The 132,498-nt window shown below is 43.1% G+C and overlaps 5 protein-coding genes across 11 annotated transcripts; 2 read left to right on the top strand and 3 right to left on the bottom strand.

The window, feature by feature from the left end:
• Positions 1 to 26,362: 26,362 nt before the first annotated feature.
• tac1 (tachykinin precursor 1) lies at positions 26,363 to 34,909 on the top strand. Its single transcript, XM_014177913.2, has 5 exons — positions 26,363 to 26,996; positions 27,942 to 28,044; positions 28,259 to 28,282; positions 33,877 to 33,933; positions 34,098 to 34,909. The coding sequence occupies exons 1-5, from the start codon at positions 26,886 to 26,888 to the stop codon at positions 34,142 to 34,144; spliced, it is 342 nt and encodes a 113-aa protein (XP_014033388.1). The 5' UTR covers positions 26,363 to 26,885; the 3' UTR covers positions 34,145 to 34,909.
• Positions 34,910 to 36,713: 1,804 nt separating this feature from the next.
• asns (asparagine synthetase) lies at positions 36,714 to 51,709 on the bottom strand. 2 transcript variants are annotated; one of them, XM_014177844.2, is made up of 12 exons: positions 51,338 to 51,709; positions 49,815 to 50,070; positions 42,759 to 42,999; positions 40,817 to 41,002; positions 40,389 to 40,490; positions 40,041 to 40,168; positions 39,048 to 39,174; positions 38,650 to 38,756; positions 38,313 to 38,413; positions 38,060 to 38,141; positions 37,619 to 37,774; positions 36,714 to 37,401 (listed from the first exon to the last, which is right to left on the bottom strand). In XM_014177844.2, the coding sequence occupies exons 2-12, from the start codon at positions 50,061 to 50,063 to the stop codon at positions 37,192 to 37,194; spliced, it is 1,689 nt and encodes a 562-aa protein (XP_014033319.1). In that variant the 5' UTR covers positions 50,064 to 50,070; positions 51,338 to 51,709; the 3' UTR covers positions 36,714 to 37,191.
• A 5,745-nt stretch (positions 51,710 to 57,454) lies between these two features.
• On the bottom strand, positions 57,455 to 81,528 carry LOC106588679 (anillin). 4 transcript variants are annotated; one of them, XM_014177909.2, is made up of 24 exons: positions 81,302 to 81,528; positions 75,629 to 75,782; positions 74,720 to 75,211; positions 72,729 to 73,087; positions 71,335 to 71,833; positions 70,872 to 71,125; positions 70,576 to 70,680; positions 70,270 to 70,456; positions 69,834 to 70,054; positions 69,478 to 69,629; positions 69,129 to 69,261; positions 64,602 to 64,737; positions 64,272 to 64,451; positions 63,866 to 63,992; positions 63,718 to 63,766; positions 63,555 to 63,608; positions 63,004 to 63,030; positions 62,725 to 62,743; positions 62,452 to 62,564; positions 62,051 to 62,104; positions 61,601 to 61,687; positions 61,323 to 61,430; positions 60,920 to 61,092; positions 57,455 to 60,552 (listed from the first exon to the last, which is right to left on the bottom strand). In XM_014177909.2, the coding sequence occupies exons 1-24, from the start codon at positions 81,317 to 81,319 to the stop codon at positions 60,438 to 60,440; spliced, it is 3,816 nt and encodes a 1,271-aa protein (XP_014033384.2). In that variant the 5' UTR covers positions 81,320 to 81,528; the 3' UTR covers positions 57,455 to 60,437. The 4 variants fall into 4 exon arrangements, with proteins under 4 accessions (XP_014033384.2, XP_014033385.2, XP_014033386.2 ...); XM_014177910.2 differs by having other exon boundaries at positions 70,872 to 71,122; XM_014177911.2 differs by having other exon boundaries at positions 71,335 to 71,830.
• A 428-nt stretch (positions 81,529 to 81,956) lies between these two features.
• On the top strand, positions 81,957 to 92,914 carry LOC106588678 (uncharacterized protein KIAA0895). 3 transcript variants are annotated; one of them, XM_014177907.2, is made up of 7 exons: positions 81,957 to 82,303; positions 83,721 to 84,477; positions 88,571 to 88,714; positions 89,349 to 89,481; positions 89,884 to 90,189; positions 90,375 to 90,472; positions 91,246 to 92,914. In XM_014177907.2, exons 2-7 carry the CDS (start codon positions 83,737 to 83,739, stop codon positions 91,402 to 91,404), a joined length of 1,581 nt encoding a protein of 526 aa, XP_014033382.2. In that variant the 5' UTR covers positions 81,957 to 82,303; positions 83,721 to 83,736; the 3' UTR covers positions 91,405 to 92,914. The 3 variants fall into 3 exon arrangements, with proteins under 3 accessions (XP_014033382.2, XP_014033379.2, XP_014033383.1); XM_014177904.2 differs by having other exon boundaries at positions 81,959 to 82,303; positions 83,717 to 84,477; XM_014177908.2 differs by lacking the exon at positions 83,721 to 84,477 and having other exon boundaries at positions 81,969 to 82,303.
• An 8,565-nt stretch (positions 92,915 to 101,479) lies between these two features.
• Positions 101,480 to 131,744, bottom strand: LOC106588677 (endonuclease/exonuclease/phosphatase family domain-containing protein 1). Its single transcript, XM_014177903.2, has 7 exons — positions 130,536 to 131,744; positions 117,777 to 117,828; positions 106,083 to 106,193; positions 102,909 to 103,031; positions 102,597 to 102,741; positions 102,257 to 102,451; positions 101,480 to 102,017 (listed from the first exon to the last, which is right to left on the bottom strand). Exons 1-7 carry the CDS (start codon positions 131,384 to 131,386, stop codon positions 101,830 to 101,832), a joined length of 1,665 nt encoding a protein of 554 aa, XP_014033378.1. The 5' UTR covers positions 131,387 to 131,744; the 3' UTR covers positions 101,480 to 101,829.
• Positions 131,745 to 132,498: the final 754 nt, after the last annotated feature.

The raw sequence follows: 132,498 nt of genomic DNA, 5'->3' as shown, positions 1-132,498 counted from the left end.
GGCGGGGTGCCTTGTAAGAATTTTCAGACGAGTAGGTAAACCACCACTTCCCTCCGTATTATTGGCCAACGTGCAATCATTGGAATACAAACTGGATGATCTACGATGAAGACTATCCTATCAACGGGACATTAAAAACTGTAATATCGTATGTTTCACCTAGACTTGGCTGAACGACGACACAGATAATATAGAGCTGGCTGGCTTCTCAGTGTTTCGGCAGGACAGAGCAGCTATGTCTGGTAAGACGAGGGGTGGGGGTGTGAGTGTAACCGATGTGAAATGGCTCGCTAGTTAGTGGGGTGCGAGCTAATAGCGTTTCAATCAGTGACGTCACTCGCTCTGAGACCTTGAAGTAGTTCTTCCCCTTGCTCTGCAAGGGCCTCGGATTTTGTGGAGCGATGGGTAACGATGCTTCGAGGGTGACTGTTGTCAATGTGTACAGAGGGTCCCTGGTTCGAGGCGAGGAGAGGGACGGAAGCTATACTGTTACATGTGTCTATTTGTCAATAACTGTTGGTGGGCGATGTCAAATATTAAAGAAGTATTGAGGTATTGCTCGCCTGAGGTAGAATATCTCATGGTAAGCTGTAGACCACACTATCTACCAAGAGAGTTCTTATCTATATTATTCGTAGCCATCTATTTACCACCACAAACCAATGCTGGCATTAAGACCGCACTCAACGAGCTCTATAAGGCCATAAGCAAACAGCCAATGAACAGCATTCTCACATAGGTGTTCCTTTTGTCCAGGTGGGAAAGGACATTGTGGAAGGTGATTGAGATTGCATCATCTGTGGATCTGTTGGGGCAGTATACAAATTGGAGTGGGTCTAGGGTTTCTGGCATGATGGTGTTGATGTGAGCCTTGACCAGTCTTTCAAAGCACTTCATTGCTACAGATGTGAGTGCTACGGGGCGGTAATCATTTAGGCAGGTTACCTTTGCTTTCTTTGGCACAGGGACTATGGTGGTCTGCTTGAAACATGTAGGTATTACAGACTCGGTCAGGGAGAGGTTGAAAATGTCAGTGAAGGCACTTACCAGTTGGTCCGCGCATGCTTTGAGTACACATCCTGGTAATCCGTCTCACCCCGGCCTTGTGAATGTTGGCCTGTTTAAAGGGCTTACTCACATCGGCTACAGAGCGCATGATCACACAGTCGTCCGGAACAGCTAGTGCTCTCATGCATGCTTCAGTGTTGCTCCTTGAATGTGGCAGCTCTAGCCTTTAGCTCTGTGCAGATGTTGCCTGTATTCCATGACTTCTGGTTGGGATGTGTACGTACGGTCACTGTGGGGATGATAAAATATTCTAACTTGTAACAGTAAGTTGAGACCCCGACTGAGAAGGGGGTGGGGGGTTATCTGAGGGCCTTCAAAAGGAGGATGTGGCCCACGGGCCATCAGTTGTCCATCCCTGGTGTAGAGTATATTGAAATAATTACACTCAAATGAAAAAATCATTAAACAAAATAATGAGGGTTTCTATCATCCTAATTGAGGTGTAGATTACATCTCACATTCCAGTGTTCCAAGTTGTAAACAAGGCTGCTTGGGATTTCTGTTAATGCGACTTCGTGCAGCCAATGGCAAAGTCAGCTTTAGGTGTAATGCCAGGAGGCACTTGTGGATTTGACAGCTCTAATAAAGTTCCACCTCTGATACCATCAAACAACCGCTATGGGGACGTCAGCTAAAGCGGATCTGATTGAATAGATAGAGCCAATTGTGTCAATGAGGACTGGTGCCCACGTGAGCTTAAAGCACCAGAATGTTTTTGTGTGTTTATGTGTGTATATGTGTGTGTGTACGTGTACGTGTCTGTGTACGTGCCTGCATGCATATTTGCGATGATGTGCCTATGTGCGTAGGTATATGCATGGCCCAGCTCTTTACTACTGTGGGTAAAGTCACGGGAGTTCAACACAACATCCCCCTGAGAGAGAAAGGGAGACAAGGACAGCAATGCCTTCATAAACACTGCCTACATGATCTCCATGCAGCCGCAATTATCCTGTCAGATGCACAGCCAAGAGAGAGAATATCCTACAATCTAACATCATAGAGATATATAGATACTCATCTTTCTATTTGTGCCATTATAGTGTCTGTGACAGCATGGGCAGCACCATTGAGGCTATCTCCATTTTGAAGTAGTCAATAAGTAGTCCGTTTTCTTCTTCACGATTGGCTGATCCCACCTGACGACCCAGTTGGACATGACTCCAACAAGGTCACCAGGAGGGATCAGCCAATGAAGTTGGAAGTCCCACCCAGTTGATTATATTAAAATGGTGGAAGCCCTCAATGGCACTGCCCATGCTAATACGACGTTTTGGCCACTTGAGGCTATGGTCTCTATGGTCAACATACTAGCAGGACGTCCACTGATTATAATGTCAACATGCTAGCAGCAGGTCCACTGATTATAATGTCAACATGTTAGCAGCAGGTCCACTGATTATAATGTCAACATGCTAGCAGCAGGTCCACTTATTATGACGTGAACATGCTAGCAGCAGGTCCACTTATTATGACGTCAACATGCTAGTAGCAGGTCCACTTATTATGACGTCAACATGCTAGCAGCAGTTCCATTTATTATGACGTCAACATGCTAGCAGCAGGTCCACTTATTATGACGTCAACATGCTAGCAGCAGGTCCACTTATTATGATGTCAACATGCTAGCAGCAGGTCCACTTATTATGATGTCAACATGCTAGCAGGACGTCCACTTATTATGATGTCAACATGCTAGCAGCAGGTCCACTTATTATGACCTAAAAGCAGGGTACAAATTACGGTGGAGCAAGAGGCGGCTTGGCTCCACTGAATCAGATGTTAGCTCCCCTAAATGCAGCAAAGGTCAAACTCTGGGGGATCTCTAAATAATGCTAATTTAATCATTCTTCTATTTGTTTAAAATGCAGTGGTAAATAAGTTTTACAGTGGTAAATATGAAAATAAAATGTTACAAATGAAATAAACACCCCCGCCTCTCTATCATGGTTTAAACCAGGGGTGTCAAACTCATTCCACGGAGGGCCTAGTGTCTGCAGATTTCTTTCTTTTTTCTTCAATTAAGCCCTAGACAACCAGGTGTGGGGAGTTCTTACTAATTACTGACCTTAATTAATCAATCAAGAGGAGCAAAACCAGACACTCAGCCCTCCATGTAATGAGTTTGACACCTGTGGTTTAAACCATTTATTTCTATGTGGTGGCGCTGTCCACTCAGTAGTGCTGAATTTCCACCTCAGCTGAGCTCCATTACGCATAGATTTTCCTTTGTACTTCCTCATTTTCGCCATTTGTTTGCCATGTGTCCCTTGATGAAAAAATAGCCTTTATTCCAATGCATTACATTTATCCTTTGATTTATCATTGTTTGCTTTAGTCAGTCAGCTGTTCAGAGTGCTCATTGCTTTGGTTTTCAGGTGGGCGTGGTTAATGGTGTTGTCCGTGGCCAGAAGTGTCCATTTATTTAGCTTTTTTATTTTCTGTCAATATTTGTTTTTTTTCCTGGATCCGTTGATGATGGATGACAATATCACTAGACAACTAGCCTACAGCTAGACACCAATGTGCATCCAATCCACCCAACAACTATACGTTAAAGGCATTAGGCTTATAGTTTACTCTTTTGGTTAGAAGCATTACATTTTGCAATGGCATAGGCCAACATTATTTTGGATTTGTGTGCCCATGAGAACTGTTTTTACAGTGAAACATCATTAAATGTTACGTAGGTATAGTTACACATACACTGCATTTTCCCAGATCTCCAAGATCCACAATTCATACAGGGTTTAAGTTCAATGCGCTAATTCAAATGTTAAATGCTTAATAATGACAAATAATACTGTCATAATTGTCATTAATGTAAGGAAAGAAAGGTAGTGTTTTATGGCACACGATCTGTGAAGACTCCAAACAACAACTCATGAGTTATGGACAACTAGGATGTCATACATGTTTTGATTGTGTTCATGTTCATGTGTGTAAAATTGCCTCATCTGAGTGGGCAGGCTATGGGCAGTGGTGTAGGCCTAGTGGAAGGGAAACCACAGGAGGATACTGAGGGGAGGACGGCTCATATTAATGGCTGGAATGGAGCAAATGGAATTGCATTAAACATGAATTTGATATCATTCCACTTATTCCCTTCCAGCCATTACCGTGAGCCTGTCCTCCCCAATTAAGGTGCCACAAACCTCCTGTGTTATACTCAAGTAAACGCCATTTACCCACCCTTTTCATGAAAATGCATTGAAAGTGTAGGGAATCTTACTTTTTTCACCACAACCAGCAATCAGAGTTTACCCACCAATTTACACTTTACACTACATCACTGACTGCCGGTAGACCTATGTAAAGTTCATGGTAATACACAATGTAGCCCAGTCTAGTCAGTTGACAGTGTGTATTAGGGTGACCATCCCATTTTTCCTGGGACAGATCAGCCCAATTTCATGTGTCCCGTCTTTTCGGGCCACCAAAAAGGAGGGAAATGGCGTCATATCTCAGTAAAATGTCTCAATAGACAACATTTTTTGTATTCAAAAGTAGTACTTGTCCTCCTAAGTGGCGCAGCGGTCTAAGACACTGGTGACGCACTAGAGGCGTCACTACAGACACGGGTTCGATCCCATTTCGCAGCCAGCCATGACTGGGAGACCCATGAGGCGGTGCACAATTGGCCTGGGTTAGGGGAGGATTTGACCGGTCGGGATGTCCTTGTCCCATCGCGCTCTAGCGACTGTCTCTCTCTCCCTTTACCTTGGGAATCACGCCATTTGACATCCAAGTGCATTCAGCTGTCAAGGACCTTGCTACCTTCCACCCAAACCCCATCCCTAAAACAACCCTTTACACTGTACGTTGTCAGATCGAGGAGCTCCTTGCTTTCAAGAGAAACTGTTTTCATTACTCCCTGTCTCTGGGGTCCATCCCATATTTTTGAAAGAAAACCATATAAAGGACTGTAAGTTAGGGAGATGAGGGGATGAAGGGATGGAGGGATGAGGGGATGGAGGGCTGAGGTAACTGAGTTTCTGTGGTCACACAAAGCCTACCACTGAAGGCGGCATTCTGGGAGTCACAACGACCCGGCGATCAGGTGGTCAGTGTCGTATAATGAAGTTTACCTATGTATGCCTGGAATATAGCACAGAGAACTGAAGTGAAAGGAACAGACTAAAAGTACATACAGTATCTTGCTGGTGACAGATATTCAGACAGCAACTGTAAATGTGTTGTGTTTCACTCTTGGTGAACTTGAAGGTTTTCTTTACGAGGTTGTGAAACATGTTGTGGGTGTATTACATCCTCCTCAGACCCAGAGAAAAAAGGTTTAGGATTCATTTATTTGTGTTGGGTGAAAAAAACATGTTACAAAGAACAAAATCTGAAAGAATAATTGTATTTATTTGTTATTGCACTGTAGTGCCAAATAGGACTTGGTTGATAGTAAATATGAAAGATTTGACATTACAGTAAAGGAGGACAGTAGGCAGGTAAAAAACTTTGTGCATCTTGATGTCTACTGGAGGGGACATCTATTCGATAGGACAAAAATGTATTTCCAGGTCTGAGGAGAAGGTTTATTGTCTTGTCACAACTGTCTAGACAAGTAATAATGGACAAATCTGAGATAGACCACTGCGTAGGAGAAGTAATATTTTGATGATTTTTTTATTTTACTAACATAGATAAAGGAAATTACATCCCTTCTAAATGTTTGATCACTTTATTTGTTTTAATTTAGATATGGCTTCTGTATGAGTGACAGACCAGCTCTCTCGATGTCTAATTTTCCTCTTGATAAACACAGCAAACCATTGTGCAAACACACCTGCCATTACAACCTATCACTACTCACCAGTTAAGTGCTCATTGAATATAACCTGTTGAGAACTGACTGAGTCAAACACGTCATGAAAGCACGTACTGTACAGTGCTGAGGTCAAAATGTCAAATATATCAAGAATGCTTCAATTCATGAAGCGCAAGCAGCTATTGTTCCACAGTGCGTTCACCACACCACACACACACACACACATGCACGTACGCACCCAAACATGCAATGCACACACATACGCACGCACACACGCAAGCATACACACCTCTATTCAAATAAAAGGACAAAACTCCAACATCCCTGCTGGCTCAGGGACGTGAACCTACCTTGAACAGAATGACCCTGATGATAACAGACCTCCCTTTCTAAGGTACATGCCTTTCATTCCAACACACACACACACACACACACACACACACACACACACACACACACACACACACACACACACACACACACACACACACACACACACACACACACACACCAGAGAACAACTTCCTAACCGTGGCTGAAAACTCTAGCCTTGAATCCTCCACAGTACTAGGTCAGTGGAATGTAAGCTGCGGTAAGACTGTCAGTGTGGTCAGAAACAAAAGCCATGTTTCCCACGTTCATCCCGAAGAAGCTCTCAAGGGCACAGAAATGTTTTCAATGTAAAATTAATTGAATTTTGTTGAAGGCTGTAAGGATGTAAGGATTGAGAAAAATGTTGGTCTGAATACAAACATGTTATTGAAAAGGTGATAATGCAAGGAGCAATGCAGTGAGCTATGGCTGAATCCTACCCATATGTTACTCACCTTTCAGCCACTGAGGCTGAGATTGGCATGGCAGTTATGCAACTTTACCTCACATTGGTATTTGGCCCTTGATTGATTGATTTAACTCTTCATCACACCCTACTCTTCATCACAACCTACTTCAACCGTTTGTTTTTCCTGACACATCTGAAGTGGGGATGAAGCCCTGTCGAAGTGTGTCACAGCCACAGCAGTGATGGCTCACCTAATAATCTTGGACATAAATCTAGAGAGAGAGAGAGAGAGAGAGAGAGAGAGAGAGAGAGAGAGAGAGAGAGAGAGAGAGAGACAGAGAGAGAGAGAGAGAGAGAGAGAGAGAGAGAGAGAGAGAGAGAGAGAGAGATGAAGCTCCTGCTCTCTGCTCGGCCAAACCAGGCTGATGAATTACATGAGAGACACATAGCGGGCACTGGCATTTTACTGAACATCTCCTGGGAATAGGCATTTAAAGGGAAAAATTCACTTCTGTTGGACAGAGTTCTGGGGGAGAGAGAGGGGGAAGAAAGAGAAGGAGAGAGAAAGGGAGATGGGAAGGGAGATCAAGCTATGGAGAGAGAGAAAAGGGGAGAGAGGATAAGGGAGAGAGAGGGAGGGAGAACAAGAGAGCAGGATGAAGAGAGAGAGAGTTTAGAGGGCCAGTTGAGTGGTTGCGGTTAAACTGTCTGAGACTCTGTGAAAGATGTTTGTCCGGAAGGCCAAACAGAAAATGGCCACCCTCAAGGCAGGCTAGGATCATTTCCTTAATCATCACAGTAAAAATGTGACCATTTAAAAGCATTACATAACTCAATGACTGTAAACACCGTGTCCCATGGCAGTACAAGGATGTCTGGTACCACTGTGAAGATGAATAATAATATCTACTATAATTATTGTGTTCTGGAGGGCGAGGGTCTGAAATATTAATCGGTGCTAAATCTTACTTTCAGCAGGGCACACAATGCACCACTATTTATGATTTTTTTTTGTCCCACATAGGCCTACAGGTAGGCAATAACATGTTGGTTCTGTAAGTAGTATTAGAATTAGATCCATGAACACACACACACACACACACACACACACACACACACACACACACACACACACACACACACACACACAATGTGTTTTATCTGAAAACACGTCAACAGCTCTCCAGAGGAAACTTTAGACAACAATTTACTGAGCCCCCTAAAGCAGGGTTGTAAAGTTGGGGCGAGGACTTGGCTTACATCCATTTATCTATCAATCCTGAAACAATGGTCTTTAAAATATAAGAAGGCATGCTCTGAGGGGGGAAAAAGAGATGGCCAGATGACAATGTTTTACACTAGGTCATGTGGCACAAAATATTTGAGGAAAAGCGCTCACAAGATCTATCGACTCCGGTAAAAAGAAAAAGGGACACAGCGATGAGGAGGATAGAAAGCAAATACATTTTCCGAGACACAGTTAATCATTTAGTTTAGTGAGGGAGAGGAAAGGAGCGGATACACTGCATGCCAGTGAGCACTGAGTAATGAGAATATTCACTTTCGCTGCTTCTGCCTCGATGCTCGGCTTAAATTGTTTGGTAGATGACACTGTCTATGGCGATGCCAATGATTTATACCACCAACATTAGTGTAACAATGAAAAGATAGGATGGGGAGAATGGATGCCAAAAACTGCTCAGATGCGGGCTTCGCTTCGTAAGGGAATAACATTACTCAGAAATTGGAAAAACTGGATTAAAGATGTCTGCATTCCAAATAGCACCCTATTCCCTATGTCATTCTTTAAATTTAGTGCTTATATGGAATAGGATGCCATTTGGGACACAAACTATGTGTCAGGTGCTTCGTGACTAACTAGCTGTGCTCAGACTTGCAGCACTCAAATTGGGTGAAGCTCAAAATCGTCTCTTGAAAGCAACATGCAATCATTCTTAGTCACTGCTTCTCTGAACTCCATTGGTAGTGATACATTGCTGTATAATTAAAAATCCTTGTTCAAGATGATATAGTATGGTAGGCCACATCCCACTTGATTGTAAGTGTAACATATTTCATATACTTGTATACATTATGTTAACGTCCATGGTGTCACATCTGCCATAGTACTGGGTATACCATCAACAAGCATGACACGTATTCTGTGAATGCATAACTCTGTAGCATTTTGACACATACCCCATGTCCCTGTCCAATCCATTACAAGCAGCTAAAGCTCTTCATTCCCTTCCACCCACCCAAACGAGACAAATCTTTATTTACAACAGCCATCCATCACAGAACACTAAACCGTTTAATTAAAGGGATGAGAAGAGGTCACATCAAGGCCATGATCAACAGCATGCGTTTAGCATTATCCTAACCTATTGTACTGATCCATATTAATGTGACTCTGATGAACAATGGAGTTGTTGGGTTTCTATACAGGCCAATGTACGTGCGTGTCAAACAACCAAGTCAAATAGCATGAGGAGAAAGAGGCCTCTATGGACACAGCTATCCCAGGTTAATCCCTGCCAGCTTTACAAACGATGGATCGTTGACTCACAGAGCACGGAGGTGTACAAGGGATCAGACGTGCAACATTTCTTGAAGTGTGACCAATGATGGATAATGTGTCGTGACGTTAGGCAGTGGAGGAGGTTGTGACATTGACTTTGTTCATAGGACTTCTCTTCAAATTGGAACAGAACATGTATTTGACTTATCCAGAAGTTGAAGGGTAAGATGTCACATGATCACAGATCACAAACAGTTCTCTGTGTAGTGGTTGGCGCAGGTGCATTGTAGCTTAGTTGTCTGCACTGCTGTTCCTTTCATCTATGCGATTGAGTTCTAAGAAAACTGGAAATAAGCTTTCAGATAAAACCCTTTTCCAAACACCTGAGCTATTAAAACAGAGTGAGGTTTTCAACACACAACTCATAGGCTAATGCTGTAAAAGGGATATTGTGTGCTGACTGCCTGTCACGACTTCCACCGAAGGTGGCTCCTCTCCCTGTTCTGGCGGCGCTCGGCGCTCATCTTTGCCGGTCTACTAGCTGCCACCGATCCCTTTTTCCTTTTTGTTTGGTTTTGTCTGTCTTGTGTTTCACCTGTTTTGAGTTTAGGTTCATTAGTGGGTTATTTATTCTCGCCCTAAAAGTTTGGGTTCGTGCGGGATTGTTTTGTTTTACCTGTCGTGGTTTTGGGTTGCGTTGTATTTCTTTGGTATTGTTGGACAGGTGTATTTTCTGGACTGCGTTCCGGACCTATTATTGTGGACTGCTTATTCTGGTCCTGTGCCTGTTCATTTTGTAGGACTCTGGAATAAACGCTCTTCTCTGTATATTTCGTCTCCTGCGCCTGACTTCACCCCCCCACCTCTCCTAGGGAGAATTGACACCGCCGTTCTAATCACATGTAAATGATTGTGTACTGACTGTCACATGTAAATGATTGTGTACTGACTGTCACATGTAAATGATTGTGTACTGACTGTCACATGTAAATGATTGTGTACTGACTGTCACATGTAAATGATTGTGTACTGACTGTCACATGTAAATGATTGTCTACTGACTGTCACATGTAAATGATTGTGTACTGACTGTCACATGTAAATGATTGTGTACTGACTGTCACATGTAAATGATTGTGTACTGACTGTCACATGTAAATGATTGTCTACTGACTGTCACATGTAAATGATTGTGTACTCTGTCACATAAAAATGATTGTGTACTGACTGTCACATGTAAATGATTGTGTACTGTCTGTCACATGTAAATGATTGTGTACTCTGTCACATATAAATGATTGTGTACTGACTGTCACATGTAAATGATTGTGTACTCTGTCAGCTAAAGTGGGGGGGGGGGGGGGTTACTTCCACATCAAATAATGGACACTGATGTGAAGAAGGGTCTGTCAAACTGTACATACACCTCTGATACCTCTGAAAGAACTATAACATTAAACCATGCCAATAACATCAACTATCTTATCTTAATAGTCTACCGTATATGGTTTGGTATATAGAACAATATGTGCTTTACATTGTGGCTGTAGACAGGGGTATACAGTCTAGACTACACAGTAACGAGACACGTCAGCAAATACAGTAAACCAGTAAAGTACTGTAAAGTAAATACAGTAAGACAGGTAATTTCCGTTGACAGACTCACAGTCTTTCAGCAATAAGATCAAATAACTTTCTGTAAGTAGTACATTTAATGCCGAGCCCCATAAAAAAAAAATCTTTTTTCAATAGTTGAATCTCTTGTCCTAAAATCTGCCCATATCATTTGAATGACTCTGGCTCTGCTTTGTGTGTACAATGTCAGCAACCAGGAAATTAGATATTTTATGTGGACACAGGAGGAAGATATGGCCTGTGCTAAAGATAGCTGTGTGTGTGTGTGTGTGTGTGTGTGTGTGTGTGTGTGTGTGTGTGTGTGTGTGTGTGTGTGTGTGTGTGTGTGTGTGTGTGTGTTCATGGATCTAATTCTAATACTACTTACCGAAACAACATGTTATTGCCTATGTGGGACAAAAAAAATCATAAATAGAGAGGTCTATTTTGAACAATTCTAAAGTTCGGTTTTGTAAAGTCAATATCTGGCTGAATAGGAACGAGATGTTTGTAGAGGAGCCATCCTCTTTCAGGCTTTAGTTCATTCCTGGATTGATCTCCAGGGCTCCTTTCTCCCAGTGAGGATTGGCTGCATGGTACACCTGACCTGGACTGTCGTGTCGCTTTCCAGTGTCATGTGGTGAGTTTCAGGATTTCGACTCCATCGCTGTCCGCTTTAATGGTGCTGAATCTCCTATTGTCGCTATTACAGTTTAAATAACATCGGAAGATTTACTCTTGAGACAAATGTCACTACAGCTTATTTCATAAATGTATTAGACCACAAATTCAATTCAATGAAGTTTAAATTCTACTTTATTACAACATGGATGTTGATGTTGATACTCAGAGAAACCTTAACAAACATTTCACTGGACATGTTTGCCGTTATCTTTCATCAATAGGCATATATTTCCTTGTTGGAATTCCTGGAAAAGTCATGACCCAAGAAAAACTTTTTTTTCACAGAATACCCTTTTCAGGGTACTTTTCAAAAGACTTTTACTCTTACTTATGATTTTACTTACTTCTTCAGTTGATTTATTATGGGCATTAGGTTTAGTGTAAATATTTCACAAAGCGATTTTTTCTAAAGTAATCCATTCAGTGACAGAAATGACAAATTACAACCTACCCTTGAGTCAAGGATGTTCCCCCACATATGTAAAGTTGAAGTCGGAAGTTTACATACACTTAGGTTGGAGTCATTAAAACTCGTTTTTCAACCACTCCACAAATTTCTTGTTAACAAACTATAGTTTTGGCAAGTCGGTTAGGACATCTACTTTGTGCATGACACAAATAATTTTTCCAAAAATTGTTTACCAACAGATTATTTCACTTATAATTCACTGTATCACAATTCCAGTGGGTCAGAAGTTTACATACACTAAGTTGACTGTGCCTTTAAACAGCTTGGAAAATTCCAGAAAATTAAGTAATGGCTTTAGACGCTTCTGATAGGCTAATTGACATCATTTGAGTCAATTGGAGGTGTACCTGTGGATGTATTTCAAGGCCTACCTTCAAACTCACTGCCTCTTTGCTTGACATCATGGGAAAATCAAAAGAAATCAGCCAAGACCTCAGAAAAACCATTGTAGACTTCCACAAGTTTGGTTCATCCTTGGGAGCAATTTTCAAATGCCTGAAGGTACCACGCTCATCTGTACAAACAATAGTACTCAAGTATAAACACTATGGGACCACACAGCCGTCATACAGCTCAGGAAGGAAACGCGTTCTCTCTCCTAGAGATGAACGTACTTTGGTGCGAAAAGTGCAAATCAATCCCAGAACAACAGCAAAGGACCTTGTGAAGATGCTGGATGAAACAGGTTCAAAAGTATTTATATCCACAGTAAAACGAGTCCTATATCGACATAACCTGAAAGGCCGCTCAGCAAGGAAGAAGCCACTGCTCCAAAACTGCCATAAAAAAGCCAGACTACGGTTTGCAACTGCACATGGGGACAAAGATCGTACTTTTTGCAGAAATGTCCTCTGGTCTGATGAAACAAAAATAGAACTGTTTGCCCATAATGACCATCGTTATGTTTGGTGGAAAAATGGGGAGGCTTGCAAGTCGAAGAACACCATCCCAACCGTGAAGCACAGGGGTGGGAGGAATATGTTGTGGGGGTGCTTTGCTGCAGGAGGGACTGGTGCACTTCACAAAATAGATGGCATCATGAGGATGGAAAATTATGTGGATATATTGAAGCAACATCTCAAGACATCAGTCAGTCAGTTAAAGCTTGGTCGCAAATGGGTCTTCCAAATGGACAATGACACCAGCATACTTCCAAAGTTGTAGCAAAATGGCTTACGGACAACAAAGTCAAAGTATTTGAGTGGCCATCACAAAGCCCTGACCTCAATCCTATAGGAAATTTGTGGGCAGAACTGAAAAAGTGTGTGCGAACAAGGAGGCCTACAAACCTGACTCAGTTACACCAGCTCTGTCAGGAGGAATGGGCCAATATTCACCCAAAATATTGGGGGAAGCTTGTGGAAGGCTACCCGAAACGTTTGACCCAAGTTAAACAATTTAAAGGCAATGCTACCAAATACTAATTGAGTGTATGTAAACTTCTGACCCACAGGGAATGTGATGAAAGAAATAAAAGCTGAAATAAATCATTCTCTCTACTTTTATTCTGACATTTCACATTCTTAAAATAAAGTGCTGATCCTAACTGACCTAAGACAGGGAATTGTTACTAGGATTAAATGTTTAAATGTATTTGGCTAAGGTGTATGTAAACTTCCGACTTCAACTGTATCTATGGCCGTGTGCACTACCTTGATCAACTTATTTTTCTGTGCATGGACTGAAGGACATGTTTTCAGGTTGCCATTTTTTTACGAGTGTTCGGGAGAGTTTCGTCAATATCTCATAAACTGGTGTCATATGCAAAGACTGTGTTCGGTTGAAAAACAATCTCCTCACGGTACTCTATTGCGTTAACACTCCATGGAATTTCATACCTACTAGGGATGCATTGCACAGAGCAATTTACCGTATCTCCTTCTGATTGGGATTTCTCTGATGCATATTGTTTCAGCAGATAATTGAAAGCAGTGAAAGAAGTGAAAGCGGTCAAGAGACTCATGGCGATAGACATTTCATTTGACACAGCTGACATTGAATCACAGGCACTTCTCCACTACAGGGTCAAGGAGTAGTGAACAAGCTAAGGATGCTACACATGCTTACATTGTTCTAAAGCACAATCTACTGCATGTGCTTAACCAGCCACCAATCATACACCCTACAGGAGCATAGACATAAGCCAATAACAATAAGAGTGATCTGTAGCATGTAAAGTCTAGCATAATACTGCATATTGTGTACTACGGATAATACTGTATATTAGTCAATGACTCCACAGCCTTGTGAACACGAAATGAGCAACAGAATTCCACAAGCATCACATAATTGCAGTGTAATTAGAACAAAGACAATGGAACAGAGACAAGTGACGAGTTAAATAAATATTCATATATTGTTAATGGGCTTTCTCAACTGTTTTTAACTAAAAGCATTGTTGAAAAACCAAAAGGTTATTCAGGTGTTCAGACGCTTAGGGTGGGGGTTCATATAAAAAGCAGACAAGCAGAAATAAGTAGCTATTATCAAGCATTAATGCACTCTGGTACGTACTTTGTAGTCATGTACAGTGACAGGATTTTTGTTTGCTTAAGTCTTACAGTCTTAGCGAGTCTAGAATCACCTAAAAAAAAGATAGCAACAGCACAAACGTCTAGGTTGATCTGGTTCAACGATCCCTCCAATATGATCCAAAACCCTTCTCATTGGACCACAACCGTTCAGGCTGTAAAAATTCGCTCAGAATACATTTTCTATTTTTGTCTAGTTCGCATATTATTAAGCAATCAAGCAGTCCCACACCTGATTCACTCTGACAGACAATCTGTGAATCTGATTACTTTGCCAAAGCTCCAGAGAAAAGAGAGGACAGCCATGTCTGTCTATAGGGGACTTTATAATCCAATCCACCTGAACTGACATGCATGAAGAGCACATGAATAGGACCAGAGCCATAATACATCTCTCTCTATACACGCATACTGTATATTATGTACACTGAGTAAACAAAACATTAAGAACACCTGCACTTTCCATGACAGACTGACCAGGTGAATCCAGGTGAAAGCTATGATCCCATATTGATGCCACTTGTTAAATCCACTTCAATCAGTGCAGATGAATGGGAGGAGATTAAAGAAGGATTTTTCAGCCTTGAGACAATTGAGACATGGATTGTGTATATGTGCCATTCAGAGGGTGAAGGAGCAAGACATTCCTAATGTTTGGTATACTCAGTGTATATCTATAGACATCTCTTTATATAGGGAATCTCTATGTATGGATCTGGCTCTGAGAAGGAGCAAACATGCAACAAAGGAGGCATAAAGGAGACATGAAGGAGATCAGTAATGGTCACTCGTATTCAATCTAAAGTGGAACTTCTACAGTATCTTTAGAGAGAAGACAAAATAACCAGTAAGGTAGAAAATGTCTTTACTGTTGTTCTTTAGTATAATTGGGGTAGTTTGACGTTCAGAGTACTCTCTTTTCCCTCTATTGACACAAGTGGACATGTCATACGTCCATTCTATACAGCCTACTACTGCAAACCTACTGAGTGCAACACACCCTCTACCACGGCCCTTTCTGTTTTCATCCTCACAACTTCTCTCCCCCTAATCCTACTCTCTCTCTCCCCCCTCTCTCTATCGTTCTTTCTTTCTCTCTCTCTATCTCTCTCGCTCTCTCTTTCCCTCCCTATAACCAGTCCCCAAACCTCTCTTTCTATTTCTCTGTATCACTCTCCTCCTCCCTCCCGCCTATCTCTCTCTCCCTCCTCTCTCTCTCCCTCAACCAAGGGGAGATCCTGCATATTCCCCTGTCTGTCTGACAGTAAGTGATGATGTCTTGGGCCAGTTACACAGGCCTTCCCATCAGAGGTGTATCCGATCTCTCTCTTGGCATGAGGAGGACGTCTCTCACAATGTTCTACTTCCTTTATCCACCACCGTTTGGATTCCCTGACGTCTAAAAGTTCCTTATCTGGTCTCTCCATAAGCTACATACAATATAATGGCCGGGTTAGATTCATTCTGGACAAATGCATCCATCTCAGGAGAATGGATAGAACAGAAAGGATACACTTTATGTCTCAGTATTACTGCTGGTGGATCCGGAACTAGTTGATCAAAAGACTGTACTAGACAAAGAATCAAGGAACAAATACGGCACTATACCACACAGCTTCAGACATAGCTAATCAATCCCTTCTGATCAATAACCTTATCAAATGTACACTTACACAGCATTCTCTCTTCCTCATGTTAACTTTTAACACTGTCTGTAAAGCTAATGAGCGACATAAAAATGTTATTGTTCCTCAGGCTCTTAAACATGGCCTGGAGGGTCTATTTGTGGTGACGTAGATCAATAGTAAAGCCAATGAACTGGTTGGTGAAGTCTTTGTTTCCTTCATATTCTATTTCTCTCCAGAATTTATTCTCCTGGGTCTTCAAGTTTGTCTCTTTGACTGGATCTGTGGGAAGAAGTAGGACAAGGGTGTCAGGTGGGCTAGTAATATACAATGGCCTTTCAGACAAGCTCAATATTGCCACTCTGCTCTTGTCTGCTCCTCTTCTACCTGGACACTAATGTGACCTTCTGCTTCCGATGTTCTTCTGAGATACATCTGAAGGAGTCAGTCTGGTCTGTAGCTGGAGGATATGCTGTTGTGGAGGAAATATTGATAAAAGACACTAGGAAGTGGTTTTTGGACGGCATTCCGCTCAGGGTCACATTCCATTCAGGATCATTGATAGCAGTTTATATTAGTGGAGTGCTTTTAATTAAGGTGGTTGGGCAACTTAGGCTGGCGGTGGAACGTTGCCGACGGGCGACGGCAGTGCTTGCCAAGTCTAATGGAGGTATAGCACGGTACTCAGTCACTCTCATTCCCTCCCTCTGTAGCCAGCCCTCCATTCATCCCTCTCTCACTGAGGTCCCATATGGCATGCTGCAAAGACAAAATTGTCTACATCATGAAAATGTATGAACACAAAAAATAAGCTTTCTGGTGTAGGGTTACGGTAAAGGTAGCTAGATAGTTAGTTCTGGTGTAGGGTTAGGGTAAAGGTAGCTAGATAGTTAGTTCTGGTGTAGGGTTAGGATAAAGGTAGCTAGATAGTTAGTTCTGGTGTAGGGTTGGGGTAAAGGTAGCTAGATAGTTAGTTCTGGTGTAGGGTTAGGGTAAAGGTAGCTAGATAGTTAGTTCTGGTGTAGGGTTAGGGTAAAGGTAGCTAGATAGTTAGTTCTGGTGTAGGGTTAGGGTAAAGGTAGCTAGATAGTTAGTTCTGGTGTAGGGTTAGGGTAAAGGTAGCTAGATAGTTAGTTCTGGTGTAGGGTTAGGGTAAAGGTAGCTAGATAGTTAGTTCTGGTGTAGGGTTAGGGTAAAGGTAGCTAGATAGTTAGTTCTGGTGTAGGGTTAGGGTAAAGGTAGCTAGATAGTTAGTTCTGGTGTAGGGTTACGGTAAAGGTAGCTAGATAGTTAGTTCTGGTGTAGGGTTAGGGTAAAGGTAGCTAGATAGTTAGTTCTGGTGTAGGGTTAGGGTAAAGGTAGCTAGATAGTTAGTTCTGGTGTAGGGTTACGGTAAAGGTAGCTAGATAGTTAGTTCTGGTGTAGGGTTAGGGTAAAGGTAGCTAGATAGTTAGTTCTGGTGTAGGGTTAGGGTAAAGGTAGCTAGATAGTTAGTTCTGGTGTAGGGTTAGGGTAAAGGTAGCTAGATAGTTAGTTGAACATCTACAAACCACCTGTAGGCCACATTCCAAATAACATTACATTTACATTTTAGTCATTTAGCAGACGCTCTAATCCAGAGCGACTTACAGTAGTGAATACATACATTTCATTTTCATTTCATGCATTTTTTGTAAAAAAAAAATACATACATATTTTTTTTGTACTGGCCCGCCGTGGGAATCGAACCCACAACCCTGGCGTTGCACACACCATGCTGGCGTTGCAAACACCATGTTCTACCAACTGAGCCACAGGGAAGGGATATGTAAAAATAAGGTGTTATCGACCCCTCTAACTCATAAATATTAATGGAAAGGTTGAATTAATTTGCCAATTTAGAGGATTGTCTCTGTTGTTGATCACTCTTCAGATATCTACTGGGATTCAAACAAGAACCAATAAGTATTTGCTTCCCTAAAGCTGAATATTCCTGACTTGCCTTTCAAAGAGACTTGCATTAGCAATCTATTGATGGAAACAAAGAACTCAATATTCAACACAGTGTGTGTCTATGGACTGTCCTCAACCTTTATATCCTTCAGCAAACTTCCTTTTCTTCCTCTGTATTCTTACACACACTCCGTCACACACAACCTGCCACACAGACACACCATCAATGACAACACTGGAGTGGAGCCAATGTAGTGATGTTGTCTGTGACTCACCAAGCACAATCTGAATGATGATGAGGCTCCCTCTGAGAAACAGGCATACACTAATAGGATCTTTGTCTTGCGTTCCCCATGTAAGGTGGCTGATGGCAGGACAGTCAGTTGAAATGAATAGGAGAAACAGGTGAAATAGTTGAAAACCGAAACTGTTAATAAACTGAAAACTATTGCTTGAAGATTATTATGGGAGCCAGTTCATGTTTGTGATTCAATTGGTCAAGATGGAAAGTTATTGAAAATGAAATTAAAATAAAAACTTCATATACCTCAAAGTGCTTTACATAATACTGGAGAACGTCACCTCATCCACCACCAATGCGTAGCCCCGACCAGACTAAATAACCCTGCTGTTAAATATAGAGTGAACCACTGCAATGTGGTCGGTCCACCAGTCCGGTATGATTGGTCACCTTGTTAGCATGAACACTGATATCATCCCTTCCTGACGGAGACGCCGTTTTGTTTGAACTGAACCCAGTCATCAATCATCTCACTCAAACTGTGAATCAAGTGACAGAAGAGACCACATACATAAATGGAGAGCAGTTTCCCCCACTGTGACCTAAGGCTGCATCCAAAATGGTACCCTGTTCCCTATATAGTGCACTATATTTAAGTAGGCAAGTCAGTTAAGAAAAAATTCTTATTTCAATGACGGCCTAGGAACAGTGGGTTAACTGCCTTTTTCAGGGGCAGAACAACAGATTTGTACCCTGTCAGCTCAGGGATTTGAACTTGCAACCTTTCAGTTACTAGTCCAACACTCTAACCACTAGGCTACGCTGACACCCCATATAGTGAATAGGGTGGTGTTTCAGACACAACCCTAGTTATCATGGACACATGGAGCTGAATTTGTTTCAATTCCCACATGTCGTATGAAAAAACCACAGGACAAACACAGACATGCATTATCCTAACATCAATGGTTTGACATTTGAGAGTCATTACTTCTCACATCAATAGAGCCTGCACTTTCTAGCTTCATTTTGAACTTCCAATGCAGTAGAGATAATAAGGAAGGGAGTGGTTTGTGACTCACTAGAGCAGCTGCTCAGCGATATGTCAGTTCATACCGTAGTTACACCTGCAAAGCTGCCTAAACATCTGCTATGCAGATGTCGTACAAAGCTGTTAACTCAATCTGATGGAATCAGTCTTATTTGACAGAAAAATGTTATTTCTCTAATTTTCTGTGTTGACGCACTGTGGCCTCATTCAGAATTCACTTTGTTTTGCCAAACAGCATCACTGTGGGATATGTAAAAATGTCCACACAATAAGACTGTCCTCTACTCTTACTAGCTGTTTGTATCTATCTGCAGCAGGCTGACTTGTTAATTACACATTTTATGCACCACATAATGGCTTGCACTTCAAATCCACTGACACTTTCAATATGTCTAAAAACCACAATATGATCCGAGCCAATAGACATTATCGCGTTGTATATATTTTATGATTCATTGTTGTGGGAGAGTCTCTGTCTCTGAAAGGAGGGAGAGGGAGAGGGAGAGGAAAAAAGAAAGAGCGAGAAAGAGAGGTAGAATGAGAAAAAAGCGAGAAAACATGATTTTGTATAATAAAAGCACAAACACAAAAATATGAAATGGTTTTTTCCACCAGGTTTTCTGACATGGTAGTCAACTTGATGATGGTTGGTTGTGATTCTGTAATCTCAGTCCCATTCGATCCCTTGTCCTGTTATCAGATGGAGATAGTGACATGTTGAGTGATACCTGCTGGGGATCAAGCTGATTCTGTTATCTACATGGTGGTGACATAGAGCCTCACCCCGGTCACCTGCCATGCCGTGTTGTATTACCACAGTTCTCTCTCTGCCTCTCCACCCTGCTGCCCTTGTCTTCACGCTGCCTCCCCTCTATCTATGTCTATACTCCCTCTACCTCCCACCTCTCCCTCTCTACCTCCCCCCTCTACCTCTCACCTCTCCCCTCTACCTCCCTCTACCTCCCCCCTCTACCTCTCACCTCTCCCCCTCTACCTCCCTCTACCTCCCACCTCTCCCCCTCTACCTCCCCCCTCTACCTCTCACCTCTCCCCCTCTACCTCCCTCTACCTCCCACCCCTCCCCCTCCCCCTCTACCCCCTGCCTCTCCTCTTCTCTCTTTCATACTCTCTTTCTCTCAGTCTCCATCTCCCATTTCTTTCTCCCACAGGATACCCGCTTCTTCTGATTTAATAGCCCTTTCCCCTTCCTCCCTCTCCATCTCCCTCCCGCTCTCCTTTTCCCTCCCTCTCTCTCTCCTCACTACCTCTCCTCTTCCCTCTGTTAATCACATAACCAATCCCAGTTGTGAGATGATTAATATCCATCTAAAGAGTCTTGGTGACCACAGATACCATGGCAGCACAGATAATGTCATTAATATTAGCAGCAGCATAAATGCATCCACCATAACTTTATCTCCAGACCCGCCAGGCAGCAGGGACTTATTTATTCATCCTGATCCATAAATGTAATATTTGTTATTTATAAACTGAATGTTTTAATAATATATGCATGTGGTCTGACGACAGGCACAATGTGACGTGGCAAAAGATCAAATGTCAAAAAGAGGAGTAGATTCAGGTGTCATTACAACACATCCTATAGGTTGGATCTCTGTAAGATGGCCACATTCTGACTGGGTCAATCCTAAAGTACATTAACAACCTGTGGATTTCAGTTAAGACATAACATCATCATGTACTCAGGACTATTTACATTATGGTTTATGTATTAGAAATGTACACATCCCACTATGTGATTAATAGTGACTGGGTGACCTATTATATAATCCATAGACTATAGATACAGTATATGTGCATGACAATGACATTCCATCTATTGCGAATGACAGACAGGCTTTGCACCTCACGTGTTATTTTTCGGTAAAATGAACATTAGCATTTTGCCATTGATTGAATAAAAGGAGTTCATTATTGCTGGGATAAAGGCACTTGAGTTGTCAAGCACTAATTGAGCTGTGTGGACACTGTGGACTGTGTGTTGTCGGTGTATTTCTCTCTTCACAGCCAACAACTTTCTGCAAAACAAATCACCTGGCTCCTCTCCACTTCTGCAGGGTTATCCATCTCCAGGCAAATGGTTAAAATACAAAATAAATAAACATAAATATGGGTTGTATCTACAATGGTGTTTGTTCTTCACTAGTTGCCCTTTTCTTGTGGCAACAGGTCACACATCTTGCTGCTGTGATGGCACACTGTGGTAGTTCACCCAATAGATATGGGAGTTTATCAAAATTGGATTTGGTATATAATTCTTTGTGGGTCTGTGTAATCTGAGTGAAATATGTGTCTCTAATATGGTCATACATTTGGCAGGAGGTTAGGAAGTGAAGCTCAGTTTCCACCAAATTTTTTGGGCAGTGTGCACATAGCCTATCTTCTCTTGAGAGCCAGGTCTGCCTACGGTGGCCTTTCTCAATAGCAAAGCTTTGCTCACTGTACTGTACATAGTCTGTACATTGTCAAAGCTTATCTGAATTGTGGGTCTGTCACAGTGATCAGGTCTTCTGCCACTGTGTACTCTGTTTAGGGCCAGATAGCATTCTAGTTTGCTCATTTGTTTTGTTAATTCTTTCCAATGTGTCAAGTAATTATCTTTTTGTTTTCTCATGATTTGGTTGGGTCTAATTGTGTAGCAGTCCAGGGGCTCTGTGGGGTCTGTTTGTATTTGTGAATAGAGCCCCAGGACCAACTTGATTAGGGGACTCTTTTCCAGGTTCATCTCTCTGTATGTGATGGCTTTGCTATGGAAGGTTTGGGAATTGCTTCCTTTTAGGTGGTTGTAGAATTTAACGGCTCTTTTCTGGATTTTGATCATTAGCGGATATCGGCCTAATTCTGCTCTGCATGCATTATTTGGTGTTTTACGTTGTACAGGAAGGATATTTTTGCAGAATTCTGCATGCAGAGTCTCAATTTGGTCTTTATCCCATTTTGTGAATTCTTGGCTGGTGAGCGGACTCCAGACCTCACAATCATAAAAGGCAATGGGTTCTATAATGGATTCATGTATTTTTTTACCAGATACTAATTGTTATGTCGAATTTTATGTTCCTTTTGATGGCGTAGAAGGCTCTTCTTGCCTTGTCTCTCAGATCGTTCACAGATTTGTGGAAGTTATCTGTGGCGCTGATGTTTAGGCCGAGGTATGTATAGTTTTTTGTATGCTCTAGGTTAAAACCTCTCTGGGGTATGTGGGACGTGACCATCCCACCTGCGGGACACACTATTCAACAGCCAGTGAAATAGCAGGGCGCCAAATTCAAAACAACAAAAATCTCATAATTCAAATTTCTCAAACATACAACTATTATATCCCATTTTAAAGATACACTTCTCGTTAATCCAACCACATTGTCCGATTTCAAAAAGGCTTTACGGCGAAAGCATAGCATTAGATTATGTTAGGACATCACCTTGACAAGAAAAACCACACAGCCATTTTCCAAGCAAGGAGAGGCGTCACAAAAACCAGAAATACAGCTAAAATGAATCACTAACCTTTGATGATCTTCATCAGATGGCACTCATAGGACTTCATGTTACATAATACATGTATGTTTTGCTTGATAAAGTTCATATTTATATCCAAAAACCCCATTTTACATTGGCGTGTAATGTTCAGAAATGTTTTTCTTCCCAAAACTTCCGGTGAATGAGCACATCAATTTACAGAAATACTCATCATAAACGTTGATAAAATATTAAACTGTAATTCAAAGAATTATAGATACACTTCTCCTTAATGCAACCGCTGTGTCAGATTAAAAAAAAACTTTACAGTGAAAGCACACTTTGCAATAATCTGAGTACAGCATTCAGACACGAAACCAAACCGCCATTTTGTGGAGTCAATAAAACTCAGAAATAATATTAGAAATATTCACTTACCTTTGATGATCTTCATCAGAATGCACTCACAGGAATCCCAGGTCCACAATAAATGATTGTTTTGTTCGATAAAGTCCATAATTTATGTCCAAATACCTCCTTTTTGTTCGCGCGTTCAGTCCACTAATCCAAATGCAGGAAGCGCGCGAAAATGTCACGACGAAAAGTCAACAAAAGTTCTATTTACGTTCGTAGAAATATGTCAAACGATGTATAGCATCAATCTTTAGGATGCTTTTAACATAAATCTTCAGTAATATTCCAACCGGACAATTCCAATGTCTTCAAAAAAGAAAAGGAACACAGCTCACACTCACGTGAGCACGCGCCTCTGAGCTCATGTCATTTCCTCACTCATCAACTTCCAGGCCCTCTTGTTCGCTCCATATTCACAGTAGAAATATGAAACAACGTTCTCAAGACTGTTGACATCTAGTGGAAGCATTAGGAAGTGCAAAATGATCCCTAAGTCACTGTATACTGTATAGGGAATCCCTTGGAAAAACTACAAGCCTCAGATTTCCACACTTCCTGGTTGGATTTTTCTCAGGTTTTTGCCTGCCATATGAGTTCTGTTATAATCACAGACATCATTCAAACAATTTTAGAAACTTCAGAGAGTTTTCTATCCAAATCTACTAATAATATGCATATCCTACCTTCTGAGCCTGAGTAGCAGGCCGTTTAATTTGGGCACACCTTTCATCCGGACGTCAAAATACTGCCCCCTACCCTAGAGAAGTTAACGGTGTCTGGATCGAATTTGTATTTGTGGTCCTGGCAACTGGCAAGCCAATATTTTTGTCTTACTAAGATTTGTTGTCATGGGCTGTGTTTTTTTTTAACTGGACACGTGTTTGTGTACATGGATTTTATAATGTTGTATGTTTTCCCCCAACACCGCATTCCATCAAATTATATAGCAGACCCTCATACGAAAATCAACAAAGCATGAGAAGACTTTGCCTTTGTTTTGGTTTGTTTGTTTGTCATTTGGGGTGTGCAGGGTGAATACGTGGTCTATAGTACGGTAATTTGGTAAAAAGCCAATCTGAAATTTGCTCATTACATTGTTTTCACTGAGGAAATGTGTGAGTCTGCTGTTAATGATAATGCAGAGGATTGTCCCAAGGTTGCTATTGATGCATCTCCCGCTGTATTTATTGGGGTCAAATTTGTCTCCAGTTTTATGGATTGGGATGATCAGTTCTTGGTTCCAAATATTGTGGACGATGCCAGAGCTGAGGATGATGATAAAGTGTTTAAGTATAGCCAATTGGAATTTGTGGTCAGTATATTTTATAATTTAATTTAGGGTACCATCAACACCACATGTAAGGACCGACACCTTGGATGAGAAGCAGGTACGGGGAGTCAAACATATAATCAGGAATCCCACATAAAACAAGACAGGAACAGCGTCAGCACATGGGTATACAAGGACATAAGACAATCAATGCAGAAGCTAGGAACAGAGCGGGGAACCAGACAGATATAGGGGAGGTAATGACAGAGGTGATTGAGTCCAGGTGATTCCAATAATCGCTGATGCACGTGACGGGGGGAAGGCAAGTGTGTGTAATGATGATGGCAGGAGTGCGCAATGCTGGGAAGCCTGGCTCCTCAGTAAAAGGCACATGACAGCCCACTTGGAGTTTGCCAAAAGGCACCTAAAGGACTCTCAGACCATGAGAAACAAGATTCTCTGGTCTGATGAAACCAAGATGGAACTCTTTGGCCCAAATGCCTAGCGTCACATTCTGGAAGAAATCTTGCACCATCCCTATGGTGAAGCATGGTGGTGGTAGCATCATGCTGTGGGGCTGTTTTTCAGTGGCAGGGACTGGAAGACTAGTCAGGATTGAGGGAAAGAAGAACGGAGCAAAGTACAGGGAAATCCTTGATGAAAAGCTGCTCCAGAGGCGTTTAGGACCCACCTTAAGCTCACAGCCAAGACAACGCAGGAGTAGCTTCGGGACAAGTCTCTGAATGTCCTTGAGTGGCCCAGCCAGAGCCCGGACTTGAACCTCAAATCAAATCAAATCAAATGTATTTGTCACATACACATGGTTAGCAGGTGTTAATGCAAGTGATCTGATCTAACATCTCTGGAGAGACCTGAAAATAGCTCTGCAGCGATTCTCTGCATCCAACCTGACAAAGATTGAGAGGATCTACAGAGAAGAATGTGAGAAACTCCCCAAATACAGGTGTGCCAAGCTTGTAGCGTCACACCCAAGAAGACTCAAGGCTGTAATCGCTGCCAAAGGTGCTTCAACAAAGTACTGAGTAAATGGTCTGAATACTTATGCAAATGTAATATTTCAGTTTTTATTTTTAATACATTTGCTAAAATTTCTAAAAACCTGTTTTTGCTTTGTCATTATGGGGTATTGTGTGTAGATTGATGAGGGAAAAAAACTATTGAATGAATTTTAGAATAAGCTTGTAATGTAATTTTTTGGGGGGAAAAGTCAAGGGACTCTATATGTTTTTGCTCTCTCTCTTTCTCTTTCTCTCTCTTTCTCTTTCTTTCAACCTCCATGATTTAGACTTTGTTATAAAGCTCTGTGTGAGTGTCATGTATGCCTACAGGACTGTGCCCAGAACCATTGTCAAATAGTCTATATCTGGGTAGAAAGGAAGAAAGCACACAGCATCCTCTTCTGAGAGAAGCCTATAGTGCCTATGAGTGATTGGGGGACCTTGTCTGTGTGATTTTAGAGGCATTAGGGGGGTTCAAAACGTTCATTTTTTTAAGACTAAATGGTTATGGATCAAGGTCACTGCAAATTGAGGTTCTGTGGGCCTATCTAAGATTTTTTTAAACATGTTTACTTTCTAAAGTAACATATGAAATCAGAAAAAAGATGAGACTCCTGTTAACATGGCTTAGCAATTCCAATTATTCGATTTACAACTATCAATTTTTACAAACGTTTAGAAAAGTGACTCTTAGAATCCAAACTTAACTGCAATGTGAAGATTCTGGAATGTTTGTTGAAAACATCTCCCACTGATATATAAGATGCAAATCAACTTTCGTTTTATGATGAATTTGTTGCTTTGGCGTAGGACAATCATAAAGACTTACGTAGAAACCTTGAACTTCAGTGCGTCATCTCTATTCCATTCGCTTCACTTAGACATTCCGATTACAACGGGAACAATAAGCAGAGTGCCAAGGAGGGTCATAGGGGAACGTTTGAAAGTAATATCGACCATATGCAAAATACCACGACGGATGTTAGTCATCACACAGCTCCGAGGAAGTACATGTCAAGTAAATTTACTTCATTTAAAGCGAATTAAGATACCTGTCGCACTTCTACCCCTTGCTATATAACCTAGTGCAGTACTACAGTGTGGTCACAAAGACCCAACAGGACCAAGGTGTAGGCGCTGTAGAGCGGCAGAGCGCGCGGACTGGAGCAGAGAGGGAACTGAGGGGACGTTTCATTTTTGCGCACGCTTAAGAAACGTACATGGAGAGGAGACGATACCAATTTCCGCAGGTGTAAACATCGAGCTCTCAAAAGTCATAGAGAGTGGTTGAAAAACATTTAAACTCAGTTTACAAGTGCTTTAATAGCCTATTTCTACGTTTGAAAATAGAAACAAACGAAGAAAGAATACTTTTAGGGCGGAAGAGTTGCGCGCAACAGATAGCTGCATCATGAAATTACTTCTACCGCTTGTGATAGCTTTTATTGCTATTAGCCAATTTTTTTGTGAAGAAATTGGTCCAAAAGAAGATCTTGATTATTGGACAAACGATCAAATTACGGTAGGCATGATTTAATGATTTGACATAACAAGACAATTATATTATTTTTTGTTAGAATCGTCTATTAAACGATTTTGAAAAAATTGACATGTAAAAATGTATGATTGCTAAACTATTGGAAAAAAATCGTTTAATTTAACGGCACAGCCTTGTGTTTTGTTTACCAAAATTGTTTAAACCTATTTTTTATCATACATGTTATAAAATATTTGTATGCTGATGTCTGTTATAGGATAATTCACCTGTTTTAGAGAGTTTATTGATGCGTAATTAAGCATGTATAGGGACAAAACATCAACCAACACCAATTATATGTCGGGTGAAGATTTGTTATGATTCATTGGGCGTAAATTATGAGCTCTTAGCTCAGTATTCAGCGATCATTACTTTAGTCCCAGATTGAAGCTTCATTCACATGTAGCGCACGTTCTCCCCTTGACATTGCGGGTTGGGCGACTGCCAAGTCCCTGAGCGGCTCATGGGGCATATTTCTCAGAAACTTCAGTCAGATAGTGAACATTCAGCAGGTAGGCCTATGTGATCCTTTCCTCGCCACTGAGGCAACACAGAGCGTTGTAATAAGGCGGGTGGGTTATATTATTCAATAAGGAAGGAACCAAAGGACCTGGGATGTCTTGGATAAGTGATGGACACTTGAATGAGCGCGTGGCCATTAGCAGCTGTTGGGCCCCTGCTTTTACACTAATGTTGACTCTAGAAATATAGGCTACCCCGTCAGATAAAAATAGGATCGAATATGAAAGTTCACACGGGATGTCTTTACTGTAATATATTGATTGCCCTGCGAGATTAGATCTAGAGCTATAAACATATACTATATTTTACGCAGAGCTATAGGCTTGTAGGCTATAAGGGAGTCTGTCTCTCCCTCCTCCTATACCCTATGTCTAATGTTCCGTTAATTTGATTTACTCCCTCGTGCAGGACGAGTGGCTGTCGTCTGACCCGTTCAGAGAGATACTGCGGAGGATGACACGGAAACCGCGGCCTCATCAGTTCTTTGGCCTGATGGGGAAACGCTCCTCCGGTAAGACAGTGCCTCCTCGCGCCTCGCCCTGTCCCCATTCTTTCCCGTTTATTGCCCTTAAAATGAATCACATTAATTGATACGCATTATTATTGCAATTCACAATTACAAACTGTATATCAATATCTTTACGCACGTTTTGCCTATTCATAAAGGAAATGACATTATTGTAGGCCTACGTTGATTGATGTTTTTTCTCCCTTTCTTCCAACAGCGAATGCACAAATAACCCGAAAACGTAAGTGACAAATTCATAATTAATTAATCGTTTTAATCAATATTGGAGAAGATTTCCCAATAATTGTCCTTGCATATCGAAATATGAAGCCATGGTTTATTCAGTTATAATTAGTTTTACTGACATGTTACAAAGGCACAAGGATTGTGCATAACTGAGCAAGTGAGGCACAAGTGTGTAGGCTAGGCAGGTGCTGGTAGCCTATCAGGCAAAGTTGGGGATTATTTGCACATCAGGTCAGGTGTTACAAGTTATGACGTTTGATGACGTTGGCGCCATGAGTACTGTTCACCTGTACTTCACTATGTGGGTTGTAGACGTTTGTGCTAACCATGCTTGGGAGGGAGAACACGCACCAAATGTTGCCCAGCAGCAAAATAAGAAAATGCATGGGTTGAATAAATATTTATTTTGCATAATGGTAAGTAAAAGTCAAATGAAAGAGAGGGAGAGAGAGAAAAAAATTTGTCAGATGTTTTAATTAAATCACAACCCACACAGCTAACAGGTCGTTTGAGGGATTTAAGGAGACAGTAGGTGGTCTTCAATGCCTTGAAAACCACAAAATTCCCTCGCTAGGGTACATCCTTTTAATTCTGCCTTGAAGACCTCTATCCCCTCACTAAGATACGTAGTCTTAAGTCTGCCTTGAAGACCACTCCATTTCTTCGCTAGGATGGTAGTGTTAATTCTGCCTTCAAGACCCCTTGACCCCTTGTTATGTCGTCGTTGTCGTCGTACAGTATGCTGAATAAAGAGTTTGGATAACTTTCTATGGATTAACTGCACTGTATATAAGTATCTGAAAATGTATTAGTGTGTAACCCCAGGATTTAAAAAATAATAATCCTCATCAATCTACACACAATATCCCATAATGACAAAGCAAAAACAGATATTTTGAATTTTTTGCACATTTATTACAAATAAAAGACAGAAATCCCTTATTTGCATAAGTAGTCAGACCCTTTGCTATGAGACTCGAAATTGAGCACAGGTGCATCATGTTTCCATTGATCATCCTTGAGATGTTTCTACAACTTGATTGGAGTCCACCTGTGGTAAATTCAATTGATTGGACATTATTTGGAAAGGCACACACCTGTCTATATAAGGTCCCACAGTTGGCAGTGCATGTCAGAGCAAAAACCAAGAACACAGTGGCCTCCATCATTCTTAAATGGAAGAAGTTTGGAACCACCAAGACTCTTCCTAGAGCTGGCCGCCTATCCAAACTGAGTAACCAAGAAGGTCCTTGGTCAGGGAGGTGACCAAGAACCCGATGGTCACTCTGACAGAGCTCCAGAGTTCCTCTGTGGTGATGGGAGCAACTTCCAGAAGGACAACCATCTCTGCAGCACTTCACCAATCAGACTTTTATGGTAGAGTGGCCAGACGGAAGCCACTCTTCAGTAAAAGGCACATGACAGCTCTCTTGGAATTTGCCAAAAGGCACCTAAAAACAAGAATCTCTGGTCTGATGAAACCAAGATTGAACTCTTTGGCCTGAATGCCAAACGTCACATCTGGAGGAAACCCGGGACCATCCCTACGGTGAAGCATGGTGGTGGTAGGATCATGCTGTGGGGATGTTTTTCAGCGGCAGGGACTGGGAGACTAGTCGGAATCGAGGGAAAGATGAATGGAGCAAAGTACAGTGAGATCCTTGATGAAAACCTGCTCAGAGGCGTTTAGGACCCACCTTAAGCACACAGCCAAGACAACGCAGGAGTGGCTTCGGGAGAAGTCTCTGAATGTCCTTGAGTGGCCCAGCCAGAGTCCGGACTTGAACCCAATCTAACATCTCTGGAGAGACCTGAAAATAGCTGTGCAGCAGCGCTTCCGTTCCAACCTGACAGAGCTTGAGAGGATCTGCAGAAATGAATGGGAGAAACTCCCCAAATACAGGTGTGCCAAGTAGAGATTGACCGATTAATTGGAATGGCCGATTAATTAGGTCCGATTTCACGTTTTTTGGACACCGATTTGCTGAATGTTTTATTTTTTTATACACCTTTATTTAACTAGGCAAGTCAGTTAAGAACACATTCTTATTTTCAATGACGGACTAGGAACGGTGGGTTACCTGCCTTGTTCAGGGGCAGAATGACAGATTTTTACCTTGTCAGCTCGGGGATTCGTTTTTGCAACCTTCCGGTTACTAGTCCAACGCTCTAACCACCTGCCTTACATTGCACTCCACGAGGAGCCTGCGTGGCAGGCTGACTACCTGTTACGCGAGGGCAGCAAGAAGCCAAGGTAAGTTGCTAGCTAGCATTAAACTAATCTTATAAAAAACAATCAATCTTAACATAATCACTAGTTAACTACACATGGTTGATGATATTACTAGTTTATCTAGCGCGTCCTGCGTTGCATATAATTGATGCGGTGCCTGTTAATTTCTCATTGAATCAAAGCCTACTTCGACAAACGGGTGATGATTTACCAAGAGCATTTGTGAAAAAAGCACTGTCGTTGCACCAATGTACCTAACCATAAACATCAATGCCTTTCTTTAAAATCAATACACAAGTATATATTTTTAAACCTTCATATTTAGTTAATATTGCCTGCTAACATGAATTTCTTATAACTAGGGAAATTGTGTCACTTCTCTTGCGTTCCGTGCAAGCAGTCAGGGTATATGCAGCAGTTTGGGCTGCCTGGCTCATTGCGAACTGTGTGAAGTCCATTTATTCCTAACAAAGGCCGTAATTAATTATGACATAACATTGAAGGTTGTACAATGTAACAGGAATATTTAGACTTAGGGATGCCATCCGTTAGATAAAATACGGAACGGTTCCGTATTTCACTGAAAGAATAAACGTTTTGTTTTCGAAATGAGAGTTTCCGGATTCTACCATTTTAATTACCAAAGGCTCGTATTTCTATGTGTTATTATGTTATAATTAAGTCTATGATTTGATAGAGCAGTGTGACTGAGCGATGGTCGGCACCAACAGGCTCATAAGCATTCATTCAAACAGCACTTTCGTGCGTTTGCCAGCAGCTCTTCGCAATGCTTCAAGCATTGTGCTGTTTATGACTTCAAGCCTATCAACTCCCGAGATTAGGCTGGTGTAACCGATGTGAAATGGCTAGCTAGTTAGCGGGGTGCGCGCTAATAGCGTTTCAAACGTCACTCGCTCTGAGACTTGGAGTAGTTGTTCCCCTTGCTCTGCATGGGTAACGCTGCTTCGAGGGTGGCTGTTGTCGATGTGTTCCTGGTTCGAGCCCAGGTAGGAGCGAGTAGAGGGACGGAAGCTATACTGTTACACTGGCAATACTAAAGTGCCTATAAGAACATCCAATAGTCAAAGGTATATGAAATACAAATCGTATAGAGAGAAATAGTCCTATAATTCCTATAATAACTACAACCTAAAACTTCTTGCCTGGGAATATTGAAGACTCATGTTAAAAGGAACCACCAGCTTTCATATGTTCTCATGTTCTGAGCAAGGAACTTAAATGTTAGTTTTTTTACATGGCACATATTGCACTTTTACTTTCTTCTCAAACACTTTGTTTTTGCATTATTTAAACCAAATTGAACATGTTTCATTATTTATTTGAGGCTAAATTGATTTTATTGATGTATTATATTAAGTTAAAGTAAGTGTTCATTCAGTATTGTTGTAATTGTCATTATTACAAATACAGTTTTTTTAATCGGCCGATTAATCGGTAGCGGCCTCTTTTGGTCCTCCAATAATCGGCATCGGTATCGGCGTTGAAAAATCATAATCGGTCGACCTCTAGTGCCAAGCTTGTAGCGTCATACCCAAAAAGACTTGAGGCTGTAATCGCTGCCAAAGGTTCTTTAACAAAGTACTGAGTAAAGGGTCTGAATACTTATGTAAATGTGATATTTCCCATGGGGTCTTTAGAAAATGTTGCCGGACCCTGTATATAGCCTCGTTATTGTTGTGTAATTTTCTTGTGTTACTTTTTGATTTTATGATTTTTTTAAACTTTAGTTTGTTTAGTAAAGATTTTCTTAACTCTATTTCTTGAACTGCATTGTTAAGGGCTTGTAAGTAAACATTTCATGGTAAGGTCTACACCTGTTGTATTCGGCGCATGTGACAAATACAATTTGATTTGATTTTATATATTTTTTTTAATTATGTAAATAAGGTATTTCTGTTTTTCACTTTGTCGTTATGGGGTAGTGTGTGTGTAGATTGTTAAGGGAAAACAATACATTTTAGAATAAGGCTGTAATGTAACAAAATTTGGAAAAAGTCAAGGGGTCTGAATATTTTCTGAATTTACTGAATATCTGGTATAGACCAATGTCTTGCAGGAACCTTGATGCAGGCATGACTGTACATCACTCATAATTAGAGACAAGGAGAGAGAAAGAGAGAGGGGAGGGAGATAGAAGGAGCAAAAGAGAGAGAGAGAGGTAGAGAGAGATAACAAAGGAGAGAAAGGAATGGAAGAAGAGAGAGAGCGAAGGAGAGAGTGAAGATGAGCGAGAGAGGGAGGCAGAGAAAGGGGGAGAGAGAGTGCTTCAATCAATGCCCCAAGGACATTTAGGCATTAAATTAGATTGGTTATGCGGATGATGGAAAGATGGACCCGAGCATCTCACCCTTCCATTCACACAAACTGTTGAATATAATATATACATTATACAGCATATATATTATATATATACATTATACAGTATACATATAATATAATATATACATTATAATATATTACAGTATATAACACACAATGGAGGGGCCAAGCACTTATGACGTCCGGAGGGAAAACTGAGAAGAAAATTGCAAGTGACTCGTGACTAGACCACCAATGGAAGTTGCACAGGATGCTGTCGCCCCGTTACGATCATCATGATTCCCATATCTCTGATGTGTTGCCAGATAGGGTACGTTGACAGATAGGGTATCCCAGGGGTCTCACTCAGAGTTTTAGAACCCCACCACTCCCCCTTCTCCCCCACATCCTCCCCTGTCTCCCCCATTCCCTCCACCCTTATATTCTATTCCATTAGTGTGATTGACCGAGTCTGACAGAGACGTCCGTCAGTCTGTGACGCAGGTGTCCCCTCAGTACGTGCATCCTACCCCGCCCTCCTAGGAAAAACAATCTCCAACCACTACCCTTCCTTCCAAACGGGTGGCTGGGCGCCGCTGTATCTCTCAGTCACCAGGGCAAGGGGACGGGGACTGAGTCCATCCATCAATTTGCACAAGACTAGATATCTGCCAGAGTAGGAGTGTAGATATTATTCTACACACTCTCCTCTCACCATTGAGGTTATACACTTGGCATTGCATCACTGACTAAAATGATTGGTCACACATTATTTGAATAGTCCAGATAGATGTTCTACAGATGGTCATACTGTCAACACACTATCTGTTGATAAGCAACTGCTTGCTAAGGTTACAGTTAGGGTTAGAATAAGGGTAAGGGTTAAGGTTAGGGCTAGGGTTAAGTTTAGGGTCAGGGTGTAAATAATATTGGCAGTTACTGGAATAATTCACACCTTTTTGTTCTGCACACTAGTCACTGCATCACTCATTGTCTATAATTGCAGTGTCAATGGTATTGGCTTTCTTCTCTTTCAGGGCATAAAATTAACTCCTTTGTTGGCTTGATGGGCAAGAGGAGCCAAGACGAACCAGGTACAGGCCTCGTATTAGCTTTTTACACTACTGAGTCGAACCGAGCTGAACCAAGCTGTTCTTAGCTGGCCTGGTTACGAATCCACAATAATTGCAGGAACGGTGCTAAAAATGACAATCTGAAAATAATCTGTGTTATTTACAAGCTTTCTCTTGCACTATAGATTCATATGAGTGGAACACACAACAGAACTACAACAAGCGCCGCTAACCAGTTCATCTGTATTCAGTCCTCTGCTATTGGTCCGCTTCTCAACAAGTCATTCCTACAGAAGATTGGAAGGGGTGTCTGATGCGTAGTTTTGTTTCCTCCAAAATATGTGTAGTCAAACTTATTGTAAATTACTGTAATAAAATGTCTGTTTTCACATCGTGGTGATGTAGCTGTGCCAATTTGATTTGTTCAGGAAGAATGCAGGAGTGTGATCTGAATAGGGTTACAAAATTCTGTTCGTTTTCCCAATAATTCCCAGGTTTACCAGAAATTCCGGTTGGAAGATTGGAATTAGAAGGGGAATCATAAGAAGGACATTTCCAGAATATTCCAACTAGGATTTCTGGGAAATTTGTGAAAGTTAGTGGACTGTTGTCACCCTCGGTGTGAACCGATACTCCTACCGTACCTTACAGAACATTATGTTATTTAATGTATGTCAAAGTATTAGTACCATCACCATATCATAGGTTCCAGAGAATACTGTTGTCGTGGACCATCAAAGCAAAGCTCTACCCCAGGGTATGTAGAAAATTGCACTGCCAATCCCACTGTCTAGTGCCTCAACTGTTTTAATCACAACTGATTGTGCTGTAAATAAACTAAATACTCTGGTACACTACAGACATGCTGCTCCATCAGGGCGTGCTCTCATTTAAATTGACTGTAAATCAAACTGTCATGTTTATGAAACCAAGACGTATGGTATGACAGAATACTTGTATGTAATTGTGGCTTGATATATTAAAACTATTTTCTTTATTGGTGGAACTTTAATTTCTTATTTTCACTGGTGGACTATGCTGTGTAGAGGGTGTTGATATTGTGGAGTGGTCCACCCTCTAGTGGACAAAGAATGTAGCACACAGTTGTCAAATTGGGCAACACCTCCCTCTCACAAGTGGATATGATCCAATATCCATACGACTTAGAATGCATGCCCAATATATTGCTTTGTACTTAAGTGGTATACCAGTGTGAATATTGTAATGCAAACTTATGATCATTACCACACAAAAAACAAAACAATAACAAGTGAGAGAGATATTGTCAAGGTATGGAGCACATTTATTTCAGAAGCAGTTTAAATACAGTAGATAGACACTGTGTCTATCACTTTAGACATGTAATGCTATAGTTTCATACATTTCCATCTGGAGTCTAGACGGATTGCAGTTCAGAAAACAAAGTGCAATCAATGCACTATGGTTAGCATCCAACCTGCAGTGTGTTTGTTTTGGTCTGAGTGGCTTCCTTAAGTAACCCATTATACCAGCCTGTCTCAGTCATGTTTCGTCTTCAATTGATTCATGTTGTTCCCAGCGTGATATCCAATCTGTTACACTCTATCATTATCTTAATGAGACACTCACGCAAGAACACACGCATAGCACTCTTTATGTAAACGTTTGTGAGAAGGATGATTTATAGACCATTATTACACCATCGTCTTGCTCTCTTTAATCGGTAGTTCAAACACGACACTCCAGTAAAGGACCGTATGTAACAGGCAACAAACACCTCGTCCTTTTTTTATCGCTATTCCAGAGAGATATATTATCTGTCTGATCAGACATGAGTATGATGACAAGTTAAAACAAAAACGGGGGGGCAAAAAGAGTAAGAAATGTTCAAATTCATATTCTGATGAAGGCCAAATAATCAAGCTTTTAATAGCTGATTCAATAAAATGTGTTTTTATTGGTGAGTGAATGTTGTGCCTTTTCCTTTTCAATAAGAAAGATAACTTTGTGGCTTGATCAATGCATGAAAGCTTTAGTTTCATCATAACTGTTCTGACATTTTAAAGGTAAATTAGTTAAATTAGGGTCCGTCTCTTTGTCAGGAGTTACAGGACAGGCTCATTGTAATAGCTGGAATGGCATAAACAGAACAGTATCAAACACATGGCAATCACATTTGACTCTATTCCATTCCAGCCATTAAAATTAGCCCAGCCTCATCTGCATGTACCTGAACCTGACAAATGTCACCTATTACAGCAGAGAGGAAAGAAAAATGTCCTTTATTTTAAAGGCTGCCTCCGTCCTGTCTGGGTAAGAGGCAAACAGACACAAATTACAGGTTATATCTAACTTCTGGGTAAGAGGCTATATTAAAAAAACACTACATCTTCACTGTTATATGCATCCAACTTCATAATAATGTGAATGAGAGGAAAAGGCATATTTTGCCAACAGAACTCATTAGGAACTGTTAAGAATTGTGTTAAGGTTTGGCTTATGTCTGAAGCTGTTAAAATATGTAATTTACACCTATGTATTATGTAATCATATCTAGGTATGGTACTATAATGTATGAAAGCATTTCAGTAGTAGTGCTACTGAATCTCAGTGATAAACTACAGCATTGTTTATTTAACTAGGCATCAGTCTTCTAATATTATCAACCATTCCTCCTGAAACAACAGTTTCCCCAAATCAGAACTGACCCTGTAACTGTAATTCACACTGATCCCAAGAACTAGATGATTCCTGCATAGGGCTGGCACAATTATCGTATAATCATCTAACTGCCAAGAACTGTGAAAAAATCATTTTCATCGTAGTCTTAATGCATTTATTTTAGGAGAAGAGGGGATTCAACTTTATATTCAAGTAGACAGCTTATCCAATAGCATTTTGCAAGCAGCACGGTCAGTAGGAGAAGCTTCATTTCCAAAGTTCCAAGTGATCAACTCCATTCGTTTGAGACAGGGGTGTCACCAAAGCAGTGTTGTATTCATTAGGTATGTAGTAGCTAAAGATGCATTATAAGCTCAAAACATTTTTCAACAAAATTTACAATTTGTTACCCTAAAATCCCACAATCGTCACAACTCTAGCATGAGACAAATTCTAGATAGGTATGTTGTGAAGGGGAGGTGTAGAAATGGTGACAGAGGTGACTGACAGGTGACACGGTCTACGTTTCAATATCCATACTAGCAATACCACTTATAATGCATGCATGCTCAATAGACAGCTTCATTCTAAGTGCTACGCTAGTGAAGGTATTGGAAGAGAGCCATTGCTGTTGCTGTATCACTGGTCTTTGTCAGGCTTGTAGATGGAGAGGGTTCTGGCTGAGGGGTCTGTAGCATTGATCCAGCGGGGCATCCAGTAGTGGCTGAGCCACTCGGCCTGGCCCGGGTAATGCTTCTCAAACACCTGGCGGTAGAAGTACGCCTCTTTGGTTCTGGGAGGGAGGAACGGGAATGTCTTAGGAGCTTTCTCCATATCGTAGTCGTTCACCTTGGAGGAGAGAAAGACTGAGTCAGAATGTGTGTGTGTGCATATGTAATGTATGCCAGCGTGCCTGTAAGTCGCTCTGGATAAGAGCGCCTGCTAAATGACTAAAATGTGTACGTGCGTGCCTGCTGTATGCATGCATGTATGTATGTATGTATGTATGTATGTATGCATGCATGCATGCATGCATGCATGCATGCATGTATGTATGTATGTGTACCTCTGACTCCATTTGGTCCTGCAGGCTTTTGTACCAGGACTTCTTGACAGAAGTCATTCCGTCGCTGAAGGCCTCTTTAGGTCTCCATAGGATCTCATCTGGGATCAGGTTCAGACCTTTAAATGAGTCTCTGAGGAGGTGCTTCTCCACTCCATCCTGGTTACACACACACACACACACACACCCACCCATCCATCAGTGAAACTGAACTGTGTTTGGAATTATAGCACCGGAATCCTTTACATGTTTGGAAACTGATATTTGCTTCAAGGACTGATTTGGATACACAACACTGACAACAATCCTTCAAGAGACACTTTTGCAATAATACATTACTTTCATACTCCATTATCTCAGCTCCATTATCTCATCAGAGCCACATCTACAGGATAGGGATATAGGGATAGTGAGGATATGGTGGTTGGGGCTGAGGAGACTGACCTTAGGTTGCCTCATCTCCTCAGGCAGGGAGAGGTAGTACGCCGTGAACCTGTGGTCCAGGAAAGGCACTCTCAGCTCCAGACTGTAGAGGAGAGAAGAGGAAGTCAGTTAGGTGCCATCTTTAAAACGTACATCTTCTGTAATTATCTATAGCTTCTCAGAAGAAAGAAGGAAGAGAGCAGATAGTGGTCTGATGAGTTTGAGGAAAGGATGTTAAAAGGAATGAATGTATTGGAAAAGAAGATGGCCGTGCCCGTGTGCAGCGGTTGTGCGGTCGGCTCTCAGGACGTCAAAGAGGTAGAGCTCCTTCATCAGACGAACACTCTCCTCTGCTGCTGCCTTGGGCGTGGGGGCCTGGAACAGGAAGCAACAACTCAGTTCATATTCACAGACATAACAACTGGATCCAGGGTTGGGTTCAATTCCATTTTCAATTAAGTCTAACCACAAATTTCCTGTTGATTTCTATTACCATATTTTTTTTATTCATGCACTTCCTGAATTGACTACTGCATTCACCACAACCCTGACTGGTACATGGAAATTGGTGAGTGAGAGAGAATGACATCTCTGATGTGGAACAAACTTACCTTGTGGAAGTAGATGTACCCTTGTGTGAGCTCATCAGAGCCCTCCCCAGAGAAGATCACCACGCTGTCAGTCTTCTCACAGATGTACTTTGACACTAGGTACATGCCTGCAGAATGAGAAAGGATTATTAGAAACAGAATTGAGTTGAAGTAGGCCACACTCACTAATCTCCCAGTATTCAAACCAGCCAATCAGAAGAAAAAGGTATGCAGCCTGACCAGACTCCCTTTGTCCAGGTCAGTGGGCACATGGAGAACGTACAACAAAACTGTCTAGTGTCTAGGTATTTCACAAAGGCATCACCCTCATAGCTTATTCATTTAGCTTAAGTGGGATACCACTTCTGCTTGGTGTTTGGAGATCTAGGCTGATGTACGACGGGATAGTGTACTCTCACCGACAGAGGCGCGTATGGTGGTGATGTCATAGGTCTCCAGGTGAAAGATGACCTCCTCCACGGCTTTGAGACCCTCCTCAGGGGTGAAGTTGACCTCGTGGTGCTCACTGCCGATGTACGACGCCACCTGGAACACCACAAGACATTCACCAAGACATTCATTCACGTATTATCTATCTATTGCCTTCAACTTAAGATCATTCTCTTTTCCAATTACAACCTGACCAAGAGGGAGCAGTGAATTCACAGGTGGCTTCACAAAGGAGTATTTATCATTATATTATTCTATTCTGTTATTTTTGTATTATTTTAAACGCTCATGTGTAATGGCTTGTGAGCTGTAATGTACTGGGTAAAAGATGCTACAAAAATAAAGTTGGATTATTACTGATTATGAAGTTATACTGTTATGAAACCAATTGACTAGCCTGCTAATATTGTTGCACTAGCTAAGTCTAGGAGTCTTAGACTTAGGCCTAGTTAACTGGTCTGTAACCTGATTTAAGGTGTGCATCTATGTGAGAAATCAGCGTATGAGGACCGTGTGGTATGTACATGTGCCCAGGAGATAGCAAACTTACCAGGATCCAGGGCCAGCTCCGTCCTGACTCTTATGGGTTGGCTAGCCCAAGAGGATTATTGTTGGTTGTTGAAAAGGATGACCAACATAGATACTTACAAAAATAAACTTCCAAAGCCACTCCAAAACTAAAGATATCAACAAAAAAACAAAGACCAGCAGGCTCTACGGCCAACTCTGAAGGATCCCCACCTGCACCTGATTGCGCTTTATCAAGGCTTAACAGAGCACCTTTTTGGTCACCCTTTTGTTGCTGCTGCCTCCTGGGGGATGGAGTGTGGAAGTGTTGAATCATTCTCCTAAGACCTAACCTACCCAACCTGTTCCATAACAATCATCATCATTATTATTATTATTATTATTATTATTATTATAATGCAGTCTCTCTATGGAGCCTGGAGGGAGGCTCTCACCTTGCGAGCAGCCAGGATGTCTGGGCTGTCTTCAGCCCCGATAGCGAAGGTCTGGATGGGGTACTTTAACTTCTCTTCTTTGGCCAGTTTGACCAGCATAGCTGCCACCAGACTGGAGTCCAGACCACCTGGTAGAAAGACATAGTAACAGTCATAAACATGATTTACTAGCTTATCAAACATGTCATTTGACCTATGGTGTAATGATAATAAGCAAGTATTCTAATTTATTTGCACAGACAAGCATGTGAAAAAAGACAACAGATCTCAAGCATTACTTACGCAAGATTTCATGTGTGACACTACACAAAGAAGAAAAAAATACTCTGCAATAGCCATTATTTGTACCTGAGAGAAGACAGCCGATCCTCCTGTGGGCCATGAGGCGTTTCCGGACAGCGTTCTCAAACAAAGACCGGATGTTGCTCTTCACTGTCTCTGGGACAAAACCTACAGAAGACAGCAAGAGATCTTACTGTCATCACACAGGAACCGGTCAACTGAATGGTTAAAGGCCAGCAAATCAACTCAGACATACTACACATCCACATACTACAATGATTTCAGTTGGACAACAGGCTTCATTCATGGCAATGCCCTCAATACCAAAAACTTGCATCCTAAAACAATAATCAATAAGCCATCACCTTTCACTGATAGCTAGCTACAGGTAGTGGTACTGTTACAATCAGTAACCTTGACCCACATTATGGCCGCTGTCAATCAAGATGCTGACGTTATGGAAATACTATGGATGTGTGTGAGTGCGTGCGTACCGGAGGGTAGCATTTCTACCGTGTCATAGACAGCGTGGCTGGGCTCCTGGGTGCAGTAGTGGAAGCGGGCCATCTGAATAGACTCTACCTTCCCAGTGGGCTTCAGGTCAAACACCTCAAAGTGCCCCGGAAGGAACGGAGTGATCTTAGGAGGAGAAGACATGGAGTGGGTGATATCAGTCAGACCTGGGAACAAACACACAAAATATGTTTAACAACTAACATGGTAACACTATACATAACGTTGTTGTTATACATGTGTAGTAACACTATCATTATACACGACTATCATCTTATTAACCTGTTTGGGATAGGGGGCAGTATTTTCACGGCCGGATAAAAAAAACGTACCCGGTTTAAACTGGTTACTACTCTTGCCCAGAAAAGAGAATATGCATATAATTAGTAGATTTGGATAGAAACTTTAGTGTTTTCTAAAACGGTTTGAATGGTGTCTGAGTATAACAGAACTCATATGGCAGGCAAAACCCTGAGAAGATTCCAAGCAGGAAGTGCCCTGTCTGACAATTTGTAGTCCTTCTGTTGCATCTCTATCGAAATTACAGCATCTGTGCTATTACGTGACACTTTCTAAGGCTTCCATTGGCTCTCTAAAGCGTTCAGAAAGTGGAATGACGCGTCTCCTGTCTCTGGGCAAAGTACAGCAGCAGAGTTTGTAAGTGGCCTGCCTGGGGACAGTGAGACTGAGATGCGCGTTCACGAGACTTCTCCATTTTTTTCTTTCACTCTGAATGCCGTTGTCCGGTTGGAATATTATCGCTATTTTACGAGAAAAATAGCATAAAAATTGATTTTAAACAGCGTTTGACATGCTTCTAAGTACGGTAATGGAATATTTTGAATTTTTTTGTCACGAAATGGCTCGCGTGTTAGCCTTCGGATAGTGACCTGAACGCACAAACAAAATGGAGGTATTTGGATATAACTATGGATTATTTGGAACCAAAACAACATTTGTTGTTGAAGTAGAAGTTCTGGGAGTGCATTCTGACGAAGAACAGCAAAGGTAATCCAATTTTTCTAATAGTAATTCTGAGTTTAGGTTGCCCCAAACTTGGTGGGTGTCAAATTAGCTAGCCTGTGATGGCCGAGCTATGTACTCAGAATATTGCAAAATGTGCTTTCGCCGAAAAGCTATTTTAAAATCTGACATAGCGTTTGCATAAAGGAGTTCTGTATCTATAATTCTTAAAATAATTGTTATGTATTTTGTCAACGTTTATCATGAGTAATTTAGTAAATTCACCGGAAGTTTTCGGTGGGTATGCTAGTTCTGAACATCACATGCTAATGTAAAAAGCTGGTTTTTGATATAAATATGAACTTGATTGAACAAAACATGCATGTATTGTATAACATAATGTCCTAGGAGTGTCATCTGATGAAGATCAAAGGTTAGTGCTTCATTTAGCTGTGGTTTTGGTTTTTGTGACATATATGCTTGCTTTGAAAATGGCTGTGTGATTATTTTTGGCAGGGTACTCTCCTGACATAATCTAATGTTTTGCTTTTGCTGTAAAGCCTTTTTGAAATCAGACAACGTGGTTGGATTAACGAGAGTCTTATCTTTCAAATGGTGTAAAATAGTCATATGTTTGAGAAATTGAAGTTATAGCATTTGAGGTATTTGTATTTCGCGCCACGCGATGCCACTGGCTGTTGAATGGAGTGGGACGCTAACGTCCCACCTAGCCCATAGAAGTTAACAAGCTGTTACATGGTACTTTACTAATTGAATTTCCGTTGCATAGCAATAGAGTTGAGCGGTTTTTGTAATTACACAATATATATATATATATATTTTTTACTCAAACATTAAAGTTCATTCTATTCTGAATAGGCATTGTTCTTTAATCCACTTGTGTAGCAACTAAAACCACTCAACCCCAAATGAGATGTCAAGTAAGTAGTCCCCCCTCACCTTTAGCCTCAGAGCTCACAGCCAGGAAGCCGTTGTCGGTCAGTAGTTTGAACATGGGCCGCACGCCATACGTATCCCTCCCCAGGAACACTTTCCTATTGGCTGTGTCCAGGAGGATGAAGGCAAACACTCCGTCCAATAGGGCCGCCATCTTCTGAATGCCGAAGCGCTCGTACAGGTGAAGCAGGATCTCACCGTCTACTTCGGTCTGGTAGTCAGTAAACTCAAACTGCTTCTTCAGCTAAAGAAGGAAGAAGAAAAGTATTGGGATTATTATGAGGTAAGACGGTGGTCATACATGCTCATGACATACACTCCCCTACATATTTATTTGTACAGTGAAGCAACATTTTTTGCCTCAATACTCCAGCATTTTGGATTTGAGATGAAATGTTTTCTATGAGGCGACAAGACGTCACATTTTATTTGAGGGTATTTTCATACATATCTGTTTTACCGTTTAGAAATTAATGTGCTTTATGCATGTAGTCTCCCCATTTGAAGGTGTCATATGTATTTCGACAAATTCACTTATAGTTTATTACAATTGTCAAAAGTATAGTATTTGGTTCCATATTCCTAGCACACAATGACTACATCAAGCTTGTGACTACAAACTTGGATGCATTTGCAGTTTGTGCCCAATAGAAATTAATAGTAAATAATGTAGTGTCATTTTGGAATCACTTCTATTGCAATTAACAATGGAATTGTTTCGGAACACTTCTACATTCATGTGGATGCTACCATGATTACAGATAATCATGATAGAAATCTTGAATAATGATGAGTGACAAAGATCATGCCACCAGAACGTCCCATCCTCTCACTATTACAAATAACAGAGGAGGTTAGCATTTTCAGTTGGGGGGTATGCTATTTATGCTTCTGTTACTTTCTCATTTAGTTCTCTCTCTCTCAAATGTTTTTTTTTTATTTGGCATTTTGAATGATTATACAGATAACACAGACAGCACAGGTAGAGGGCAAAACACACAGATCCCCTACCAAATCAAACCCTCCCCAACCCCCCACCATGCTCTAACAGAACACACACAGATCCCCTACCAAATCAAACCCTCCCCAACCCCCATGCTCTAACAGAACACACACAGATCCCCTACCAAATCAAACCCTCCCCAACCCCCCATGCTCTAACAGAACACACACACAGATCCCCTACCAAATCAAACCCTCCCCAATCCCCCCATGCTCTAACAGAACACACACAGATCCCCTACCAAATCAAACCCATCCCAACCCCCCATGCTCTAACAGAGCCCCATCCCCATATCAGACTTAAAGCAGGCATGATATAGAATTTCAGTAATATAATCAAATAACAAAAAGAAAAAGATATAATCAAACAAATAGTTTTAAAAAAGGTGATAAATTGTAATTTGGGTTGGTTTATGGAGTTGTGAAATTAGCTGGGTCCATGTCTCCTACAAAGGATAGGAAGGGTTGACAGGTATTATAAAATGTAACTCTTCATTATTTAAACGGTAAAACAGATACGAAAATAGCCTCAAATAAAAGGTGACATTCTGTACTGTCGCCACATATAAAACACTTGATCGCAAATCCAAAATGCTGGAGTATAGAGCCAAATTAAAAGTTTTAGCTTCACTGTCCAAATAAATACATAGGGGAGTATACATGCTCATGACATACATGCTTATAATCACAATGGATTGTAGGAAGTGTATGCACAATCAAATCCAACAAATGCAGGGTACATAAGATGTGCAATATAATAAGTTGGTGCATTGATTTAAAGACAGTAGGAAGAACATATTGATAATGGTATTCTCCATCTTCGCTCCCGGTTCTCAAACTCACATGAACTTTGGCCACATACAGTACCAGTCAAAAGTTAAGACACACCTACTCATTCAAGGGTTTCTTTCATTAAACTATTTTCTACATTGTAGAATAATAGTGAAGATATGAAAACTATGAAATAACACATGGAATCATGTAGTAACCAAAAAAAGTGTTAGACAAATCAAAATATATTTTAGATTTGAGAATCTTCAAATTAGCCACCCTTTACCTTGATGACAGCTTTGCACACTCTTGATAGTTACCTAGAATGCATTTCAATTAACAGGTGTGCCTTGTTAAAAGTTAGCTAACTATAGCTACTGAAACAGATGTCATTTTGCTATGTTTTTGGGCAAGAACATGGTTTGCATCCATGAGCTAGATAGCTTTTTTTTATGACCAGCACTGTAGGTGCGCGAGACAACTTTACCAGCATCATAGCATATGTATCGATGAATCGTTGTGAAATACAAGGGAGTGTAATAACTACGTAAAAAATAATGCATTGAATTGTGAAATGCAGTCATATTAAGGTCTTGATTGGTCAACAAGCTTATTTGACATGTCAAATAGTGTTATTTGACACGCAAAGACCCAAACGGCGTGCCATAGTATGATGAATCCTGGTTTAGAATGAAACGACTGAACAAATGAATGAAATAGCACAGCAAGTAAGTGAAAGAAATAGGTTTTGATTATGTTTTACTTGTAAATGGAGACATGCGTAAATACCAGCAAAATAACTTTTTGGTCAGTGTGGTGTGTGTGTGTGTGTGTAACCTTTATTTAACTAGGCAAGTCAGTTGAACAACTTCTTCAGGAATGGTGGGTCCCCTGCGGGACGGTTGAGCTAATGTAGACTAATGTGATTAGCATGAGGTTGTGAGTAACAAGAACATTTCCCAGAACATAGACACGTCTGTTATTGGCAGAAAGCTTAAATTCTTGTTAATCTAACTCCACTGTCCAATTTACAGTAGCTATTACAGTGAAAGAATACCATGCTATTGTTTGAGGAGAGTGCACAGTTTTGAACAAGAAAAGTTATTCATAAATAAATTAGGCACATTTGGGCAGTAAAACTTTGAACAGAAATGCAAAGGTTCATAGGATCAGACTAAAACTTTGCACAGACACTGCTGCCATCTAGTGGCCAATATCTAAATTGTACCTGGGCTGGAATAATACAGTCATGGCCAAAAGACTTGAGAATGACAAATATTAATTTCCACAAAGTTTGCTGCCTCAGTGTAGATATTTTTTTCAGATGTTACTATGGAATACTTCATAAGTGTCAACGGCTTTTATTGACAATTACATGAAGTTGATGCAAAGAGTCAATATTTGCAGTGTTGACCCTTCTTTTTCAAGACCTCTGCATACGCCCTGGCATGCTGTCAATTAACTTCTGGGCCACATCCTGACTGATGGCAGCCCATTCTTGCATAATCAATGTTTGGACTTTGTCAGAATTTGTGGGTTTTTGTTTGTCCACCCGCCTCTTGAGGATTGACCACAAGTTCTCAATGGGATTAAGGTCTGGGGAGTTTCCTGGCCATGGACCCAAAATATCAATGTTTTGTTCCCCGAGACACTTTGTTATCACTTTTGCCTTAGGGCAAGGTGCTCCATCATGCTGGAAAAGGCATTGTTCATCACCAAACTGTTCCTGGATGGTTGGGAGAAGTTGCTCTCGGAGGATGTGTTGGTACCATTCTTTATTCATGGCTGTGTTCTTAGGCAAAATTGTGAGTGAGCCCACTCCCTTGCCTGAGAAGCAACCCTACACACGAATGGTCTCAGGATGCTTTACTGTTGGCATGACACAGGACTGATGGTAGCGCTCACCTTGTCTTCTCCGGAGAATCTTTTTTCCGGATGCCTCAAACAATCGGAAAGGGGATTCATCAGAGAAAATGACTTTACCCCAGTCCTCAGCAGTCCAATCCCTTGGTTTCTCAAATGATTGCCTCGCCTGGTTCACCAACTACTTCTCCGATAGAGTTCAGTATGTAAAATCGGAGGGCCTGTCGTCCGGGCCTCTGGCAGACTACGGGGGTGCCAAAGGGTTCAATTCTCGGGCCGACTCTCTTCTTTTTATACATCAATGATGTCGCTCTCGCTGCTGGTGATTCTTTGATCCACCTCTACGCAGACGACACCATTCTGTATACCTCTGACCCTTCTTTGGACACCGTGTTAACTAACCTCCAGATGAGCTTCAGTGCCATACAACTCTCCTTCCGTGGCCTCCAACTGCTCTTAAATGCAAGTAAAACTAAATGCATGCTCTTCCACCGATCGCTGCCTGCACCTGCCCGCCCGTCCAGTATCACTACTCTGGACGGTTCTGACTTAGAATATGTGGACAACTACAAATACCTAGGTGTCTGGTTAGACTGTAAACTCTTTCAGACTCACATTAAACATCTCCAATCCAAAATTAAATCTAGAATTGGCTTCCTATTTCGCAACAAAGCATCCTTCACTCATGCTGCCAAACATACCCTCGTAAAACTGACCATCCTACCGATCCTCGACGATGTCATTTACAAAATAGCCTCCAACACTCTACTCAACAAATTGGATGCAGTGCCATCTGTTTTGTCACCAAAGCCCCATATACTACCCACCACTGCAACCTGTATGCTCTCGTTGGCTGGCCCTCACTTCATACTCATCGCCAAACCAACTGGCTCCAGGTCATCTACAAGCCTCTGCTAGGTAAAGCCCCGCCTTATCTCAGCTCACTGGTCACCATAGCAGCACCCACCCGTAGCACGTGATCCAGCAGGTATATCTCACTGGTCACCCCCAAAGCCAATTCTTCCTTTGGCCGCCTCTCCTTCCAGTTCTCTGCTGCCAATGACGAACGAACTGCAAAAATCTCTAAAGCTGGAGACTCTTACCTCCCTCACTAGCTTTAAGCACCAGCTGTCAGAGCAGCTCACAGATCACTGCACCTGTACACAGCTCCTCTGTAAATAGCCCATCCAATCTACCTCATCCCCATACTGTATTTATTTATTTATTTATTTATATTGCTCCTTTGCACCCCAGTATCTCTACTTGCACATTCATCTTCTGCACATCCTACCATTCCAGTGTTTAATTGCTATATTGTAATTACTTCGCCACCATGGCCGATTTATTGCCTTACCTCTCTTATCCTACCTCATTTGTACATGCTGTATATAGATTTTTCTACTGTATTATTGATTGTGTGTTTGTTTATTCCATGTGTAACTCTGTTGTTGTATGTGTCGAACTGCTTTGCTTTATCTTGTCCAGATCGCAGTTGCAAATGAGAACTTGTTCTCAACTAGCCTACCTGGTTAAATAAAGGTGAAATAAAAAAAGTACCTTTTGCAGAATATCAGTCTGTCCCTGATGTTTTTCCTGGAGAGAAGTGGCTTCTTTGCTGCCCTTCTTGACACCAGGCCATCCTCCAAAAGTCTTCGCCTCACTGTGCATGCAAATGCACTCACACCTGCCTGCTGCCATTCCTGAGCAAGCTCTGTACTGGTGGTGCCCTGATCCCGCAGCTGAATCAACTTTAGGAGACGGTCCTGGCGCTTGCTGGACTTTCTTGGGAGCCCTGAAGCCTTCTTCACAACAATTGAACCGCTCTCCTTGAAGCTCTTGATGATCCGATAAATGGTTGATTTAGGTGCAATCTTACTGGCAGCAATATCCTTGCCTGTGAAGCCCTTTTTGTGCAAAGCAATGATGACGGCACGTGTTTCCTTGCAGGTAACAATGGTTGACAGAGGAAGAACAATGATTCCAAGCACCACCCTCCTTTTGAAACTTCCAGTCTGTTATTCGAACTCAATCAGCTTGACAGTGATCTCCAGGCTTGTCCTCGTCAACACTCACACCTGTGTTAATGAGAGAATCACTGGCATGATGTCAGCTGGTCCTTTTGTGGCAGGGCTGAAATGCAGTGGAAATGTTTTTGGGGTATTCTGTTCATTTGCATGGCAAAGACGGACTTTGCAATTAATTGCAATTCATCTGATCACTCTTCATAACATTCTGGAGTATATGCAAATTGCCATCATACAAACTGAGGCAGCAGACTGAAAATCCATATTTGTTTCATTCAAAACTTTTGGCCACGACTGTACATTATGGCCTTTCTCTTGCATTTCAAAGATGGTACAAAAAAAAGGTTTTTTATTTTTTATTTGTATTATCTTTACCCAATCTAATGTGTTATATTCTCCTACATTCCTTTCATATTTCCACAAACAAAGTGTTTCCTTTCAAATGGTACCAAGAAAATGCATATCCTTTCTTCATGTCATTTTATGTGAAAATTGAAAAAAGGGGCCAATTTTTAAGAACAAATTCTTATTTACAATGACCGCCTACCCCGGCCAAACCTGGACGACGATGGGCCAATTGTGCACCGCCCTATGGGCCTCCCAATCACGGCCGGATGTGATACAGCCTGGATTTGAACCAAGGACTGTAGTGACGCCTCTTGCACAGACGCAGTGATTGAGATGCAGTGGCTTAGACCGCTGTGTCCATTGTGTGTTAACTATTTAACTGTACTAGAATGCTTAAAAAGGCCCCTAAAAATGTTTATATTGGTTATCGGTATCTTTTTTTTGGCAAGGAAAATATCAGATATCATATAGGCCAAAAACGTCATATCATATTTTGATTATTCTACAATGTAGAAAATAGTAAACATTTAAAAAAAAAATTGAGTAGGTATGTCCAAACTTTTGACTGGTACTGTCAAAGTCCCTTTGGCAAAAAGATTGTGCCTTTTTAAGAAAAGAGGACTTGCCTGGCCTAAAGCCATCACTCCACTAACGTTAGTATGTCCCTACTTCGTGGCTAGCAAGTAGAAACTGAATATGTTCCACACCAAAACTTGTCCAGTTCCCAGAGGCCTAGTCCCATCTCCATACCTACAGTTGCCTGGGGTCCAGAAGCTTGGATTCCAGGCTATACCTTGTGTCTATGGGACATAACTACTGTGTGGTTTGTAGATCTCCTACCCTAGTTTCACGTCACAAATCCCAGGCTATGGTAGATCTACAAACCACACAGTAGTTATGGCCCATAGACACATAAGGTATAGCCTGGAATCCACATAGTTTCACGTCACAATTCCCAGGCTGTGTGTCTATGGGCCATAACTACTGTGGGGTTTGTAGACCTATTGAGCCCGGGATTTGTGAAACAATGTGGATTCCAGGAGAGACATACCGTCTGGTAGTTGTAGATCTCCCCGTTGTAGACGAGCCACAGGTAGGGGAACTTCTTGATGCGGATGGGTTGCATGCCATACAGCTGGTCTACGATAGCCAGGCGATGGAAGCCGAAGCAACAGTTTGTGAAGCCGTTGACATTCTCAAAACGAAAAGCGTCTGGGCCCCGGTGGGCGATCTTCATAGCGTTGGTGCACTGAACCGACAGGCACTCATCACTGCCAAACAAGGCCCAAATACCACACATCCTGGCGCTGGAGAGGTGAGAGAGAGGGGGAGGGAAAGGAGAAAGAGACAGGGGTTAATAAATACATGCAACAAGAGACTAATGCCCCTTCAGCAACTGCTCTTTACAACTTTTCAACTTAGAAGAAAAACCTTAAGGGTTATATAACGCACTGCATCTCGGTACTAGAGGCGTCACTACGGACGATGGTTCGAGTCCAGGCCGATTCCAGCTCCCTGCCTGTTTCTTTACAGTATCATTGACGTCATGTTACGAAGTATTATTTATCGATTCGTGACACACAAAAAAACAGAGTTGGATCCAGATCATTACCCATTCAAAAAAGAAAAAAAGTAACAGTTTTGGCAAGTTACACACCGGAAACTGTTTCATAATGTGAGTCCCCATCACATTTAATAAAACAAATACTGTGTAGCTCTGCTCTACACGCCGTAATGTAAAGGTATATTGCATGTGGCTTTGTCATGACGCACAAAATACTCGGCAATAGAAAGAACGAGTAACAGTTATCTCCATATGAGAAATGAAAGACACATTCGATTAAAAGGCATGGCAGATCGTTTACTGAAAGAAATACCTTTATTTCGTGGACACAAATGGGTGAAGCAGTATTATTCTCCTCAGCGGCGGAATGATGCAACGAGAAAACAAACTCGTACACTGACAACGTACTTCCTGAACTGGAAGAGGGGCGTGACTTGCAACATCAGGTTTAAAATAGCATTTTATGCTTAAATTTGAGATTATCAGATTTCACATACATTCTAGTTAGTTTTCCAGCCAGAGGTGACATGTGACTGTAGACATATGTTCATATAGGAACATAGATACATATAGAATGTGAATGGTGTTAGATTTCAACATGGCAAAAGGGGGTCAAACGCAATAAAAAAGGTGTATCATATGGCTGAGTTCACACAGGTAGACCAAATCTGATATTTGTTCCTCTAATTGGTGGAGGGGAAATGACGCACGTGAACAAGCGTGAATTAAAATGCGCCGTAGTGAACGAGCGAAAACAGACGGGCCGCGAGCTTCTACGGCGCGTCAGACAGACCGCTCACGCACGTGCGTCGGCCATCGCGCGCAGGTTGATTTTGTCCACCCACAACAGACGCGAACTGGACACGCAGGTGGAAACATCAAAACGAACTCTGAACCAACTACGTTAATTTGGAAACAGGTCGAAAAGCATTAAACATTCTAGAAATTTAGCTAGCTTGTTGATTCTAGCTAATTTGTCCTGGGATATAAACATTGGGTTGTTGTTTTACCTGAAATACAAGTTCCTCTAGTACTCCGACAATGCTCCACAGATAAAGGGCAAACCGAGTTCGTTTCCAGTAATCACCTCCTTCAGGCTCCTTCGGTCTTTGTCTTCTTCGATGAGGTTTAACGGCGGTTGGCATCCAATAAATGTTGCATAACCACCACCAACTAGACTGGAGTACAACTCCCTTATACTTTGCTTATTTATCTTTTCTCTAAAAAACAATACATTAAAAAAATAACAAATAGCCTACCATCTAAACACTACTCACTAAAAATAAAACCATACTCCGCTATTTAAATCTATTTAGTCATACTTCAGGCCAACAGCCTGAAAGGATGGGACACCACCACTCAACACACCCTGATGTCAAGTCTCCTACACCCAAATACCTCAGCAGCTGCCACCACAACCTGTTTTCTGCGACTTACTTTGCATCCTTGCAGTACAGTTGATAACCATTACAATAAATGACAAATCCAATCTTACTGAAACATATCACTTGTTGGCCTATCCCTCTGTACAAGTACAGATCTACAACTCACACCAGTCCTCTCAGGATCCCTCCCCCTTGACCCATCCTCCTCTACTTTCTTCACTGCCTCAGCATATGACAACTTCTGCACTACTCTAACCCTGGAAACCTCAACCTGTCTCTCTCGCTACAGACATTTCTGATCCCCAGACCAATGGGCACCCCTACAATTAACACATACCCCTACTTTCCCCAATGCTACACATTCCTTTGTCTCATGCCCTTCTGCACACTTCTCACACCCAGGATCCTTCCTCCTACACACTGCTGCCACATTCCCATAAGCTTGACATCTGTAACAATGTAATGTAGTCAGCACAAAAGCTTGTACAGGATAACTTACATATCCTATCACTTTGTCAGACAAAGACTCAGCATCAAAACGCAAAATAACAGACAATGACTCTCCCGTTTCACCACTCACGCCACCCTGTCTGCGTCGCTCCAAACGACATCACAAACACCGGGAATCTTCCCCTTCAGTTGGTCAGTGTTCACATTTACCGCTACCCCAGTAATTACTCCTATCAATGGTGCCCTTTTCCTGAGAGCAAAACTATTCACATCTCTTGCTCCCTTGGTGCAAGCCTCGGGCTCTGAGAACTTCACACCTACCACCGCCAATTCTTCCTCATTCACTTCCCTTTCTCCTCCTGTCTTCAACTCACTCTGCTTACACTTTCTACCATTCTTCTGTAATACCCTTGTTAAAACCAAGTATTGAGTTTATTCTTGTTAAAACCAAGTAGAGTTTATTTATAATTAATTGGTATTAGATTTAAAAGGTGATTGAATTGCTCCCGAATTGTAATGTTGTTAATGCATTTCTTTTTAAGAAATATTTATTTAATGTACAAGTGAATAAGTTGGTTTACTTAAGTTTAAGTTCTGACCAATAAGGTCGCTTGTTAATTAAACTGTGGCCAATGGGAGAGTGGAAAAAAGGCCTGGGAAAAAAAGAGGGAGAGAGACTTTGAAAAAAGGATGGACAGTACATTATGACCGTTGGTGAAGAAGAATTATAAAAGACGATAAAAATAGAACAAAACCCATACCTGCTGAGTTTTGAAGGGAAATGCCGATTTTATTTTATAAGAGAGTTATAATTTTGTTAAGAAAGACTTAGTAAAGACTGAAGCTACCGTCTCATCGTGGAGGTATTTGACAGCCTTGAGGTTAGCCTCGCATCGTGTGACACCGAGAGAGAATTGCTTGGGAAAGATTAACGAGTTCATGTTCCCATGGGATATCAGTTACGGCTAAGGACTACAGTCTGCATTGATAGGTGTGCTTGCTGTGGATCTTGTGAGGAAACCTGCAAGGAACTGCCATACTTCGCTGAGGGAATATCTACGAGTAGTGAGTAACCACAACGGTGGGGTGCTCCTGGACTTTGTGTCGTCATTTTTTTTTAGCTCCAACGCGCGCCAACAGGTTAAACAAGCTTGAAATAATTTGGACATGGGTTGTGCACGACTCATTGGGGTTTATTATTATTATTTTTTATGTGGTGCTTTGAAAATGTAATACACATTTTGAACCTTATGCATGTTGCCTTGGTGGAGTCATTTACAGTTTCAATTTAATGCATGGGGAAGTATATCCTTATACAATAACAGAAAGCTATAATCATTTAATCTGAAGTTAATATCATAATTGTCATCAACCTAGATAGTTTACAATAGGGATTCTTATTGGAGATGTCCTTCTCACCAAACATCCCATGCTGTTGAGATATTCTATGTAAGGTAATATCGCGAGAGTCAAATTCGAGCCTGGTGAGAGGGTTACACTTAAAAATGGCGGGAAATAAGGAGATGGTTAACTGACTCAAGCTCACCCTCTTCCTCCTTCGACCTCCTCTGCCTCTTTTTCCCTCCATTCCTCCTCTGTATTCCAAGTATGTCTCCTTATGATAATACTGCACTTCTCCTGACATCTTGTTCTTGCCTTCTCAAGGGACGCCATTTAACCGTCTGTCACAATCTCCGTACAATCAGCACGAACCCCTCGGAATGTAACGCTCAAAAGTGCATCCCACTTGTAAAGCCATATGGCTACCACCTGACAGGCAGGGCAAGGGGAGCATCCAGCATAGCAGTCTCATTCTTATTATACCTCAGTGAGCCATTGGACTTCATATGGAGGTTGGCAACCAACTTTAAGGTGCATTACAACTACCAACGAGTGTGTGGACCTCAGTTCATCTTTCAATCACCCACGTGGGTATATGCTCCTAAAAACCAATGAGATGGTACATAGGTGTACCATTGTGCGCACGAAGCTCATCACTAAGCTAAGGACTCTGGGACTAAACACCTCCTGCAACTGGATCCTGGACTTCCTTAAGGGCCGCCCCCAGGTGACAAGAGTAGGCAACAACACATCTGCCACGCTGATCCTTAACACTGGGGCCCCTCAGGGGTGTGTACTTAGTCCCCTCCTGTATTTCCTGTTCACCCACGACTGCATGGCCAAACACGACTCCAACACCATCATGAAGTTTGCTGACGACACAAGTGGTAGGCCTGATTTCCGACAACGATGAGGCAGCCTATAGGTAGGTGGTCAGACAACTGGCAGTGTGGTGCCAGGACAACAACCTCTCCCTCAATGTGAGCAAGACAAAGGAGCTGTAATCTATGAACAGCATTCTTACATAGGTGTCCCGATGGGATAGGGCAGTGTGCAGGCGATCGCGTCGTCTGTGGACCTGTTGAGCCTGTATGCAAACTGAGGTGGGTCTAAGGTGGCAGGTGATATGATCCTTGACTCGTCTCTCAAATCCCTTCATGATGACAGAAGTGAGTGCTACAGGGCGATAACTGAACTAAATGGCTCTTTGCCTTCTTTGGTACAGGAACAATGGTGGCCATTTTGAAACATGTCGGGAGAGCAGACTGGGATATGGAGCTATTGAACATGTCCTGAAACACACCAGCCAGCTGGTCTGCGCATGCTCTGAGGACGCGGCTAGGCATCCCGTCTGGGCCAGCAGCCCTGCGAGGGTTAACATGTTTGATGTCTTACTCACGTCGGCCACGGAGGAGGGGGACCCGCAGTCCTTGGTAGCGGGCTGCGTCGGTGGCACTGTATTCTCCTCAAAGCAGGCAAAGATGGTGTTTAGTTTGTCTGGAAGCAAGACGGTGTCCGTGACGTTTGCTGGATTTCTTTTTGTAGTCTAATTGCCTGTAGACCCTGCCACATACGTCTCGTGTCTGAGCCGTTGAATTGCAACTCCACTTTGTCCCTATACCGACATTTCACTTGTTTGATTGCCTTGGAGGGAATAACTACACAGTTTATATTCTGCCATATTCCCCGACATCTTTTCATGGTTGAATGCGGTGGTTCACGCTTTCAGTTTTGCACGAATTCCGCCATCTATCCACAATTTCTGGTTAGGGTAGGTTTTAATAGTCACAGTGGGCACAACATCGCCAACGCACTTCCTTATAAACTCACTCCCCCAGTCAGTGTATAAATCAAACGTTATTTTCTGAGGCTTCCCAGTCCACGTGATCAAAGCAATCTTGAAGCGTGGATTCCGATTGGTCAGACCAGTGTTGAATGGTTCTAGTCACGGGTACATCCTTGACTAAGTCAGCTCCAAAATGCAGGTGTTGTAGCCTAGCTCAGTGCTTTCTGTGGTGGTGGGGCAGCCAGTGGAAAATACAGAGCGTAGGTGTTGGTAATGTTCTCTAGCTGCGCCATGATTATCTCAGTGTTCTGTCATTCGTGGGGACAGTACATCATGACATCATACTTTCAAAATATTAACTAGCAGTCATGAATCAAGTCGACAAATCTACTGGCAAAACCTTTTATAAATAAAATGTATCGGTTCTCATCTGCCATAAACGTTACACAAGTTGGCAATCGCTAATTCAACAATGAGTGGTTTGGAAGGAATCAATGAGTGGCTAACTGCAAGCATTGAAAACCAAGCACTAGCCTGCTATTAAGTGGAGTTGCAGTGTGGTCCCAAATCTGGCATTAAGTGTCTCTTTTCCAAATTAAAAAATGATTAACATTCAACATTGGCTATGCTGTCAATGAAGCATGATTTGTGCCGCACTCAAAACAACTTAACTAGGAACTGCGAAAACGTGACTTCAAGACAACAGGGAATTCCTGAAAAAAAAAATTGCTCGACTGGGAAATACAATTCTGAGTTGGATGACCGTTCAAAACGTAATTCGGGAACTCGGGCTTCTTTCTAGAGCTACGACCTGAAGATCAATGATGTCATCATGATTCGACCTGGTCTTGAAAGCACCACAAATCCAGAGAATACCCGACTGATAAAATTTGCCCATGAAGGACCACCGTGCCACCTTCCTGTTCAAGTGAGGAGAGCACAACAAGGTCAGCCCAAAAATGTCTTGTATGCCGCAGCATAAATTATGTAATATGCCAGGGAGATATGTATACTGTAGCTAAGAAAGTAATACTAAGTGTATTTTATGCAGTAAGCTGTTCGTAGCCCATGTGCCTCACCCTAATAATTTGGTCTATTTACCCCTCTTCATTTCACCTACTGTTCTGACTTAATGTACAGGGAGAACACTAAGAACAGGCAATGTTCTGAATTCTGTCACTGTGCATTTCGTAGCGTTAAGTTTTCCTTTCACTGGAACTAAAGGGCCTAGCCCGAACCATTATTCCTTTCACCAAAATGTAGTTGGTAAAATGCATTCGGGCTGATCGCATTCTCCCGGCATCCGACAAACTCAGATTCGTCAGTCGGACTGACAGATGGTGAAGCGCTATTCATCACTCCAGAAAACGCGTTTCCACTGCCCAAGAGTCAAATGGAGGCAAGGATTACACCACTCCAGCCGATGCTTGGCATTGCGCATGTTGATCTTAGGCTTGTGTGCATCTGCTCTGCCATGGAAACCCAGTTCATGAAGCTCCGGCTGAACAGTTCTTGTGCTGACGTTGCTTCCAGAGGCAGTTTGGAACTCTGTAGTGAGTGTTGCAACCGAGGACAAACGATTTTTACGCGCTGCAGCACTAGCCGGTCCCGTTCTGGAAGTTGTGTGTCCTACCACGTCGGGGCTGAGACGTTGTTGCTCCTAGACGTTTCCACTTCACAATAACAGCACTTGACCGGGGCAGCTCTAGCAGGGCAGAAATGTAACCAACTGACTTGTTGGAAAGGTGGCATTCTATGGCAGTGACATGTTGAAAGTCACTGAGCTCTTCAGTAAGGCCATTCTACTGCCAATGTTTGTGTGGCTGAAATAGCCTAATCCACACATTTAAAAAAGGGGTGTCCACATACTTAAGCTAAGCAGTGTGTGAATTAACGCACTCTACTCACACAAATGTCGACACCGTTTACTGAATCTGTGTGGTTTCGGCTTTATTCTATCAAGGACATGCAGTTTAAATTTAGCCATTCTATTTAGTTAAATTGTACATGGTTCCAGGCAAGTAAAAGACTGACAAATATGTTCAGTTTCTCACCCTTAATAGCCTATTTTGTCGACATGCTCTTCTACATGGTCTAAAAACAAGAAAAAGTACCCTAAAGAACATGAAACTGCAACTCTGATCAGCTTGAAAGAAACCCAACTATTTTGGTTAAAGCTGACATTTATTTAAGTCTCATTTTAGAAATACCAGTACATCCAATGAATCTTTGGCGTGCTTGTTGTTCCAATGAAAGACTGGCATTTAGACAGAACAGATCAGTGGATATGATAGAACTGCCAACATTTGGAGAATAATTAACATTTTCTGCACTAATTAAATGGGTAGATAAGGCATATTATCTTCCCCAAAACATTACTGTAAAATCACAAGAGTGAATAGCATCTTCAGTCCTCCAAGCACATGCTTAAAACTTGAACTGAGAATAAGCTTTCAACTTAATGACAGTGTAGAGCTAGCTATATTAAAATGAGAATAGAAATCTGTCCATACAAAAAAGGATTTGCAATAATCTCAACTGTCAAAGTTTTCCATTACAATAGAATGGTGGTATAATATACCAATACCTGCAGATCCACACCCCCTGTTTAACTGTAACCCTTTAAAACCTGGACACAAAAATATAAAAACATTGACATAAAAACAAACAATATTAAAGGCTTTTTTGTTCGGTAGTCTCGACAGCCTAGATGTTTCTAACCCACAGTGCGCAACATGATAAATATAAGATTAGCTAAAATTGCAAAGGAAGGAAAAAAGGGAATAGCAAAAAAAGGCAAAGGGTATTGAAGTAGAGAATTGTGTGACTAAATCTAAAAACATCAGGTGTTACGGTTGTTCAACAGTGCTTTCAATCATGCCCTTCTCCAAATACTATGAAAAAGTGGAGCATTCACACACACGTACAACATTCTGGTGCATAACCTTGGCATCGACGCAGACAATTCTACAATTGGTTTTGTGACACCAACTTAAATATTGATTCAAAATGTTAATCAGACAAAACAAAGTCAACCTATGAAGCCATATCTCGCAGCAAGATGCATCGTGGGAGTATATGCATAGACAACCAAAATGCTACTTTGTCAATTCTCTCAAATATGAGGGTATGGACTCCCAACACTGTGGACATGCGTATAAAATACAGGGTCAGTGTGGACTGTGTAAAAGCACCAGCAGCCCTTGTCAACACTGAAATATCTACACAAGTATGGCTTTACTGATATTTCTCACACTCATAACTTAAACCAGGGATAGGCAACCTTGATAAGGGTGGGGGCCACAAAATCTTAACTCATCATGAGGGGCCCCAGTGGCTTGTGGGTCTGAGTACCCACATCCATAAACACACATGCAGTGACCTTGAGAGAAAAACATTTTAAACGGCCCCCCTTGACAGCGGAGAGTAGAAAAGTACGTTTGGGAGTACATGTTCTGCAATTCTGCACATTTTGCCATGGAGCAGAGAAAAATGTCAGTTTTAAAGCATGTTTGCTGTAATTCTACACATTTTGCCAGGGGGCGGAGAGGAGTGTTTGCAGTTAATATATCTGAGTAACAAAAAATCTAAATGGGGCCCCCATCTGTAATTCGACCATGACTAACTTACCAATCCAAAACATTTTTGCTGACATGGGATAATTGCGTGACTGCCAGTGACCAACTTAACAGAAACTGCTGATGCACAACCAAATATCAAAATTCTACCTATCTACGGTAAGTTGAGACCAGGAAATAGAAAAGCCGATAAAAGTTGCACCGGCAAATTGTCCGGGAGGGGAAAAAAATCCCAATGTGAATTTTTTGTTGTTGTTGCCTATTAATTGATGGAAATACATTTGACTTGTCATGCTTATCGGTCTATAGGTTCATTTGCATGATTTAGTGGAATTAAATTGGCGCAGTATATTCTTTATGCATGTTATTTATCACACCCCTACAGCATACAGAGCGTAAAATATGTCAGTGAGAGCTGCTGCAGCATCTCAAACGGCAACAGAAGGCAGGCTTCATCAGCACGTCACACACCACTTTGGAGGCAGTAGGCTATGCATTTTGAAAACATATACGCCTATTAGATCTCTTTCTATATGTCTAATGGATATTTTCATCCATCACATGAAACTGCTTGCAGGTGCGGTGCCCTGTTGGTGTTTTCTCACTAACTGTATTATGGAACAAACATTTGCACATAGCCTACTGCCTTGTGAACATTGCTGAGCTTATAATGTCAATCCATTTACATTTGTCATTTAGCAGAATGACTTACAGTAGTGAGAGCATATATTTTCATACTTGTCCCCTGTGGGAATCAAACCCATAACCCTGGCATTGCAAGCGCCATGGGATCATAGTTTATCAACATTAAGCTAAATGTTTGGATTGGTTGCATCAGATTCATTGCTTTAAGGTTATTTTTTTATGTAGCCTAGGCCTACTGATTGTATGAATTTGGGCTCATCTTCCCATAACTGTCTCAGAGTCTGTTTGGAATAGGCTATTTCTCAACAAGCTGACCAATAGAATACGTACACTTTTCTACTATGAAGGATAGTAGATTGACATAGCTAGTGGTTTTGCTGTCCGTTGCACATGTTGTTGGCCGTGGAAAGGTAAATGTAGACAGTTAATCTAACATCTTCAAAGTGGCCATCAGAATCAGGACCGCACATCGTTGCATCTGACTTGAATGTTCTGTTAACATGAATTAACAATCAAAATGTGATTTCTGTAATTCTGAGCACTGTGGGTGGACATCCTAATCAGATTACGCACCCAATACATATGGGTCCGGCAAATTTCTCAAATGTCCGGTAAATTAAAATGTTGCTGGTCAAACGTCCAGCGCCACATTTTCCTAACGAAAACCCTGGTTGAGACCCAGACTGAGTCGGAGAATGGGGGGGCTACAAAAGGGGGCCCACAGTTGCCCATCCCTGACTTAAACTGTCTTGACTGTCCACTAAAGCATCTCTAAAAATAAAATACACCTGTAAATCCTATTTAATAACTTTAATACTGTATTGCACTTAGTCATCGTAAGCGGCACTGATCGTGACAGTCCATATGCAAGACCCAGAACCATGCAGGGTGTTAGCCCTCTAGTCCAGGCGGGGGAGCTGTGCTCTCACACAGGCCTGTAGCAGGAGTCTGGCTGCCACATGCGCAGGTCCACCAGGATCTGGTTGAGCTTCTGCATCCACAGGTTCCTCTCGTCCTTCGTGTCGGCACACAGCCAGTTCCTGCAGGTACATGGAAAGAGTCATATTATGCGTTTCAGTATACTGGACCGGAGACCCAAGTCAGTTTACTTCCCTTCTCCCGGAAGCGCACACTCGTTCACTTCCCTGAATGATTTAAAAGGCATTGGATTGGTTTAAGAAATATGGTAACACCAGACACTGCCTACACACATCCAATTGTTTTTAAATATTTGAGGGAGAGTGAACAAGCGCTCACTTCAAGGAGTAGAGTGCAGAAAATAGAGAACTTGGGCTTCAGGGTGTCAAATGTCATAAAATCAGCCATCAATCTTCAAATAACTGCTCCACACAAGGCATTTGCCTACAACAACACAGGGTACTATAGCAACTTCGACCAGTGACTTACTTGGTGACACACATGGTGTTTTTACACTGGCTGACAAGCGTCTCTCTGTCGTTCTCTCTCTGAGGCCGGACGGTGATCAGCTCAAAGGTGTTGGGCCTGGCACAGAACTCTCGGTTGGCTGGCTCCACCTTACGACTGGTGCAGTTGGCCAAGTTGATGCGACCCATTGGGTTCTAGAAAGACATGAACACACCCAAAGAAATGTAATGACAATTAAAATGCATAAAAAGCTACTTTAATTGGTAGCAACATGAATTTACATACTGGTACAATAAAACCATCAAGAATACCCACAAAACCTGAATGTCTATTCCCACGGGTCCTATGGTATTGAAAAATTAGACTCGCAGGGCTCATCATTCAAAACTAAAGACTCCAATAGTTGGCTTCAACATCCTCCTACCTTGCGTTTCTCATCATCAGGGTAGGTCCAGTAGGAGATACAGTATCCTGACAGGACACACCATCTCCGGTGCCATGCTCCGAATCCACTCACATCCTCAAACATAGTCTGTAAAACAAAAAATATACACATTAAAAAAGCGTTCAAGCCTGTCCAAGGTGAAATCTCAAACGTCTCCCTTCTAAATAGCAAAATGTTACTCTGACAACCTGAGGGCATGGGTGATGTAGATCTGTAAACCTATGTCTACACTGCATCTGATGCATGCGTGTACTCACCAGGAAGCCTCTCTCCTCCACCAGGGAGTCCACCTCACACTGCATCTTCAGGTAGATATGGCCCTCCATGGGGCACAGGAAAGGCACCTGGAACAGATTACACAGGACATGTAACACAGGCCTCAGCGGGAAAAACAACCAACACTTCCACAAAATGCTGGGTGACAGGACAGATGGGGTTAATGAGGTTTTAGACAGAAATGCAAGCCTGTTGTCTTCTAATAAGAGTCAATTGGCTGGATGGTGAGAATTTAACTGGACACTGTGCCTGAAATACCCACAAAAAAAAACATACAAAAGACATCCAGCACAACTTAGTTTCCTCACGACAATACCAACCAACTTGTAGATTGAGGTTAGAAATGTTAGTGCCACAACAGAAGCAGATTCTTTTGTCACAAACCACCACACACCCCAAAATATTAAAGTGGTCATGGATGGAGTAGCAACCTTGCTGTGAAACATGTCTCTAAGAAGCTCTCTCTCAATGCCTTCATATTTGATCTAAAAGAGAGAAACAAGGACAGTGTGTGAGTGAATGAGCGTCCGAGGCGGGCAGGCAGCACACAGACAGTGCAGGTGGGAGAACAAAGACTGTCTGTGTGTGCGTATTGTGTTTCAGATTTGGAGGCCTGTCTCCCTGCTCCGGCCTCTATCAGGACAACTGTCAGTTCTAACTTCTACAAATGTTACCCCCTACCCTACGATTACCCTGGACATTAGCTGGTATTGTGTGCAGAGACACAGCAGAGGTCAGCCTAAGTGGAAATAGAGGGTGAATTCAGGATAGAAATGGAAGTGAAGAGTCAGAACAAAAAATGAAATATGTTACAAAAGTCTTCGGACTTTACCTTCTCCAATAGGAACTTGTTTTTCCCAATTGAGGCAAGAGTCAGTTTGTGAGACCCGACCAGGACAAAGTTACTGGTGCGGACTGTATTAGGGCCCCCAGGACTGGCCACCACTGCAAAGAGAGAAGAGGATTTTTTGTTTAAGCTGACATTATCATCCAGAGAGACTTGCAAAACTAATAAGAATTTTCAACTGAACCACACATCACAATTACTGCAAGTAAAACCATAAAAATAATCCACTAGCAGCAGTTATTTAAAAAGTATCCTTACCTGGAGTCAAACTGCTCTTCTACAGGGGCAAAGAGAGAGAGATGTTACGAAGAGGAGAGGCATGTTTAGAACAATTTACAAGATCGCTGACTTTAAGTACTGCATACATCATATGACAACAGAAACAGAATAATAGTATAATGCATTTCTACATTTTCCATGTGGCGATCATTCCTACCAATCCCCCTGAACAGATACGATAAGTGTTCAAACAAACATTCTGTATATGACCAGAAGGTAGTAGTGTATTAGAGAAGGACGGTAAGAATGAAAGCTTACAGAGAGGAACCTCTTGGGAGTGATGGCCTAGAAAGAGAAAAGGTGATTCAGTTTCAGAAGTGGTTACGTCAGGACATAGACAAGTGAATGAATGGGTAATTCAAAACACTGACTAAACCAACCCTGCCATTGAGAGCTGTGAACAAAGCCTTTCAAAAGAGACCCTTCACCGTGTGTTGGAATGGAAAGTGGAGCCTAATGTGTGTGTTGGGAAGCAGTAGGCTCAGGTATGCCTAGTGCTAGCTGTTCTACAACCGAGCAGTAAAATTACAGTACACCCACACCAAAAGGTGAGTGGGGTTTTTAAAATGAGTCCCTACTGACAAGCACAACTCGTGGGCCTCGTGAACACGGCTCCACCAAATCTCATCTTAGAGACAGGACGTTGTTTAAACATCTCTCTAAATGCAATGGTCTAAATGCATATTCTGATACATAGCAATTGCACTGTATTCAAGTAGAAACTAGAAGGAAAGAGAAGACTATCCCCAGTTCAAATATTAATAAACTGAATTGTACAGTTTGTTACACTATATTTGATTAAATCACACCTTTGACTTGCTGGGCTTCTTCCTCTTGTCAGAGTTCAACTCACGCTTCTGCACCTGAAGAAATAACCAGGGTTAGAGTGAGTAATATTTCAGCTCAGTCAGAGTCCTCCTCAAACAATAACAATCATCACATTTGTATTTACCAAAAGCAGCAAGAACTCACCAGGCAGTAAACCTCAATATCAATTGCAAAGTCGTTAGAGACGTCAGGCCTAAAATGGAAGAGAGCGAGAAAGGCATTAGAACATGTATGACATGACAGTGGTACTATTCTACAGAATTTCAGAGAGAATCGTTGCAGTTTAACTCACATGGTGAACTTGGTAGAGAAGGTGATTGCGTCTCCACTGATAGCGCTACTTGTGCTGGCTAGGGGAGTAGCAACTGTATTCTCAGCTCCAGCACGGATCATGATGAAGAAGTAATGGCTGGACCACTCTGGAATAAACACATACATAAAGTGGGAAATGTAACGAGTTCAGTCTAACACACTATACATGAAGTATATTACAATTGGATTGAACAATGTACTTGTATCTTGTTTTAGACAATACAATGTGGAAAACAGGAGATCAATATAACTATTGTCCACAAAGGCAATTTGGTTGAAGGCACATTACACACTAAAGACATACATCATTCACCAACAAAAACACAAATAAAAAAGGTGGTTAGAAGAGATAATTAAGTAACAATTGTTGGGTGTTGGGTCTCTACCTGGCTTGTTAGCAGCGGAGCAGACAAAGTCAGCCTTGAGGGGCAATCGTAGCTCCAGAAGAGAGATGGATCCCTTGGAGGCGGAGACCCCCATGTCCCCACCCTGTCCCCTCCTATGACCGCTAGGACCCTCTCCCTTCAGACGGTCCAACTCAGCCTTCAGAGCCCCCCGCTTCTCCGCTGGAGGGTGTCAAAAACAGAATGCAATGCTTATGAGAAATGCATGTCGATACGCTTAAGATATAAAAGCCAACCCCAAGGGGTATGGAGCAAATTGGGATTGGCTGTCAGTGTGTACACCGATGTTGTAGGGGTGGAAGGGGAACTCACTGGCTATGAGCAGCAGCCGCTCAGCCTCTGCCTCCACATGCGAGCCTTTCCCATGCTCCTCATCAGTACAGCAGTTCAGGGCTTGGCTGGCCTGGCTGATCACTGTCTGCTGTAGGTTCATCTCATAGGTCAGAACCTACAAGTAATCAGAAAGACGACATCTTATTGGTCACATGGAACGAAGAAATCAACATCAGTGGTCAGAAGAACCTACATGGAATGAGGGGGAAAAGATCCCAAGGGATGTACTTACAAGAAGTAACATTTTGCACTCAGAGCACTTACACCTTGAATCTATGAAGTCTGGTTTTTGTACAGAGTGACATTTCATACTGTACTACTATATCCCTTACTATTCCCAACAGTATGACAGAGCCACCTCTGAAATTCACTCTGAAGTGATCACACACTCGCGGTAGCCGATGTGAGTAAGACCTTTAAACAGGTCAACATTCACAAGGCCGCAGGGCCAGACGGATTACCAGGACGTGTACTCAGAGTATGCACTGACCAACTGGCGAGGGTCTTCAATGACATTTTCAACCGGTCCCTGGCAGAGTCTGTAATACCAACATGTTTCAAGCAGACCACCATAGTCCCTGTGTCCAAGAACACAAAGGTAACCTGCCTAAATGACTACCGACCAGTAGCACTGACGTCTGTAGCCATGAAGTGCTTAGAAAGGCTGGTAATGGCTCACATCATCCCAGAAACCCTAGACCCAATGCAATTTGCATACCGCCCCAACAGATCCACAGATGATGCAATCTCTATTGCACTCCACACTGCCCTTTCCCGCCTGGACAAAAGGAACACCTACAGTTGAAGTTGGATGTTTACATACACCTTAGCCAAATACAGTTCAACTGTTGCTTCAATATATCCACATCATTTTCCTCCCTCATGATGCCATCTATTTTGTGAAGTGCACCAGTCCCTCCTGCAGCAAAGCACCCCCAAAACATGATGCTGCCACCCCCGTGCTTCACAGTTGGGATGGTGTTTTTCAGGTTGCAAGCCCCCCCCTTTCTCCCCCAAACATAACGATGGTCATTATGGCCAAACAGTTCTATTTTTGTTTCATCAGACCAGAGGACATTTCTCCAAAAAGCACAATCTTTGTGCCCATGTGCAGTTGCAAACTGTAGTCTGGCTTTTTTATGGTGGTTTTGGAGCAGTGGTTTCTTCCTTGCCGAGCGGCCTTTCAGGTTACAGTGGGGGGGAAAAGTATTTGATCCCCTGCTGATTTTGTACGTTTGCCGACTTACAAAGAAATGATCAGTCTATAATTTTAATGGTAGGTTTATATGAACAGTGAGAGACAGAATAACAAAAAAAAATCCAGAAAAACAAATGTCAAAAATGTTATAAAATTCTTTACATTTTAATGAGGGAAATAAGTATTTGACCCCTCTGCAAAACATGACTTAGTACTTGGTGGCAAAACCCTTGTTGGCAATCACAGAGGTCAGACGTTTCTTGTAGTTGGCCACCAGGTTTGCACACATCTCAGGAGGGATTTTGTCCCACTCCTCTTTGCAGATCTTCTCCAAGTCATTAAGGTTTCGAGGCTGACGTTTGGCAACTCGAACCTTCAGCTCCCTCCACAGATTTTCTATGGGATTAAGGACTGGAGACTGGCTAGGCCACTCCAGGACCTTAATGTGCTTCTTCTTGAGCCAGTCCTTTGTTGCCATGGCCGTGTGTTTTGGGTCATTGTCATGCTGGAATGCCCATCCACTACCCATTTTCAATGCCCTGGCTGAGGGAAGGAGGTTCTCACCCAAGATTTGACAGTACATGGCCCCGTCAAATAATGCGGTGAAGTTGTCCTGTCCCCTTAGCAGAAAAACACCCCCAAAGCATAATGTTTCCACCTCCATGTTTGACGGTGGAGATGGTGTTCTTGGGGTCATAGGCAGCATTCCTCCTCCTCCAAACACAGCGAGTTGAGTTGATGCCAAAGAGCTCCATTCTGGTCTCATCTGACCACAACACTTTCACCAGTTGTCCTCTGAATCATTCAGATGTTCATTGGCAAACTTCAGACGGGCATGTATATGTATTCTTGAGCAGGGGGACCTTGCGGGCGCTGCAGGATTTCAGTCCTTCACGGCGTAGTGTGTTACCAATTGTTTTCTTGGTGGCAATGGTCCCAGCTGCCTTGAGATCATTGACAAGATCCTCCCGTGTAGTTCTGGGCCGATTCCTCACCGTTCTCATGATCATTGCAACCCCACGAGGTGAGATCTTGCATGGAGCCCCAGGCCGAGGGATATTGACAGTTCTTTTGTGTTTCTTCTATTTGCGAATAATCGCACCAAATATTGTCACCAAGCTGCTTGGCGATGGTCTTGTAGCCGATTCCAGCCTTGTGTAGGTCTACAATCTTGTCCCTGACATCCTTGGAGAGCTCTTTGGTCTTGGCCATGGTGGAGAGTTTGGAATCTGATTGATTGATTGCTTCTGTGGACAGGTGTCTTTTATACAGGTAACAAGCTGCGGTTAGGAGCACTCCCTTTAAGAGTGTGCGCCTAATCTCAGCTCGTTACATGTATAAAAGACACCTGGGAGCCAGAAATCTTTCTGATTGAGAGGGGGTCAAATACTTATTTCCCTCATTAAAATGCTAATCAATTTATAAAAATTTTTACATCTGTTTTTCTAGATATTTTTGTTGTTATTCTGTCTCTCACTGTTCAAATAAACCTACCATTAAAATTATAGACTGATCCTTTCTTTATCAGTGGGCAAACATACAAAATCAGCAGGGGATCAAATACTTTTCCCCCCCACTGTATGTCAATATAGGACTCGTTTTACTGTGGATATAGATACTTTTGTACCCGTTCATCCAGCATCTTCACAAGTTCATTTGCTGTTGTTCTTGGATTGATTTGCACTTTTCGCACCAAAGTACGTTCATCTCTAGGAGATCGAACACGTCTCCTTCCTGAGCGGTATGACAGCTGCGTGGTCCCATGGTGTTTATACTTGCGTACTATTGTTTGTACAGATGCACGTGGTACCTTCAGGCATTTGGAAATTGCTCCCAAGGATGAACCAGACTTGTGGAGGTCTACAATTTTTTTCCTGAGGTCTTGGCTGATTTCTTATGATTTTCCCATGATGTCAAGCAAAGAGGCACTGAGTTTGAAGGTAGGCCTTGAAATACATCCACAGGTACACCTCCAATTGACTCAAATTATGTCAATTAGCCTATCAGAAGCTTCTTAAGCCATGATGTCATTTTCTGGAATTTTCCAAGCTGTTTAAAGGCACAGTCAACTTAGTGTATGTAAACCTCTGACCCACTGGAATTGTGATACAGTGAATTATAAGTGAAATATTCTGTCTGCAAACAATTGTTGGAAAAATTACTTGTGTCATGCACAAAGTAGATGTCCTAACCGACTTGCCAAAACTATAGTTTGCTAACAAGAAATTTGTGGAGTAGTTGAAAAACGAGTTAATGACGCCAACCTAAGTGTATGTAAACTCAGACTTCAACTGTATGTGAGAATGCTGTTCATTGACCTCAGCTTGGCGTTCAACACCATAGTGCCCTTTAAGCTCATCCCTAAGCTAAGGACCTTGGGACTAAACACCTCCCTCTGCAACTGGATCCTGGACATCCTGACGGGTCACCCCCATGTGGTAAGGCTAAGCAACAACATCTGCCATGCTGATCCTCAACACAGGGGCCCCTTAGGGGTGTGTGCTTAGTCCAGTCCCTGTTCAACCATGACTGCGTGGCCAATCACGACTCCAACACCATCATTAAGTTTACTGATGACACAACAGTGTTAGGCCTGATCACCGACAATGATGAGACAGCCAATAGGGAGGAGGTCAGAGACCTTTAACTGTGATGCCAGGATAACAACCTCTCCCTCAACGTGATCAAGACAAAGGAGATGATTGTGGACTACAAGAAAAAGAGGACCGAGCACGCCCCCCCATTCTCATCGACGTGGCTGTAGTGGAGCAGGTTGAGAGCGTCAAGTTCCTTGGTGTCCACATCACAAATAAACTACCATGGTCCAAGCACACCAAGACAGTCGTGAAGCGGGCACGACAACGCCTATTCCCCCTCAGGAGACTGAAAAAACTTGGCATGGGTCCTCAGATCCTCCAAAAGTTCTACAGCTGCACCATTGAGAGCATCCTGACTGATTGCATTACCGCCTGGTAAGGTCTACATCTGTTGTATTCGGCGCATGTGATAAATAACATTTTATTTGAAGTTCTTGTTCTGGCATTGTGTCACCGAGTCAGCTTCCATCTCTCTTAAGGAGAAAACTCAGACCGTTTGTTGGTCTGAACAGTACAGGGCCATTCGTTTAATTGCAGTCGGCACAGTGTGTTATAAGGACCACCCACCGTTGAGCGATTGACGAACGTAATTTCCATCCGTTTTCTACATGTGGAATCAGTTTGCAAATTACAGAGGCACTCTGTTCAGAGGTGTTAAGTACTCTTGGCCGGCAGACGCTCAACAATCCTACCGGTCTGTCGTGCGTTTACCTTCATCTTCTGTTTCATGCTGGTGTGTCCTTGGCTCCTGGGCTCCTCTGCTGTTCTCCGAGACACGTCCTCCTTCTTCACACTGGGCCTCTCGGTACTCTCCTTGACCCTGGTCGACCTGTACGCATCAATACTAGAAGAGAAAGGAAAACACATGTGGATACAAGAGTCTGAATGACCTAAGAGAAAATAGTTAGGGGTCGTATCTTGAACTCAGTGAAACTAAAATGACAAATAGAGAAGTTGTTGACGTATCATTTGAAGGGGTGAACCTCAGCCAGTTACATTAGAGATACCATCAATTCAGTAAGGCACCAGTTAGGATATGTGGCGTTGAGTGGTTGGTTACCTGTAGGGCAGGTTGTGGTCCTCATGTTCGTCTGTCTCTAGGCTGTCTGATGATCCAGCCCGGAGCAAGCGAGCACTTTGGAACTTACTGGGTCTGGAAACAATGTCAGGAGTCTGGCTCTTAGCGTTGAATGAACTGGCTGGGGTCGACGTCTGGGTCAGGGATATACATAAAGATGTATTAGGTTGGCCCAAAAATGTCATTATTAGCCATGACATTAGTCTATGGGCACAAACAAAATATGTCAAGCTTCCATTCAAAAGCAGTCCAATACATTAAATAGCTGAAAGATTATTAGACTTTGTATGCTTAGCATTTTTCCCCCATCTTGTTTCCAGCTTTGTTCTGTAACTCACCATCATCTTCCTTACTGGGCTCTTGATCACAGCAGCCACAGTCTCAGAGAAGGGGGCCAGGATGGACATCGAGGAGATATTCAGTTTATCTTCCTCCTCGTCTCCTTCACCCTCCTCACCACTCAGCTCCTCACTCTGGTCATGGAACCCGTCAAAGTTGTTGATCTCAGAGTTGTTAGACTGGTCCACGTTCATCTCCAGCTCATGACTCTCTTCTTCGTCTGCAGTAAGACAATAGTGAGTGGAATGTTACAGTGACGCCATCACTGAAATTATAAGGGGGACTGCTCTGATTAAGTTTGTTAATGACCGAAAACTTAGGACAAAAATTCTGAAATTTGCATCCGATTAAAGCATCCGAAGACCTCTATGATCAGTGCAATCTTAAGAAAGCCAAGTTAGTATGATCAAGTAGTGTTCCCAGTAAATACAGTACCTGATTCCTCCTCCTGTGTTTCTTCCTCAGGTTTCTCCAATGAGAATTCTACGCTCTTCACAGGGATGGAGGTTGGAGTGGTGGGTTTCTTGGGTGCAGCATTCAGGCTATCCAGAGGGGAAGCTGTTGGCTCATCATCAGGCTGGGAGAGAACATGCCCTCTCTCCTCAGGCTGCTCAATCAGATCCTGAGAAAAATTATTACAGGCTCATTAACATTTCCTTCATAACTGCTTTGCAGTCGTCCATCATACACATATTAAGTTTAGTCCAAGCGGGATCAAAAGAAATATACTTCCCCACCAACCTTGGCCTGTGTGAGTCTCTCGGTGTCTGCCACCTCCTTGTTCTTCCAAATGTTGTTCCCTTTCTGGAAACGGTTACGAATCTGAGCCAGTTCCGACTCACGCTCCTGCAATAAAGAAGAAGAAAAGGACTACTTCCCATCCGTCTGGACACAAAACAAATCTCACAAATGTAATACTTTTAATAGAAAAATAAAAAAGCTATTTATTACAAAAATAAATGCCTAAGTGCTGTACAAAGGCAAAACTAAAGATATTAAGGTAGAAGGTCTGGGTAAATAAAGTGAACTACACGTACCAGTTTCTGTTTCTGTGCAAGGGCAGCAGTGGCAGTGTTGGCAGCCTGGGCAGCTCTCAGCCTCTCCTGCACCAGCCTGGTGTTAGGGGTCACAGACTGGCTCACTACAGGGGTACGACCAGCCAGGCCTGCCCCAGACGGGTTCACTACGGTTGGGGTACGAGTGGCTGCTCCATGGCTGGTAGCAGGGGAACTCAGGCCAGAACGCTCCTGGCACCTCTCCCCAAAACGCCCCATGAACGACTTGACACCTGCTGGAAATAGAATAGAAAATATTCAGTAACTCTTGGAGGACAATGGAAGTGGACATACACATGTTTGAAACCAGCAATGGTTTGACCAGCAATTGTCAAATGAGCAGAGTGTGTATTAAAACATCTGATATTTCAGAAGATCCTAATAAGCTGTCGACTTTAGCGTAGGAAACACAACAAAGCTAAGTTGAGTGATAATTCTCACTCACCTGGAGTTCCAGTTGCTCCAGCGGTGCCTCTCTGCTGCAGGGGTGCAGCTGGGGTGGTCTCCTTGGTGAACCTCTCCCTGGTCTGCAGAACAGATGGTCCAGTTACTCCAGCAGTGCCTCGCTGCTGCAGGGGAGAGGCTGGGGGGGTCTCCTTGGTGAACCTCTCCCTGGTCTGCAGGACAGAGGGTCCAGTGGGCCCGATGGTGGAGGGCTGTGTCAGGAGTTCTGGCTTCTCGGGGCTACCATTGACCTCCAGGGCCCGGGACAGGGCCTGGTTCTTCAGGGGGCTCTGAGGCACAGGTGAGGCTGAGGAGAGAGCACCTTTTTGGGGGCTGGGGGTGAAGGCTGAGGCTCTCCCCTGGTAACTCCTCTGGGGACTGGATACAGGAGAGGGAAGACCTCCGTCTGTCCGTAGAGCTGGTCTGGCTTCAGGTACTTCAGTCTTCTGCGGGCTGGGGGGAAACACTCTGTTGGACTTGACTGGGGAGTGGACAGGCTGCTAAAGAAATGGAAGAGGGAAATTATTAACCAAACTGTTCAGTAAATCTCAAAGTCTTGTGCATGTGCGTCAAAACATAACTATTTAAAATAAGTTACTACACACCGCTTTCCTGCAAAGCATCACCAATTCATATCTTAATTTCTTATTTTTCACATTCAAAATGGCTGTATGGAATCAGTTTCTCCCATGCATTGACATATTAAAATCACACAACAATTATGAACATTGTGATTAGTAACTAAGTCAACTGTTGTATTTATGCGTCGGGGGCTAGGGTCAGTCTTATATCTGGGGTATTTCTCCCGTCTTATCCGGTGTGAGAAAAAACGAAATCTCTCTCTCAGCCCTAGGATCATGCCTCAGGACTACCTGGCCTGATGACTCCTGGCTGTCCCCAGTCCACCTGGTCGTGCTGCTGCTCCAGTTTCAACTGTTCTTCCTGCGGCTATGGAACCCTGACCTGTTCACCGGACCTGCTCCCTTGTCCCGGACCTGCTGTTTTCGACTCACTCTCTACCACACTCAAATTCTGAATGACCGGCAATGAAAAGCCAACTGACATGAACTCCTGAGGTGCTGACCTGTTGCACCCTCTACAACCACTGTGATTATTATTATTTGACCCTGCTGATCATCTATGAACGTTTGAACATCTTGGCCATGTACTGTTATAATCTCCACCTGGCACAGCCAGAAGAGGACTGGCCACCCCTCAGAGCCTGGTTCCTCTCTAGGTTCCTGCCTTTCTAAGGAGTTTTTTCAAGCCACTGTGCTTCTAAAATCGGCATTGCTTGCTGTTTGGGGTTTTAGGCTGGGTATCTGTACAGCACTTTGTGACGTCAGCTGAAGTAAAAAGGGCTTTATAAATACATTTGATTGATTGATGGCTCACCTGGTTGGAATCCAGAGCAGGCTTTCTGTTTGATGACTGACTCATTTGTGGACGGTCTGCAGCAGCAGGGGTGGGTTTGGCTCCAGCACCAGCCTCTCTCCTCCAAGCAGGGGTGGCGGTACTGACACTACCAGGCTTCCCTTGTGCATTGTCTCTGCGAGGGGCCGCGTGGCTGAGGTCGTCCTCCCAGGACCCAATGGTGGCTGCGAGGTTGGCCAGCCGACCCTTCCTACCTACAGGGGCCTCTGAGGACGCAGCAGCATGGACGGGTGTGGGGACTGGGGCTACAGCCTGCCTTGGCTGGGTCTGGTTCTTCACTGGGGACAGAGCTGCTGGGATGTCTGGAACCTCAGAGGTACCTTGGAGGGGAAAAACATAGATATTCAAATTTGTCAGCCCAAAATACTAATGTGTGTTTAGCCTCTCTAGGGTAGGGGGCAGTATTTGCACGGCCAGATAAAAAAGCGTACCCGATTTAATCTGGTTATTACTACTGCCCAGAAACTAGAATATGCATATAATTGTTTGATTTAGATAGAAAACACCCTAAAGTTTCTAAAACTGTTTGAATGGTGTCTGAGTATAACAGAACTCATGGCAGGCAAAAACCTGAGAAGATTCCTTACAGGAAGTGCCCTTTCTGACCATTCCTTGGCCTTCTACACTCTCTTTATTGAAAACTGAGGATCTCTGCTGTAACGTGACACTTCCTACGGCTCCCATAGGCTCTCAGAAGGCGGCAGAATGTTGAATGATGACTTTGCAGGCCACGGCTGAAAAACAGTAGCGCATTTGGATAGTGGTCGATCAGAGAACAATGAGACTGGGGGCACGAGACGACTCCATGTTTTTATTTTTTCGTCTTTGAACGAAAACAGGGTTTCCCGGTCGGAATATTATCGTTTTTTTACGAGAAAAATCGCATAAAAATTGATTTTAAACAGCGGTTCACATGCTTCGAAGTACGGTAATGGAATATTTAGACATTTTTTGTCACGATATGCGCCGGGCGCGTCACCCTTCGGATAGTGTCTTGAACGCACGAACAAAACAGAGGATATTTGAACATAACTATGGATTATTTTGAACCAAACCAACATTTGTTATTGAAGTAGAAGTCCTGGGAGTGCATTCTGACGAAGAACAGCAAAGGTAATCCAATTTTTCTTATAGTAAATCCGAGTTTGGTGAGGGCCAAACTTGGTGGGTGTCAAAATAGCTAGCCCGTGATGGCGAGCTATCTACTCAGAATATTGCAAAATGTGCTTTTGCCGAAAAGCTATTTTAAAATCGGACATAGCGATTGCATAAAGGAGTTCTGTATCTATAACTCTTAAAACAATTGTTATGTTTTTTGTGAACGTTTATCGTGAGTAATTTAGTAAATTCACCGGAAGTTTGCGGTGGGTATGCTAGTTCTGAACGTCACATGCTAATGTAAAAAGCTGTTTTTTCATATAAATATGAACTTGATTGAACAAAACATGCATGTATTGTATAACATAATGTCCTAGGAGTGTCATCTGATGAAGATCATCAAAGGTTAGTGCTGCATTTAGCTGTGGTTTGGGTTTATGTGACATATGCTAGCTTGAAAAATGGGTGTCTGATTATTTCTGGCTGGGTACTCTGCTGACATAATCTAATGGTTTGCTTTCGTTGTAAAGCCTTTTTGAAATCGGACAGTGGGGTTAGATTAACGAGAGTCTTGTCTTTAAAATGGTGTAAAATAGTCATATGTTTGAGAAATTGAAGTGATAGCATTTCTAAGGTATTTGAATATCGCGCCACGGGATTCCACTGGCTGTTGAGTAGGTGGGACGATTTCGTCCCACATACCCTAGAGAGGTTAATATGATTGTTGTAGTATATTTCCAAACTGATATTTTAAGTTGGTAAAAAAAAAAATCCCAGGTCTTCTATAAATGGTTAAGCAGGTGCTACATGTACAAATGAAATGATCAAGCTAGTCAAAAGACCATGCTCCTTACCTTCAGAGTCCCAGTACTGCCTCTGTTCAGCCAGTCTGGCCAGGCGAGACTTCATGGCAGCAGGGGTAGAGGAGGTGGGAGCCTCCCTCTGCTCTTCTCTGTTCCTCTGAAGAACTGGGCTAGTAGGCACCACCTCCACATCCCTGGTCCTCTGTGGAGCAGCACTCACAGCCACCTTCTCTGGTTTTGGGGCAGGGCGCGCTACCTCCCTGGCCCTGACCTGCTCTGGGACACGCTGTGTTGCCACCATGGGCTCTGGTTCAGGAACGGGAGGAGCAGGGCAGACATCCACCCTCTCCAGAGAAGAGGCAGAGAGGATGCTGGCTGGGCCCGTTGGGGGCTTCCGGTCAGTCTGGGGATCTGACAGAGTAGGGGTCAGGGTGCAAGGAGGCATTGCAGGCTCCCTGTTCTCCTCACCAATAATGGTGGGCTTGTCAAGTTCACCTGAACGACTCCGCTTGGAGGGAGAGGGCTTGGTGGAATGTTGGGGGGCTGGGGGGACAAGTAAGAAACACACCACGAGTTAAGTTTACACACTGGGAGATTTCCAATCCACAAAATGAATATAAGTATTTGACATACAGACAATCTGAAACGTCACCATTTTGTATACAGCATAGGGAAAGCTGCAAGACTAGACCCATCCCACACTGATTTGATTCTCTGAGCAGTTTCAACAGTCAAGCTACCTGTACAGAAAGCTCTGCACGTGCAGGTCAGGAAGTTCAACCACTTCCTGAAGGCTAATGGGACCATCTGGGGTTTCAAATAAAACAAAACTAATCTATGCCATATTCACTATCGCAACCAGAGGGAGCACTGTGCTCACAAATAATAATTGATGTATTTTATGTAGTATCCCTTTGAGAATAAAAGTGTATGATCTTTTTGTAGGAAGGCCTTCCTTACCTTTGGCGATGACAGGCTCTGTGACCAGGCTGTTGCAGGTCTCAGCCAGAGGCTCCCTAGCTCTCTTGGCCATCTGTCTGTTGGAAGCAGTGGACCTCTCTGCCATCTTCTTCTGCAGGTTCTCCCTGCGAGCACGGGTCCTCTCCAGGAGTTTCTGAACAGGGAAGAAAAACAATACTTCATTATGACATAACGTTTACATTTAGAGCACTGTGTGCACTCTTATTTTCTAATATGATTAAATCTAATTAGAACAGGACTTAGTAGTAGCCCGCCGTACTGTTCAGCCAGCATTGACTAGCACATAAGTGATATCCTGAGGGACATTCCACACCATTGTAAACTTAAAGTGCAACTCCGCCACTTTTCAACCTCATTATCTCCAACACCCAACCAGTGTCTACATAGGGCTGGGCGATATCAAAATAATTTGATTAATTCGAATGCATATTTTTGTGCAATATTCCAAATTCCAAAGTTTATTTTGCAGAAAATTTTGATGAGCGTTTATGTTCGCCTGTTCTCATGTCTTTCTGTTCTCGTCTCCTTCACCCCTTCTACTGTGACTGTGCATCTTCCCATTTACACATGCACACCAAGCCCATCCCACTCACAGTAACAAATATGAAAGATCACTTCTTTCAACTCGCTATTTGCATTTGGTCCAACAGAATCGGTCATATGGACACAAATACATGAAGGCATTTTACTATAAATAAAGGAGAATGTAACCTTACTAACAGCCGTTTTATGTATCAACTCTTCATATTGCAACTCCTCCAGAGCAGACCGCACTAAAACGGGAGTATCAATGAACACGGATTCTGGAAAATGAATGCTCAATTTCTGTTGCTCAGTCCAACATACCACTAGAAGCATTTTAGCCACAGACTGTTATAGTAGCTGTCTAGTCTGTTTATAAATGTGCAATAAGCATAAAAACATTATATAAGTAATTGGCAACTCATTCTCATTCTGAGAAATAAGGTAGCCACTTGATTTCAACATCTGAACAAAGTGGACAGGCTAACATGCTGTTCAAACAGTTGGAGATGGACAGAAGGGTGTGTTCATAACAATTCAACTGTTCTGCCTTGTTAGCTAGCAAATAGAAACAAGTTAGCTATACTTTAAATATAAAGATTAGCTTGCTACTCACGAGCATGTGGGCTGTTGCTTGAGAGATTGTTTATGAGACCCGTGTTAATTTTCCATAATGCCTGCTACAAGAAATTGGTCCATTATGCATGGTTCTGGTAAAATGTGTAAACAAAAGGGTACTTGAAAGTCAGTTCAGTGATGATTGCTACAAATGATTAGTGGGTTGCATGGTTGTGGAAGGCTTACTTTTAACCTAGGCATAATTTCACAAGACCTTAGATTAGATTATTGCTGACTGTTTGAATGCAGTGCATTTTACATTTAAAATTGCACAAATCTTGATATTGTGAATTGCCCATAAGTAAAAAAAATAAAAATAGATGATTTTAGGTCACATCGCCCAGCCCTATGTTCACATTCAGTATCACATTTATTTCATCAATCAAATGTATTTATAAAGCCCTTCTTACATCAGCTGATATCTCAAAGTGCTGTACAGAAACCCAGCCTAATACCCCAAACAGCAAGCAATGCATGTGTAGAAGCACGGTGGCTAGGAAAAACTCCCTGGAAAGGCCAGAACCTAGGAAGAAACCTAGAGAGGAACCAGGCTATGAGGGGTGGCCAGTCCTCTTCTGGCTGTGCCAGGTGGAGATTATAACAGAACATGGCCAACATGTTCAAATGTTCAGATGACCAGCAGAGTCAAATAATGATAATCACAGTGGTCAGAACCAGTCAAAGGTTTGGACACTCAGTAAACATTTTTTTTACTATTTTCAACAGTGCAGAATAATAACGAAGACATCAAAACTATGAAATAACATATGGAATCATGTAGCAACCCAAGAAGTGTTAAATAATTCAAAATATATGTTATTTGAGATTCTTCAAAGTAGCCACCCTTTGCCTTGATGACAGTGTTTGGTGAATCAGTTGTGTTGTGACAAGGTAGAGGTGGTATACAGTAGGTAGCCCTATTTGGTAAAAGACCAAGTCCATATTATGCCAAGAAAAGCTCAAATAAGCAAAGAAACATGACAGTCCATTACTTTAAGACATGAAGGTCAGTCAGTGGGAACATTTCAAGAACTGAACATTTCTTCAAGTGCAGTCGCAAAAACCAAGCGCTACGACGAAACTGGCTCTCATGAGGACCGCCACAGGAAAGGAAGACCCAGAACTACCTCTGCTGCAGAGGATAAATTCATTAGAGTTAACTGCACCTCATATTGCAGCCCAAATAAATGCTTCAGAGTTAATGTAACAGACATATCAACATCAACTGTTCAGAAAAGACTATGTGAATCAGGCCTTTATGGTCAAAACTACTAGACACCAATAAGAAGAGACTTGCTTGGGCCAACAAACACGAACAATGGACATTGGACCGGTAGAAACCTGTCCTTTGGTCTGATGAGTCCAAATTTGAGATTTTTGGTTCCAACCGCCCTGTCTTTGTGAGATGCAGAGTAGGTGAAAGGATGATCTCCGCATGTGTGGTTCCCACCGTGAAGCATGGAGAAGGAATTGTGATGTGTGGGGGTGCTTTGCTGGTGACACTGATTTATTTAGAAATCAAGGCACACTTAACCAGCATGGCTACCACAGCATCCTGCAGCGATATGCCATTCCATCTGGTTTGCGCTGTGGGGCTATCATTTGTTTTTCAACAGGACAATGGTCCAACACACCTCCAGGCTGCATAAGGGCTATTTGACCAAGAAGGAGTGCTGCATCAGATGACCTGGCCTCCACAATCACCCGAACTCAAACCAATTGAGATGGTTTGGGATGAGTTGGACAGCAGAGTAATGGAAAAGCAGCCAACAAGTGCTCAGCATATGTGGGAACTCCTTCAAGACTGTTGGAAAAGTATTCCAGGTGAAGCTGGTTGAGAGAATGCCATGAGTGTGCAAAGCCGTAATCAAGGCAAATGAAGAATCTAAAATGCGTCTCACAAAGACACGGCGGTTGGAACCAAAAATCTCAAATTTGTACTCATCAGACCAAAGGACAGATTTCCACTGGTCTAATGTCCATTGCTTATTTTTCTTGGCCCCAAGAAGTCACTTCTTATTGGAGTCCTTTAGTAGTGGATTCTTTGCAGCAATTTGACCATGAAGGCCTGATTCACACTGAACAGTTGATGTGTCTGTTACTTGAACTCGGTGAAGCATTTATGTGGGCTGCAATCTGAGGTGCAGTTAATTGCTGATTTCTGAGGCTAGTAACTAATGAAGTCATCCTCTGGGTCTTCCATTCCTGTGGCGGTCCTCATGAGAGCCAGTTTCATCATAGCACTTGATGGTTTTTGCAACTGCACTTGAAGAAACTTGAAATTTCTTCTTGAAATTTTCCAGATTGACTGATCTTCATGTCTTAAAGTAATGATGGACTGTCATTTCTCTTTGCTTATTTGAGCTGTTCTTGCCACAATATGGACTTGGTCTTTTACCAAATAGGGCTATCTTCTGTATACTACCCATACTTTTTTGCAACACAACTGATTGGCTTAAATGCATTAAGAAGGAAAAAAATTCTACAAATTAACTTTTAACAAGGCACACCTGTTCATTTAAATGCATTTCAGGTGACAACCTCATGAAGCTGGTTGAGAGAATGCCAAGAGTGTGCAAAGCTGTCATCAAGGCAAAGGGTGGCTATTTGAAGAATCTCAAATATTACATACATTTTGATTTGTTTAACACTTTTCTGGTTTCTACATGATTCCATATGTGTTATTTCATAGTTTTGATGTCTTCACTATTATTCTACAATGTAGAAAATAGTAAAAAAAACTTTAAAAACAAAAAAAATATAACGTTATAAAGTTCTACCCATTGACAGTAATTTTCAATCACAGATTTGCGGTGACACGGTGGGCAAAAAAAAAAACACTCCCTCTGGCTAGAAACTCGTTGTCGGTTTTGAAAATCACTGTTACGTTTAAATTCTACACTGATCGAGAGAAACATTGATTAGGACCTTCTCATCTTTTTAACCACAGATCAGAAATGCAGTGTTTTCACATATATAGACATTGGTTTGGTGCTGAAGATATAGAACATGAGGTTGAAAAGTGGTGGAGTTGCCCTTTACGTTGGTGCCATTTTAGTATGTTTTCCTTTCTGTTCTATTTTATTGAACCCATAGTGAACAGTGGATGGAGGAGGGTCTACGGCTTTCAAATAGTGAAAACGTTTTCGTCCACATCACAGGGTCAACAAAAACTACTGGGTCTGAAGGAGATAAGGCTGACATTGCCTCTAAACTCCTTCTCCCTGGCCTCCTCATGTCCTGTCTGTTCTTCTCATCTGTACACTAAAACCCTAGCTGGCCTCCCAGTCCAAGTCAAACAGTCCTGAGGCATAATTTATTGCCCTGGGACAGAGCCCTGGCTGCTACATTGCAAGACAACACATTCCTGCCTGTTTCAGAGTTGCCTGAGCAGCTCTCTCACCCGGCCAGGCTGTGTGGAAAACTTGTTAATGTGGTCGTCATTCCTTAGGAATGAGCCACTCCTGTCATGTTGTGGCTACTGGATTTGAAATCTCCAGAGGCCTTTCTATTGGTTGGAGTGGAAATTTGAGGGATTTTGTATACTGCTGATGACCGCTGCTTTTTCTATATCGGAGTTGTCATGGTACACAACCAGTTCCAAACCAGAGTGATTTTTAAAATGAAATCTAGCTAGTCCTCCTGCATTTGGTAAAATTGATAGTGACATTTAAAAGGGAAATTGTCAGGCAGCTGCTGTATGGAAGTTAAGGGGAAAACACAGTGTAACTGAAAACACTAACGTTAATTCCTGTATTCATATTCAAACTCTTAATTTTGTCATACTGTAGTTTTGACTAATGCAGTCAATGGTTGGAACTATTCCAAGCGCCAACTTGTCCTGGGGAGACTGGAATGCATTCATTCATTCCCAATAAGGGAATTGTAGATTTCTCTCTCCCTGCTCGCACGTTAAGGGAGGGGCTGGGGTTGTTAACAAGAAGACAATCATCCGACTGCTTTATGCAGGCATGTAACGTACAGTATTATAATTATGAAGAGGACAAAATACCTTTACAACAGGAGCTACTGTATGGAAGGTGTCAAGATGTACATGTAACTTCTATAACAGCTGACTTTGGCTATCTAACAACGTTTCCAACAACTTTCAGTTAAGGTTATACATTTGAAATCAGCCAAAGTTAGCTATTTAACAGAATATTTAAATTCCCTTTTGTTGAAGAACAAATGAACGAGGTAGTTAATAGCTAGCTAACGCCCACTAAGTTAACACGTGATTAACGTCAGTTTGCATGAAGGTTTTACAACGTTATTTCAGTGCTACAAATATGTAGTTTAATGACAGTCACTGAGTATTTTGGTATGTAGTTTAATGACAGTCACTGAGTATTTTGTTTATCAAACAAGTTTAACATCTTAATGCAACGCAACAAGCAAATTGTTTTTGATAGCTAACATTAGCTGGCCATGGCATGGTAGCTAACGTTAGCTGGGAAATGTTACAATTACTTATTAGCTATAGTAGATAAAATAAAGAAAATGTGCACTCACCTCGGTAAACGGGTCCATTCCGATAATAGTTTCTTTGTTAAAATCTACTGACTTAGCTATATTAAACAATTATCGTTTATCTATTCTAATTCCACAAACGCGGAAAGTTTATGAGACGACGTTTCTCCAAAACAGTCGCCTCCGTTCCTGTTTTCTTTTTAAAGAAACATCTGTTCAAGATTTGAATTTCAGCGCTTTGTTCACTGCGCAGACTCCGACGGTTGGAATCGCGCAGGATTCACGAAACAGCCAATGATAAACACAATGGGCGTAGACAGACACAGTACAGCCAATCAGATTCAAGTTTCACTCTCTCAATTCGATTCAAAGGGCTTTATTGGAATGGGAAACATATGTTTACATTGCCAAAGCAAGTGAAATAGATAATAAACTAGATAAACCAAAGTGAAATAACAAAGTCTAGGTCCAAGAGACTTCTAAACATCTTCTACCCCCAAGCCATAAGACTCTTGAACATCTAGTCAAATGGCTACCCAGACTATTTGCATTGCCCCCACACAAAGCCAATGGGACAGCTTAGTCAGCTGTATACTATGTATAAACTATAATGACACCAAAAATCTCATCTCTTATTTTTACGGAAAATAACAATCTCACAGAAGCACAATTGTTTCTGTGTGACGTTTCCCGGGCACCATGGAAACAGCTCGTACCTTGTGTCATTTCGTTCTTCAGTATCATAGCAGCTCCAGAACTACAGCGACACGACTGATGTCGGAGTGCTCAAAATAGGACATTCTCTGCTAGCTGGTTAGCTGCTGTTATCGTTAATTGACCATAGCCAGCTAGTCTTGTTCAGTTTGATCTAGCTACTAGCGAGCTAGGTTAGGTTAGTGACAGTTGGCAAGCTTGTTAGCGAGCTGACGTTAATTGTTAGCTAGCTATAATAGCAAGCTACTTGTTTTTTGCGTGGAAGACGTTGTCAAGAGGTTGTCCGCAGAACAAAGTCTCAGAGGATGCTCAAATCAATAAACGTCACTGGTATGTATGCTCTTTATCTGTGTATGCCTTGAATTTGCTTGAATATTTCCAACCTGGTGAGAACGCCAGCAACAACAGAAACACACTGAACTTCAAACAGATCAAATGTTTTATTAGTTACTGTTACTGTCCTAAGCATACTTTATGATGATTTTAAAGTGTCTTCGTTATTAGGTTTATAACAGTTGTGCTGCATAGATGCTCTATTTTCCTAACATTCTGCAAATGTTTTGACACTAAGTTATCATTAAAGGAATGTTTTTAGACAATTATAAAGCTGTCATAAAGTAGTTACATGCTTAATAATAATAATGCATTTTATTTTAAGCGCTTTTCAAGACACCCAACATCACTTTAAATTAAATCACACGTTCAAATAAATAGCTATATAAAAGTACAGCCAAATTGTTAGAAAAGTGTAAATATGCATTCTAACTTCCAGTAGCTCATTGTACTGCATTACTTGTCAGTACTATACTTACTAAAAAATCTAAATGAAGCTATTTTGCAGTGCAGCACGACAATTATTTTGTAAAGAACTGCAAAAGACACCTGTTGCTGTAATAAAGCAGAAAACATTGACATGGTCAAAAGGGATATTTATCCATTCTTAATGTATTTGTTCCGTGACCAGCTACTGACTCCCTTATCTTTTAGAATGATTCAGCTTGGCAATGTTATCTGGAATGGTTTGTTTTCAAATCTGTTGTTGCCATGTGATCTGCTGAAGCCCTGAAGTGGTTGTGTTGTTAGTGCAGTGGTTGCATAACTTCCACATCAGCGCTCCTGTCTGAACAGAGTGGTTATACAGAGTGTGATGATGCTCCTGGTCATCCAGCCATCCCACTGGAGCTCAGGACACAAGGCTCTCCACAAGGGCTGCTACCCTGTCAGACTCTGGAGACATGATGGGAATAATTAGGTGACTAAGCCTACATCATAACTGTGCTTTGTGCATAGAGAAATCAATTAAGCATAGTTGCTAGTCCCACTAAGGACTGCTGATACAATTGCTATAAAGCTGTAACTCAGAGTATGTCGGATATGTCCATTTGAGGTCTATGCACTGTGATTGTAAGAAGGGGGAGGATAGTAGCAGCCTTTATTGCCTGAGACTGAGTGAGTCAGTGTTGCACTGCAAGCCCAAACCGATGATATCACCTTCTGAGCTATTGAATAAACCTCTGTTAGGGTTCTCTGAACAACGCACGCACACATGACAGAATTCACATAAGTCTAGCTTTAGAGCTGAACTGGCTGCAGACTGAAGACACTCCTCTGTCTTGTTCTGTAAGAGGATTATTCTATCTAGGTACTGTTCAGCGAGTGAGTGAGAGAATCTAAAATAAGTAAGCTGCCGCGTCAGCATTACTGACTCAACCCTCGGTCAGTCATCATCACTTGTTGTTTCAGAAAGGCTCCATTGGCCAGAGATGGAGCAGTCTAAGAAGTACCTCCTTAGCTCGATTGTGCCGGTAGAGATGGAGATCTCTAAGAAGTACTCGAGCCCCACGGTGCCAGACAAGCGGCCTGTGAGCCCCACTCAGGTTTGCCTGGAGAAGCTGTCATCCAGCATCCTCAAGGACCTCTTCACCACGGGAACCAGCAGCTACAATGTACTCCTGCAGGCCGAGGAGGAGGAGAGACAGAGCCCCAAGCACTCCCCGTACCGCACGCCCAAGAAGACAGTGAGATGTGCCTCTACAACCTGCAGGTCACATGACAGCCACCGCCGTCCGTCTGTAACTCCTCTGTTACTGTTGGGCCAGCAGGGCAGCGGAGAGACCAGGCTCTCCTCCCACCACCATGTCTTCTCCTTCGCCTCAGGGGGCTTCCCCAGCGGGCCCAAGCCAGCCCACAGCATCAAGGTCCTGGGTAGCACCATGTGCCTGTCCCCCCGCCCTGTCTCCCGGCCCAGGAAAACCTGCTTCACCAGCTCACCCCGTACCAAGCTGCCCTCTCTGCAAAGAGGAGGGGTGATGCGGGAAGGGGAGAATGCCGGGGTCAAGAAGCTCTGCATCCTCACCGCCATCAAGCCGTCCAACGTGGAGAAGGAGAAGGTGAAGTTCTTCAAGTCGGACTTCAGCTACAATCCTCAGTTTGAGTACAGCAACCCCGTGTCTCCGCTGGTGCTGGCTCGCCACAACAACGCCTCCGACCGCTTCCTGACACAGGTGAGACCCATGTCAATTAATTAATAGCACTTTTCGGCCATTTTAAACCAGAAATCTACCTACACATCAGCTAACACAGTGGAGGGGTGAGGAGTGAACTATCATGTCACAGGTAAGTGTAAGGCCAGGAACATGAGACAGGTTTTATACAACTATAGTCAGCAAAGGCAAGAGGTAGACTGAGCTGAAGTAAATCTGGCCACTCAGTGAAAGCCACGCAACCAGGTAGCAGACAAATCCTGTCAGACAAGATTGGATGGATTATTTGGGAAGAACTTTCTTTAAAACTCCAGTTTAGCACACCAGTCAGGAGATAGAAAGAGACACCAGTGCTCTCTCTGTCTGAGCTGTAGGGTTGAGGCAGAAAATATCTATTCACATTAGTATGTATCAAATGGCTATCCACATTAGCCCTTATTCTGGGCTGATATCCAACAAGCTACTCTACCGACAGATCAATAGTTGAGTATGTTAAAAGTCATGTTGTGATTACCCCAACAAGAAAGACAAGAGAAATCAGACGCCTTAAAGGTTAATGGACACCTGAATAGGAATGCACATCTTTGTACGATACATAAGTAGTTAGTGGAGCTACAAGAATGAATTGAGGGATAAATATGTTTCCAATAAAAGGCCCGAGGTTTATGCTTTAAAGTAATGAGTATTACTGTAAATCACAAGGTGTCACGACTTCCACCGAAGTCGGTCCCTCTCCTTGTTCGGGCGGTGTTCGGCGGTCGACGTCACCGACCTTCTAGCCATCACTGATCCATTTTTTATTTTCCATTGGTTTTGTCTTGTCTTCCTTCACACCTGGTTCCAATCCCATCAATTACATGTTGTGTATTTAACCCTCTGTTTCCCCTCATGTCCTGTCGGAGATTGTTTTGTTTGTATGTGATGTGCTAGTCAGTGTTGGTGAGCGATGGGTTTTGTACCCACTTTGTTAGTTTGTACATTTTGGTTGTTTTGGAGTTTTATCAGCATTTATTAAACAACTCAGTTTATACCAAGTCCGTCCTCCTGCACCTGACTTCCCTGCCACCAACACGCACCACTTACAGAATCTCCGACCACCTATGGAGTCAGTAGGAGAAAGTACACCGGCCATGGAGGTGGAGGAGCGCGTCCAGGAGCATGCGGTAATGCTTTACCATCTGGGCGCCGCCATGGATCGTGTTATCCAGACAATGGACCGCTGGGAGAGACAGGGAGTTCTTCCAGTGCCTCCACCAGCACAACCGGGGTCTCCCCTGAGCGCCCCTTTCCCGCCTGAACCCAGTGGGATCCGTCTCTCCATGCCACAGGAGTACGACGGGAGTGCTGCCAACTGCCAGGGTTTCCTCCTCCAACTAAACCTCTATCTGGCCACGGTCCACCCAGCTCCATCGGACCGTGAGAGGGTGTCCGCCCTCGTCTCGTGCCTCACCAGGATGCCCTGGAGTGGGCCAACGCCGTGTGGCGAGAGGGAGATGCGGTGTTGGACCATTTTGATGCGGTGTTGGACCATTTGCCCGAGGGCAGAGCGGCGGGTGAGAGCCTCTACCATCTGAGGCAGGAGATGAGGAGCGCCCAGGAGTTTGCCCTGGAGTTTAGGACCCTGGCTGCTGGCGCGGGATGGAACAACAGGGTCCTGATAGACCACTTCCACTGCAGTCTGCGCGAGGACGTCCGTCGGGAGCTGGCCTGCAGAGACACCACCCTCACTTTCGACCAGCTGGTGGACCTGTCCATCCGGCTGGACAACCTGCTGGCTACTCGCGGACGTCCAGATCGGTGTCTGTTGGTTCCATCCTTCCACACCCCCTCTCCTACACCCATGGAGCTGGGAGGGAAGGTGCACAGGGAGACCGGAGGGGGTTTCTGCTCGTGCACCATCTGTGGCCGCAGAGGTCACACTGCTGGTCGGTGCTGGGTTGGTTCCTCTGGGAATCGAGGCAGCAGGCAGGGGGCTCTGGCGTCACCCAGGTGAGCTGGCACCATTCTCACCCAGAGCCCTCTGTTGCACATATGTTTGTGTCTGTCACTTTTCCTGAGTTTTCCCCGCATTCCCAGCATAAGGTGCTCGTAGATTCAGGCGCGGCTGGGAATTTCATTGATAGAGCGTTAGCTCATAGTTTAAGGACCCCTATTGTTCCCGTGGATGTGCCCTTCCCCGTTCGCGCCTTAGATAGTCTACCATTAGGGTCAGGGTTAATTTGGGAGGTCACCGCTCCTTTGGGCATGGTGACGCAGGGGGGGTCACACGGAGAAAATTTGTATTTTCCTTATTGACTCCTGCGTTTCCCGTGGTGCTGGGCCTACCCTGGTTAGCTTGTCATAACCCCACTGTTTCTTGGCCACAGAGGACTCTCACGGGGTGGTCGCGAGAGGTGCTCAGGTAGGTGTTTAGGGATTTCTGTTGGTGCTACTACGGTGGAGAGTCCAGACCAGGTATCCACGTGCGCATTCCCCCTGAATATGCCGATTTGGCTCGTCTTCCTTCACACCTGGTTCCAATCCCATCAATTACATGTTGTGTATTTAACCCTCTGTTTCCCCTCATGTCCTGTCGGAGATTGTTTTGTTTGTATGTGATGTGCTAGTCAGTGTTGGTGAGCGATGGGTTTTGTACCCACTTTGTTAGTTTGTACATTTTGGTTGTTTTTGGAGTTTTATCAGCATTTATTAAACAACTCAGTTTATACCAAGTCCGTCCTCCTGCACCTGACTTCCCTGCCACCAACACGCACCCCTTACACAAGGATTGTACTAGATAGACCGCTGTCTAAATTATAGTTCAGTAGAATTAATAGTATGTAGTCTGGTCTAGTGTTTTGAGTGCGGTTTGAACTTAGTAGCATCCCCTCAGGTGTTCTGTTGCATGCTAGCTACCTGGGTAACACTAGTATACTGATAGTAACATATGGCAGTCTCTTTAGTTGAGTGAAGACTACGGGAAATGCACTGTAAAGTGATCCTGTGGAGGACATTGCCGTTTGTGCTATCATTTCTTTCTTCCACTCCTGGCACTAGTCTTGTTTTACACACTCCCAGTGTGTACAACTGTGTGTCCATTCATTTTACTGATGTAGATTTAATGTAGAAAAGGACATCTTTTTTGTTACATACTCCATGATCAGAATGAACTGTTATTAAAATGAAGTAAACGATGAAACACAAATTAGGCTATCTGCCCAACTTTAGGAACTGATTGACACTATGTGACATAAACAGGTAATTGTACTATTGCATAACAACTCCAGTTACTGTACATTTCACAGAACTGACTTGATTTCTGGTCTCTACTTGATCTCTGTGGCGTGTGTGCTGGGGCGAGAGAGAGGATCATCTCTACTGACCTGTGGAGAGTAGGGACTGTCTATTAGGCCTAGTCCACAGCCCTGAACACACTCTAGAGAGAATGGAGAAATCACTGACCTGTTCTGCCCTGACCTGGCTACTGGACAAAACAACTCCAAGTGCTATTCCCAATAGGGAGCCATTTATATAGCTCAGGGATGGGCAACTGGCAGCCCACGGGTTCCTGCTCAAGGTGCAAATTCAAAATGTGGTTGTGCATCAACAGTTTTTCTATTGTTATGTCAGTCACTGATAGTCACTTAATTAGCCCATGTCAGCAAAACATTTGTCGATTGTTAAGTTATTCTAGCGGTCTGCTATCTAAATGTGAAGTAATCAAGGGCAAATTAAAGCCCCATGGCAAAATGTGTAGAATTGTAGGAAATTAACTGTAAAACTGCTCATTTTCTCTACACCCTATGGCAAAATGTGTGGAATTGCACAAAATGAACCCCTCATGATGAGTTCAGATTTTTGGAGTCCCCAACCTCCATTAAAGTTGCCCATCCCTGATATAGCCTAATTATAAGGAGCTGTTTTCTATGCAGTATATCCCTTCAAACAAATCAACTAAAGGATGAGACAAGTTCTTGTTATTTCCCTCAGTATCATCTGAACACAAGTTGCACTCAAGAAGGGAATCAAGCCTTTATAGCTGTATCCTTACCAAGATAATACAGGAGTCCATCATTAGGTTTCAGCATAATGTTGTCTGTAAGTTGACGGCATGTCATTGTGTTTCTCCCTACAGGCGGTGCGTATCATGGAGTTGGCCCTCCAGAAGTATGGCAACTATGAGAAGTTTGAGCAGGCCACAGGGGGCAACTTGCTCACCAAGGGCCGGATCTGGTACCTGGTCAAGAAGTACATGGAAAAGGAGGGCTGTATTGGGGAGGTGAGAGAGCGACTTGAGTAATCTGATCCTAGATCTGTGGTCAAGGGCAACTTTTACCCGGAGAAAGGTAGAAGGTACCCCTTACCACAGATCCTGGGTCAGCTATGTTTTAATCATCTAATGGCTATGCCAGAGAGCAGTTCCCAGGTACACCTGGGTATAAAAGAACAGCCACACAGATACAGGAGAAGGCTGACATCCCCGCGGTGACAGGCAGCTTGTACAAGGTTTCCGTTTCCCTGAGCACATCCTCCTGAGCCTCTGTTGGCCCTGTCGTTTTTGCTCTATAATAACCTCTGACATGTTCTGAGCCATGAAGGTCATCGAGAATACAGGAAACAGCCAGAATAAAGTACCAGGCTGCCAAGACGGGCTGGTTCGTCATGTTCCTCCTAAATCTCCCAAAAGAAAATCACTATAATTAACTTTCTGCACACCCCAATCAGAACAATTCCCTCATACGACGCAACCGCCACACAGTCCGCTCCCCACATAGTAACCCCATATCCTGCTTTGGTACCGTAGCGCTTATTAAGGTACACATTCCTTAACCACATATCTCTCTGTGGTGTCTTTGCCAGATAGTGCTCCATATAAAGTGAGTCTCAACATCACTCCCTCTGTCTGTTGTCAGATAGTGGTCAATGTGACAGACGATCTCCTCTCCAGAGCGTCCATGACGGTGGTGAACAGCCGGCCCACTCTGACCATCAACATTGCCACAGCCCGGGAACACTGGCTGGAGGGCATGCTACGACATGAGATCAGTGGGTAGTATAACTCCATTATACCTCTATCATGCTTAGTTTTGTCAACAGGTGCACAAATCCCTGTGTTTTTCCAGTATTACAGCCACACAGTAATGTCTTTCAAGGGTCTTTCGATGCACACAGTTTCTCCTGGATCACGGAGAATGGGTCAGGAGTGTTAGGTTCAAAACATGTCTTGGTTCATAAGAAGCACATCCGCAACCACAGCACATTTAAATGAACACAAATGAACTTGCTGTGTGCTGCCTCGGCCCACTAGTCTGCTCTGCTGTACTCAGCAGCACAGTCATTTTGTCTAGGATGAGGTCAGCTTCCAAGTACATTGTCAATGGGTCTCTTCACCCTGTTGGTGCAATATAGCCACTGTGGTCATTTCCTGTGTCTGTGCCCTCTCCCCAGGCACACACTACTTCCGGGGCATCAACAATGCCCAGCAGCCGTGGAGCAGCGGAGTCGGCAGGAAAAAGCACAACCTCCGACCTTTGAACCCTACTGAGGAGGGGCTGGCCAGCATCCACTCTGTCCTGTTCCGTAAGGACCCTACCCTGTGGAGGGCCTCCTTGCTCTACTACACTGTGTACCAGGCCAGCCGCATGTCCTTCGCTCAGCTGTTCCACAGCCTGGGACGCTTCGTCCAGGACCCCAACACACGCTGGGACTACTGTGTACGAGCCAAGAGGGGGCAGACCGACACCGCACAGCCTGGTAACTAACACAGACACAACCGTTTGTTCACACGCCCATACATAGGCATGCCTGCATGCAGGCACACACCTATCTCTTGCTTTGGCCATTTATCCTACTGGAGTCAGCATGAGTTATGATGTAATGAACTTGGGCTGTTTCAGTACGTACTGATGTCATCTTGATGGGCTTGTTGTATATTTCAGGCTGTTTCAGGAAGGACCAGGTGTACCTGGACGGCATCCTGAAGATCCTAAGACACAGAGAGAGGATTAACTTCCAGCTGCTCATGTCCCTGGGGAAGGTGTGTAACGGGGTCTATTTAATGTGTCAGACTAGAACCCGTAGACATAGCAAGAGTAGGTTTATCAGGCTGCCTAACCGGCTAACAAGGTAACCAATTCTTATTCTATGGTCTGCATCCTAAGCCTTTTTGTGCATAATGATTATTTTTCAAAGGGTTTGCATTACACTGCAGACAGGAGACACAAAGGCAATATGTTGGATGTGTTTGACTGCACAGCTTTCATGTTATTCTCCTCACTTCCTCTCTCCTTCACCATAACAACAATGCTTATTTGCACATGAAATTGAATGAGATGCCAGGTTGAATAAGCTTATGTAACTACAGCTGTATGAGAGAGCAGAGCATACCATGTTATTCTGCCTGAGAAGAAGAATGACTTCAGGCATAGATAGGGAACATATGACTCACAATGTGTTTCACACAGATGGGCTTCCAGTGTTACTGCTGTCTGTCCTCCTAGGCTTATCTGTACAGCACAGGTTGCCGACCCTCCTAGAGAGCCACTTGGTATGCAGGCTTTTGTTCCTGCCCTGCTCGAACACATCAATGAGCTGCTCATCAGGGCAGTTCCAGGTGTGTTAGACTAAGGCTGGAACAAAAGCCTGCCAGGAGGAGGGTTGGCCAGTGGCACTCCCTGCTTAATAGAAACCTTATTTTATTAAATTAACACAAATTCCATCTTGATTGTTTCTGTCTGTTTTATTTGGCTTGTTCTAAAATACATTAGCATGATTTCCATCTTGATTGTTCCTGTCTGTCTGCCTGCCCAGGTGTCGTACGAGGATGTGGATCGTCTGAAAGGCCTGGCGCTGATGGAGCATGTGAGGATACCTCACTTCCTGCAGGACACGGCGTGCTATGCTGAACAGCTGGAGAAGATCATGGAGGTCAACCAGCTGACTGACGAGGAGCTCAGGGTGCTCATCTGAGACATGGAGGAGTACAGGCCCTGCTCACTCAGTTACTCCAACACACAGCTTGTACAGGTTAACAGCAACCTGACCAAGATCCATTTGGGATTGAAACGTTATGTATATAACAAAGGCATAGAGGTTGTTATGAGGTATGTGTTGGAGTAAGTGAAAGTGCGGGTCCTTCTGGCTTGGTGCCCCATGAGAAGTGACGATACGCTCCTCATCTGAGCATGCCCAGAAAGAGGTGACCCCTGACCCTCCAGCACACCTTACCTCCACCGAGCTACTGAGCTACCGGAACCTCATTAAAGTCAGTGGCATCATTCACAGTGACATTCCTGCATCTCTCACCATCAGTACCATCCCCAACAGGCAAAATTGCATGTGATGTCATGATGTCATTTCCTGGTTGTAACTGGCTTTCCACCACATATGGTAGCTGTGTGACGTGACATGACTTGTGCAGCGTACTGTATTGTATGTAGGGTTTCTCTCCATCTCTCTCCATTTCTATATACACCCCAAAGCCAAGTGTACTTCTATTTTCAACCTCCTGTTCCAAAGACTAAGGGGTTCCTATACTAATGTTTCTAAACAGAGTTTTACCATACTGGTTTGGTTGCTGTTATAGTTGATGTTCAGGTAATGACCCATGAACCAGAGTGTGTGTTTTGTCAGGGTCGGGCTGCAGTGAGAGACATACAGAAGAGAGATGGCTATGGTCTCATAAAAGCACAACATTGACTCATGATGTGCCAGGTCACAGTGGAGGAAGGCATGTGGAAGAGGCAACCTAACGAAGCACAAGACGGCAGCATAGTGCTGAGATAGTAGGATTGGGTCACAATAGAAATGCATTGTGAATCATATGTATTTGTGCCCTGTTGATATATCTTGCAAGAGGTTACCTTGGCGCAGCAATCCCTCCAAAACACCCACTTTCTTACGATTTGCACTTTTCTCTCCAGCATTGAACTGCTTTGTTTCTGGCAGTTTCCTTAGAGATAACCTTACACTGATGAACTCTCCTTCCTGCATTTTAAAACGAACCAATAGGCCTAGTGTTTTTAAAGGCACGGTGTAACAGTAATATTGTACTGTAATGTTTTTCTCCTTTTTGTCAAACATGATTGACAGGTTGTTGATGTTCTGGCTTTTGGTACCTGTTTTGAGAACTGAACACTGTGATATTTGATAAATATTGTTCTACTGACACTTTCAACTAGCCTGGTCCTAGATCAGTTTGTGCTCTCTTGCCAATAGTTATTTACAATGACCATAGGAGTTGGCAGGATAGCACAAACTGATCTGGGACCAGGATAACTTTGACCTGATGTAGGTAGCATGTTTGCTGCCGCTACTTCACCACAAATGGCCCTGGATATGATCCAGCTGTATGATGAGCACTAGTGTTTAGAAGTGACATTGCGCTATGTATTGTACTGTAACTGTAGTGTATTTTAATGCCTCCTGATGGTCACTGAAGCCCTGGGAATCCCTAATAAAGCGGATCCATCACCTTGGAGACTTGGCTTTGTGTCTCTGTCTGTTCTTAATCTGGGGCCAGAGGTGTTGAAGTCGCCTTGTCCCATTTATTCATCTCAGGTTTCACTGTGAAACTGGACTCCATTAGGGCTCCATGTTGAAAGACACCTACAAGCACTGACATGCTGGACAATTGGCCTCTGTCCACACGGAGACGACCCACAAGAACAGGGCCTCTTATCCTGGGCGTCCACTCTGCTCCAGTTAAGAGTTTTCATTTTGTTAGGGCGTGAAGTGTATTTTACATGGCTTGGAAGCCAACCATAAATATTTCACAGAGACATTTTGTTTTAGAGGCTTGTTTGGTCGAAGTGGGTTAGATGTTTATAGGACAGGGGTGACAGCTGAAGTGTGGGTGGGCTGAAGGAGGGGAGTACACATTTTGCAGTACACATTTTTCACCACTAGAGGACCGTCACATCTACTACTTTCTCCACAACTCCATAAGGGAGAGATATGATTTGACTGATCTGTGAAGAATTACTTAAAAATGGAATAAAGCGTAAACTTAACCCCCAACATCATGTCAATGATGAAAGTAGAATCATGAATATTACAAAAGGAGCTTTTTACTTTGAACACATTCAATCCTAATGTGACCGCCAGTATTGAGCAATAGTAACCATAGTCTTACTGAGGATATGATTGTATATATGTCATCACAGACCAAAGGTTATCTCTGAACTTCCTCAACCTGCAATACATGATGCTGACAGTGACGTAACCATAGAAATAGAGGAAGTACAGTTCACTCAGACGTGCCACTGAAAGAAGAACTTGGCTGAACTGAAACAGATCAGCTGTCGCAAGAGCAGAACTCCACACTTTCCAGACACACTTATCTTCAGGATGTGAACGCTTCCAAATAGATATCTCAGAGACTAATAATCCTTATTTTCACATTACTCATCTGGTTGGAATGCCAGGTCTACCTTTTTAGGAGACTGATAAAGAATACTCTTCAATGTCTGCCCACATGAAAAGATACTTAACTTTACTACAGAATACTACAGTACTTACTATAAAATTCTATCGTAAACTGTAGTATACTATACTACACACTATAGTATCCCTCGATCATGTGTAGGACGTACTATAGAATGTTGTAATATATTGTTAAATACTATAGTAAATACTAAAGTATTATCTGCAAAAAAACACTGTAGTAAATAGTACAATAAGGTCTGCAAAAACACTCAAATTGTTTAACTATAGTAAATACTACAGTATTTAATTTGCAAATACCCTGCCCATTCCCCTCCCCCATATCGCAAACTGAGCCACCATTTATCAACCCGTACGGCAAGACGAGGTACTCATAATGCCCTGAGGTGGTTCCACTCGTCTCCCTCCCAGATACGCACCAGGTTATGCGCACTCCTGAGATCCAGTTTAGTGAAGAAGCGCGCCCCATGCATTGACTCAATCGCCGTGGCGATAAGATGTAGTGGGTAACTGTACCTCACCATGATTGGGACCGAATGTACCCCTGACGCAGGGATTCAGAGACATATGTCTCCATAGCCACCGTCTCCGCTTGCGACAGGGGATACACGTGACTCCTGGGAAGCGCAGCGTCTGCCAGGAGATTTATCACACAATCCCCCCGTCGATGAGGTGGTAATTGAGTCGCCTTCTTTTTACAGAAGGCGAGAGCCAAATCGGCATATTCTGGGGGGATGCGCACGGTGGAGACCTGGTCTGGACTTTCCACCATGGTAGCACCAACAGAAACCCGTACACACCTCCCCGAGCACTCTCGCGACCACCCCGTGTGAGCCCTCTGTTGCCAGGAAATGGTGGGGTTATGATGAGCCAACCAGGGAAGGCTTAGTACCACGGGAAACGCAGAACAGTCAATGAGGAAGAGACTGATTTTCTCCTCGTGACCCCCCTGCATCTCCATGGCCAGGGAGATGGTGGCCTCCCTGATTAGCCCGGACCCTAATGGTCGACTATCCAGAGCGTGTACCGGGAAAGGTCTAACTACAGGAATAATGGGGATCCCTAAACTAAGGGCTAACGCTCTGTCAATAAAATTCCCAACTGCGCCTGAATCGACGAGCAACTTATGCTGGGAATGCGGGGAAAACTCAGGGAAACAAACAGGTACAAACAAGCGGTCAACAGAAGACTCTAGATGAGTGTGGTGCAGACTCACCTGGGGTGACGCCAGAGTGTCCTGCCTGCTGCCTCGACTCCCAGAGGAACCAACACGGCACCGACCGGCAGTGTGCCCTCTGCGGCCACAGATGGTGCTTGTGATGGCCCCTCCTCCAGCGTCCCTACGCGCAGCCCCTTCTAACTCCATGGGCACCAGAGCGGGGGTGCTGGAAGATGGAACTGACAGAGCCCCCTCTGGACATCTGCGGGTGACCAGCAGGTTATCCAACCGGATGGACAAATCCACCAGTTGGTCAAAGGTGATGGTGGCATCCCTGCAGGCCAGCTCACGTCGGACGTCCTTGAGCAGGCTGCATCGGTAGTGGTCGATGAGGGCCCTGTCGTTCCAGCCTGCTCCGGTGGCCAAGGTCCGGAATTCCAGGGCGAACTCCTGGGCGCTCCTCGTCCCCTGTCTCAAATGGAAGAGCCGTTCTCCCGCCACTCTACCTTCGGGCGGATGGTCGAAGACGGCCCAGAAGTGGCGGGTGAACACCTCGAAGTGGTCCAACGCCGCGTCCCCTTCTCCCCACATGGCGTTTGCCCACTCCAGAGCTCTCCCCAAGAGGCATGAGACGAGGGCGGACACTCTCTACCTTCCCGAGGGAGCTGGGTGAACAGTGGCCAGGTAGAGGTCCAGTTGTAAAAGGAACCCCCGGCACTGTGCTGCCATCCCATCATACTCCTTGGGAAGGGAGAGACGCATCCCACTGGGACTGGCTCTGGACGGGACGAGTAGAGGTAACCCCGGTTGCGCTGGTCGAGGCACTGGAGAGACTTCCTGTCTCTCCCAGCGGTCCATGGTCTGGACAACGTGATCCATCATGGCACCAAGATGATGTAACATTGCAGAGTGTTCCAGGATGCTCTCCTCGACTCCTCTAACCAGGGTACCTGCTCCTGCTGACTCCATGGTGGTGTAAAATTCTGTTAAGGGTGTGTACTGGAGGCGAAGTCAGGTGCAGGAGAGCAGAGCGTAGTGAACAGGTGCACTTTTTATTCCGGTCCAACGAAAGCACAAAAGTACATAAATGTGCCCAAACACGGAACATAGACAAACATATGGCTCGTAACAATACCCACATAACATAAATACAATTTCATACAAAGACATGGAGGGGAAAAGAGGACTCAATACATGCAGTGTGATTAGGGAATGAAAACCAGGTGTGTATGGAACAAGACAAAACAAATGGAAATATGAAAAATGGAGCGGCGATGGCTAGAAAGCCGGTGATGTCGATCTCCGAACGAACAAGGAAAGGAGCCGACTTCGGCGGAAGTCATGACAGGGTCAGAAGTTTACATACACTCAATTAGTATTTGGTAGCATTGCATTTAAATTGTTTAACTTGGGTCAACGTTTCGGGTAGCCTTCCACCAGCTTCCCACAATAAGTTGTGGGAATTTTGGCCCATTCCTCCTGACAGAGCTGGTGTAACTGAGTCAGGTTTGTAGGCCTCCTTGCTCGCACATGCTTTTTCAGTTCTGCCCACACATTTTTTATAGGATTGAGGTCAGGGCTTTGTGATGGCCACTCCAATACATTGACTTTGTTGTCCTTAAGCCATTTTGCCACAACTTTGGAATTCCATCTATTTTGCAAAGGGCACCAGCCCCTCCTGAAGCAAAGCACCCCCACAACATGATGCTGCCACCCTGTACTTCACGGTTGGGATGGTGTTCTTCGGCTTGCAAGCCTCCCCCTTTTTCCTCCAAATATAAAGATGGTCATTATGGACAAACAGTTATATTTTTGTTTCATCAGACCAGAGGACATTTCTCCAAAAAGTACAATCTTTGTCCCCACATGCAGTTGCAAACCGTAGTCTGGATTTTTTATTGCGGTTTTGGAGCAGTGGCTTCTTCTTTGCTTAGCGGCCTTTCAGGTTATGTCAATATAGGACTCGTTTTACTGTCGATATAGATACTTTTGTACCTGTTTCATCCTGCATCTTCACAAGGTCCTTTGCTGTTGTTCTGGGATTGATTTGCACTTTTCGGACCTAAGTAAGTTCATCTCTATGAGACAGAACGCATTTCCTTCCTGAGTGGTATGACGGCTGCGTGGTCCCATGGTGTTTATACTTGCCAACTATTGTTTGTACAGATGAACGTGATACCTTCAGGCATTTGGAAATTGCTCCCAAGGATGAACCAGACATGTGGAGGTCTACAATTTTTTTTCCTGAGGTCTTGGCTGATTTCTTTAGATTTTCCCATGAATTATGATACAGTGAATTATAAGTTAAATAATCTGTCTGTAAACAATTGTTGGAAAATTACTTGTCATGCACAGAGTAAATGTCCTAACCGACTTGCCAAAACTACAGTTAACGAGAAATTTGTGGAGTGGTTGAAAAACAAGTTTTAATGACTCCAACCTAAGTGTATGTAAACTTCTGACTTCAACTGTAGTTATTTTTCAAGAGGATTGCTTCATTTAGCGTAGCACTTTCTTGTAGCATATTTTACAGCTCCACCCACAGAAAGCTGCTTCCACTACCTGGTAACTGTTACAAGGGCAAACATATTTCATATTTGAGATTCTTCCAAGTAGCCACCCTTTGCCTTGATGGCAGCTTTGCACACTCTTGGCATTTGCTCAACCAGCTTCATGAGGTAGTCACCTGGAATGCATTTCAATTAACAGATGTGCCTTGTTAAAAGTTAATTTGTGGAATTCATTTTCTTCTTAATGCATTTGAGGCAATCATTTGCATTGTGACAAGGTAGGGGTGGTATACAGTAGGTAGCCCTATTTGGTAAAAGACCAAGTCCATATTATGGCAAGAACAGCTCAAATAAGCAAAGAAAAACAACAGTCCATCATTACTTTAAGACATGAAGGTCAGTCAATCCGGAACATTTCAACAACTTTGAAACTTTCAAGTGCAGTCGCAAAAACCATCAAGCGCTATGATGAAACTGGCTCTCATGATGACCGCCACAGGAAAGGAAGACCCAGGACTACCTCTGCTGCAGAGGATATGTTCATTAGAGTTAGCAGCCTCCGATTGCAGCCCAAATAAATGCTTCACAGAGTTCAAGTAACAGACACATCTCAACATCAACTGTTCAGAGGAGACTGTGTAAATCAGGCCTTCATGATTGAATTGCTGCAAAGAAACCACTACTAAAGGACACCAATAAGAAGAAGAAACTTGCTTGGGCCAAGAAACACGAGCAATAGACATTAGACCGGTGGAAATATGTCCTTTGGTCTGATGAGTCCAAATATAAGATCAGTGTCTTTCTGAAACGCAGAGCAGGTGAACGGATGATGGAGGTGGTGTGATGGTGCTTTGCTGGTGACAATGTCAGTGATTCATTTAGATGTCAAGGCACACTTAACCAGCATAGCTACCAGAGCATTCTGCAGCGATACGCCATCCCATCTGGTCTGCGCTGTGGGACTATCATTCGTTTTTCAACAGGACAATGACCCAACACACCTCCAGTCTGTGTAAGGGCTATTTGACCAAGAAGAAGAGTGATGGAGTGCTGCATCAGATGACCTGGCCTCCGATTGAGATGGTTTGGGATGAGTTGGACCGCAGAGTGAAGGAAAAGCAGCTAACAAGTGCTCAGCATATGTGGGAACTCCTTCAAGATTGTTGGAAAAGCGTTCCAGTTGAAGCTGGTGGAGAGAATGCCAAGAGTATGCAAAGCTGTCATGGCAAAGGGTGGCTACTTTGTAGAATCTAAAATATATTTTGATTTGTTTAAGACTTTTTTAGTTACTATATGATTCCATGTGTTATTTCATAGTTTGGATGTCTTCACTATTATTCTACAACGTAGAAAATAGTAAAAATAAAGAAAAACCCTTGAATGAGTAGGTGTATCCAAACTTTTGACTGGTACTAAATTAAAATGGTAAAACAGTATGTAAACATTAAAGTGACCAGTGATTCCATGTCTCTGTACATAGGGCAGCAGCATCTTAGGTGCAGGGTTGAGTCACCGGGTGGTAGCCAGCTACTGACATTGACTACGTTCAGGGCAGGGTACTGGGTGGTAGCCAGCTACTGACATTGACTACATTCAGGGCAGGGTACTGGGTGGAGGCCAGCTACTGACATTGGCTACGTTCAGGGCAGGGTACTGGGTGGAGGCCAGCTACTGACATTGACTAAGTTCAGGGCAGGGTACTGGGTGGTAGCCAGCTACTGACATTGGCTACGTTCAGGGCAGGGTACTGGGTGGAGGCCAGCTACTGACATTGACTACGTTCAGGGCAGGGTACTGGGTGGAGGCCAGCTACTGACATTGACTAAGTTCAGGGCAGGGTACTGGGTGGAGGCCAGCTACTGACATTGACTACGTTCAGGGCAGGGTACTGGGTGGTAGCCAGCTACTGACATTGACTAAGTTCAGGGCAGGGTACTGGGTGGTAGCCAGCTACTGACATTGACTACGTTCAGGGCAGGGTACTGGGTGGAGGCCAGCTAGTGACATTGACTACGTTCAGGGCAGGGTACTGGGTGGAGGCCAGCTAGTGACATTGGCTACGTTCAGGGCAGGGTACTGGGTGGAGGCCAGCTACTGACATTGACTACGTTCAGGGCAGGGTACTGGGTGGAGGCCAGCTACTGACATTGACTACGTTCAGGGCAGGGTACTGGGTGGAGGCCAGCTACTGACATTGGCTACGTTCAGGGCAGGGTACTGGGTGGAGGCCAGCTACTGACATTGACTACGTTCAGGGCAGGGTACTGGGTGGTAGCCAGCTACTGACATTGACTACATTCAGGGCAGGGTACTGGGTGGAGGCCAGCTACTGACATTGGCTACGTTCAGGGCAGGGTACTGGGTGGAGGCCAGCTACTGACATTGACTAAGTTCAGGGCAGGGTACTGGGTGGTAGCCAGCTACTGACATTGGCTACGTTCAGGGCAGGGTACTGGGTGGAGGCCAGCTACTGACATTGACTACGTTCAGGGCAGGGTACTGGGTGGAGGCCAGCTACTGACATTGACTAAGTTCAGGGCAGGGTACTGGGTGGAGGCCAGCTACTGACATTGACTACGTTCAGGGCAGGGTACTGGGTGGTAGCCAGCTACTGACATTGACTAAGTTCAGGGCAGGGTACTGGGTGGTAGCCAGCTACTGACATTGACTACGTTCAGGGCAGGGTACTGGGTGGAGGCCAGCTAGTGACATTGACTACGTTCAGGGCAGGGTACTGGGTGGAGGCCAGCTACTGACATTGGCTACGTTCAGGGCAGGGTACTGGGTGGAGGCCAGCTACTGACATTGACTACGTTCAGGGCAGGGTACTGGGTGGAGGCCAGCTACTGACATTGACTACGTTCAGGGCAGGGTACTGGGTGGAGGCCAGCTACTGACATTGACTACGTTCAGGGCAGGGTACTGGGTGGAGGCCAGCTACTGACATTGACTAAGTTCAGGCAGGGTACTGGGTGGAGGCCAGCTAGTGATGGCTATTTACGATAGCTGTTTTTCAGTCTCCACCTTGATGCACTGGTCCACCTTCGGGATGGTAGCGGGGTGAAGAGCCCATGGCTCAGGTGGTTGATGTCCTTGATGATCTTTTTGGCCTTCCTGCAACATCGGGTGCTGTGGGTGTCCTGGAGGGCAGGCAGTGCACCTGGTGATGTGTTGTGCAGACTGCACCGCCCTCTGGAGAGCCCTGCGTTTGCGGGCGGTGCAGTCGCCGTACCAGGAAGTGATATAGCCTGACAAGATGCTGTCAATGGTGCGTCTGTAAAAAATGTTGAGGTACTTACCCAGAAAGACTCACAGCTGTAATCGCTGCCAAAGGTGAGTCTAACATGTATTGACTCAAGAGTTCAACCCCCTACGTAATTAAGATATATTAGGGTTTTATTTTTCATTTAAAAAGAAAACAGTATATTGTGTAATTGACAAGAAATGACATTTAAATCCATTTTAATCCCATACAGCACAAAATGTAGAAAAAGTAATGTGAATACTTTTTGAAGGCACTGCACACAGTAGTTCAGAGTTGTTTGTGTGTGTACACATACTGTATGCTATCTTCATCTGATCAGACAGTATGTTGAAAGGAGCTAGTAATTGGTTGCTGGGCTCCATGCCAATTTTCCTCGTTTCCTCACTTCCAAACACACACACGCCCACTTACACAATTTAATAGAACAGATTTAAATGGCTTCAACATCTAAGCTCCAACCTCTCCCACTTCACTCACCGACTTAAATGTACCAGTATTACTGTGCAGCAGTGTGCAAGCTATAAGCTACAGCCACTTGAGGTAGGTCACAGGCACAAGTACAACAGAATCATGTGAAATTCACATGTTGTTTTTGCTTGTATCATATTGAACAAGGTAGGACTCCAGTGGTTGTATCTCATAAGATCAGTCGACTGGACACACAGGGAATGTCTATTCATTTCCTTTTATTTCATATACATATTAAAAATGGTTTTGGCACACTCATGTCTGTCTATAACATACACACACACACACGCACGCACACAAACACCTCTTAAATTATTTACTCCAAAACAATTTCATGGTAGTCTCTACTGTACATTGATAAAGGAAACTAAAAAGGCAATCTCGGTGCTTCAATTCACATTCATCAGGTAAATCCACCCTTTGCTCCACTGCAAAAACCAGACCAAAGTAGCATCCAGTCCAGAGCAAAGTCAGGTCAGTTTGACATGACATGATGTCACAATCTCCCTCCACAACGGCCACATCTGTATGTCCGTGGCGACCGCGAGTCACCGTTCGTGTTTCGACATACTTTCTCCTCTCTCTACCACGGCAACTCTGTTTCTCAGCTCCTTCAGCGCCCCGTCCACAAAGAACTCGGCCATGACGGGACAGTGGTCGGACGCCACCCCGCCCCAGGACCAGTTGTCAGGTATCCAGGGGTTGGTCAGGCCCTCCCGCACCACCACGCAGTGACCTGCAGGGGGCAGCACATACATGGAGATACATACAGGTCAGAGGTTAAAGATTCAGATAAAATTCCTGGTGGCACTCAAACCACTCCATAGCCAAGCTCATCACAGAAACAGACATGCAAATGGAGCATTCATGTGCCAATGGTTAGATTGGTATCTTATTGCAGTGGGCATAACTAGAAGGGTATGAATGCTACATATTCTGACACACACAGTTACATCTGTAGACAGACAGACGGACCTGCGTAGATCTTCTTCAGTGACTTGCTAACCCAGATGTTGTCCAGACAGAGGGAGCCCTGGGGGGAGCGGGTGCTGATGTTGGTGAACATGTTGGGGGGCACAAGGGGGCTCAGCCGCTCCTTCCTCAGCTGGTCCAGCTCACTGCTCTGGGGGGAAACGCCAAAGTCCCCCAACATCACCAGGCCCTTCTGAACTGTCACACAGAAACCACAGATGGACATTAGCCATGTAGCAACGTCAAATAACCCACTGAGGAAGAGAAAGTGGGTAAGAATACTGGAAGAGAAAGAGGACATAAGTTTTGAAAAGACAGAATAGGGTGACCTTTAGCTACTGACCTTTCAGTGCATTCTGGATACTAGAGGTCAGCCTGTGGGCCTTGACCTCCTCAGAGTGGTGGTTCCTAACGTTGGACTCCTCAGCCCCAGACACGGCCGGAGCTCTCATGTGGACATTGACCATCGTCAGCTCAGATGATCCAATCTAGTCACATATTAACCATTAACATAATGTTAGTCTCTCCGGCAGGACATTATATGGTTATAATGGTATTGATAGGGGCAATAAAATGAGTCATGTGTTCTGTTACAGTCATTTTATGATCAGCATATGGAGATCCCACCAAACACACACACTCCCTGTTGACTTACATAAAAGTGGGCAAGATACGGCCGGGCGTGTTTCCCGTTGCCAACAGGACTCTCCAGGACGGAAGCATCTTTCAAGTCAATCCCAGAAGAGCTGTCCCACAGGAACCCAGAATAACTGACTCCCTGGTGGAACAGAGGACAGACAGCAGTGAAGTAAGAAGACTAGTCAAACTTCCAGAAAACCCTTGAACCAGAATTGGAGTCAACTCATTTTTCAGTGAAGTTCCCAAAGCCTGAGCTCAGTCTCTATATCACTAAAGCCTGATCTACCCTCTCTAAATATAGAGAGCCTGGGGATGTCTGGCCTGTATACTGTAGATGAAGGCATGGCTGTATCTTCAGTTCTCTCTGTTAGTTAAATGAGATCTCTCTCACCTAGGGAAGAATAAGCCTCTCTGAGTTCTGGTGGGTCTGCCCCTGGGGCAGGAGGGGATCATGTGCTGGAGGGTGAGACACGGTCAGCATCACACACAGAGAGACAGAGAGAGAGCGAGAGACAGAGAGTGAGAGAGAGAGCGAGAGAGAGAGCGAGAGAGACAGACAGACAGTGAGAGAGAGACAGACAGACAGAGAGCGAGAGAGAGAGCGAGAGAGACAGACAGACAGTGAGAGAGAGAGAGACAGACAGACAGAGAGCGAGAGAGACAGCGAGAGAGAGACAGACAGACAGTGAGAGAGAGACAGACAGAGAGCGAGAGAGACAGCGAGAGAGAGACAGACAGACAGAGACAGACAGAGACAGCGAGAAGGACAGAGACAGCGAGAGAGAGAGAGACAGCGAGAGAGAGAGACAGAGAGAGACAGCGAGAGGGAGACAGAGAGACAGACAGCGAGACAGACAGAGAGACAGCGAGACAGCGAGACAGAGAGACAGAGAGACAGAGAGACAGAGAGACAGAGAGACAGAGAGACAGACAGAGAGACAGAGAGACAGCGAGAGAGAGACAGAGAGACAGAGAGACAGAGAGACAGCGAGAGAGAGACAGCGAGAGAGAGACAGACAGACAGAAACAGACAGACAGAAACAGACACAGACAGAAACAGACAGACAGACAGACACAGACAGACACAGACAGACACAGACAGACAGACAGACAGAAACAGACACAGACAGACAGAAACAGACAGACAGAAACAGACAGAAAGACAGACAGACAGAGACAGAAACAGAGACAGACAGACAGAAACAGAGACAGACAGACACAGACAGAAACAGACAGACAGACAGACAGACACACAGACAGACAGAGAGACAGACAGACAGACAGAGACACACACAGACAGAGACACACACAGACAGAGACACACACAGACAGAGACACACACAGACAGAGACACACACAGACACAGAGAGACAGACAGACAGACACAGAGACAGACACAGAGACAGACAGACAGACACAGAGACAGACAGACAGACACAGAGACAGACAGACACAGAGACAGACAGACACACAGAAACAGACACGCAGAAACACAGACAGAAACAGACAGACAGACACAGACAGACACAGACAGACAGACAGACAGAAACAGACACAGACAGACAGAAACAGACAGAAAGACAGACAGACAGAGACAGAAACAGAGACAGACAGACAGAAACAGAGACAGACAGACACAGACACACACAGACAGACAGACAGAGACACACAGACAGACAGACAGAGACACACAGACAGACAGACAGAGACACACAGACAGACAGACAGACAGAGACACACACAGACAGACAGACAGAGACACACACAGACAGAGACACAGACAGACAGAGACACACACAGACAGAGACAGACAGAGACACACACAGACAGAGACACAGACAGACAGAGACACAGACAGACAGAGACACAGACAGACAGAGACACAGACAGACAGAGACACAGACAGACAGAGACACAGACAGACAGAGACACAGACAGACAGACACAGACACAGACAAACAGACGTGTCATAGATAATTAAGGCCAGAGAAGAAGGCCACTGCAGCGGAGCCTCAGACAGATATGATACCCACTGGCTACATCTTCCTGCTGCTAATTCAATGGAGCTTTCTAAACCGTGTGCAGAAAGCAGACACAAACACTTACACAAAAAAAAAAAAAGAAATTATACACACACACACACACACCTTCCACCAAAATCCATTATAAAACTAATTGAATCGTACACAGAGATCCTGCTCTATAGTGAACAGGTCAGAGCAGCAGAGTTAGAACTCCATTCCAGAGCATCTTCACAATACAATACAGCTCCTTGACAAACTGCACACGCTGACAGTGGCAGGACTCGGAGAGGGAGGCTGACAGTGGCAGGACTCGGAGAGGGAGGCTGACAGTGGCAGGACTCGGAGAGGGAGGCTGACACTGGCAGGAAGGCTGACACTGGCAGGAAGGCTGACACTGGCAGGAAGGCTGACACTGGCAGGAAGGCTGACACTGGCAGGAAGGCTGACACTGGCAGGAAGGCTGACACTGGCAGGAAGGCTGACACTGGCAAGACTAGGAGAGTGGCTGGGAGGGCTGGAAGGCTGACAGTACTTGTGGTCAGATGGGAGGACTAGGAGGGTTTGTTTACTGACCCCCCCTCCACATTATCTGTACTATCCATCTTGACAGGAGCCATCAGGCAGACACAGAATAAAGCTCAAGTTTACTTCAAGGGTCAATTTCAAGACTGGTTTCCTCAGAGGTTAAACACTGCTCTCTAGATCTCGTGGTGTTTGGGAAGACAGAGTGTGTGTGTGCCCTCAGAGATTCTTTATGGTGTTGGACAGACATTATGGGAACAGAAAGGGCCTCTCTAAGGGTCCCATAAATCCACCAGATTTAATCATACTGTACTAGACCATCTGACCTTTGACCACTACAGCAGGACTTAGATCAAGGGATCTACTGTGCTACATCTGGTCACTGTTAACAGACCCTTAGTAAAGAGGTTATGTTTGAGCGTAAAGGGTTAGCACATTTTTCAGTAATAATGTCTGTTTACTTCTGGGCTGTGTGAACTAATTGAGATGGGTGGTCTGTTTCAGATGGGATGTCAGATTGTAAGAGGGGCTGGGGTGGAAGAAAGAGCGGGAGAGCGATGGAAAGAGAGAGAGGGGGAGAGAAGCAAGAAAGACAGAGAGAAGAAAAACTGTTTTTCGTGCAGGGAGGTCATCAGTATCCTTACCTTGTTGGACAGTCCTGTGGGTTTCTCAGAGACGGTGCTCTTCCAGACCCCCCGTGGTCCTCTCCACTTCCTCACGCTGTCCAACGAGCCCTGGTTCAGTTCCACACAGAACTGAAACACAAGAGAGGGGTTTGTATTATTACACAACACCAGACTGGACAGAAGACCATAGAAATAGTGTAGTAGTCATTCAGTCATTCTATTTCTATGCAGGGGGCAATGCAATGGATGTAGGGAGCATGTTACACAGCAGCTGACTGGACAAAGCAGGCGTAGATCACAACTACTGTCAACACACTATTTTTGTCTCTGCGTTTATTTATCCGCTACAAGCTGTTTTTAAAATAGCCACAGCAGATATTTAACGGCTTGAAATTAGCACCGTTTTTGACTCCTCAAATGACACCTTTTGAACTGACCTAAAATACTACCAAATGGACTTGGAAAGAGAAAAAAAGTGATCAAATGTCTTTTAGTGTGCAACAGACACCAGCAGTGTTGTAATGTGAGAGGTCACCGAATAAGTTGGCAACTTGGTTTGCCAAACTTGGTTTTGAGACAGTCTGTCTTGCATTTCTTGACTGACCTGCTACCAGGTCCCAGAGGGAGAGCTTCCCTATGGGGGCATAAGAAGAGGGTCCCTTCCCTGGCTCTTACCTAGCCCTCACCCCCACCCCACCCAGGGAGAGTGTTGAAGACAGTGACATGAATTAACCTATAGCACAGCTGTCATTTCATGCTGGTTAATTCCACTCCCTTCCCTGTCATACTGTTCAGAGAGAAAGAGACACCTCTGCAACAGTCATTGATCAGGTCAGTTTCCTGTCTCTCATACGGCTCCTATTGTCAGTCTGACTTTCTCCTACTAAGGGGTGTGTGTGTGTGCTCATACTGTCTGCTAATACAGTCTCTCTGACTGGGGAAGGAAAGCTACCTTTACCAGTGACTATCATGAATAAATACCCCATCATTCTCTCCTGCAGGCCCTATATTAATATCAAGCACCAACTCATGCTGATACAGTGCCAAGCAGCCTATAATAAAGGACGCTAATAACATTTCAAAATGGCAGCCGGTTGAAAACAAACAATTTACTATCGTCATGACGCCTGGATCCGGCAGAAGCGGAGAGAGATGGATGGATGGATGGAAGGCAGCTATTCCTAGGTTGAACAAACCCACAGCCATAATTCAACCAGTGATGAACCAAGACGTGGGTATAGAGGCGGCTTTGGCACAGCTCCCAAAACCTGTGTGTGTGTGATAAAGATATATCTTACACCCAGTACCAGTCAAAAGTTGACACACCTACTCATTCCAGGGGTTCTTTATTCCGACTATTTTCTACATTATGGAATAACATTTAAGACATCAAAACTATGAAATAACATATGGAATAATGGAATAACCAAAGAAGTGTTCAAATCAAAATATTTTTGATATTTCTTCAAAGTAGCCACCCTTTGCCATGACAGCTTCTCACACTCTCGGCACTCTCTCAACCAGCTTCATGAGGTAGTCACCTGGAATGCTTCTCCAACAGTCTTGAAGGAGTTCCCACATATGCTGAGCACTTGTTGGCTGATTTTCCTTCACTCTGCGGTCCAACTCATCCCAAAACATCTCAATTGGGTTGAGGTCGGGTGATTGTGGAGGCCAGGTCATCTGATGCAGCACTCCATCACTCTCCTTCATGGTCAAATAGCCCTTACACAGCCTGGAGGTGTGTTGGGTCATTGTCCTGTTGAAAAACAAATGATAGTGGGACTAAGCACAAACCAGATGGGATGGTGTATCGCTGCAAAATGTTGTGGTAGCCATGCTGGTTAAGTGTGCCTTGAATTCTAAATAAATCACTGACAGTGTCACCAGCAAAGCACCCCCACACCATCACACTTCCTCCGCCATCATCCGTTCACCTACTCTGTGTCTCACAGACACGGCGGTTGGAAACAAAAATCTTACATTTGGACTCATCAGAGCAAAGGACAGATTTCCACCAGGATAATGTCCATTGCTTGTTTCTTGGCACAAGCAAGTCTCTTCTTATTGGTGTTCTTTAGTAGTGGTTTCTTTGCAGCAATTCAACCATGAAGGCCTGATTCACGCAGTCTCCTCTGAACAGTTGATGTGTCTGTTACTTGAACTCGGTGAAGCATTTATTTGGGCTGCAATCTGAGGTGCAGTTAGTTGCAGATTTCTGAGGCTAGTAACTAATGAACTCATCCTCTGCAGAAGAGGTAACTCTGGGTCTTCCTTCCCTGTGGTGGTCATCACGAGAGCCAGTTTCATCACAGCGCTTGATGGTTTTTGCGACTGCACTTGAAGAAACTTTCAAAGTTGTTGAAAATGTTCCGGATTGACTGACATTCATGTCTTAAAGTAATGATGGACTGTCGTCTCTTTGCTTATTTGAGCTGTTCATACCATAATATGAACTTGGGTCTTTTACCAAATAGGGCTATCTTCTGTAAACCACCCCTACCTTGTAACAACACAAAACTGATTTGCTCAAATGCATTAAGGAGGAAAGAAATTCCACAAATTAACTTTGACAAGGCACACCTGTTCATTGAAATGCATTCCAGGTGACTACCTCATGAAGCTGGTTGAGAGAATGCCAAGAGTGTGCAAAGCTGCCATCAAGGCAAAGGGTGGCTATTGGAAGAATCTCAAATATATTTTGATTTGTTTAACACTTTTTTGGTTACTACATGATTCCATATGTTATTTCATAGTTGATGTCTTCACTTTATTATACAATGTAGAAAAGAGTAAAAATTAAGAAAAACCCTTGAATGAGTAGGTGTGTCCAAACTTTTGACTGGTAGTGTATGTGTGTAATCACCTAGCTAGCACATAGCCATCTACAGCACATGTTTTAACCCAGAAAAAATGTTGTCAAATTTCTCAATTCCGTAAATGTAATTATCTAATTGAAGTTGATCAGTGTTGATCAATACTGTGAATGGGGGCCATAAAATAATTTCTGGTCAACCTGGAGACCACGGATGTGAAGTGCAGTAAAAAAAATCTTAATCTCTCCTGAATGTGTTTATTTCACACACACAATTATATATATATATTTTTTTTAATTATTTTTTTAAAGTACTTTTACAGGTTACTCCCTACAACCACAGGCAGACTGACAGTCCATTTTCTCCAGCTCAGTTATAGTTCATCAGTCTCTACTCTGCAGCAACGTTTGAAACATGAGTAAACAACATACCACTATACACACTCAGAAGGGTTGGGATTCAAAGCATAACAGTTAAGATTTTCCAGACCCTGTCGATTTGTTGTTTCTAACCGATATGCTGCTACTGACGTCGACTTCCAGTGGCCAGAATCCTCTTGGTATGGATAACAGTCCAGATGGCTGGCTGGCTGGCTGGCACACACACACTTCCAGGCAGGCTTGTTTTAGCAGCAGTGAGTAAGAGGAAATTAAGCTTTATTTCCGATCATTACAAGTTTTAATGGAAATAAGGAATCATCGCTGTGGCAAATATATACATGTCCATTGCCCACCATGTTGCGTCAATAGATAATATAAGTAAAAGTAGATAATATAAGTAATATAAGTAATAGTAGATAATATAAGTAAGATGATATAAGTAATAGTAGAGTAAATAAGTAATAGTAGGTAATAGTAAAGGTAATATAGGTAATAGTAGGTAATATAAGTAATATAAGTAATAGTAGGTAATATAAGTAACAGTAGATAATATAAGTAACAGTAGATAATATAAGTAATATAGGTAATAGTAGGTAATATAAGTAATATAGTAATATAAGTAATAGAAGATAATATAAGTAATAGGTGATATAAGTAATAGTAGGTAATAGTAGGTAATATAAGTAATAGTATATAATATAAGTAATAGTAGATAATATAAGTAATAGTAGGTAATAGTAGGTAATACAAGTAATATAAGTAATAGTAAATAACATAGTAATAGTAGATAATATAGTAATATAAGTAATAGTAGGTAATATAATAGTAGGTAATATAAGTAATATAATAGTAGATAATATAAGTAATATAAGTAATAGTAGATAAGATAAGTAATAGATAATATAAGTAATAGATAATATAAGTAATAGTAGATAATATAAGTAATAGGTAATAGTAGGTAATAGTAGTAATATAAGTAATAAGTAATAAGTAATATAAGTAATAGTAGGTAATAGTAGATAATATATGTAATATAAGTAACAGTAGGTAATATAAGTAATATAAGTAATAGTAGATAATATAAGTAATATAGGTAATAGTAGGTAATACAAGTAATATAAGTAATAGTAAATAATATAGTAATAGTAGATAATATAGTAATATAAGTAAGAGTAGGTAATATAAGTAATATAATAGTAGGTAATATAAGTAATATAATAGTAGATAATATAAGTAATAGTAGATAATATAAGTAATAGTAGATAATATAAGTAATAGGTAATAGTAGGTAATAGTAGTAATATAAGTAATAAGTAATAAGTAATAGTAGGTAATAGCAGATAATATATGTAATATAAGTAACAGTAGGTAATATAAGTAATAGTAGGTATTATAAGTAATATAAGTAAGAGTAGGTAATATAAGTAATATAGGTAATAGTAGGTAATACAAGTAATATAAGTAATAGTAAATAATATAGTAATAGTAGATAATAGTAATATAAGTAATAGTAGGTAATATAAGTAATAGTAGGTATTATAAGTAATAGTAGGTAATATAAGTAATATAGGTAATAGTAGGTAATACAAGTAATATAAGCAATAGTAAATAATATAGTAATAGTAGATAATATAGTAATATAAGTAATAGTAGGTAATATAAGTAATATAATAGTAGGTAATATAAGTAATATAGGTAATAGTAGGTAATACAAGTAATATAAGCAATAGTAAATAATATAGTAATAGTAGATAATATAGTAATATAAGTAATAGTAGGTAATATAAGTAATATAATAGTAGGTAATATAAGTAATATAATAGTAGATAAGATAAGTAATATAAGTAATAGTAGTTAAGATAAGTAATAGATAATATAAGTAATAGATAATGTAAGTAATAGTAGATAATATAAGTAATAGTAGGTAATATAAGTAATAGTAGATAATAGTAGATAATAAGTAAAGTAATATAAGTCATAGTAGGTAATACAAGTAATATAAGTAATAGTAAATAATATAGTAATAGTAAATATAGTAATATAAGTAATAGTAGTAGTAATAGATAATATATAAGTAATAGTAGATAATATAAGTAAGAAAAAATAATTTGCAAATAAAATCATAAAAAATCCTACAATGTGATTTTCTGGATTTTTCTCTCTCATTTTGTCTGTCATAGTTGAAGTGTACCTATGATGAAAATTACAGGCCTCTCTCATCTTTTTAAGTGGGAGAACTTGCACAATTGGTGGCTGACTAAATACTTTTTTGCCCCACTGTATTGTCCTGGAGGCAGCAGTTCAATCCCCCGGTCCACCACTCACTTTATCCCTCTCATTCATCTCCCAGTCTCATCTTCTAATCTTTATCGGTCAATCAGTTCTTGACACAAACCTTTTTCCCTTGCCCATTCATCCTCTGAATGGCACAAATAGACAATCCATGTTTCAATTGTCTCAAGGCTTAAAATCCGTCTTTAACCTGTCTCCTCTCCTTCAGCTACACTGATTGAAGTGGATTTAACAAGTGACATCAATAAGGGATCATAGCTTTCACCTGGATTCACCTGGATTCACCTGATCAGTCTGTTATTGAAGGAGTAGGTACCGTTAATGTTTGTACACTCAGTGTATGTATTTTGAGATTTTAATGTTACTCCCATGTAGGCCTGTATTTACAGTTATATCTTGTTTTGTCTGATCATGGGGGAACTCTCCACTGCAAGTTATGAAACCAGAAAAGGTCATTTCAGTTTTTGAATATTACGGAATATTGCAAGTTAGGAAATTCCAGTGGGCAGTTAAATCTCTACAGGGAGTTGAGGAATGGAGGGAAAAGTCAAGGAAGACCGGTGTGATGTTGGAGTCGTGACTGAGACCATTTCTGGGAGCTTGAGGAGCCTGTGGGTTTGGACATAATGGTTCTGATTTCACACTCACACTTCGTGACTCACTGGCTGCCTGTACTGCAGCGATAGAGGGAGGGAAAATTGTATCTGTAGAAGATGAGGAAAGCGAAATAGCGAGATGGATCATTTCTCTTTATAAAGCATCCTCCAATCCAGCTCTCTTCTCTGCCTTAGGAAAGAATATCTTCCTCTCACCTTCATTCTCTCTCTCTCTCTCTCTCTCCTTTCCTCTCTTTTTTTAGAAAGAAATGATCAATCCCTCTCTTCAGAGAGGAGCTTTCGCTCTAGAACTCTCACTCTCAGAGACAGCAGCTCTGCTCTGTCAACCTAGTTCTCTCTCCAGGAGCGCCTCACATACCGTACCAGACAGACCGACCGACAGACGGGCGGCTCATCTCTCTCCCTCTCATCCCAAACAGCTCCTACAGCTGTTACTAAAAGTCTGCTCCAGCACTGATATAAACAACATTATAAACTGGGTGGTTCGAGCCGTGAATGCTGATTGGATGACAGCCAATTTTGGTATATCAAAACATGTATTTTTTTTAACTGGTCTAATTACTTTGGTGAACAGCTTAAAATAGCAATAAGGCACCTCAGGGGTTTGTGGTATATGGCTTTGCGTCGTGCCTAAGAACAGCCCGTAGCTGTGGTATATTGGCCATATACCAAACCCCCTCGGGCCTTATTACTTAAATATAATTTACAGACACTGGCTTAGGACCTAGACAGGGTTCATAATAATCTCCAATGCCAACATACAGTGCCTTCTGAAAATATTCAGACCCTGGACATTTTCCACATTTTGTTACAGCCTTATTCTACAATTTCTTAAATAAAACAAATTCCTCAGCAATCTACATAGAATACCCCAAAACGACAAAGTGAAAACAGGTTTTTAGACATTTTTGCAAATGTAAAAAGACGATTTCCTATGAGACTGGAAATTGAGCTCAGGTGCATCCGCTTCCATTAATCATCATTGAGATTTTTCTACAACTTGATTGGAGTCCACCCGTGGGAAATTCAATTGATTGGACATGATTTGGAAAGGCACACCTCTCTAGATAAGGTCCCATGTTGACAGTGCATGTCAGAGCAAAAACCAAGCCATGAGGTCGAAGGAATTGTCCATAGAGCACCAAGACAGGATTGTGTCGAGGCACAGATGTGGGGAACAATCTCGGCAGCACTTCTTTCATTTAATAATGATGGAGGCCAGTGTGTTCTTGGGGACCTTCAATGCTGCAGACATTTTTTGGTACCCTTCCGCAGATGTGTGCCTCGACACAATCCTGTCTTGGAGCTCTACGGATAATTCCGTCAACCTCACGGGTTTGTTTTATCTCGGATATTAGCATCATGCTGTGGGAATGTTTTTCAGGGGCAGGGACTGGGAGACTAGTCAGGATCAAGGCAAAGATGACCAGGGCAAAGTACAGCAAGATCCTTGATGAAAACTTGCTCCAGAGTCCTCAGGACCTAAGACTGGGGCAAAGGTTTACCGTCCAACAGGACACAGAGCCTAAGCACACAGCCAAGACATCGCAGGAGTGGCTTCGGGACAAGTCTCTGAATGTCCTTGAGTGGCCCAGCCAGAGCCCAGACTTGAACATCTCTGGAGAGACCTGAAAATAGCAGTGCAGCAACTCTCCCCATCCAACCTGACAGAGCTTGAGAGGATCTGCAGAGAAGAATGGGAGAAACTCCTCAAATACAGATGTGCCAAGCTTGTAGCGTCATACCCGAGTGGCACAGCAGTCTAAGGCACTGCATCTCGATACCGATTATTGGATGACCAAAAAAGCCGATACCGATTAAAATCGGCCGATGCTTTTTATTTATTTGTAATAATGACAATTACAACAATACTGAATTAACACTTATTTTAACTTAATATAGTACATCAATACAATCAATTTAGCCTCAAATAAATAATGAAACATGTTCAATTTGGTTTAAATAATGCAAAAACAAAGTGTTGGAGAAGAAAGTAAAAGTGCAATATGTGCCATGTAAAAAAGCTAACGTTTAAGTTCCTTGCTCAGAACATGAGAACATCTGAAAGCTGGTGGTTCCTTTTAACATGAGTCTTCAATATTCCCAGGTAAGAAGTTTTAAGTTGTAGCTATTATACGATTTGTATTTCATATATCTTTGACTATTGGCTGTTCTTATTGGCACTTTAGTATTGCCAGTGTAACAGTACAGCTTCCGTCCCTCTCCTCGCTCGAACCAGGAACACATCGACAACAGCCACCCTCGAAGCATCGTTACCCATCGCTCCACAAAAGCCGCGGCCCTTGCAGAGCAAGGGGAACAACTACTCCAAGTCTCAAAGCGAGTGATGTTTGAAACGCTATTAGCGCGCACCCCGCTAACTAGCTAGCCATTTCACATCGGTTACACCAGCCTAATCTCGGGAGTTGATAGGCTTGAAGTCATAAACAGCTCAATGCTTGAAGCACAGCGTAGATCTGCTGGCAAACGCACGAATGTGCTGTTTGAATGAATGCTTACGAGCCTGCTGGTGCCTACCATCGCTCAGTCAGACTGCTCTATCAAATCATAGACTTAATTATAACATAATAACACACAGAAATACGAGCCTTAGGTCATTAATATGGTCGAATCCGGAAACTATCATTTCGAAAACAAAACGTTTATTCTTTCAGTGAAATACGGAACCGTTCCGTATTTTATCTAATGGGTGGCATCCCTAAGTCTAAATATTCCTGTTACATTGTACAACCTTCAATGCTATGTCATAATTACGTACAATTCTGGCAAATTAATTACGGCCTTTGTTAGGAATAAATGGACTTCACACAGTTCGCAATGAGCCAGGCGGCCCAAACTGCTGCATATACCCTGACTGCTTGCACGGAACGCAAGAGAAGTGACACAATTTCCCTAGTTATAAGAAATTCATGTTAGCAGGCAATATTAACTAAATATGCAGTTTTAAAAATATATACTTGTGTATTGATTTTAAGAAAGGCATTGATGTTTATGGTTAGGTACACATTGGTGCATCGACAGGGCTAACATTTACATTTACGTCATTTAGCAGACGCTCTTATCCAGGGCGACTTACAAATTGGTGCATTCACCTTATGATATCCAGTGGAACAACCACTTTACAATAGTACAGCTGTATATTGTTTTTTTGTTTTTGGGGGGGGGGTAGAAGGATTACTTTATCCTATCCCAGGTATTCCTTAAAGAGGTGGGGTTTCAGGTGTCTCCGGAAGGTGGTGATTGACTCCGCTGTCCTGACGTCGTGAGGGAGCTTGTTCCACCATTGGGGTGCCAGAGCAGTGAACAGTTTTGACTGGGCTAAATCATCACCTGTTTGGCGAAGCAGGCTGTAATTCGATGAGAAATTAACAGGCACCGCATCGATTATATGCAACGCAGGACAAGCTAGATAAATTAGTAATATCAACCATGTGTAGTTAACTAGTGATTATGTTAAGATTGATAGTTTTTTATAAGATAAGTTTAATGCTAGCTAGCAACTTACCTTGGCTTCTTGCTGCCCTCGCGTAACAGGTAGTCAGCCTGCCACGCAGGCTCCTCGTGGAGTGCAATGTAAGGCAGGTGGTTAGAGCGTTGGACTAGTAACCGGAAGGTTGCAAAAACGAATCCCCGAGCTGACAAGGTAAAAATCTGTCGTTCTGCCCCTGAACAAGGCAGTTCAGTTCACTGTTCCTAGGCCGTCATTGAAAATAAGAATGTGTTAACTGACTTGCCTAGTTAAATAAAGGTCTGATTATGAAAACCTGAAATCGGCCCTAATTAAAATCGGCCATTCCGATTAATCGGTCGACCTCTACTACAGACACCCTGGTTCGAATCCAGGCTGTATCACAACTGGCCGTGATTAGGAGTCCCATAGGGCGGCGCACAATTTGCCCAGCATCGTCCGGGTTTGGCCGGTGTAGGCCTTGATTGTAAATAAGAATTTGGTGACCGACTTGCCTAGCTAAATAAAGGTTAAATTTTAAAAAGTTTAAATTAAATACCCATGAAGACTCAAGGCTGTAATCACTGCCAAAGGTGCTTCAACATAGTACTGAGTAAAGGGTCTGAATACTTATGTTAATGTAATATTTCAGGTTTCTATTTTTTAATAATTAGCCAAATTGTTTAAAAAACACTTTTTGCTTTGTCATTATGGGGTATTGTGTATAGATTGATGACGGGAAAAGAAAAAAAAACATTTAATCAATTTTAGAATAGCATTGTGTCGATTGATGTTATGATAACATTACAAAAGGAACAAGTCAAGGGGTCTGAATACTTTCTGAAACGCATTATACTTGTAAACACACAAATGATCTTCAGACTAGATCTGAAATGTATAGATCTATTTAACTAATTGAGTGCATGTTCACCAGACATCAGTCTCATATTGCTTCATTATCGTACATCAGGCAGTCCCTAGAGAGGAGCTTCTCTGACTCTGTCCACAGCTACATTATCCTAACCTCATGACCAAAGTAGAGCGCAGACATACATAGAGAACCCTAATGGGTTGAGGACATTACATAACATTCAGTAATAGAGAAGCAGGTTAGTCTTCCAGGGCAGCATCCCCTATCTCCTCACTCTCATAAAGAATACACCCTTTCTCTACACATAGCAACCACCGACTTATTTATAGCGGTGAAAGCACAGGAGACTGGCCTCACAAGTTCACTCTAAATTTAAGCCTGGAAATAGAATATAGTTTACACCGAGGGAGCCAGAGAGAGAGAGGGGCAGAGAGAGAAAGCGAGAGAGAGAGGGGGGCAGAGAGAGAGAGGGAGGCAGAGAGAGAAAGAGAGAAAGAGAGAAAGAGAGAGGCAGACAGAAAGAGAGAAAGAGACAGAGAGAGAAAAAGAGGGGCAGAGAGAGGCAGAGAGGCAGAGAGAAAGAGAGAGGCAGAAAGAGAAAGCGAGAGAGAAAGAGGGGCAGAAAGAGAAAGCGAGAGAGAAAGAGGGGCAGAGAGAGGCAGAAAGAGGGGCAGAGAGAGGCAGAAAGAGGGGCAGAGAGAGGCAGAAAGAGGGGCAGAGAGAGGCAGAAAGAGGGGCAGAGAGAGGCAGAAAGAGGGGCAGAGAGAGGCAGAAAGAGGGGCAGAGAGAGGCAGAAAGAGGGGCAGAGAGAGGCAGAAAGAGAAAGAGAGGCAGAGAGGCAGAGAGAGGCAGAGAGAGGCAGAGAGAGAAAGAGAGAGAAAGAGAGAGAAAGAGAAAGGCAGAGAGAGAAAGAGAAAGAGAGAGGCAGAGAGAGGCAGAGAGAGGCAGAGAGAGAAAGAGAGAGAAAGAGAGAGAAAGAGAGAGAGGGAGGCAGAGAGAAAGAGAGAAGGAGAAAAAGCAGGAGATAGAGGGGAAGAAAGAGCGCGAGAAAGAATTGTGCATAATTGAGAAAGAACAGAAGGTTAAGTGGGTAAGCGAGAGAAATTACTATGGAGGTTCTCTACATGTTTTTAATGACAAGAGCATCTCATAATTTTCACGCACATAAAGATTCCGTACTGTGGACTAATCGATACACAGAACTTTGCTCCCCAAATCAATAAGTTATTTGTTCTAGTAGGTGAAGAAAGGGATTGCTACACTGTACCTTGTCAAGGGCTTCCCGATCTACCAGGTCTTGGACTGCCAGTAACTTGATGCTGGAGAGGGAGAGAGAGAGACATGGATGCATCAATAAAACAGAGAATTGTCTCTGTTATCGAAGCTGACTTTTGTGTTATTAGCCATATGATAGGGTAGTATATACACCAGTTCTGGTAATAGAGAGGAGAGGCCACTGCATTATTAACACAGAGGGCCTCCCTACACATCCAGGATCCTCCTGATTCTACAACACATAAGATGACTCTTTTCCCTGTGTCTTAAATGGCATACTATTGTCCCTGCATAGTGCACTATACACAGCGGCTCTCATCCAAAGTAGTGCACTAGGGAATAGGGTGCCATTTCGGATGCATACAACATTTGTTATGCAGAGAAAAGCAGAGAGGGGTAGAGTAGACTTTGGACTGCAAGCCCAGGAGATTGGACATACAAACACATTGGTGCAGAGATGGGGTGGCACCTAGTTTACGAGCCCATAAACATTCATCTGTTTACTTTCTAATTGTTTTTCCAGCCCACTAGTCAGCGTGATAAAAAAAATGGCAAAGCATAAGCACTATTCTCTCTCCCCCATCTCGGTCCTCCTTTCGCTCCATCCTGCTGCACACACACTGTTCTCAACTCCCCCTAACACACTCAGATCCACACAACTGCTGACTATTAACTAAATGAGCAAACTAAATATTCCTCATTGGTTCACTGACTCAGACTTCTTTTTAAATTAACCCCAGAGAAACCTAATTTGGTAATAGCAGTTAACAAAAAATAAATAAAAAAGGTAACTTCAGAGGGCTTAGACTATGGACTACAGTTGTAACAGAAGAGGTAAAAATAAAAATAAAAAAACACTGGCCTATTTCACAGGTGGGATTACACACACACACACACTTCCCCTCTGTGTGGGTATGTCTCGTCACGCATAACTGCACTGCACATCCTCGGTCACCATAGCAACCAAGTACAGCGTTTTATGGCCCTCTGTCCACAGTATTGATCAAGGCTGATTAACTTTAATTAGATAATTAAATCTAAGGCAGTGAAAAATGACTTTTCTCTGGGCGAAAAAAAACATGTAGACTAGTGTATTTTATGCCTATTGTGATGAGGCTCTCTATGTGCTAGGTGATAAACCCCCCCCCCACCCACTAAAAAGGAGGCAGCTAAATGAGGTTGCTGTGGCCCACATGTCCTCCATGAATGAATAAAACCTGTTGGGATAGCAGTTATGAAGTCAGACACAATAAAGGTATGTGACAAATGTAGGGGCTAGTAACGGTCCAAAATGAGTTGGCGCCGCATAGCTGACAATCCAGCAGAATCTATAGTACCGCAAAAAATGACAGGGTAGGCTGCTTTGCTGACACTGACAAACTGGGATTAATAGAAAAAGGGCCTTGTCTAGAATGCAGTCAGTCAATCTAACCGAGGCCTATGAAAAAGGGCCTTGTCTAGAATGCAGTCAGTCAATCTAACCGAGGCCTATGAAAAAGGGCCTTGTCTAGAATGCAGTCAATCTAACCGAGGCCTATGAAAAAGGGCCTTGTCTAGAATGCAGTCAATCTAACCGAGGCCTATGAAAAAGGGCCTTGTCTAGAATGCAGTCAATCTAACCGAGGCCTATGAAAAAGGGCCTTGTCTAGAATGCAGTCAGTCAATCTAACCGAGGCCTATGAAAAAGGGCCTTGTCTAGAATGCAGTCAGTCAATCTAACCGAGGCCTATGAAAAAGGGCCTTGTCTAGAATGCAGTCAGTCAATCTAACCGAGGCCTATGAAAAAGGGCCTTGTCTAGAATGCAGTCAGTCAATCTAACCGAGGCCTATGAAAAAGGGCCTTGTCTAGAATGCAGTCAGTCAATCTAACCGAGGCCTATGAAAAAGGGCCTTGTCTAGAATGCAGTCAATCTAACCGAGGCCTATGAAAAAGGGCCTTGTCTAGAATGCAGTCAATCTAACCGAGGCCTATGAAAAAGGGCCTTGTCTAGAATGCAGTCAGTCAATCTAACCGAGGCCTATGAAAAATGGCCTTGTCTAGAATGCAGTCAGTCAATCTAACCGAGGCCTATGAAAAAGGGGAGACACATACTGTTGGCTATGACGTCCATCTAGCCTCGAGGAAATTGTCACCAAAAAAACTAAACTAAATTCCAGGAGAAAGGACTCACGGGGATATTTTTTTATTTCACCTTTATTTAATCAAGTAGGCCAGTTGAGAACAAGTGCCAATGAAATAAGCTATTGAGCGAACAGTAGCCTATTGGGAGTTGAGGATTTTGATAGCCTAAAGAAAAAGAAACAGGTTTGAGTTTCTTCATGGTTTGAAATCTTGCGATAGGCTTATTTAAGATGCTTTCACTGACAGCCGCAAATCAACAAATCAGCCATTTGAAATGCTGCGCACGCTGCCCAGATTGCACACTACCCGACTCTAGATTATGTCCTGGACATGTGAATTTCATAAAATCCATAGCCATTTTTTAAAAGAAGCTAATGATCCTCTGTGGCCTAAATCATGCTCTCTGGTGTAGTGTTTTTTGTATAGACAGGAGTAATTTTATAATTTTGGCAAGGTCAATTCAATTTACTTTAGCTGCATAAAACAGCTGGCCGTTAGGCTAGTAGGTTTACAAGGCCGAGTTCAGAGTTCAAATGCCGACATCAAATTCAAAGCAATCGGCTCACGGCCTAAACAACTGACAGGTGGCGCCGAAAATCTTAGAAGTAATTTCCTTAATTTTGTGGATAGAGTCAAATACTTTGACACACACACACACACACACACACACACACGCTCAACATGAGCTACCAAAATTGTGAAGGGTGCCAGGCCTTGCAGTTCCAAGATAGAAGGGGGGGGGGAGAATTGGCCTTGCCAGCACACAGAGTCAAATAATTTCTATAGAACAAACTTCACGTCAGGATAGGCAACCAAAATGAATAATTCATGTTTGTGTGTTATATTAAACATAGAGGGAGTAAAATGTAGGCAAGCAAACATTTCAGAACAACTCTAGTCGAATAAGACATGGGAGAGAGAAGACAAATTTTGACAAAGAGATTTATTTATAGGCTAATACAGTTGAAACAAATAGCCAAACCGAAAACTGCAGACATTACTAGTGCCTACCCCGCGATCAAACCGACATTAAAAAATGTAATAAAATGCAGCCTAACGTGATCATTGACAGCTGCCTTGATGGACACAAATAAAAAAAAATGCTTTCTGCTACTAAGATCAGTGAAATGTAGGATAAACTGACAACGGAGTGAAGAGCAGAAATCTCAACTAGCAAGAAAGCCGCTGCAATGAAGAATTGAGTGTGTGTTCACGCGAAGGGGGGTAGAATTCTGGCAGGGGGGGGAGATTTTCGGCACAACACCGGCAAAGCAAACTGTCGGCACCGTCTCCGCTTCTGCTTTCTTAAAAATGTGAGAAATGCGTGCAGGCTGGCAGCTTCTCGCCGAGCTATGCTCCGCATTGTCCTGAAGTAATCCTTTCACTACGCTAAACAGCCGTTGCATTTTAATTGTGATTGTAATGATTTTAGTCTAGTTTTTTAAGGCCTACTTTTCCATTTTTTGGTCTTGAGCTAGGGTATGGTGACCTGGGCTCTAGTACATGAATATGTATCAGCAGACAGGACACCTAGATTGATTGTAATTCCAGCATACAGCTCAGTCACCGTGGATGTGAATGGAGAAGTGGCCTGGTGACCTTGGGTATAGCAGGGTTAGTTCCCTGCTACTCTCAACACGTCTCAGTAGGTCGGTGGTTTCCCAGCGGTTATTACAGCACATTACGCAACACTGCTGCCGAGTCTGTTCTGACTTTGACCCTTTATGCCACGCCGCATAAGAGCATCTGCTAATATAAATGGAAACAATGCACATGTCAACATTAGCCTCCCAGTCTGCCCTGCGCGGGAAGGATTAGGTGGAGGAGGTTCACTGGAACACCTCGTCCATAAAAAGAAGGAGGGGATGAAATGAAGAACATAAAAAGACAGACGACAGGCTGAACTGATAACAGACAAGAGAGTCCACCCAGAGACGAGACTATTTCACAGTCGTATATAGACTGATAGTAAAAGGAGACAAATTATTACAATGTACAATGGACCCATTTGCAAAAAGGAACACTCCCAAATCCAGCACTTCAGAAGCATTTATTTTATCCTACAAATACAGACGCTTTCGTTGCCATCTTCAAAATGGTTTGATGCTTTTGTTTACCCACCACACTAGTTTTCCACCCTACCCTAACACACTAATTATTTCATAATAGATTGTGAGAGATAGATACGTGGTCTCTTATCAAAACAGGAAGTGTGGAATCAGTGATTGTGAATAGAAACAGGTCTGGAGCCGGAGCTCTGTAGGAGGATGACGACTCCCCTTCCCCTCTGTAGGTGTGATCACACAATCAGAGGCTCCACTTCCTCCCCTGCACTGACCACAGGTGACCTGGCCACAGTGCAGAGAAAGGGCCTGATGTGACCATGACCATACAGGAGAGTGTGTGTGTGTGTGTGTGACAGGATAGCCTGTTCAAATTCCTCAAAATCGTCCTCACAGCTCAACAGGATGGGCAGGTTAACAAACGAAGGCAGGCACTGAAAAAATTGACAAATAATGACAGAAAAAAAGCTCTACTGCAAATGTACAAAGTGAGAGACCACGAGCACACACACACACACACACACACACACACACACACACACACACACACGTAAAAGGATGGAGGGGGCTTGCAGCAAAGGTCATACAAAGATCCACACTGCCGCAGAGAAACAGAGATATCAGAGCCACACTATATGCGACTCAGAGAAACTGGAATGCCTCAACGTCATCATTACAATGAAGAAAATAACCAATGTCACGCAGACACTTAGAATGATTTACCTGGTGAGGACAACTACACATACACACTATGAATACACAATGAAGGAAACAGAGTCTGTACTTATAATAAATCTGACAAGACATACTATAATTGTGTAAACTAAAAGTAATGAGCTGCAACGCCTAGGTCACCTTGGACTAATCCTGTCTCAGAGGGTACTGTACTAGATAGTGGTGTATCAGTGCAGGCTGGTTTGTGAGATGGTGTATCAGTGCAGGCTGGTTTGTGAGATGGTGTATCAGTGCAGGCTGGTTTGTGAGATGGTGTATCAGTGCAGGCTGGTTTGTGAGATGGTGTATCAGTGCAGGCTGGTTTGTGAGATGGTGTATCAGTGCAGGCTGGTTTGTGAGATGGTGTATCAGTGCAGACTGGTTTGTGAGATGGTGTATCAGTGCAGGCTGGTTTGTGAGATGGTGTATCAGTGTAGGCTGGTTTGTGAGATGGTGTATCAGTGTAGGCTGGTTTGTGAGATGGTGTATCAGTGTAGGCTGGTTTGTGAGATGGTGTATCAGTGTAGGCTGGTTTGTGAGATGGTGTATCAGTGTAGGCTGGTTTGTGAGATGGTGTATCAGTGTAGGCTGGTTTGTGAGATGGTGTATCAGTGCAGGCTGGTTTGTGAGATGGTGTATCAGTGCAGGCTGGTTTGTGAGATGGTGTATCAGTGCAGGCTGGTTTGTGAGATGGTGTATCAGTGTAGACTGGTTTTGGATTACAGTTAGAGGGACTGGGCCCGATGACACCCGTCCTGGCACTGACAGAAGCAGTGTTTTCTGGGTAATGCCTCTCATTCACGGTCTGTCCTTCTGTCGGTCACAAACTGCTGTCCTAATGGAATTTTCCACATGAGCGACTTCTCCCTCTGTGCTCTTAACACTCAGCGTCAGCCACACACACAGAGCACAACCTTCCCAACAACACACATGACCTCAGCATCAATCCCGAGTCACTCTCTCTCACACACACACAATACGCTGACGGGGCTGAGAGAGAAACTGTGCCTCTCTGATAGCTCCGGATTTGATTGGGATACACAGAGGGTGTGTACCATAGTAGCAGAGTCCAGCACAGTCATGACGTCTGTTCTGGCAGTCAGTCTGCTCCGTTCTGTGAGTCGGGGGAACAGACCTGCTGCTGCGGGTGAGATGTAGATGAGACCTTCCCATCACGCACTAGGACAGGGATTAACATGGTTAGTGGCAGGTAGGCAGCGCCAACACCACCCAACCCCCGGGCGCTGAACACCCGCCTCCCTGCTTGGAATTCAGACCTGCTGGGTCAGGACTGAGGTGTGGGTTGAGGAGGTAAAATCTCAACCACTGCAGCAGGCTGGAAGCTGTAAGTGTTCACACACGGAAAAGCTGGCCAGCTAGATTGGTAGAGAGAAATGCGAGTGCTGTGATGGGTAACAAAGGAGCTTCAGTAGGTGAGATCTGTACTAGCCATGTCCTTCAGGCATGCACACATTTACCAACATCATTCCCTTATCGTCTGGGTTAAGGGCATGTCAGCTAGAACAGGCCTGCTAAATGGGGTTGTTCCATTTGATTTCAATCACTTGACAGAATCCCTTTTGTTTTAAACAAAACTTGCCATACATATTTGCCCATGGGAGAAGATCAGAAAATGACTTTTTGGACCTGAATGCCAAAGCAATTAGAAAATAGAAGTCTTCAAATTTGACCCATTTTCCATTACCCACCCTACCATGAGACCTCCATGTCTTCATCACTGGAAAATATAAATGGTTGAGATTGATATCATTTAAAAGGCTTATCAAACTATTTTATAATTTCTTGAGAATAAAATACATTTTTGAACTTAACGTAAATGATCTAAAAACGTGTCAACTCTGCATATGTTGTAGCTTAGACCCTATTTTACGTCGAGGTGTTTGTATTGTGCCCGTCATCAGTTGAGACATAGCATGCTCTTGAATACAGGGTGGGTGTCATGTCTTGGCTGTACTAAAATGAGAAAGTTGATATTTCAACTTTCAAAATGGTAGCACAAAGACAGTTGGAGGACCACACATCAGAGAATGTTCATTTAAATGGGAATATCTGTTTTAAATACTGTCAATCTTCCATAGAAAATCTACTGAAAAAGAAAGACAGATATTCACATTTAAATTGACCTCAGATTATGTAAAATAGGGTCTAAGCTACAACATATGCTAAATTGAAACAAATCTGAGTTGACGTGTTTAGATAATTGACGTTACAAGCCGTGGAGGCTCCTCAGAGGAGGAAGGCGAGGACCATCCTAAGTGAATTTCATAAAAATATGAATATTTAAGCATTAAAAAGTTACCCTTTTTAGATAAAACTATACTAAATATAATCACTTCACCAAATAATTGATTAAAAACACACTATTATGCAATGAAGGTCTAGAGTAGCCTCAACAACACTCTATAGGGTAGCACCATGGTGTAGCCTGAGGACAGCTAGCTTCCGTCCTCCTCTGGGTACATTGATTTCAATACAAATCCTAGGAGGCTCACGGTTCTCACCCCCTTCCATAGACTTACAGAGCTCTTGCAGCATGAACTGACAGGTCATTCTCTGATCCTGATTGGGTGGACTCTAGAAAGCATAAGCTACAGCTAGCTAGCACTGCAGTGTGTAAAATGTGGTGAGTAGTTGACTCAAAGAGAGAAAGACAATAGTTCAACAAATTAATTCCTTCCAAAATGAAGCAAGAGAGAAATAGAGAGATACTTAGCAAATGCAGCGAGCTAGTTTAGCCTACTGGAACACCCTGGTCAAACAGAGGGATGCTATGTTAGCTAGCTGGCTATCGCTTTCCAACATAACACTGGAACTCTTCCAAGTCAAGGTAAGCTTTTGGTATTACTAATTTATTGCCCCCGGGGCCCTCTGGTGTAACTGACTGTACAGTAACAGAAAATTAGAGTATCATGTAGTAGCCTAAACCTATCGCTGTTACATTGAACTGGGTTCATTGAATATGAATGAGAGTTATCCAATATGCTGTAATAGAAATTAGGCCATGCTCATGAAAAAAAAAAGTCCTCCCTCATCTTAAACGGCATTGGATAAAGGGTTAAAAAAATATATCGTTTGGCAATCCTGTTTGTAAGCTTTTAAATTATATCAAACATGTATCTTTTACCGTGATGAAGACATGGATGTCTCATGGTATGGGTATGCAAAATGGGTCAACTTTGAGCACCTCTATCTCCTAAATGTTTTGGCATTCAGGTCCCCCAAAAAATCCCTTTCTGACCACTTCCTCCATGGGCAAATATGTATGGAAAGCTGTTCAAATCAAAAAGGGGTGCAGTCAAAAAGTGATTACAAATCAAATGGAATGACCCAATACAGAACATGCTTCTTCAACATTAGAAGCGAGAAAACCCAGTTGATCTGTAATACCGGTAATCTGTTTAGAAGTCGAGAAGATCTTGTCCAGAGATTGTGTGGTGATGGGAATCATTGGATGATTGCATTACGAAATTGATCGATTGACTTTAGAATAGCTAACTAGCAACGCTGATCTGATTTTCCTTTATCAGATCATGTCCATACAGATCAACAGAGAACACATTGTTTCTGTTATCGGGTCAGTCTGGTCGAATCGATTTTGATTAGAAATACTGTCAGGGTTGTAATGGCGAACCTCATTAATGATGAAGATTAGAACACATTCCAACAGGTCTCTAATCCACACCCGTCCTGAGTGTGTCAGAAATGCCTTGGGGTGGGGGAGTTGGGGTGGTTTACTCGGTAGATAAAGTCAGTTCAGACCCATTTAAACCGTGGAAGCCCTTTTCCACTAACCCTGTAGAGGTTGACCTGGGGTAAGAGAATGTGTTTAGGGTGGCAGGTGGGTTGGGGGGTGTTGTCGTCGTCGTCGCCCCCCCCCACCCCGAAGACTGCGTCAGGCTGGCTGGTGGGACTGGTAGCCAATTGTCTGAGTCTAACCTTTGATTCCGTGTGGTGCAGAGCGGAGTTCATTGAACTCCTGTAACTCGCTCCCTGTGCTAGCTGGAGGCAGGCCAAGACAACACGCCCCAGCTTGTACTGTAAACTCAAGTATGTGATAGCCTGTGATATTTCGCTCCACAGCTGAGCGCTAAGCAAACAGACAACACCGCTCCCCTTCTCCCATGCACCTCCATTTCTCTCCACCTCCTCTCCCCTTAGTATCCCTCTCCCTCCACCTTCCTCCGTCCCTGTGCCTCAATGTCCCCAGCCATAACACTCACCTATAATCTGACAGAACACAGGAAAAGGGAGGGACAGCCAGGGGAAGTATCACCGCTTTAGAAAGAACTTTCACGTACAAACCAGTTCAGAGGAGGAAGAGAAGTATCTGGGGGTCAAAGTACTGTGCTAAAGGTGGTCAATCATTGGAAAGGGCTTTGTTTTCTCTGATTGCTGTGCCTGTAGGACTTTTACGTGTGTGTACACACGTTTAACTATACTTGTGGGGACCAGAAGTCCTCACATGAAGAATAGTAATTAAACTAATTTGAGTGGGGACATTTTGCAGGTCCCCACAAGGAAAATTGCTATTTTTAGGCTTATATTTTGGTTTAGAATTAGGGATAAGTTTAAGGGTTTGGGGTTAAGGTCACAAAAAATGATTTTTAATGGGAACCAATTGTCTCCGCACAAGTTGAGTAAAACACAACTGTGTGTGAATGTGTGTGTGAGAGACTGTACTGTTTGAGACTAGGGTGGGCAGTATTTTATTTGGTGTTCTTTCTTGCATTAAGTGACAGGATCATGTGCTGTATGCATGATGACAGTACTCTCATGAGACTGGATTTGGGACCGCGCGGAGGATTTGACTCTAGGTGCCAAAATTACCATAACATGTTTGACTGACGGAAGTGGTTTCAGTAGCGGCAACCCGCCCATAAGGGGCGGCGCCCCACCTGTGATAGTTTTTTTTACCAATTGTAAACATCTTTTATTTAAAAAAATAGATACACTGAGGAATTATTTATTTGACAGACCAGGTGAATGCTATGATCCCTTACTGATGCCACCAGTTAAATCCACTTGAATTAGTGTAGATGAAGGGGAGGAGACAGGTTAAAGAAGGATTTTTAATCCTTGAGACAATAGAGACATGGATTGTGTATGTGTGCCATTCAGAGGGTGAATGGACAAGACAAAAAATGTAAGTGCCTTTGAACCGGGTATGGTAGTAGGTGTCAGGCACACCAGTTTGTGTCAAGAACTGCAAAGCTGCAGGGTTTTTCACGCTCAACAGCTTCCCGTGTGTATCAAGAATGGCCCACCACCCAAAGGAAATCCAGACAAATTAATACAACCGTGGTTAGCATTGGAGTCAACATGGGCCAGCATCCCTGTGGAATGCCTTCAACACCTAATAGAGTCCATGCACTGAAGAATTGAGGCTGTTCTGAGGGAAAAAGGGGGGGGGGGGGTGCAACTCAATATTAGGAAGATGTTCTTAATGTTGTGTACACTCAGTGTAGCTAGCTGGTAGCTTACTAGCTAGTAAGAATTGAAATTGGCATGGGAGCGTCCTAATCTTATATCTGACTAACTCGGGAATTTGAGGTTATTTCAGAATGAACGTTAACTGGCTAGCGCATCATGCTCTGTAACATGTTAGCTAGCCATCCCCAGTTAGATCATGCGTTTTCACTTATTGCATCTGCATGCTTATTGCTTTCTCCCTGGTGAATTCATTCGTTCAGAAACTGGTAGTTTGTTTATAATAGTATAATCTAATCTGTTCAAAACAGTGTCAGCATGCGCTGCAGTGGTCATTTGGTTTGACATGAAAAAGTGAAATAGGTGATGATATGGTGTTGTTGTCACTTTATACACACACATCTCCTCAAAGAAACTAGCAGTAGTTTGAAAACTTGGCATCATATTTCTGTCATGCTGCGTTGTTAACAACTACAACCACCTCGCACCGCGGGTATTCAGCCAATCAGCAGCCGCCACTGCGTTTCAGTCTGTCACACACCGTGTGTGTTTGTGTCCTAACACCACCAGGTGGAATGTGTCCCCCTCTCAATGAGGAGGCCCAGAAAGACATTCTAGACTCACTGCTGCGTCACACTGTCCTAATCTGGGGACTATAGAAGACAACCCACTGAACAAAAATATAAATGCAACATTTTCATTGATTTTACTGAGTTACAGTTCATGTGAGGAAATCAGTCCATTGAAATAAATTAATTAGGCCCTAATCTATGGATTTCACATGACTGGGAATACAGACATGTATCTGTCGGGCACAGATTCCTTAAATAAATAAAAAGGGGCCTCAGGATCTCAGTAATTTTGTGCATTTAAATTGGCTTTGATAAAATGCAATTGTGTTCATTGTCCACAGCTTATGCCCATGCCATAACCCCACTGCCACCATGGGGCACTCCGTTCTCATCAGCAAACCACTCACCCACACGACACCATACACGTGGCCTGCGGTTGTGAGGCCGGTTGGATGTACTGCCAAATTCTCTAAAACGACGTTGGAGGCGGCTTATGGTAGAGAAATGAACATTAAATTCTCTGGCAACAGCTCTGGTGGACATTCCCACAGCCAGCATTCAAATTGCACGCTCCCTCAAAACTTGACACATCTGTGGCATTGTGTTATGTGACAAAACTGCTCATTTTAGTGGTCTTTTACTGTCCCCAGCACAAGGTGAACCTGTGTAATGATCATGCTGTTTAATCAGCTTCTTGATATGCCACACCTGTCAGGTGGATGGATTATCTTGGCAAAGGAGAAATGCTCACTAAACAGGGATGTAAACACATTTGTGCACAGCTCATGAAACACGGGACCAACACTTTACATGTTGCGTTAATATTTGTGTTCAGTGTAAAACACACACAGTGCTAAGGCACTGAGTCGACTGGGGAAGTCACACCCACTGCCCACATAGGAAGAGAGTGTGAGTTCATGAATGTCTCTGTGAGTAGCCCTGGGGACAATCAAAGCCACCGAAGACCAAACACTCAACGACTCGTCTCCTATCGATAAATAAAGCTGAACACAGTGGTGAGTTAAGGGTCTGGCTTTCTAACGAGACTACTGATCAGACTGCTCTCTCCCTTAACACAGTTTACCTGGTCTGTGATAGGTGTTCACCTGGCAGTACCTCATTTAGGAACCATCCTGAGAGTCCAGTCAGGCTACATTAGTTCATCCCACAGTGTGATTGTTCTCTACCACCTGCAGATGTGTTTTCCCCCAGGGACACAAAACAAGTGACAAGCACTTCCCTTATCTAACAAATCTATTGGGACTACAGGTGTCATGTCATGCACTGGCCATGTTTCGCATGTACACTTATTTTTTTTAGCACAGATGGAACATCCAGTCACCCAAGTCAGACTTCTCTCTGCTACCGCATGGCAAGCGGTACCGGCGTACCAAGTCTAGGTCCAAAAGGCTCCTACCACCAAGCCATAAGACCGCTGAACAATTAATCAAACTGCCACTTGGACTAATTACATTGACACCCACCCCACAACACGTTTTTACACTGCTGCTACTCTTTGTTTAATACGTACGCATAGTCACTTTACCCCTACCTACATGTACAAATTACCTTAACTAACCTGTACATAGCCTCCTTACTGTTATTTTGTGTTAATTTTATTTAGTCAATATTTTCTTAACTATTTCTTGAACTGCACTTTGGTTAAGGGCTTAAACATTTTACAGTAAGGTACACACCTGTTGTATTCGGTGGAAGTGACAAATTAAATGTGATTTGATCACCATACATTGGCATATAATATACAATGTCTAATGGACAATTTACGTCTATAAAATAGACAGTTTGTCAGTAGGGTACAGATCAATACTTACTCGTTTTCAAGCAATGTCATACACACGACCTCTTTGACGCCCGGGTTGTTGGCCTTTTCACAAGAGCAGTTCTGGAGGTTCCAGGTAGCCACCCTGACCACCGCTTTCCCGTCCCGCATCCCCGGCGGAGGCTCCACGTTGGGCCGCACAGACATGATCCGAGTCGGCCCCCCGGGTGGAAGCTCCATGTCTTCACTCCGGAGACTGAATGATGTGGGGCTCGGGTGAGACTTGGTGGTGTAAACCAACCCCCCGTTGGTATTGGTGGAAGGTGTTCTGGAACGCTCTACGAACACTTGAAAGCGAATTTTGTCCAATAGAGATGAGTTTATGTTATTGACCCTCACCAAGTCTTCGATGCTTTTAAACGGACCGTTTTCCATCCGGTATTCTACTATGTTCTTCGCTATTTTATCCGTGATGCCACGGATGCTCATGAGCTGCGCCGGTGTGGCGGTGTTGATGTTCATACCTGTGCATGACAGGTGGGGTTCGAAGTCTTTACGCAGAGACGACGGCGAGTGTTGGGACGAACTCGTCCTGCTCGAGACGCATATTTCCAGTCTGATAATCTCCAGTTTGCCGGCACCGATTCCGCTCACGAGAGCCAAGTCCTCTACCTTTTTAAATCCCGCAATGCAGTTCCGATACTCCACGATATTCTGCGCTACCGTGCGGTTCACTCCTGGTAGAGTCATCAGCTCCTCCTCGGTGGCCGTGTTGATATTCAACCGCTCCTGGTTCACGAGGATGTGGCTGAAGTTGCACGCGGCGCTAAACTTGCGCTTGCTGTTGCTGAAATCCGTCGGGTCTTTGGGGATCGAGCGGTGGCACCCCAAATTCCCTCCCATGGCTGCGGCTCAGTTGGCAGGTCAATCCACCGGGCCTTGGAACAGTCTAGACCACGGGTAGACCGGACAGAGAGGCGAAGGCAGCAGCACCACAGCAGCAGGAGCGCAACGTGTAAAAGTAGCCTACAGTGTGATAGATCGACTCCTGTTCAGACATGCAAAAGACAGTTCTTTCGGGATTAAAATAGATAGAACATACGCACAAAACAGCAGGTCCAATTATTTAGTCGTTTAGCTGTCTGTCACACTCCATTTATATCATGAAGCCTACTGGTGTTAGGTGATGGCTGAATATTCAGGTACTGTCCACACCGGTCAGCTCGCCTAGAGGAACTGGCCGGTGGCGTGCTGGTGCTGCAGCGGCGTTCGCGTTAAACGCCAGGGGGGCGTGGCTCTAACCTTCAGTGCACATGTTCCACTGTGTCCTTGAAGAGGACTTCAGATCGGATGCGATCTATTTTACATTATAATACATGCTTACAATGGTTACAGTCTACAGAGAGAAGAGCTCTCAAAATCAGAGCTCTCAATACAGGCTTTCACATGTAAAATGCAGACTAATATAATCCCTTTGTGTTATAAGGAATATTACTTCCAACAGGTTATAAAACACTTAATCCACATCAAAACCCTAAAATTCGATTTTTCTATTAAAACTCCTAATCTATTGGTTTATGTTTGACACCTCTGAAACAGGTCAGAAGGTTACACAAGTGGTACACAGGATTTATTTTCATTGAGTTGGTGAAAAAACTCAAACACCGTAGCAACTCACATGTAGGTGCTCTTTATGAAAAGGAGAAGTGTACATGATGATGATGAGATTGATCTTTTCTCTTCTACAAAATAAGCTATTATTAAAACTAAAGTTGAGATATAAGATGTAATAATAATAATAATATAAAACAATATGTGTAATATCATTTTTTACACAGACACTTCAGCAAATAGTACTCAAACGTGTCTCCATGTTGGTCACAGAGGCCCCTACAGGTTCTCAGTTTTGCATTTCAAATAGTGTTACAACACTTCATTTATTTTCAGTAAATAAAATACACAGATATGGGTGCACTGCAAGCAGGGATAGAATATAAATGTGTATTTCAAAGCTT

The sequence above is a fragment of the Salmo salar genome, chromosome ssa27, assembly GCF_905237065.1.
Source record: "Salmo salar chromosome ssa27, Ssal_v3.1, whole genome shotgun sequence".
NCBI classification, from domain to species: Eukaryota; Metazoa; Chordata; class Actinopteri; order Salmoniformes; family Salmonidae; genus Salmo; species Salmo salar.
This window is presented reverse-complemented; position numbering and strand designations above follow the sequence as displayed.

Coding starts and splice junctions, on each gene's coding strand:
- tac1 (XM_014177913.2), top strand. CDS start 26,886: ATGAAATTACTTCTACCGCTTGTGATAGCTTTTATTGCTATTAGCCAA. Junction 26,997..27,941: donor GGACAAACGATCAAATTACG/GTAGGCATGATT, acceptor TCCCTCGTGCAG/GACGAGTGGCTGTCGTCTGA. Junction 28,045..28,258: donor GATGGGGAAACGCTCCTCCG/GTAAGACAGTGC, acceptor TTCTTCCAACAG/CGAATGCACAAATAACCCGA.
- asns (XM_014177844.2), bottom strand. CDS start 50,063: ATGTGTGGTATTTGGGCCTTGTTTGGCAGTGATGAGTGCCTGTCGGTT. Junction 38,757..39,047: donor CACCATACGCGCCTCTGTCG/GTGAGAGTACAC, acceptor CTCATTCTGCAG/GCATGTACCTAGTGTCAAAG. Junction 37,402..37,618: donor AGGACCAAATGGAGTCAGAG/GTACACATACAT, acceptor CTCTCCTCCAAG/GTGAACGACTACGATATGGA.
- LOC106588679 (XM_014177909.2), bottom strand. Junction 70,457..70,575: donor AGAGACTCACACAGGCCAAG/GTTGGTGGGGAA, acceptor AATTTTTCTCAG/GATCTGATTGAGCAGCCTGA. Junction 63,609..63,717: donor ATATTGAGGTTTACTGCCTG/GTGAGTTCTTGC, acceptor TTATTTCTTCAG/GTGCAGAAGCGTGAGTTGAA.
- LOC106588678 (XM_014177904.2), top strand. CDS start 82,279: ATGCTCAAATCAATAAACGTCACTG. Junction 82,304..83,716: donor CAAATCAATAAACGTCACTG/GTATGTATGCTC, acceptor TTGTTGTTTCAG/AAAGGCTCCATTGGCCAGAG. Junction 84,478..88,570: donor CCGACCGCTTCCTGACACAG/GTGAGACCCATG, acceptor TTCTCCCTACAG/GCGGTGCGTATCATGGAGTT.
- LOC106588677 (XM_014177903.2), bottom strand. CDS start 131,386: ATGGGAGGGAATTTGGGGTGCCACCGCTCGATCCCCAAAGACCCGACG. Junction 106,194..117,776: donor ATCGGGAAGCCCTTGACAAG/GTACAGTGTAGC, acceptor CTTGTGTTTCAG/TTCTGTGTGGAACTGAACCA. Junction 102,018..102,256: donor ACTGAAGAAGATCTACGCAG/GTCCGTCTGTCT, acceptor TGCCCCCTGCAG/GTCACTGCGTGGTGGTGCGG.